Source organism: Lepidochelys kempii, chromosome 8 (genome assembly GCF_965140285.1).
Source record: "Lepidochelys kempii isolate rLepKem1 chromosome 8, rLepKem1.hap1, whole genome shotgun sequence".
NCBI classification, from domain to species: Eukaryota; Metazoa; Chordata; order Testudines; family Cheloniidae; genus Lepidochelys; species Lepidochelys kempii.
Window position 1 is genome coordinate 102,822,473 of NC_136387.1, and position 141,240 is coordinate 102,963,712.

Sequence of the window (141,240 nt, forward strand, 5' to 3'; positions counted from 1 at the left end):
GCTTGAAAAAAGATTTGACAAGGGAAGGAAACTTTCTGCACTTGTTTCATTTAAATTAAGAATGTTCAAAGCGGCATTTTTCTTCTGCCTAGTAAAGTTTCAAAGTCAATATTCAGTTATAAACTTTTGAAAGAATGTTTCATTCAGCATTACGAACAATCTCCATTCTCGAGGGGTTTGTCACTCTGAGGTTCTATTGTACCCTGTGATCTGAAGCAGGGATTTGAATTCCTGAGTCCTCTCATCACCAGGCTATAGAGTGTCTCTGTCTCTTCTGTTGGACCCAATCCATTTTGTCTAAATAATATCCATTGGCCAGAGAGAGAGAGAGATACAGAATGAAACCAAATTCTGAATCCTCAAAATGTTTCACAAAACAGAATTATTGCTTTCCAGCCAGACCTGTTAAAACACTGTCTTGTGTGTTAACAGTCGTAGGTTGTGTTTTATCTTCAGCAATTCACTGGTGGGAGGAAGGGGATAGGGCAGACTGGGGATCTGGGTTCTAGTCCTGACTCTTCCGTTGGCTTGCTGCATGACCTTGGGCAAGTCATTTGATTGCTGAGTGCCTTGGTTTCCCAGGGGTATTGGTGTTTACCCACTGTTAAAAAGCACTTTGAGATCGGCAGTTGAAAGGTGCCAAATGCTGTTAGTTAATATATACAGGCTTTGAGAAAAGACTGGAAAACTCTTTGCTATTCTGAAATTGTAATAGCTGGGAGCCTTGTCAGGAGGAGAGAGATCCTGGCAAACTCCCACTGCCGAGAACACTTAAAACTCTGTTTAATGGTGGAGCCCCACTGACAATCCTGCTAACCCGGAGCCTGACCCAGAGACCGTTGAAGTCAATGGGAAGGATTTTTTGTTTCATTGACTTGAGCAGGAATTTGGATCTGGCCCTGGGTTTATTATTTTAAGTATATTCTTGGTAGGATCGTTTTTATGATCTTCTCAACGCTGAACTCCAAGTGTTTTTTTGCTCCTTAGGAGTATTGCCAAGAATTCATCGCCGAATGGAGGAAGCTGGATCTGGATGTGATGTTGTGTCCGATTGTGGGCCCTGCTTTTCAGATTGGATTTCCTGGGAAGATCTCAGGTAGAACTCCTTGGGAACTTCTAGAGTTGGGCCCATCTCAACTCTTTGGGTTGTTCAAGGAACTCTGACTCATCTGTTCTTACTCTGCTTAATAGGCCACTCAGTCCACTGTGAAATGGCTGCAGTTTAGCCTACATCAAGAGCGCCTGTCCTTCTAGCTTGGATCTATCTAGGACCCAGCTAGGACATTTAGCAACATGGAAAGACCAGGGTGGTTGCAGTCCCCAGGCTCAGATCCCCTGCACGAGGGTATATCTTAGCACCAAGAGATTTCTTCTCCATGGAAATCCCTGCCAATGCTAGGAAGTTGAACCATTGCTGAAAATGGGTTCGTTCTAATGTAGATTGGACCAAACCATCTTCGGTATTGTTTTGGAGAGCATGACTGAGGTTTCGTTCCATGCCGAGAGTGGTTTTGTCCTGTCTAGGCTAGTAACTCAACCAGTTTTGATACCGGTTCAGGAGGCACTTGTTACAAATTCCTTTCAATGCTGGTCCAGTTTCCGAGCACTAATGCCGGAGGGTTTAATGTAGTCTCCCTGCAGTGGTTTCTTTGCGGAGTTCTCTGGTTTTGATGACACTTGTCCACCTGTAAGTCAGATCACAGCCACAGGACACATAGCAAAGGATGCAGGATGACATTTTCAAAAGCACCTACATCCCATTTTCAAAAATAACTTAGACCAAGTCCCATTGAAAGTCAATGAGACCTAGCCACATAGGTCCACATCCTCAAAGGTATTTGGGGGCCTAACTCCTTTTGAAGTCAATGGGACTTAGGCCCAAATCCTCAATGGTATTTAGGTGCCTAAGTCACTTCTGAAAATGGCACGGAGGCTCCTAAGTTGCTTGCACGCTTTTGAAAATTTTACCCCCGATGTTTTATAAATATCCTCCCCAGCACAGCCTGAAGTTTTCGCAATACTGTGGTTCTTACAGAGAGTTGCATAGTCTGTGTATGGAATAATCTTGGGAGCAGATACCACGGTGATAGACGTGGGATAAGCCCCTGAATAGAGAAGGGTCGCTGGCAGGCATTTGAGAGATGTCTGCTAGAAAAGAGGTATTCTTGGATGGAGTGACCTCCAAAAGAGAAGACCGATGTAGAGGGGCTGTCAGGCATTTTATGATCCAGTGTTCCTACCATGCTGGTTCCTCACATGCAGCAGTGAAAACTTCTCTAAGCTAACAATGTTAACGCCTCCCTCACAAAGGGAGTCGATCACCAATGAAAAATCTTTGCTCTTGGTGTCGTACCCCAAACAAAAGGAGGCTCTTCGTACCGATTGGTCACCTGAATGTGACGTCTCTCGTTCTCTCTCACAGTGGCAGCGAGTTACACTATTTTGTATAACTACTTGGACTTTCCCACCGGGGTTGTGCCCGTCACTACGGTGACGAAGAAGGATGAGGAAGAGCTCAAGTCCCACAGAGGACACTATAACGATTCGTGGGACAAGATCTTCGTAAAGGTCAGTGGCTAACTGCTCTCGGGAGACTTGTTTAGGAGAAAGAGAGCCTGAGAGAGAAGCCCTTGTATCAAAGGCCCGGTATGAGGCCTGAGCTAAAGTCGTGGGCAAGCTTTGCTGATATAAAGGAAAGTCAGCCAAAGTCACGCTGTGAGCAAACCTCATGCTCTACCTGCAAGTTCACAGAATCTGGCAAGAACAGGGCTGATATTGCAGAAATGCACATTCCTAAGAAGTGCTAAGCCCAAAGCACTCACGCAAACACATCCCAGGGTACCAGAACATCCCGATATCAAGGATGGTATAAAAACATCCCCCCCGGATCACAGGAAGACACTGACCCCTCCTAAAAGATAAGGTCAGGATCACAGTGTCATAAATAGAGATGTTTTGATTAAACGGCTCAAGATCATGATGGATGTGGTGGTCATTGGGCAGTTCGTTCGGGGTCTGCTGTGCCGGCTGTCTGCACAAAGCTGGGGCAACACAGGGGGAGAAAAACCCACCCGCAGCCGAACATCTAACCACAACTTGTATCGTCCTCGGCGGCTTCCCCGGACTTCGGGTGTCAGTCTGTTTCCCTCTGTCTGTCAGGCTATCCGGGGAGGAGTGGGGCTGCCCATGGCGGTGCAGTGCGTGGCTCTGCCCTGGCAGGAGGAGCTGTGCCTTCGGTTCATGAAGGAGGTGGAGACGCTGACCCGGAGGAGGCAAAGAAACCTTTGAACGGCGGGCAGGGTAGAACGCTGCTGGGTTACAGTGTTGCTCGTCTGCCCCAGCCAGCCATCTGCATCGAGCAGTGAAGTTAATGGCACAACCTTTGTTTAATTAAATAACTTGATGGTGCTTTCTGTTCTCCGGCTAATCACTGGATCCTGCCCCTTCCAGGCGGCGGGTGGGGCTTGCCTCAGCACTGACATTCCAATACGATACATGGCTCTGCCATCGTCTCTTGCAGTGAAGGATCTCTGAGCTCTTTGCAAGCATTCGCTAACTCTGGCTGTGTCTGTGCTGGAGCAGAGATGCGTCCTGTGGCAATGGAAGGGGTTTTTTTTCCATTCCTGTTGTTGATCCACCTCTCCGAGAGGCAGTAGCAAGGGCAATGGAAGGATTCTTCTGTCAACCTAGCTGCGGTTATACTGGGGGTTAGGTCAGCCTAACTATTGCGACTGGGGGCAAAACCTTTCACCGCCCTGAGCGGCGGAGCTGGGTCGATCTAATTTTTGAGTGTAGACCAGGCCTAAGGCTCACACCACGCGCCTGTGAAGTATTGGTTTCCCCATATTATAGGCAGAGAAACTGAGGCACGGAGCTGTTTATAAGTCGGTTCAGGCCTCGTAGGGTCTGTCTTCACTGCAGAGTTTGCTCTTACTCAGACGATGCCCATAGCCCCCCTCCTGTCCACACACACACACACACACAACCCTCTCCCCTGAGTTTGGTACTTCACAACCAGGCTCGCTGGCCTGGCTCAGGGTGCAGGTTAGAGCGTGGATACTGCTTTCACTCGGGCTGGTGACCCACCCACTTCGCAGTGAGGGTGCAGATTACATCACTCCCGTGCTGGTAGTCCTCCAGTGCCGTCCCACAATCCCCCCTGCGTGGCCAGATGAGTTCTCCCACAGGTCACTGGGAAGGAATCGGCGAGTAGCTCAGTTTATTTGCAGCACAAAGAACCCTGGGATGTGACACCGGAGGTCCCAGCAACGCACACACTGGGAGGACGGCACCAGTGAGGACACAGTAATGCTAGTAAGGCTTTGCAGGGTGGCCCTTGCACCTGGGCTAGGCTAAGCTGGGTGCTCCGATCCGGTTGCCGATCGCCTGCGTTAACTTCGCAGCGAAGACTGACCCATAGCATGTGGCAGAACGGGCCATGGTAAGAGCTGCCCGGGCAGCTGCAGACCCTCCGTCTGCCCTGGTTGGGGGCCCAGAGGGGGGGGACATGGGCCGGGAGCTGCTTTCAGGGTCTCCCCACCCCAGGCAGATGGAAGGTTCACGGCTCCAGCTGCCAGGTTGGCCGGGGAGCAGAGAGTCAGGGGTCCGGGGAGGGGCAAGGGGCAGGGCCTGTGGTGAAAAGTGGGAGGGCCCTGGCCCCTCCTCATTCCAGCACCCCACCTCCTGGTTCTCTTTCCCCTCTTGGTCGCAGCTGGCCAGTCCTCCTTCAATATCCACTCTTTCCAGTTGCCTTGTCACGGATCCTTCCCCTCTGGGCTCTGTGGCAACAATTTCTTCCTAAATCTGGTTGTCCAAGATGACCTTGTCTTCTCGAATGTTATTCAGGGTTGAAATCTGCACTTCCAGCCTGCGTATCTTCTCCTCTGGTATGTCGGTCGGCCTGTACCAGGAGTCTCTTCTGTCCTTTGGCAGAAATGAAAACCTAGCACATCCAAGGCAGGTCACCTCACTTGCTCCTTCATCATTCATATCCGCTGTGGAGGTAGCTGTCATGGGGTGCTCTGCTCATGGCAGGTATGGCGCCTCCTCCTGGCCGTTCTGGGAATAGCTCACCAGGTTGACGCCCCTTTCTGCAGTTGTGTGCTGTCCTGCTGCCTCTGTCTGCAGCCCCTCTCTCACCTCAGGCGTGCTGTGGCCCCCTTGTGACTCAGGTCACTACTGTGGTTTCCCCTTGGGGGGTAGAAAAGTCTCTCCTCACACACTGGCTCCACCTGTTTCCTTATTCACTGCCCCTCTGGTGCCGCTTCCCCAGTGGCTGGTTGGAGAACCTGGGCCCACCCTCTACTCCGTGTTCCGGATCAGGGACCCTCTACTCAGCAGTCTAGGCCTGTTCCACCCCAGACCTTGCTGCATTTCCCTGAGCCCTTTCCTGTCTTTCTGACCCTTTCTTCTCTGCATGGGCGGCAGGTGAACGTGCCATTGTGGGAGGCTATCCCCCAGCCCCTTCCCCTCTGCCTGAGGCCCTGCCCCTCCCCTTCTGCCCACCGGAGACTGGAGCACACACACCCCTGCGTGTCCCCCGCACGCTGGGAGAGCAGGGAATTGAACCCACATCTTCCAAGACCCAGATGAGTAATCCAACGACCCCTGCAATCCTATTTGGCAGTGATGTAAATACATACATTTACAGTCCACTCGCTTGTTCTGACTGTCTGGCAGTGCCTTGAAATTTATGTAACCGAACTAGGAGCAATATGGAGAGCCTGCTCTTAAGGTAATTATGGAAAAGGGAAAGCGTTTTTGCAAAGCCAGTTTGAAAGCTCTTGGGCCTAACTCCATCCTGGGTGGTGCTGGTGAGAGTCTGGAGTAACTCCTCTGATTTCAGTGGAGTTTCTCTCTGTTTAAGCTTGAGTAACACAGGGCCTGATGTAAACACGTGGAAAGCTAGGGAAGACTGTTCTCTGGATCTGACGCACGTTTTTTCTGAGGATGGTCGTTTGGACTGTTTGCATTGGGCTGTGATTCTGGAATTTGCTATGAAGTTTCAAAAAAGTTGAATTCTGTGGGGTGTTTAACATGGTGGCCCTGCTGCCCCCTGCTGGTCAAAACATTGGGGGGAAAAGGAGAGAAACTTGATTATCACTACAAAAGGTCCGTCCGTCCCCCCCGCCCCCCTGCTGGTAATAGCTCATCTTATGTGATCACTCTCCTTACAGTGTGTATGATAACACCCATTGTTTCATGTTCTGTGTGTATAAAAACATCCTCACTGTATTTTCCACTTTATGCATCCGATGAAGTGAGCTGTAGCTCATGAAAGCTTATGCTCAAATAAATTGGTTAGTCTCTAAGGTGCCACAAGTCCTCCTTTTCTTTTTACCTATGTAACTATTGATCTCTGATGATATTAGCCAAGTTTTTTTAGGAAAATATTGAGTTTTGGGTGCCCAGCTTGAGCCACTTTAAAGATCCTGATTCACAGATAGGGCCGAGCATCCACCCTCTGAAAATCAGTCTGCTTTAAGACACCCTAAATTGGGTTCCCAAAAATGGAGGCACCCATAAGCAGAAGTCGTGTTTGAAACTCTTGGCCTGGCGATTCGAGCGCCACGTTCTAGAACGGAAATCCATTGCTGTCGAGTATGCTTGGGCCCTTCACGCAGCCGCTCGCGGCTTCCCTCAGACGTGTGATGGGAGCAGCTGCCAGGAGGGGATCAGGGCGGAATGGCAATCAGCAACAAAACGATAGGCTGTGTCTTCACTGCGCAGTTAGCCCAGGGGATCAGCCCCCTGGTCTGAGCACATGGCTTAGCCTAGCCCTGGGGTGAGCAGCCCCCAGTGAAGTCTCACCTGCGTTTCTGTGCCCTCCTGGTTTCTGCATTAACCCCCAGGAGACTCAGGGGGGGCACGTTCCTTGGCTCTTTGAGCTGAGATGCTCCGAGTCTTTCCCAGTCCACTGTGTGACTTGCAGGAGAACTGGTCTGTTCTCGGGGGCCATTGTGGGAAGGCACTGGAGGACTCTCCGCACTGGAATGGCTTAACCTGTGTCCTCACTGCAGACTGGGCGCATTCCGGCATGAGTGAAAGCAGAGCCTGGGCTACCCCCAGGCTATGCTTGCTCACTGGGGCTGAGAGCACCTCCAACCCGAGCAGTGCTCAGTGTGCCAGGAGGCTGAGGGGGGCTTCTTTGATCAGCTGCTTTCCCCAGCGCCCTGCCACCTGGGGCAGAGAAATCAGAGATGCATCAGAAAGCAGGCAGAGTGCTTTCCCCTTTCCCTCCGGAGCTGACAGCTTTCTCGCTGGGGGGCTCAAAACTGATGGCGGGCAGAACAGACATGGGGATAGATCTGATGGGAGGTCTCGGGGCACAGCATTAATTTGGGGGGGTTGAGTTTTAAGCAAGAGGATGGTCACATCTGGGGCTGGTGATAGACCCCCTCTCTCATCCCCCACAGACAGTTTTCTCAGACCACTGTAAGCACCGAATCCCAGGCCAGGGGTTTTTGTGTATGGAAGAGGAGGGGAACGGTTGGGCTAAAACCCGGGTCAGAGGCCAGGTTAATGGTGTAGTGAAGACACACCAAGAGAGGCAAAAACAAAAAACCTCAAACCGCTTGCAGAGATCGGTGGGTTAAACTTGGTTGCATTTTAGCCAGGATATGAGAAAACATCTACTCCTGCTGTAACCTTTAGTTAGTGGGGTTAGTTACTATATTAATTATTGCTAGAGGTGTGTCTAAGCCACGCAGTTCAGAGCTGGATTTTGAGCACCCTAAGCTCAGGGTTGGTCAGATGTCTGTCCATTATAGAAAAAGGAAGGACTGCACAGTGGTTAGGACACTAGATGTAGGACTTGGGAGCCTGGGTTCAATTCCCTGCTCAGCCAGAGACTTCCAGTGTGACCTTGGGTAAGTCAATCGCTCAGTGCCTCAGTTTCCCATCTGTGCAATGGGGATAATACCCCAGCCCAGCCTCACAGGGGCGTTGAGGATAAAAGAATCAGAGTGTGAAGTGCTCTGAGACCACAGTGAGAAGGGTCAATCGTGAAAGTTACGGGGGGGAGGGAAAAGGGTTTTCCCTCTCAACCCACCCTGTCCCCAAAGCTCTGGGATTTTAGATGGGCCCCATCTCGACCTCTCTCTTTTTCTGATTATGAGCTAGTTACAGTGATTGCTGTATTCTGGATTTCTCTATTTGTGACAACCTCAGAATCTGATGGAGACATCCTTCAGCTTGCCCCAGGTGGAGTGCTGTGGCTCTTTGCCCCATGCCCACATCTTGGGAAGGAGACGGGGAAGCTGCGACAAATGTGGGGGTGCTCTTTGTTAATGATTGATACTGGTCTCTGAATCTGGCACTAGCCTGGTGCGTCTGTCCGGAGGGTTCTGATTAAACGCTTCTGTCTAGGGTGCTCCAGGCAAGGAGGCCACTTCTACGAAAGGGTCAGTAGGAGACCAGAGCCAGTGGCCTTAATAGCCCTGGGCCAGTCTCCTGGGCAGCCCCCAACCTGGCTTGATAGGGTGGGTCAGGACCCACATACATTTGGGAGAACCTAGGGGACAAGGGGAGAGAGAGTAAGGTTGATGGGCTGGAAGGAGAACAGCAGGGGCCTACAGCCAGTTGGGGTGGTCCCAGGATGACCCAGGCTGCAGTGTTTAAAGCACCGCCTGGGAGAAAACCCCCCTGAATGGCTGCTTTCCTCCCTTGCCCGCCTCCTGGGGATGAGCAGCCAAGCAGGGCTGCTGCAGGAAACAAGCAGAGGGAGAGGAGGAAACGGGAGGAGGCCAGCAGCTCAGGGTGGTTCCAGTGCCCTCCTGTGAGCAACCACATCACTCCCCTGTGCTTCCCAGCAATGGCTGGCAGGAGGAGAGGGGACCCCGCTGCCATCCCCAGGCCTTGGAGAGGGGCGTGAAGAACCCCAGGAGGAGCAGAAGTGGGGCTATGGGGTTAGAATTGATGGGGGGACAGGGTAGACTTGAGGGTTGGGTGCAGAATTAACCGGGCCAGGGGACAGGCAGACATGGGAGTGCTGATTTCTTTCCGGCCCCTTTAAGCACTGCTGGGCTGGCTAGGAGAACGTGAGTTGGTTTGGTTCTGTCTGTTAGATAGGGCGAAATAAACACAGGGGGTGGGGGGAATAGCTCAGTGGTTTGAGCATTGGCTTGCTAAACCCAGGGTTGTGAGTTCAATCCTTGAGGGGGCCATTTAGGGATCTGGAGCAAAAATTGGGGATTGGTCCTGCTTTGAGCAGGGGGTTGGACTAGATGATTTCCTGAGGTCCCTTCCAACCCTGAGATTCTATGTTTTCAAAACCCTTTTTTCGCTGATGCTTTGTTCCAGCCACTCAATAAAAACACTTTGTTGCAAGGAGGCGGATGGTCGCTATATTGGGGGCCCCAGGTCCCCGAAGGGAGGAAACACAGGGACCAAAACCCAGCTGGACCTGCAGGGGGATAAGTGGTTGGTACACAGGGCAGTGTGCCAGGGTCCTGGTCTGAGAGTGGAAAATTTGGGGTGAATCTCATGAGACAGGGTCAGGCAAGAGGCTGATCCGTGGAGAGGAGGCTCTCAGAGAGACCAAACAAGGGACACGGGTGCTGCTTGTCTCGTACCCGTGAGGCTCTCGTTGGTTCCCGTTGACATTCAACATCTCATTTCAAATGGGACAGCCTCTTGGCCTGCACAGAGGAGAAATGAAGCCCCCACTCGGCTATCGCTGATGGGGCGAAGGTTCAGTGCCGGGGTGAAGTCCAGGGTTTAGGATGCCCAGCCCTGGATTTTTATGCTCTCCTGTTTCAGAGCTGGTCTCTAGCTGACTGCACGCTGCAGGCGGCTAAGTAGCACCCGCCTTCGCCTGTCCTTTCCTGCTCGCGCGCCCGAGCCCAGCGCATCGGCAGGCGTGAAGGCTGGGAGACGGTCCCGCTATGATTTGGGCAGATCTGTGGCTGCTCTTGCCTGAGGGCGAGGTTGATCCTCGCGCCATGGCAGCCCTGCTCTGCGGCTCAGCTGCAGCCGTCCTGGCGCTGAGATGGGTGAGGCAGAGGCGGATCCAGGAGAAGATGGAACAGGCAAGGAGGACGCGGGATCTCGGTCTAGAACGAATGGAAAAGGTGGCTCAGCGGTTTAAACAGCAGGTAACTTTCACTTTCTGGCCAGGGGCGGATTTGGGTCACCTTAAGCAAGTGGGTGGAGATTGTTTAGGGAATGAACAATCATTTGGGGGCACGGTCATGCCGAGCAGCAGCCCACCTTGAGGGGGAGCTCCCTTCCATATACAGGTTTCAGAGTAACAGCCGTGTTAGTCTGTATTCGCAAAAAGAAAAGGAGGACTTGTGGCACCTTAGAGACTAACATATTTATTTGAGCATGAGCTTTCGATGCATCCGATGAAGTGAGCTGTAGCTCACGAAAGCTTATGCTCAAATAAATTGGTTAGTCTCTAAGGTGCCACAAGTCCTCCTTTTCTTCTTCCATATACAGTGACATACCCCCTTTATCAGGTTCAGCCTGCTGCACCCCTATTCTCCATGGCCTCAGCCCCACTCCCTTTGGAGAGCCGTGGGCCCTCAGTGCAAGGCCCAAGTAAAGGGACTTTATTTCTGCTTAACTCTTGCATACGAATGAGCAGAAGGGTATTTTGGCACACTCTGCTGCAGGGTGTATCTACTCGCTCTTAGATTGTAAGGTCCTTGGAGCAGAGATTGTATAAACTGACAATTATAGCCAATTGCAAATTGGGGGCAGAAGAATGCAAACGTTTCAGATTCTTTTTCCATCTAAATGTTACCTTTTGAAAATGCTGACTGGGTCTCAGCTGAAAAATCAAGGCACTAACTAGGCAAGGAAAAGGCTGTACAGTAAGTAATGCAAGTGTGTCACACAACTCAAACCACTGAGGCTGCTGCAGCTCCTTGGACAAAGAGGAAATTAGTGGGTTTTCTGCATGAGAAGGCTCTGTATTATTAACAGGATCTTGCGTGCCCATGCATTCCCTCCTCCTGCACGGTCTGTTGCATTGCAAGGCTACCTCTTTAAAGTGAATATCTTGACAAAGCCCTAGCTGGGATGATCTGGGGGTTGGTCCTGCTTTGAGCAGGGGGTTGGACTAGATACCTCCTGAGGTCCCTGCCCACTCTGAGATTCTATGATGATTCTGAAAAAAGAAAAGGAGGACTTGTGGCACCTTAGAGACCAACAAGTTTATGTGAGCATAAGCTTTTGTGAGCTACAGATGAATGCATCCAATGAAGTGAGCTGTAGCTCACGAAAGCTTATGCTCACATAAATTTGTTACTCTCTAAGGTGCCACAAGTCCTCCTTTTCTTTTTGCGGATACAGACTAACACGGCTGCTGCTCTGAAACCTATGATGATTCTATGATCTTAAAAAATCCCCTGTGAGAGGTGTTTAGTAGAGCTAGGCAGAAATCATCCAGCAAAGTTATTGCTGATCAAAAATGGCAAAACAATTTCACAGGGAAACTGCTGCAAAATTGCCTTTTACAAGACTCAGACTGGAACTATTTTCTGGCCTGTTTCCTGCAAAATGTATCGTGATTCTTCTGTTCTTACTAGAAGTTTTTATCTGCATCACTTTGTAAATCAGTGTCAGAATTTGTAAAATAAAATTTCTGCAACTATTTCCCACTCCCCTACTTTGCCCAGACCCAGCTAACTCGTTTATATTGCTAACTTATTTTGGCAGACAACCTGCTTGAGTGCTCTCGCTGAAATCAAACAATGTTTTTATTTTTCAATAAGTCTCTGCTTTGTCCCATAATTTAACCAGAAGATAAGCCCCAGTGCTGTAAGGAGCTTCACCCGGGCGGACTCGCATAGAGTCCAGGAGAATGGATTCTATCATGTTGGCAGGGGATATATCTATCGAGGAGGAGGAGCGTGAATAAATCATCACCAAGAGGTTTTTAATACTCCTGGGTGGTGTTTATAAGCTCACCCAGGGAGCCAAGCTCATCCCTGCTGTAACTCTGCAGGCTCCCGTCGAGTTACTCCCTGAGTGTAATTGATCCACTGTTTGTAATGTCTTTTCTGTAAACCTTCCCTGTGTAACAATGCATCTACACCTGGCAGAACCCAAGGATACAGGCTGGTCACATCCTCTCCCTGCCGCTTGTGGAGCTGGCTGAGAAACTGAAGGAAGGTTCCCTCTCTCCAGAGAGCGTCCTCTACACGTACATAGAGCAGGTGACTACAACAAGGTGTACTGGCCCTATAAAGTTAGGAGGGGAAGCCTTTATGTTACTGCTGAGCAAGCTGGGTGAGAGAGGGGAATTACCACAGCGATGCTCAGATATTCCGGTAATGGGGGGCAAGTATGAAGCCCTAGGAAACTGCATGCAGTGCGCTGGAATATTTAGCAGTGGAGAACGGGTACTGCACATGTCCTCTGAGGTGGGGTGTTTGCAGAGGTAGAAGAGCGAGCCCTAAATGTAACGTCGTCAGTAGACCTGCTCAGGAATTTTTCAGTGAAAGGTTTTTTTAATCAGAAAATGCAGATTTGTGGAAACAGAAACTTTTGGTGGGAAAGGCTTGGTTCTGATGAATTTTATTGGCTTGAACATAGTTGATTTTTTTTTAAATTGGCCACATGATGTTTCAATAATTTCTAAATGAAAAATTCTGGTTTCCCCGTTTTGAGATGGCCTTTTTGTTTCAAAATTTAAGCTAATTGCAGTTTAAAAAATTAAGAAAGGTTGAAATCTAAATGAAATGTTGCAATTGACCCAAATCACTTTTTTTGCTTCGGATTTTCAGTTCATGAAAATTTCAACTTTGTTCCATTTAGGATGAGAAAAAAATTTATGGGACAGGAAAATCATTCCCCACCCACCCACTAGTCATTGGAAGTGGGGATAAAACCCAGGACCTCTGGATCTAAAAGTGTGAGCCACTGTGCGTGAACTGAAACCTCTTTTAGCTCCTGTTACCCAAGCCTGTAGAAGACTCATCATTTATGTATGGCCCAGCCACTAGAAGGTGACAGAGCACCACACAAGTATGAGCTATGTTCTCCAGGTGCATTCTGGGAAGTTGGGTATCTTGGCGGGCGGGGAGGGAGATTGGTAACGAGAGATGTAGTCTGGCACCTCTAGCTCACCAATTGGAATTTGGCCCAGAGTCAGAGACTCAGTATTGCCAAGTCACGAGTCAAGTGCTAAAAATCAAGAGATTGGCTGGCTTAAAAATCCTAAGAATTAAATAAACATTGGGGTTCATTTTATTTGCCTTCTGGTATCTGAGCCCTTCGGACTGACATGCTCAAGCTTTTCTCCGCAACCACCAGGTATTATTTTTTTTAAATGAAAGCTGAGAGTCTCAAGTCATCACATGACTCCAGGAGCTGGGACTTTAAAAGAAACCAAGCTGTATGTTGCAAGAGTTGGCAACATTGGAGACCAGAAGTCATCAAAATCTTAATAGCTGTTCGGTGGCCTATGTCAGATGAATAGGACAAGTGCTCAGAGCACAAAACTGTCCTAACAACTGATCACAATGAACATACTTCTTAGCAGTCTCTATAGAAAGGCCAGGGACTGAATCTAAAGTCTGAAAAATAGAGCTCCAAAGGTTTGGCAAGGTCCCTCTTTTCAACCTCAAATATACTGTCCTTATTAATTGTTATACCCCCTTCCCTTCTCGTTGTGTTTGCCCTGCTGCTGTTCTCCGTGTCCATGGAAAGGCCTTGGAGGTGACCCGGGAGGTGAACTGTGTGACAGATTTTATGCAAGGCTGTGAGGAGCAACTGCGGGAAGTGCAAAGGCAGAAGGAGAGAGGGTTACTGTATGGAGTTCCTGTCAGCATCAAGGATCACATTGGCTGCAAGGTGGGCACGGTATTCCTATAAACTGCTGGTCTGTTGACTACCTTGTACCGTTCTAAGTAATCAGGGGTGTTCGTAAAAACTGGGGAGTTTAGACTTTTGAAAGGGGGGTTTTATCTCAAACAAGTCACCCTAAAAATTTCAGACGAAAGACCACTCATAAGCAGTTGACTCACATGATTAATTCAAAAAAATTAATCACAATTAAAAAAATGAATTGTGATTAATCACACTGTTAAACAGTAGAATACCAATTTGAAATGTATTAAATATTTTTGGATGTTTTCTACATTTTCAAATATATCAATTTCAATTACAACACAGAATACAAAATGTACAGTGCTCATTTTATATTATTTTTGATTACAAAGATTTGCATGGTAAAAATGATAAAAGAAACAGTATATTTTTCAATTCACCTCATACAAGTACTGTAGTGCAATCTCTTTATCATGAAAGTGCAACTTACAAATGTAGGGTTTTTTTGCTATGTAACTACTCAAAAACAAAACAATGTAAAACTTTAGAGCATACAAGTCCCCTCAGTCCTACTTCTTGTTCAGCCAATCACTAAGAGAAACAAGTTTGTTTACGTTTATGGGAGATAATGCTGCCCACTTCTTAATTACAATGTCACCTGAAAGGCGTTCGCATGGCACTGTTGTAGCTGACGTCACAAGATATTTATGTGCCAGGTGTGCTAAAGATTCATATGCCTCTTCATGCTTTGGCCATCATTCCAGAGGACATGCTAATGACGCTCGTTAAAAAAAAATGTGTTAATTAAATTTGTGACTCAACTCCTTGGGGGAGAACTGTATGTCTCCTGCTCTGTTTTACCCGAATTCTGCCATATATTTCATGTTATAGTACCTTAGAGACTAACCAAATTATTTGAGCATAAGCTTTCGTGAGCTACAGCTCACTTCATCGGATGGACAGTGCCATGTAAATGCCTATTCTGACTTTCAGGTGACACTCTGAACAAGAAGTGGGCAGCATTATCTTCTGCAAATGTAAAGAAACTTGTTTGTCTTAGCGATTGGCTGAACAAGAAATAGGACTGAGTGGACTTGTAGGCTCTAAAGTTTTATATTGTTTTATTTTTGAATGCAGTTATTTTTTGTGTGCATAATTCTACATTTGTAAGTTCAACTTTCAACTTTCATGATAGAGTTTGCACTACACTACTTGTATTAGGTGAATTGAAAAATACTATTTCTTTTTTACAGTGCAACTATTTGTAATCAAAAATAAATATAAAGTGAGCACTGTACACTTTGTGTTCTGTGTCATAATTGAAATCAATATATTTGAAAATGTAGAAAACAGCTACAATAATTAAATAAATGGTATTCTCTTATTGTTTAACAGCACGATTAATTGCGATACATTTTTAATCGCTCGACAGCCCTACTAATAAGCTTTCTAATGGATGGCCTCAACCTTTGAACAGCTTTCGATGAGACTCTTTAATCACAGACTCCGGAATATCACCCACCTCTTGGTGCTGTGAAAATTGGCCAAATCCTTAGCTCATGTAAATCAGGCAGTTCCAATGAACTGGGAGCTTTGCATCAACTGCAGATCTGGTCCTTCATGTCTATCCCTTTCCGAAGGAAGGGAAGTTTAACTTAAATGCTCGATTGATCCCATGTTGCCTAATTTATAGCATCAAAGAGATGGGCTGGTTGTATGGGACCTGTGGACATACCTTGCTTTGTAATGCACGCTGCAATAAGACACCTGCGGCTGGCCCAGGTCAGCTGGCTTGGTTCACAGGGCTCAGGCTGTGGGGCTATAAAATTGCACTGTAGGCATCTGGGCATGGGCTGGAGCCTGGACACTGTAGCCTCTCCCCTTGTAGATGTCTCCACTGTAAGTTTATAGCCCTGCAGTCCAAGCCCTGTGCATGGGAATCACCTCACATGGGCCAGCTGTGGGTGTGTTATTGTAGTGTAGACATACCCTCTGAGACACGGATATAATTGGTGGTTCCTCGCTGCCTTGAGCATATTGTGGAGACCTCATCATCCAGCTAACAGCACAGAAGCCAGCCACACTCTGGCCTGGTCATTATTGGAGAAGAGAACATCAGAAAGAAATGGAAACTCCTGAGGACAGTGTGTTATCCTGGGACTGGGGAGTCCCAAGCCAGGGAGAAGAATCAAGGCTGGATGAAGAACCCTGGGGGTGGACAGTATCATGGTGTGGGTGCCACAGTACTCAAAGAAGGTCTTCGATGCTGTGTACATGCAGGCATAATAACAGAATCGAAATATGGTCAGGTTCCAAGAAGAGGCTAAAATCTGGACAAATGACACACGGTGAAAATGTGTATGACGCTTGAAAGCTCATGAAAATCATCTTGAAGACTGTAAAGCTGCAGAGGCCATGTACTGACTGACCATGTAGCAAGAAGAGGGATGGAGGATGAGCTAGACTTATAGTGAAAAGTTTGAGCAGTAGGCCACAGGTGCAACAATATACGCCCCCAGGGAGGAAGGTGGGAATGTTATCTGGTTACCTTTGCAGGTCCATTTTGGTCAGTTCTGATGACGTTTGGTGGCCGAGTGGGGAGACCATCTGCCTCCAGTTGCCACAAAGCAGCTTCTCCTTGTGACAAAGAGCCTCCAAATTAGAGTGGGGGGTCTTCTATTTTCTTTTTACCAATAGAGCTGCCATGTCTCGAGCCTGGGGAGAAAATCTACCAGCTTCCAACTGTGTCAGCCCAGCATGTCTAATGAGCTTTATTTCCCACTCCCCAAAAGGGTCACGTCTCCACCGGTGGCTTGGTGCAGTTTCTCGGCAGAGTGGAGGAAGAGGACAGCGTGATAGTCCAGGTTTTGAAGAGGCAGGGGGCGATTCCATTTGTGAAAACCAACGTCCCGCAGAGCATGATAAAGTAATAGCTTGTTCTCTTTAGTACAGCTGTCCCAGGCCTCCTTCTGTCATCTCACGAAAGACATCATGCAAGTGAGGCATTGGCTTTGCTTTCTTCTCCCTTTCAGCACTTCTCCTGCAGAATCCATTCCTCCCACCTCCAGCGCAGGAGAAAAGTTACCTGCCCTCCTGTTTCTTATCACCATCCCACCCTTCGCTCCCCTCCAATCCAACGTCATCCGTAAACCCTTCCCATGCTGATCTCCCGCACTGGCCCATTTCCACACCCTGAACTCTCGCTGTGTGTGCAGAGAGAGAAATAATTAACAACAGACCTGCTGCTTTCCATCTTGCTCAGCTACGACTGCAGCAACTTGATCTTCGGCCAGACAGTGAATCCGCTGAACCACAAGAAAAGTCCCGGCGGCTCCTCTGGAGGGGAGGGGGCGCTGATCGCCGGAGGAGGATCCATCCTGGGCTTTGGGACAGATGTCGCTGGAAGCATCCGCCTGCCATCCAGCTTCTGCGGGTTGTGCGGACTCAAGCCGACGGGATTCAGGCTGAGGTATGCGCTGAAGTAGAGAATGACCACATGACCACAAGTGAAATCTGTTTTACTAGTCAATGGAGCAAGGCATCAGATATCCCCAAGCCATGGTTGTGCCCTGCATAACCCTTGTATTATGGCTGCTTCCCTGCCTAGGACATTTCTAAAACGCCCAGAGGCAACAAGCACTAATGCCTAGGTGCTAACTTGGGTATAATTGCTTCAGGGGAGTTGCTCCATTCATGGCCGCAGGGGCTGCTAGAAATTGATTTTGGACCTCCTTGTCTCTGGTCCTGGACAGTATTTTGTATTTCCTGATTTTTAAAGGGTTAAGTTTAGCCAGCCTTCACGTTCCGTAAGGGTACAAGGCACCACTGAGCAACTGTAACTCTTTGTTCGCTAAATTTTGGGGCATTTAATAGAGACAAGAATTCACCTGCCCTTTTCAAAGGGTGTGGACTATCCTTTTTAGCGGAAGTTAGATTATATCCACGTGGGAAGATATATGACAATTTATCCTGTACCTATCTTTGGATCCACTTACTCAGCTCTGTCCTCCCACGTTGCTCCTGCTTTAATGAGACCCTTTGCTATAGACCAGATATAGTGCAATGCATGTTGGTAATGCACGTATCAAGTAGTGTTACCCGGGGTTCTTTCAACCCAAGCCTCTTGGTAACTTTTACTCTGTGCGAGGTGGTGTCAGGAAATAAATCAGGGGAGACACGGCCGTCCGACCAATCAATGGCTGGCACAAACAGGACAACACGAGTGCTTTCACTTAAAGCTAAACTTGACTTCGTCTCAAGCACTTACACATGTCTGCAACAGGTTAGTAAAACAGCCCCAACCCTCGATGATTACCGAAGCTGAGTGTGGCTCTCGAATGGCACAGCAGCAGCCCATCTGCCAGTGGGGAACACAACATGCATCCAGAGGGAGAGACCAGTCCAGACTTGAAGAGTCCCCCCCACCTCAAACTTTTTCCCCTTATTTCTAATACAGTGACATGTCCCTTAAAGAAAACTTTGTTAAGCAAGCAGTTTCAATGGTCCAGCAAGAGGTTTCCTTCTGATTATTGATTAACCAGGTGTGGGGTTTTCCCAGAGTCTGCAGCCTTGAGGCCCTAATAGACATTCCTGGGGCACATCCTGCTCTTCTAAAATGCATGTATCAGCAACTTCAACACAATTCTTATCAGGAAGGACACGGGGTCAAGCTGCCCTTTCGGTGGCACCCAAAACCCCCTCCCCCCGCCGTGGTTACGCTGAGGCTGCTGCATGGCCACTTTACGGCCTGCGGACTTGGCTGCTTTTAGCAGTAACCAACAGCGGTTTCAGGCACTTGACTGGTTTGCCAAAATCACCCTGTACGGTAGCATCGGTAGTCTGTTTCGGAAGCAAGTGCAGTATTTGCAGTTCAGCCAGAGCGATTCCTTCCAAATACCGTTAACTGTTGCTAATTTGTTTCTCCCATTTTATATATTTCATAGCATCCAAGGTCTCACCAGTCCTATAGCCGGCATGAAATCAGGTGAGTCCGTCCTAGTTACCTGGAGGATAACGTATGGATGCTAGTTGAAGACATGGTTAGTTGATGACAAGTTCTGAGCAGGGAAAATTGGAAGAGGTGGTTAGCCAGATCCTGGCCCCTGCTACAGCCCCTTTGTGCTGTCACTTTCCATTTTTATTATGGTGAGTAGGTATTTTAAGAAATACAACACTGTCCCTTTAAATTTCACACTGCCATAGCACTTCATGCTGTATAGAAGAGGATCTTGATTATTTTGATGACTAAGCAGAAGATTGTCTGCTACATCCAGCTGTCTCTGGGTGCAGCGCAGAGGGGTGTGTTGGGGAGCTGGGCAATGGCACCCTGATTCTCTGCCTGGCCTGGCCCCAGATACAGGTTAGAGCAGCCTGGGGGCTGCCCTAACCTGCGCCAGCTGGCATGGGGTCCCTAAGACCACTTGGAGATTGCCAGAGCAGGTTGCACTCTGGCCACCCCTCTGGTCTGGGGAATGGCAGGTGGGGAAGGATAGGAACCGGCTTTGCTGGCTCTGGGGTCTCCTCCCTGCTAGGGGTATCCCCAACAGGGAGATTACAGACACTGTCTGCTCCTTTTGCTCTGCCTGATGCAAGGGAAACAGAGTAGGATCGAGGATCTGGCCCCAAGCATTTGACCCACCATGCCCTGTGCTGTTGAACAGCCTCCCACGCGTTAGCCAAGAGGTGGACTATGTAATGGGGCACCTCTGCATTCCATCTTCAGTGATGGGCATCCCTGCATTTGTGGTTGCAGTTACAGGAATGGTTGGGCCAATGGCGAGGGACGTGGAGAGCCTGGCTTTGTGCATGAAAGCGCTCCTGTGTGACGACATGTTCCACCTGGACCCCACCGTGCCACCCCTGCCCTTCGACGAGGAGGTAACAGACTCGGAATGCTCCTCAATGAGGGAGCCTCCGTGAGACATGGCGCCGTGGATTAAAACATCCTAGTCTTTGCAAACCTATGATCTGTATTCTGGAAATAGCCTTGTGGAACCAACTATGGCCAGACCATCTTAGAACATGGTTTACTGTTGGACAGAACCTCAGTTCACCCACAATTGAGCCACCTGGCAGTGGCCACTGTCCAAGACAGGATACTGAGCTAGATGGACCTCGGGTCTGATCCAGTCTGGCAATCCTCCCATTCCTAAGTGAAAGCTCCTCTGCTTCTAGGTGTACTCCAGTTCAGCCCCACTTCGGATTGGATATTACGACGGAGATGGCTATTTCCAGCCTTCGCCCAGCATGAGACGGGCTGTCCAGGAAACCAGAAAGCTTCTCCAGGAGGCAGGGCATACGGTACGTTTCTTGTGTTGAGTGCGGGCCTGAGGGCCAGGGATGGTCAGAGTTCTAATCCCAGCAGTAACATAAAATATGACACACGTATATTTTCCTAGCGCCTAGGAGCCCCAGGCAGAAACCAGGACCCTATACTGTTCGGTGTTCATGCAGCACCTAGCGTAAAACAGTCCCTGACCCAAACAGCGTATCATCTAAATAGACAGGAGAGAGACAGCCTGGAGGAAGGGGTAGAACATGCAAGTTAGAGGGAACAATGGGATGGTGGCAAACATCATGTTAATTCCACCATTTTTTGGGGGGGTGGTGAATTTACTTAGGAGGTGATCAGTTAAATAGAAAGAAGGGAAGGGAGGGAGACAAAGCAGGGAAGAAAAGGGCTAGAGGGCCAGGTGTCTTTGGACAAATCATGTACTTCTCCGCTTCCCCCACCCCTCCATCTGTCAAATGGAGATCATGCTTATTCACTAACCTGTTGTGAAGATTAGAAAGTGAAAAGCTTAATTCAATAGTCTTTGTTCCCAGCCACTGCTCTCTCCCTAGCCTCGCTGGCCCACTGGTCTGACGTTGACATCTTAAAACATCGTCAAGTCAAAATTCTTTCCATACCTCCAACCATGGCTCAGGGCTTCCGAACAGCAGTGGGTGCCAGTTCCCCATAATATTACTTATGGTTGTGTCCCAACGAATAACAAGACATCTGAATCTGTATGGCTCCTGGTCTCTCAGTCCCTTAATTCAGCTCATGTTTGCCACGCAAAAGGGCAACTCTCTTCAGGGGGCATAAGTCAGAGGTCAGGGCAAATTTTCACATCACCAGGGAGACCCAGGTTTATGAGAGTTTGAACCTGGGACAATCAGTACCAAAGCATCTCTACCACTTGAGTAAAGGAGTAATTTCATTAGCTCCCGGAAGTAGTAGGCTGTTATCCATTCTGGACCTGCCACTAGAGGGGGCAATAACACACACTTTGCAGATGTGTTCCAACGTTGGTGTTTAGGGAAAATGCATCTGGACACCTGGGGCTAATCTGAATTTGGAACAAGCTGAGGCCCCTTTTTTGCTTCTCTAGCAAGGTTGCAAGGTTTTCACAAACATATATTTTTGTATAATGTCTTTGCCTCCTCTTGAGCAATGATGGTTTTCACACAGCTCATCCCTTTTACCCCCCCTCGGATTGATTACGTGGTGGACGAGCTTTTCACCAGAGGCCTCTTTTCTGATGGAGCTGCAAATCTGTTGGACAAATTGTAAGTAAATCCCGTCTTCTTTGAACAGGGCTGGTGGCCGATTGCTGTGGCTCTATGTGTTGTGCAGGCAAGGGGGCGTAAGGAGGAACCAGCAGACAGGTTCCTTCTGCAAGGAGGACAGGTTTGGTTAGCCTGAAATTAACATGGAGGATGGGTTATCTCTGCGCGTCCTGTTATCCTGCTGAGACTCTGCTGAGGAATGCTATTAAGAAACTAAGGTTGTGGCTTCCCAGTACATACTAGTTTGGGATAATTTACAGGATGTTAAACAGAGAGCAAGCTCTGTCAGTCCCATTATTCTCACTTCTAGTGGGTGCTGAGTTTCAATTGTCTAGGCTAATCACCCTGCCCGTTATACTTGTATGGCATCATCTGCCACATCACACTAACCTGAATCATATACGTCCACACAATGGGTCCGGTGCTGTAGCATCAAAGCGACATTGAGACCCTTAGGAATTGCATCATTTCTGTGGGGTAGAACTATATTTTCCACTTCTTCATCATTTGCACTGCTGTGGTGGTTCTTGGTCTTCTGTCTCCGTGACTGCTGGCCATTCTGCTCTTGTGGTTCGATGGAGAAGGCTTCATAGAATCATAGAATATCAGGGTTGGAAGGGACCTCAGGAGGTCATCTAGTCCAACCCCCTGCTCAAAGCAGGACCAATCCCCAATTAAATCATCCCAGCCAGGGCTTTGTCAAGCCTGACCTTAAAAACTTCTAAGGAAGGAGATTCTACCACCTCCCTAGGTAACACATTCCAGTGTTTCACCACCCTCCTAGTGAAAAAGTTTTTCCTAATATCCAACCTAAATCTCCCCCACTACAACTTGAGACCATTACTCCTTGTCCTGTCCTCTTCTACCACTGAGAATAGTCTAGAACCATCCTCTCTGGAACCACCTCTCAGGTAGTTGAAAGCAGCTATCAAATCCCCTCTCATTCTTCTCTTCTGCAGACTAAACAATCCCAGTTCCCTCAGCTTCTCCTCATAAGTCATGTGTTCCAGACCCCTAATCATTTTTGTTGCCCTTTGCTGGACTCTCTCCAATTTATCCACATCCTTCTTGTAGTGTGGGGCCCAAAACTGGACACAGTACTCCAGATGAGGCCTCACCAATGTCGAATAGAGAGGGACGATCATGTCCCTCGATCTGCTCGCTATGCCCCTACTTATACATCCCAAAATACCATTGGCCTTCTTGGCAACAAGGGCACACTGCTGACTCATATCCAGCTTCTCGTCCACTGTCACCCCTAGGTCCTTTTCCGCAGAACTGCTGCCTAGCCATTCGGTCCCTAGTCTGTAGCTGTGCATTGGGTTCTTCCGTCCTAAGTGCAGGACCCTGCACTTATCCTTATTGAACCTCATCAGATTTCTTTTGGCCCAATCCTCCAATTTGTCTAGGTCCCTCTGTATCCTATTCCTGTCCTCCAGCGTATCTACCACTCCTCCCAGTTTAGTATCATCCGCAAATTTGCTGAGAGTGCAATCCACACCATCCTCCAGATCATTTATGAAGATATTGAACAAAACTGGCCCCAGGACCGACCCCTGGGGCACTCCACTTGACACCAGCTGCCAACTAGACATGGAGCCATTGATCACTACCCATTGAGCCCGACAATCTAGCCAACTTTCTACCCACCTTATAGTGCATTCATCCAGCCCATACTTCTTTAACTTGATGACAAGAATACTGTGGGAGACCGTGTCAAAAGCTTTGCTAAAGTCAAGAAACAACACATCCACTGCTTTCCCTTCATCCACAGAACCAGTAATCTCATCATAGAAGGCGATTAGATTAGTCAGGCATGACCTTCCCTTGGTGAATCCATGCTGACTGTTCCTGATCACTTTCCTCTCATGTAAGTGCTTCTGGATTGATTCTTTGAGGACCTGCTCCATGATTTTTCCGGGGATTGAGGTGAGGCTGACTGGCCTGTAGTTCCCAGGATCCTCCTTCTTCCCTTTTTTAAAGATTGGCACTACATTAGCCTTTTTCCAGTCATCCGGGACTTCCCCCGTTCGCCACGAGTTTTCAAAGATAATGGCCAATGGCTCTGCAATCACAGCCGCCAATTCCTTCAGCACTCTCGGATGCAACTCGTCCGGCCCCATGGACTTGTGCACGTCCAGCTTTTCTAAATAGTCCCTAACCACCTCTTTCTCCACAGAGGGCTGGCCATCTCTTCCCCATGTTGTGATGCCCAGCGCAGCAGTCTGGGAGCTGACCTTGTTCGTGAAGACAGAGGCAAAAAAAGCATTGAGTACATTAGCTTTTTCCACATCCTCTGTCACTAGGTTGCCTCCCTCATTCAGTAAGGGGCCCACACTTTCCTTGGCTTTCTTCTTGTTGCCAACATACCTGAAGACAGGTTTCAGAGGAACAGCCGTGTTAGTCTGTATTCGCAAAAAGAAAAGGAGTACTTGTGGCACCTTAGAGACTAACCAATTTATTTGAGCATGAGCTTTCGTGATCTGATGAAGTGAGCTGTAGCTCACGAAAGCTCATGCTCAAATAAATTGGTTAGTCTCTAAGGTGCCACAAGTACTCCTTTTCTTTTTGCAACATACCTGAAGAAACCCTTCTTGTTACTCTCGACATCTCTCGCTAGCTGCAGCTCCAGGTGTGATTTGGCCCTCCTGATTTCATTCCTACATGCCCGAGCAATATTTTTATACTCTTCCCTGGTCATATGTCCAACCTTCCACTTCTTGTAAGCTTCTTTTTTATGTTTAAGATCCGCTAGGATTTCACCGTTAAGCCAAGCTGGTCGTCTGCCATATTTACTATTCTTTCAACTCATCGGGATGGTTTGTCCCTGTAACCTCAACAAGGATTCCTTGAAATACAGCCAGCTTCTCAAAGAGAAGAGTCTGAAAGGGATTGAAGCTCATTCTAATCCCTGCTGGTAGGGAATTCCATGGTGGCGGGTCCTTCACTGACTACGTCCAGCCCCAGTGAGTTTCATGCTGGGCTCCATCCACTGTGGCATCCTGCCTGATCACAGCTGACAAGATAGGTTTTCGGAGAGTGATGCAGTCTCTGAGATATCTGGGCCCCACCCTACTTTACACAACAGCATCCGAATTCCAAATCAAAATATGCTGCCAGATGTATACAGTACTCTGCGTCCCAGAGCACCTCCCCAAACCAGCATAATACATGTACAAACAGGGAAAGGTCGGGAAAGAGGGTCTTGTGGCTGAGGTGCTGGAATCGTGAGATGTGAGGTTGATTCCTGGTTCTGGCACAGACTCCTCGTGTGACCCTATGCACGTCGTTTAATCTCCAAATGCTTCGGTTGCTCCAGCTGTAACATGGGGAGAGTAACAACAGGATTGCGTGAGGATACGTTTACTCATGGTGGATGTGCTCAGAACTAGGGTGCTGGGACGTGAACAACAAAACAAAACAAAAAATCCTGCAAAAATGGAAATACAGGAAATGAAGCGTTCGTGTCATGTTGCAGAGAGTTATTCCTGAGCATCTACACTTGCACCCTGAGCAATGATTCCTTTTACGCTCAGGGGTTCAGGACTTGATACCTTGGATTGGTGCCTGTGTGGGTTCTCATTTTACTATCTAAAGATGCTAAAATGCTGGCTGAGAAGCAGCACTCTACAACTGGATTGGCCTGACTGCCTCCTTTCTCCCTTACCTCCCAGCAAAGGGGACATTGTGGATCCAAACCTGAAATCGCAGATCAGCTCTTACTGTCTTCCCACTCTGGTGAAGAGGATTCTAGCCCTCATCTTAAAGCCTGTGGTAAGTCACCTCGATGTGTATCCTCTTCGCAGGCTTATTGCAGTGGGAGATGCTCAAACGTCTACAGGCTGGGAGGGTTCCCACAGATGGAGAAGGAAGACCCTCTACCTTGACACTTTAATTGGTTAGTCTCTAAGGTGCCACAAGTATTCCTTTTCTTTTTCCACTTAGTGTTAGTTTTGGGCCTAGAGCTTCCAAGGTGGTACCTGGGAGTTAGGCCCCTAAATGCTTTTGATGATCCAGGTGTTAGTGCCTAGTAGGCATAAAGGTGAAATTCAATGACATGCAGAGGCCTACATACTACTAGAGACCTCAAAGACAGGTTGAGGTGGGTCTGAAGTGGCATAAGAACCTTTTGCTGGCCTTCTGCACCACTTGGGAATGAGCCCATAGTATGTTCCTCTTCCATGGGTCTATGGCCAATATACCTTGTACAAAAAGAGCTCTTTGAAACCAGCTGTGTTGCCCTTAGCCATACGCCAGCAGAGAAGTGATAATATTTTTGATGCAAGCTGTCTCAGTACAGACCCATTCAGGTAATCTCCCAGAAAGAATTGAGCAAGCACACATGGCTCCCTTTGGATGTGTACTGAATTCCTGATTATTTCCCTCTCCCCCTCCATTGGAAAATGAGATTGCAAACAGGCATCCAACGAGCATCTATACAGCAAGCATTTGTGGTGACGTCCCGGACCCTATTTGCATTGTTCTGCTATTGTGATATAAATCAGTCTGAAGCAACGCTGGAATCTTGGTGTAAAACCAAAGCTATTTATTCCAATTTAATTTGAATAAGAACTTGTATTTAGGACCATTTCCCTTACGACAATAATTGTGTCAAGAATATGGTTCTCCTCCTTCTGACTTAAACCCTAGTGGGTCCAACAGGTGAATCAAAATAAAACTATGCTCTCCTTGCTTCATACTGTATGAAGGCCTTATCACAGAGCAGAACAGGTCATTCAGGACAGTAATAATCACAAACCTTACAGAACTGGCAGTAGGTTACCATTTCTTCTTGCTGATGATCAGATTTAGAGTTTAGCTACAAACAGTTAAATCCCAAAGGTGGGAGCAATCCCCAGCATTTTGCTATGAACTTTTTCTCTAGAAACTCATGGTGGACAATAAAGATCCAGTTCTGGATCCCAATCTTGGATATCCTAAGGCTTTGATGGTGTTTGGATCTGGGATTTTAGTTTGGATCACTCTCTAATAAATATGTATAGTGTTTCATCATTTTAATGATTGTTCATTACAGTATTTCCTTGTACTGTTTTAAGGGCACCATCCTGTGTGTCTGCTTATTCAGAGCTATTTCACTTACACTCAAGTCTTGTCTGAATCAACAACTAGTCCATGACAAACTGGGGGGTGAATCTACCATACACTAAACTGTCCATGTGAATCCTGCTCATGCAGGCTTACAGTTTCTTAGTGTGCTTTGATCTAATACCCATTCACAGTGGGACTAGATGAAAGCACACTAGGGCATTGTTAGTGTGCGTCAGCAGGATCCACACAGACAGTTAGTGCGTGGCAGGGTAGATTCACACCCTATTTTGCTGCAGACTCACTGTTCATGTAGACAAGCCCTTAGTAACGACAATGATGGGTGCAGATTAAAAAACGTAATTGAATCTGGAAGGTACAAAGCCTGGGGAAATGGGTACATGTGACAGGCAAAGCAATGCAGAAGCACGTTTATTTCTGTTTTCTGGTGTTGACGTGTATTTTAGGGCGTCTCATGAACACTTCTGCTTATACTGTTGTTCTGCAAAGGGAAGCTGTTGGGTTTTATCTTGGAGACACTGTTCAAGAAATGAGGGTACCCTCTGAACAGCATATATGTTCACTGTGGCAATTCTGATTGTTCACAAGCTGCTGCGCTATTTCTACTGCTGCAGTGGAAAAGGGTAGAACAGACAGACTTCATTACACAGGCCTGCTTTGGTTGGGCCTCGGCAGCATTTGGTTTTCGTGGAAACCTGAAGCAGATTAGCTGCTTTCTTCTGAACGATGCTGTTTTTGACTTCCCTGCGCTGTGTGACCCACTCATTCCAAATGTTGTTTCTCTCCAAGTATCCACGAATCGCCAGAGATCTGAACGCACTGTGTGGAGTGGGGTAAGTGGCTCTGTCAAAAACTCCTCTGCAACATCAAATTCAGGGATATAGAAAGGGTGCCCTTGTCGTGGTATCAGAAGTGGAAAGGAAGACGATATCTCCCCAGGAAACTATGCATTTTAACACCTTCCTTATAAGAATCAAGGCTGTACAGATAATTTTTATTTATACTGGAGGCCTGATATGACCTCAGGGAATGTAGAGCTCCTTGTTCTTGCTTGGGTTTTGATTTGTGCTCTGTGCTCAGCGTCTTCTGTGCCAGACTAGGCTGCTGTTCTCCTAGCAGGGCAAAACACACATCCGTGGCTACATACCTGGCCCGGGGAATCCCTGCTTTAGCTCACAAAGGTACTTGGATGGCAGTACAAGAGGTATGAATTGTGAATCACAGTAGGACACTGGTCTATACCCACACTGCACTTCCACTTCCAGCTCATAGCTGGTGTCAGAGTTTGAGAAACATACTGAAGAGTTTGTGTGTTGCATGCGAAAGTCTTTTGGGAACATAAATGGACCCAAAGCCCATTGAAGTCAATGGAAAGGGTCCCATTAACCTCAGTGGGCTTTGGATGAGATCCCCCGGATTACAGAATGCTATCCCCACATGTAAAGCCTGAAGCAGCTCCCTTGAAATGAGTTGAGGTCTTTTCCATTTGACCTAATGGAAATTAGATCATGCCATTAAGTCTTTTCACTTTTATTCTGTATGTGTTGAATGGAACTGCCCCAGCTTGTATATCACATAGAAATAGCAAGTAACGTTTCTTTTCCCCGAATCCCATTAATCTAATAATCTCTATCTGTTATCAAATAATCTCTAGCTGTTATCATCCTCAGATCTCAAAGTGCTTTACAAAGGAAAGTGTTATTATCCCCCATTTTACAGTTGGGGAAACTGAGGCAGGGAATTTACAAGAGCCAGGAATAGAACCCAGATCTTCTGAGCCTCAAGAGCCATTAAATCATCCAGTAAATGATGGAAATCCTTACATTTGTATGTGTATATGACTAATGAGGACTACTTATTTTTCAATTTTTTTGTTATTCTTTGAAATACAGTAATTACAAAAGTAGCTGTGATTCCCAGAAAAAAGATAAATAGGTGGGATTTTATACATATGAAATGATGGGGTTTAAATTAGCTGTTACCACTCAAGAAAGAGATCTTGGAGTCATTATGGATAGTTCTCTGAAAACATCCACTCAATGTGTAGCAGCAGTCAAAAAGGTGATCAGAATGGTGGGAATCATTAGAAAAGGGATAGATAAAACAGAAAATATCATAATGCCTCTATATAAATCCATGGTACTTGAATACTGTGTGCAGATGTGGTCACCCCATCTCATAAAAGATATATTGGAATTGGAAAAGGTACAGAAAAGGGCAACAAAAATGATTAGGGGTATGGAACGGCTTCTGTATGAAGAGAGATTAATAAGACTGAGACATTTCACCTTGGAAAAGAGACAACTAAGCGGGGACATGATAGAGGTCTATAAAATCATGACTGGTGTGGAGAAAGTAAATAAGGAAGTGTTATTTACTCCTTCTCATAACACAAGAACAAGGGGTCACCTAATGAACTTAATAGGCAGCACATTTAAAACAAAGAAAAGGAATTATTTCTTCACACAATGCACAGTCAACCTGTGGAACTCAATGCCGATGGGTGTTGTGAAGGCCAAAAGTCTAACTGGGTTCAAAAAAGTATTAGACAAGTTCATGGAGGATCGGTCCATCAATGGCTATTAGCCAGGCTGGGCAGGGACGCAGCCCTATGCTCTGACTGTCCATAGCCTCTAATTGCCAAAAAACTGGGAGTGGACAACAGGGGATGGATCACTCAATAATCGCACTGCTCTGTTCATTCCCTCTGAAGCACATGGCACTGGCCACGGTCAGAGGCAGGATACTGGGCTAGATGGACCTTTGGTCTGACCCAGTGTGGCCGTTCTTTTGATTTCACGACATGTATGTATCTGTGGGAGTATTGACTCACCACAGTCACTCCCCCTTGTGGCTGGGCATGGTAAGGCAGACTTCCTCATCTAACACCCTCCGGGGGATGGTCACCGCAGTCCCATGGTAATCTGCCTCTTCTCGTCGCTTGGCCCTCCAGCCAGGTCGTCTTGTTCCCACCCCTTCCCGGCTCCCTAGAGTCTGTTAACAGATCCAACGGAAATATAAAGACAACTGAGTCTTCAGAACCAACTGGGCTTATCTGGCTGCCCTCTCACTCAGGCCAGCCTCAGCTGCAACCCAGTGACGTCACATCTGTGCTCTGGCTCCTGTATTTCATTCCACTGCACAGTGTATGGCTGGTGCAGTTCTCCCCGTTCCCAAGGTTTCCAGCAGGCTGTCCCTCAGTAACCCCTGGTCTTCCCTTGGGCTTCAGGTTGACCTCAGGAGCAGCCGCTTCCCTGAAAGAGGGAGCTCACTACATCCTCTGCCCTGGGTCTCCTCTCAACAGAATGCAGAAAACTGAAGGAACCTCTGCCCATCCAGGCTTGAGCTGTTAGTCCTGGTGGGTTCTCCCCAGCTCCTTGGTCCTCTTGTGGAACACTGACCCATAGGGCTACTTCCCTGGACCCTTGACCAGCTCCTCTTCTAGAGCTTCCCTGTGGTTCCTGTCCCAGAGTGAGGAGCCTCTAATCCTCTCCCTCCTGGGCTTCTCTGTCCTGTCTTGGGTCTCCTCCTAGCTTTCACTTCCTTCTTTTATAGAGAAGACCCAGCTCCTTCCCAGATGGGTCTGATAACAAATCAAGCCTGACACACCTTCCAGGTGCAATAAAGTGGGCTAATTGAGCGCTGTCTCCAGTTAACCTTTTTGCCCATCCATGTGGGATTACACCCCATCACAGTATCACATATTCTCTGTGTGTGTGAGAGAAACAATGAAGCGAGATGGGAATGGATTTAAGTGAATTCATTGTGGATTTTGTCCATATGGCTGAGTGAAAAGAAACGTGGTGATACCCTTTTAAAATAAATACTGAAAAGCTCTTTAAACGCATTCCTAGCCGTATTTGGCTCATATGTTGTATGATTGCTTGATCTCTATCATTGTCATATATGTGGTCATTTGTGTTCTGTAATAATGACACTCATCATTTTAACGGCATGTTTATCTGCCTTTTATTTATATGATGTACTGACACTGACTAATTAATCCTGTAAATTTTCCAGATCAGCAAAAAACCTTTGGAAGCATCATGTTGCAGTGGCGGTAATATTCTTTTCTCACTAAGACAGATCATCAAGATTTCATATTGATATTTAAATGGTCATTTCAGCTACATAGTCAGTGCAGTACTGAAACTGATCACGTGAAAATAAACCAGACATACTTTGCTTTGAGAAACATGCATTTCTACAATAGGTGATGAGAGTACAGGCAACGCTTGTATGCACAGAGGCTTTTATTCACTCAAGGGAGAGATGATCCTTCAGCCTGCTTTCTCCAAGCAGAAATAGCACAAGAAGAACTTGTAATGGATAATTTCATGTATTTCCTCGTGAAGCATATCCATAGCTTCAAGCACTGGATACCATTATTGCTAGTTAAACCACATGTAGAAGTATCGAGGCTAGAACCCAGAACCTAAGGATTCAAATACACAGATGGTCAGCACTTGACTTAAGGTAGAATCTGCATGAGAGTTTGTGGCCTCTGTTGCACAGCTGGTTGGGAATTTTTGGACTAACTGATTTCCCATTGGAAAATGCCAGTTGAAACTTCTCACAGCAACGTTATTGGTTTCAATGGAACATTCATCAGTTCCAGGATGACTAACCAATAGCCCAGTGGTTAGGTCATTCACCTAAGATGTAGGGTCTCTAGAGTCAAACCTCTGTTGTGCCTAATTTGGAGCAGGGACATGATCCTGGCTCTCTCTCTCATATTAGGCAAGTGCCCTAACTGGCTATTCTGCAGTGTGTGTTGGTGTCTCATTCTTGATTTCTTGTGAAAAAATTCTAAAGATCTCGCTTTCATTCCAGTGCAGAACAAAATTAAATGTGAGAACTTGGAATTTTTTTTTCAAAACAGAATTCTTGGAGGCTTCAACCACTAGTTGAAGATATATTCATGCTTAAGCAAGTCTGATACTCCATCCAGCAAAGGGCAGTCGTGCACACGTAAATCGGTGTATTGGTAGAGGTGGCTGAAATTTTTCAAATAAAATTTTTTTAGTTTGGAAAAACCACCTTTTTTCGAACCGGAAATATTTAGTGAAAAATTATCAACATCACGGACATGTTTTTTTTTGTTCTCAATATTTTTATGACATGGATAGTCAAAAATTTGAGTTTACCAAATCACTTTTCAGGAAACGGCAAATTTCAGCATTTTGAAATACCTATTCAAATAGTTATCAATGTGCTTTGTTGACCAAAAATTTGGTTTTCGGTGAACAAAAGATTTTTGATGAAAATAGATCTCAAAAAATGGGTCTACTTTGAACCCAGTGAATTGGACATTACTTTGCAGTTCTGAAATTTTGGCCAAATTTTCATCTTTTGATCAGCTCTGTATGTTATGCTGTAGTCTTCTAGGAAGCACAAAGATGCGTGAAACAAAACCCGCAACTTTTCAAAGAAAATGCAGATTGGCTACAACTGTAGCTTAGTTACAACTGTAACTCTCTCTCTCTCTTCCTAGGCTTACCGTACAGAATTCATTGCTAAATGGAGGGAGCTGGAGCTGAATGTTATTCTGTGTCCTGCTTTGGGTCCGGCGTTTAACAAGGGCTATCCCGGGAAGCTATTTGGTAATCCCCGGCTATGTCTAACTCTAGCAATTTAGGCTGGTATGGTTGAGGTACTAGCAGAAATGGAAGCAAGTTTTCAAGGTTGAAAAACCTACTCAAAGAGTAGTTATCAATCATAGAGACATAGGGCTGGAAGGGACCTCGAGAAGTCATCCAGTCCAACCCCCTGTGCTGTGCTAGGACCAAGGAAACCTAGACCATCCCAACGGGCGTTTGTCCAACTTGTTTTCAATGATGGGAACTCCATGGCCTTCCTTGGAAGCCTGTTCCAGAGCTTAACTACCCTGAGAGTGAGAGAGTTTCCCCTAAGATCTAGCCTAAACCTCCCTTGCTGCTGTTTACGCCCATTACTTCTTATCCTACCTTCAGTGGACATGGAGCACAATTAATCACAATTCTCTTTATAACAGCCCTTAACATATTTGAAGACTGTTACCAGTCACCCCTCAGTCTTTTCTTCTCAAGACTAAACGTGCCCAGTGTTTTCAACCTCATAGCTCAGGTTTTCTAACCCTTTAATAATTTTTGTTGCTCTCCTCTGGACCCTTTCCAGTTTATCCACATCCTTCCTAAATTGTGGTGCCCGGTATTACTCCAGCTGGGGCCTCACCAGTGCCGAGTAGAATGGGATCGTTAACGCCTGTGTCTCACATACAACACTCTCGTTAATACACCCCAGAATCACACTGGCCTCAGCCCAAGGCTGGGAGACTTCTGACTGCCACCGTCTTATAGAAATGTCCTGGGAAAGGTAATTGTCCAACGTCTCAACAGGGAGCCTTTCATGGCCGCCGATCATTCATCACGAGTGAAGATTGCACCACCTGGCAAATCCTCCGAGCGTTCTATTCCTTGGAGTAAGGACTTTGCCCAGAGCTGGGGTTCAAGATGCCAAGCGCGGCTCGACAGAATTGGAAACCTGATGATCAGTGCTCTTTCTGTTGTCTCTTCCCAGCTGCTAGTTCCTATACAAATTTATACAACGTCTTGAACTTCCCCGCTGGGGTTCTGCCGGTCACCGTCGTCACGGAGGCTGACGAAGAAGAGCTGAAGAATTACAGAGGGCACTACAGTGACCCCTGGGATAAGAGACTGAGAGAGGTTAGCTGACATTACAGAGGACAATTTCCTGATCAATACGAAGGGAAGCCTACCCTGCCAATCTGATTTCCCTCTGAGTGGTCGAATGGGGGAAATTTCTCATACTCCTTAGTGACGAGGCTGCATTACGGGACAGGCTGAGGCAGAGGGCTGGGGAAGGGATGGGAGACAGATGAGGTAACTTTGTTAACAGTGAACACACAGGAAAGCAGAACTCCATTGATTTCAGTGTCGCTCCACTGATTTCCACCAGCTGAGGATCTGGCACCCTGTATCTCTATGCCTGTCTGCTAGCAGTGCCCTTGACTTCAGGAGGACTGCTCTAGATAGGCCACTCGTGGGAGGGACTAAAGGGGGGCACGTGACCACCCCACATCCTCTCCCCATCCCACCTGGGGTTCTGCCCTCCCGCTGCGCTGGCTCCCCCTGGCATATTCGGCTGCTCTTCCTTGCAGCCAGGCCCCAGAGCCACTCCCGAATGCTGCCCAGAACACTGGGCAGCGTCCCGGGCAGCATGGCTAGAAGAGGAGAGGCTCTGGCCCCGCCTCTTCCTCTCCCTGCCTGGTCCGGCGGGGGCACTTGACCCTGGGGAGGGTCACGTGACCCTTGGTGCCCCTCCCACCAGTTGGTAGGTGCTTCTGCCTGAGCCGTCGGTGCCCACGTGCCCTGGGTGACATTAGGGCGCTTGTCTCCTCTGCAGGCCGTGGAAGGAGCCGTGGGGCTGCCTGTTGCCGTTCAGTGCGTGGCTCTGCCGTGGCAGGAGGAGCTGTGTCTGCGGTTCATGAAGGAGGTGGAGACGCTCGCCCGCAAGAGGAAGAGGAACGTGGGACCCACTGATGATGATGAAGACGACGATGACGCTGATGATTTGGACTTATAAACCCAATCACTTTCCTACTAAGACATGAAATAATGTGAGGACACCCCTGTGAATCGGACAGTTTCTCTTAGTGATCAATAAACCTCTTCAAAAGCCCCTTCTCCTCGTTAACAATTCACTAAAAGCCTGACTCTGTGCAATCAGTGCTCCATTTGCCTGGGTTCAATTTTTAACCAAAGGGTGGGAGAAGAGCAAAAAAGGATCAAAATCTCACTGAAGGATCAGTGAGCAGCAGGAAAACAAATTAAAAAAAAAAAGTTCGAGGGGACACATGCGTTCCCCAGTTTACTCATTACTGCACATGGGAACCTGGGATTTGATATCCCTGTCACAGTTTGCGATCAATATCTGCCAATGATTCGTTGCGTCTGGGACCCTCCCTCGCTGTAAACTCACTGGTGAGAAGCAGGAAGGGGAGTGAGAGCTGCGGAGGCGGCTGAAAGGGGTTGATTAGTTGGTTTTCTTGGAGAATTGTTTGAAGTAGTCACACAGCTCTAATAACCAAGCATGGAAAAGAGATGGCTAAGGGGGGATACGACTGAGGTCTATACAATCATGACTGGTATGCAGAAAGTAGATAAGGAAGGGTTGTTTACTCCTTCTCATAACACAAGAACTAGCAGTCACCAAATGAAATTAATAGGCAGCAGGTTTAAAACAAAAAAAAGGAAGTATTTCTTCAGACAACACACAGTCAACCTGTGGAACTCCTTGCCAGAGGATGTTGTGAAAGCCAAGACTATAACAGGGTTCAAAAAAGAACTAGATAAATTCATGGAGGATAAGTCCATCAATGGCTATTAGCCAGGATGGGCAGGGATGGTGACCCTAGCCTCTGTTTACCAGAAGCTGGGAATGGGTGACGGGGTGGATCACTTGATGATTACCTGTTCTATTCATTCCCTCTGGGGTACCTGGCATTGGCCACTGTCAGAAGACAGGATACTGGGCTAGATGGACCCTTGGTCTGACCCAGTAAGGCCGTTCTTATGTTCATTTCTTCTCCAAGGTCTGAAGACACTTCACCCATATAGAGCAAGGGGTAGAGCAGGAGAAGGGTGTGAAAACAACAAAATACATTTTTTAAAAATCAGTCAACGTTGGCAGGGGGTCTCCCAGAGCATCCTGTCTCACCAGTGTCTGCCTTTAGACTATAAGCAATTTGGGGCAGGGACTGTTTGTTTGTTCCATGTACACAGTCAAGAACGTAGCTGGTGTTGAATAATAAATCTGGCTCTGGCCCAAGGGCAAGAGCAGAGAATAAAGAACCACCTGGTAAATGTTCTTGATCTCAAACAAAATGCAACATTCTTCATTTGGGAGGGCAGGCTCAGCATAGGGTCTCACATCCTTCCGTTTGCTAGTGGCAAACACAGAATCATAGAATATCAGGGTTGGTCATCAACCCTGATATCAGGAGGTCATCTAGTCCAACCCCCTGCTCAAAGCAGGACCAATCCCCAATTTTTGCCCCAGATCCCTAAATGGCCCCCTCAAGGATTGAACTCACAACCTTGGGTTTAGAGTAACAGCCGTGTTAGTCTGTATTCGCAAAAAGAAAAGGAGGACTTGTGGCACCTTAGAGACTAACCAATTTATTTGAGCATGAGCTTTCGTGAGCTACAGCTCACTTCATCGGATGCATACTGTGGAAACTGCAGAAGACATTATATACACAGAGACCATGAAACAATACCTCCTCCCACTCCACTCTCCTGCTGGTAATAGCTTATCTAAAGTGATCACTCTCCTTACAATGTGTATGATAATCAAGTTGGGCCATTTCCAGCACAAATCCAGGGCCAATGCTCAAACCACTGAGCTATCCCTCCCCCTCCGCCACAGGAAGCTACAGGCTGCAGAAGGGTTTGATGGGTGGACTTTGAGATACTGAAGTTCACTGCTCAGAGGCCACTTGGATAAATCTGCACTGTATCTCTTCAGACTCATTGCTGCTGAGATCTTGGGGCTCTGGGGGACAATTTCAGTGGAATCCCAGGGAAGACGAGTTGGCTCACAACTGCCCAGCTGGTGGAGTCGAACAGACAAGCGATCGACCACTCTGCGATCTGGACATGGAAAGCAGAATAAAACCAAGAGCCACTCGTCCCTGTGCTAGGGACTCTCAGTCCTGGTTGACCAGACTGATCCACAGATTAGCCATTAGCAGCAAAGCTCTTCGTGCCCAGTAACTAGTTCAGTGCAATAAACAGACTTGGCTGTGATCTACAGCAACACTTTAAAAAAAAAAAAAAAAAAAAAAAAAAAGAGAGAGAATTTTTTTGTCAAAAATGTTCTGTTTGATTCAACCACCGAAAATTGGGTGGGAGGGGGGGGGACTTTTTGGTTCAAAATTTTCAGCTGTCAGTGAAAAGTTTGGCTTTCAAAAACGGATTTTTTTTCTGGAAGACTCTGGTTTTTTAAAAAAATTAAAAATGATCATAGAGAACCAACCTTTTTGCGGTTTCAAGTTTGTGTTGAAAAAAATTGGAAAAACTTTTGCAGGAAATTTTGGAAAAAAAAATCAAAATTTCTTTAAATTGCCATCAAAGATATTGGTGATCTTTGGAGCAGCTCTAGTTGGTACATCTTATTCCAGCTTCTGCTAGAATTCACCTGTCATGGGGAGCAAAGTGGGCCCAGCTGTTCTGCTGTCCACATTGGCTGTTGAATTCAATGGGAATTGTTCTACTGATTTCCGTAGGCGTTGGAGGAGGCCTCGTAAAAACACCTACCACCCACTGGGCAGTGGTTCAGGATCCAGAAGTGGGATGGAAACTGTCCAAGGTGGCATCCACACAGCTTGTCCAGTGGCACATTGATACCTCAGAAGCTGGAAGGGGGGCCCAGAGTCACAATCAGAGGGCGCTTTGAGTCATGAAGAGAGAGACACCACAGCAGGGCAAGATCTAGCCAGGAGGAAGAAGTGCAACTGTGGTGAGTGGAACCCTTTACAGGCACCATCACCATAATATCCGAACACCTCCCAATCATTAATGTAGTCATCCTCACGACACCCGTGTGTGAGACCAGGCCGTGCTAGTATCCCCATTGTACAGAGGGGAAACTGAGGCAAAGAGCAGCTAAGTGACTTCTCTACAGTCACGTAGGAAGTCTGTGCCAAGGCGGGGCATTGAATTTGGGACTCCCACATCCTAGGGTAGTGTGCTGATCACTTCCCCATCCTTTCTCTCCATCCTGGGAGCAAGGAGGGATGACTTGGCCCCTCCACAACAGCTGTGCCCTGTGAAGCAGTGACCCCAAGTTCCCTGACCCAAATCTTTCCCTCCCCCAGACCACAATACGTGCACAGTAAAGCCAGTGGCGGTGTGTGGAAATGATCCCAGCTTTATGCCTTGCCCAACGGGATCTCTCACTGGCCAAATCCTCAGCCCAGCGCCCCTTGGTAGCAGGGCTGCTAGAACAGGTCCATGAGATCTGGGGCTAGGAAGTTCCGGTAGAGTTCCTGCACAGATAATCCCTTTGCCATTAGCTCATGGGATACCATGGGGAGGGGGGCAGAGAGTGCTGAGGGACTCTTCCGTGGAGCAACGTTGGACTGAGTTGGGAGGAATCCCTGCCGTGGTGCAGCTACGCTGCGTGAATGGACGTGGTTGGAATCCTTGCTATGACTCGGGTGGAGCTGGTGTGTTTGCAATGGTGCTGGCAACCCTTGGGTAAGGCTAGGAGCATGTGAGTGTGTGGCTGGGGAGTGATTTGAAAGGGGAGCAGGCGCTCAAGGTTCCCACCGCCGGTGATGGCAACTGCTGCTTTCTCTGCCACTGAGGGGCCAAAGAAAAGTGCTGCCATAGGGCAAAGAGATTGTCTCCTGCCTCTAGTCAGCGGCCTTGCTCCGACAAGGACTCAAACCATCCCAAGCCTGGAGCAAGGCTGACGTCCCTTTACTGTGATTAAAAAAAGAGAAGGTAAGATTAGTTTGTAATACCCACACCCCAGATGAAAACCCAGACCTACTGAAGGCAACAGGAGTTTTTGCAATTGACTTCAGTAGGGCAGGATTTCACTCCCATCTTTGCTGCCTCTTGAGCAATCACTCCCCTTTTGATTGATTACGTGGTGAGCAAGCCCTTTGCAAAGGCCTGTACTGATGGAGACTTCCCTTTATTGGAGAAGTTGTAAGTCAACACAGCACCATTGGATGTGTACTGGAAAGAACCCTGAGTACGTGCATTTTGGATCCAAAATGACACTACAAATCCCAAGTGAAATAGGCCCCACGGTCCTGCCTTATTTAACTCACAGGAAGGGAAGAACCAATGCCCATGCTTCCAGCCAGGAAGCAGATTCTTTAGATGGAAGAGCTAAGATCAGCAGGGAATGGCCAGGGAGGATGGATTGAGTCAGCTAGCTTTATCCACCCATCCCACTGAGATTTATTCATGGATCGCTGGTTTTATCTGGCAGGGGATAATATAAAGGGAATTATGTTTAGGTTATACATTCTCAATCCCTTCGGACTCATGGTGTGGAGCACCCTAGCTGTGCAGAGCCAGCTGGTCTGAAGAATCCAGCCTGCCGTGGGACATGGTGATTTCAAGGAGTGCAATTATTTTTCCATTTTCCATGTCCAATCAAGTTCCGGTTAGGAATCAGCACTGCTTAGTGTAGGTATCAAACAGCTGGATTGCCTGAACTGCCTCCTTTCTCTGTTACCGCCCAGGGCAGGAGATGTTATGGATGCCATGTTGAAATCCCAGATCCGTTGTTCCAGCCTGCCAGTTTTGGTGTGCAGGATTTTGGCTCTGATCTTAAACCCCATGGTGAGTCACCTAGATGTGCATCTTTCTCATTCCCTCACATTGTCATGGCAAATGCTCAGAGATCTGCAGCAAGTCAAAGGTCCAGCAGATGGAGAAAGGGGAATAATGGCCTAGTGGTTAAGTTACTGGCCTAGGATTCAACAGATGTGCCATGGACTCCCTGTGTGAGCTGGGGCAAATCACTTAATCTCTCTGTGCCTCATTTCCCATCTGTAAAACAGGGTTAACAATCCAGACTTTCTCCCACTCCTATTTTGATTATAAACTCTTCAGGGCAGGGATTGCCTTTTACCATATGTACACCCCAACGGGGCCCTGAATTTTGGCTTGGACCTCTGCACACTGTTGTAACACACCTAATAATAAATATCTTTGGTTTCAATGTGTCAGCTTTGTCAAGTATTTTAATGCTCCATGGGCACAGAATGTACCTCCTTTACGGGGAGCACCTGAATGCAGGCTTGTGTTTTGTTAAAATAAACACGGTCTTTCAACAACCGTGAACATGTACAATGTGTTGGCTGATTAGCGGGCCAGCTGTTGCACTTTCGTGCTGATTGCTTTAGGGATGACTGCCAGGAATAAATCAGCGAGGTTGCTTGGGGAAATGTAAAGACCATGATTTACATTTGAAAATTTGATCTCTCAATAGTTTCCGAAATGCATCTTATACGGCAAGTGTTTGCCTCAGTATTTGCATTGATGGCTGTGGTGAGATGTAAATTGATAAGCACTTCTGGATCCTCCGAGTGAAATGCATGCCATTTCCTCCAACCGGTATTACATTATGAATTTATATTTGTGATCATTTCCCTCATGCATTGTCTGAAAATGACTCTTCTGCTCTGAGCCCTACTGGGTCAAGCTCACTAACTGAAATCAAGCTACATCCGCTTCTTCCTCAAGCTGAAATAGGACAATAATAATAATAATAAACTTTATGGAGACAGTGCTGGGTTTCCATGTCCTGCCTGTTGATGATCAAATTCTGGGCTCAATAACGCAGCTAAAAACAGTTAAGGCATAGAGGTGAGAATGTCCTTTGTTATTTTGAGTAGGAATTTTTTCTGTAACAATCTGCATTCCATTTTCATATCCCTGACTGGTTATTTGTGGTTTGCTTCTCGTATATCAGTCTGTGCCTTTGTTATCTCCCTGTAAAGCAGCTGGCCGCTCACCCTTGGTGCTGCCCCTAGACGAACAGATCCCGGTAATGCATCTAGGCCGATAGATTGAGCTGGAAATTAGAGAGACTGAGAAAAAGGGGTATATGTGAGTAGCAAAGAGAGGAGAAACACATCTGTTTTGCAAATTCACTATATTTTAAATACTCATTGAGGCAGATCCTCCGCTGGCATAAATCAGCGTAGCTGCACTGAAATCAAACGAGCTAAGGATCTGGCCCCTAGTTCCTGAAAATTCAAAGGAGAGCAGTGAACCATCCACCGATAAAATCATATTGACGCTGACTAAATGGACTTCAGGTCTGATCCAGAGTCTGGCAATTGCTATGATTGCTCTGTTACCAGGCTAATTTAAAATAGAATTTCCTTAGTTTCTCTGAATTGCCAGAGATCTGAATGACCTGTGTGGAGCAGAGTAAGAGGCTTTTATTTCAGACTTCAATGCCAGCATCACATTCAAATAGCTGTGCTGAAATGGGGTATTTGTGCAAGGAATAGTAAGGAAGGGCAGACAGTTCATTAGCTTATAACATACCAGGGTTGGATATATATCACTGATCTGGGTAAAGCTTGCTTCATTTCAGATGCTGCTTGTTATGGCAGGATGGGATATGAAACAGGAATTGGGAGGCAAAATGGGATGCTGGGTTTCCACCTGTATATCGGTATCCAGGTTGGTGGTGTAGCCCGCAGCCCCTGCACAGCTATGCCGGTGTCCCAGCTCCGGGAGTGCACAGTATAAGCTTAGGTTACACGTGTGTTTTTCAAGGTAGAATTACAGCAGGATTTCCACACAGATCCTCTAGACCTTTATCCTACATGCATTTTGATTGGCTGTGGCCTGGGTCCAGCAGAGCGCTTCTGCAGGTGCTTAACTATAAGCACTTGCTTAGTCTCAGCGACTTCAGTGGGGCAACTCAGGTGTACTTAAGTGTCTTGCTGGGCTGAGGCCTGGGGGTATTATGTAAAGGTCGCAAACGTCTGTGGGTTTTCTCGCCCTTTTAAAATAGGGGTGGAAGAATAACATGGAGATTGTAGTCGCTGGTCTGAAATTTGCCCGTCACATCCCATTTAAGTTTGCGGGTGTTAGTGAGACCTCAGTAATGCATAAGCTTTGTGCTACTCCTCTACACAGGGGTAATTTCATCCTGGATGAATCTCTTGCAATAACCCATGGCCAGACTCTGCGGCCAACGGATGGCAGCAAAACAAGGGCTAGGACAAGAACTCAAGACATGTGGCTTGAAATATGTAAGCCTCTGCCCAGTGAGCAAAGGGAGAACTGTCATTATAGTAAACTGATTTTTTCCATCCAATAGAGGTGGGGTTACCAGTTTTGGTTGGATGTATTCCTGGAGGTTTCATCACAGGACAAATGTTTAATTCCAGATTAATCTTTGATTCCTGGAGACGCCAGGACAATCTTGGAGGGTTGGCATAGAAGGGAAGAATACACATACACACAGATCTGTTAATTTACGCATTGTCTTTAGAGACATTAAAGAGCTTAACGCACAAACATCTATTTAATTAATGTGTGCTAAGGAAACGAGAGAACACAAGGCGCTACCATAAAGGTTCATTGTAAATTGTGCCATGGAGAAAGAGGAGTGAAAATGTTTACAAAGTGAACCAATCAAGACAAAACATATAGATCTTGTCCTTGTTACTAATGCTGTGCTAGGTTACGAAAGCCAGAAATGCCTGGAAAGAAAAGCTGGTCAGGAATTTTTTTGACAAAATGATTTTTCATCGGAAAATCCTAATTTGTCAAAGCAGAAACTTATTGGGTCAGTTTATATGAAAATTTGGTCCGGAAGGTTTTTTCAGGGCCAGGCTGGAGTTCCTGAGAGAGACCAAGACGAACCCACCCCTCCCAAGATAACCAGCGGCTTGGTAAGTCATCTGAGATAAGAATACTCAGCTTCAAGTCACTGGTTTGAATGAATCAGAGCAAGCATTTGAACATAGATCTCCTACACCCCAGTTGAGTGCCCTAAGGACTGGGCTATAAAGTCAGTATAGTGCTGGCTCTGTCCAATGAATATTTTGTTATTTATACCAAGTGGAACACCTCCAACAGGAGAGATTCTATAACACAAGGTCTTGCCCTTGGGTCTCCCACATTGTGGATGAATGCCCTAACCATTAGGCTAGTGGCTGTTCTGGTGTAGAGCTCTCTGGTGTCTTCTTTTTGTTTGTGGAGCAAAAACAACTGTCAAACCCTATTTTTTTTTTCCAAAGAGAATTCTTGTTTTCGAGCCAGCCCTACGTGAAAGCGTCCTTTCCTTTTCTTTGTTCACACTCTTTGTTTACTTTGTGCCTCTGAGGCACCATTCTAGGGAGCACTTGTGCCGGTGAGTAACTTGAAGTACATGAGTAATCCTACTGAGTTCAATGGGAGGGCTCGCAGGTGTAAAATTATTCATGCGTACGTGTGTGCCGGATCAGTGCCTCCACTTGCACTCACGTGCTTGAAGTTAGGCATGTGCTTAAGCATCTTGCTGGCTCAGGGCCTTAGGTGCTAATGCAATGCGCATCAAGGTCAGTGAGAGCCTATCCCTTGACTTGAATGGGCACTGGGTCACCTGGAGGACTGAGCCCAGAGTTGGGGGTCAGGAAGGCATTGGCTCTTATTCTGACTCTGCTACTGACTTGCTATTTGGCTGTGGGCAAGTCCCTGCATTTCTCTGCCTCAGTTTCCCCATCTGTGAAATCAAGATAATACTTGCCCACTCATTTCCGGTCTTTTAAGACTGTTTTGTCTGTAATTAGATTTTTTTAAAAAAGCAAAACTAAAAAAAACAAATTCCATCACATAGCTTCATATTGATACTTCCATGGCTCATCAGCAGGGTTGGAGCCATCACACAGACCTCTACCACTTGAGCAAATGCAGTAACTGATAGAGGATAACAACCTACTACTGCTATGTGGACCAGCACTGAAGGAAGGAGGATGAGATACCCACTTGCCCAGTGTGTTTTCATAGATTTGCTGATAGCAGAGTAATGGTGAGACTCAGGCATCTTGGGTTCCATTCCAGGCTCTAGAGGGGAGGTGCTTTGGTGGGCACAGACTCTTCTGCTCATTTTCCCCAAGCTTGACCCGCTGCTGTCCCATCCCCTCCAGCCTATCCCTGGCCTGCATTTCCCTATCCCTGGCTCCTTCTCCCAGGCTTCTCATCCCCGTCCCAGTCTCCTTGCACAGCCATTCCTAGTTCTCCAAGTTCCAGTCTTGCTGTCCAAGGCCCAGTCTCCTCCCTCCTCCCCTCCCCCCATGCACACTCATTCCTGGTCTTCTTGCTGTACCTAGACTTCACAAAAAAGTAGCGAGCCAGCTGCCAAAAAGAGGCGGAAAATGTTTTCAAATGCACATACTAATGAAGCTTAAACAAATAAGATTGTTTCGAATAAATACAATAAATTCGCAATGGGTTTTGTCTTTTTAAAACTATTTTTTTCTAAAATACAACGTACAGCCAGAAACTCTCAAAAACATGAATTTTGTAGAACTCTGTAGATCATCCATAAAAAGCATCGTTTTTCTCCCTTATAATAAAATGTCAACTTATGAACAGGACACGAAGTCAACATATATTCCTGCCATTCACAAAAATCCCTCTGAATTTCATAAAAAAAACCCATAAAAATACAAAATACACCTCACCTGCCCCACAACGCCTGCTGTCTCTCAGCGTGGGTCCGGGAGAGTTCTGCTCCTCTTAGCACTGGCTCTGCAGGTTGGCTTGCCGTTGGAGGGGAAATCAGTGACGTGGAGGCTGGGTATGTTTTTAGTGCAAATGCTTTGCATACACACCAGTCCTGGAACAGGGGTGGTCAGCAACTGCATGCAGGTGAAATGTAGCCAAGTCAGCTGATTAGAAGTGACTTTTGGCTTGTTCATGTGGCATTGGGTGGATGTTTTCAGGCAGTTGTGGCCTGTGGTTTTCCCACTTGTCACTGAAGTACACTTCCCCCGCCCCCGCCCTTGACCAGAGCCCTGCAGCATTTTTTGCAGCATGGGGTCATGATGCAAACCCCGCCCAGCCTTGTGACATCATGATGCAAACCCCACCCAGCCTCATGATGTTTGGATGCAAATCCCCACCCAGTGTCATGACACCTGGATGCAAACCCGACCCCCTGTTTTTTTGGGCTGTTTTTTACATGTTTTGGGGGCCAATCACACTTGGTTTAGAGCAGTTTTCTGGCAAGCCCTAGGCTGGTTCCTGGGATAGCAGCTCTGCCTTAAGGATTGACTCTAATTAGCGAGATTAAAACAGGGCAAACACCCTTGCTGCTCACTACAGCTCTCCCCAAGGAATCCTCTACATCTACACCAAACTAAAAGCAGCACAGATTTCTTCCAGCAGTGAAACAGAACTTGCCTAACAGCACCATCTAGTGGCTCCCTGGCCCTCGTAACTGTATTAATTGTCTATGTCCAAAGACAGAGGGGTTGAACTAGAGTCGTTAATGCCAACCTGCTATTGGTCAAATATGAACGCAAGAGACTTGTTCCATGAAGTTATGCGTGAAACCCATTTTGTTGAAGGCCAACGCAAGGCCTCTGCCCCACTTGAGTCCCATTGTTTTAAAGGCATATGTGGGGCATAGGAATGAACTCCAACCCACGTTGCCATGTTCCCATGGAATTGTTTCTGCCTGAGAAGCTTTTTAGTTTTTCCATCATTCTTCTGCACAATACATTGTAAAGACTGACTCTTCAGGTCCAGCCTCTGGAACTTAACTATTTAAATGTAGCTTCTAAATGACTGGCTGGTTCCCTTTCAATTTAGAGGACTTATTGAAATAGACAAGAAACATTAAAAAAATAGGAAAATGTTCAATCACAACAGCTGTTGTGGGCCCAGCCCCATCCTCAGTCAAAACCCCCAGGGTGTACATAGGCAGCTCCCACCACTGAGATGAAGTCACCATCCCCATGGGGAACTGGCTCCACACTCCATAAGATGCATGGGCCCCATTTAGCCTCCACCCCAAGCATGATGCATTGTCAGATGGTGTTGGGTCATAACCAAAACTCTGCCCATGCTCTGTTTCCATTCATCTCCCATAACAACTCCCCCACCATGTGGCAAAGCCCTAGAGAATTCAGTACAGCTGTATATCCCTTTGGTAAGATTCTCTGTTCCATTCCAGAGGGAGATAGAATCATTTCTACAGAACCCTATGACATTTCTTTAAAACCCTGATATTTTCATCCCTATTAAGCTCTGCAGAACTTTCCCATAAAGGCCTGCAGCTCAAAAGAAACTTGCCCAAGGTTCAAAGTTCCACATTCCCACACGTGTTTCATGTTCTCTCAAATCATAGATACCATGTTCTATAGTCAGCCACTTTGCCACCTGGTAAAAATGTAATTGCTAATTGTAGCTGATGCTGACTAATATACACAGGCTAACTTACATCCATGTTATGCTGATAATACCACCTGTCATACATATTCCAAGCAGTTAAGTACTGTATACAGATTATTAAGCATTACTAGAGCAGTTATATAGCCCAAAATTGGCCTGTACTTTTGTTATAATCTTGTACACTTATGCTACGTCGCCCATAACATCTTGCATTAGCTGAAGTAAGCCTTGGCTTGAGTAGATAGGAAAACTGTCAGTCTCAGAGCATATGATTATTTCCTCATGGCAACAGGAAAGGAGTTACCCATACAAACCTAGGTGTCTTCATACCTCCTTGTACATGAAATGCATGTGTTCAAAACAAACATAAGGGTGCATCATAACCTGGAACGCATGGATTTAGAACAAAAGATAAAGGGGTACACCATGGTACCAGAAACAAACAAGGTAAGAAGCTGATCAGTTGAATCCAGTTTCAGGTGACATATACAGTAGCTTTTGCTGGTAAACAAGTAGGGAATAAAAAGATGGCTTAAGGGATGCAACTTCGGGGAGCACACCTTCTACGTAAGGTGAATGTAACATCACTGAATGGGCCTACTCTTCGCAGACTAGTAATGTATAGAATCGTTTTCCTGTACCACCTTAATAAACCTGACTGACATTGATTCCTTATGAAATATACTCAAGAAAGACCAAATAACCAGTGTAGTCAAGCAATTGACTATGCAATTGATCAACAACTGAGTTGGGGCTTAAGTCTCATTTCTATATGGGAGGTTCTTATGGTGCAGAAGTTCTCTCAAGGACTCCCTGCCCTCTCATTCATGATTGGCCAGAGCTGATCCTCTCCCATTCATGACTGCAGACATTACTGCAGCAGGGATTTTCAAAGGAGCCTAAGGGAGTTGCACCCCTAACTTCCATAACATTTCAATAGCAGCTGAACCCCTAGTTCCGTTAGGCCTTTTGAACACCGCACAACAACTGCCTTCATGGGAAAGTACAAGCAGGAAGTTATTTCGTGTGGGTGTGACCCTTGGCTATTCTGGTCTGCTAACAGCAGGGACAGTAGGAGGGGATGTAACACTGACATCTGCCCACTGCAAATCAACTGAAACCATCACGCTAGGACCCGGGACTGAGTTCTACCCCCAGCTCTACTATTACCTCACTGGGTGTCCTTGGCAGCTCTCACACCCATCGGACCTCATTCTCCCGATCTAGAAAAGGGGATACTGGTACTTACCGGCCTTGGTGATCTAGTGCTGGGAACGTGCTACACAAGAGCTAATACATCCCTTATATCATCCTATCCGTATCTGACTGCAGGGGCGTATGTAATAGCATGCGTGTCTACAGAGCCGTTGGTTTGTGGACCTGAGGCCGCATTTCCAAATGCCAGCAGAGGTGAGGTAGGAAGTTATCACAGCAATGTTACAGATGAGGAAATGTGACACACAAAGTGACTTGCTTAAGGCCAAGCGGCTGCAGAACCAGAAGCAAAATCCAGAGTGCTCAACCTCTGCTCTGAGCACTCATTCCCTCTGTGGTTATTTTACAAATAAGCAGAGGAGGTTGGAGAAGAAAAACAATCAAGTTGCAAACAAATTTTAGCTAGATCCTATGAAGTCCTGTTCCCAGAAACAGAGCAGAGACATTACACTCTTATCATGTCTGCATCATTTATTCTCGGTGTTTGTGGCACAAAAGCAGACATCCCTCCAGGTGTTTTAAAAGAATCACAAAGCAGTTCTCTCTCTGGAACCTCTCGGTATTTCATTATAGCCTGGAAAGAGTGAGATCACCTCAGTTCAGAATGTCACAACAGAGATGCAGCTGGGTGAAGACAAACTGCCCAATCTCACCTCCACCAGAGATAGGGGATCAAAAAGCTGATACCCCTACTGTTCCCGACGTAATTTGCAGAAGTACATGGGTCCAAAGTTGGCCGTGAGGTGGGGAAGGACAAGCTCCCCCAGCCTGCAGTCTGCAAAGAAAGAAAATGTGTCCTGGAAGAGTCTCCTGAAGTAGCTTAAGTCTTCAACGTGGACACTGATGTTGTATTGGGTTTCTGCTACCTCAACAGCTCTCTCGACAACGTACTCGTTCTGTAGCTGAGACAGGGAGCATGTGGAGTACACCACTTCCCCTCCTGGTCTGGCAGCAAGGAGTCCAGCGCTAGATGGGAGGGGAACAAAAAGAGGATTATGGGATGCAAAGGGGTAAGACCAGTGTGGAGGTAGGAAAAGAAAGAGAGGATTCAAGGCTAGTCATGTTAAGTTGTTAGAGACAGAGCAACTGTTGAGCTAAGTCTTCGCCTAATATCGCGAGACCTGCAGAAGCAGGGCTCATGTCAGAAGTGAGTGGGAAAACAACAGAACAGAGTCAGTGTGACCTAGCCTTGAGATAATGTTTTGAGAAGTGAAAGTGAGAAAATACTGGAATAGACAGGAAACAAAATGAAAGCAGATGTTTTCAATTAATGCATGCCACAAAAGGGTATAAACACTTGTGTGATATTGCTTGTATTTTGAAGAACTACTGAGGCAGAGGTACTCTCTGTCCATTGTATTTCTTCCCTTGCAATTGCTTGAATAAAGCTGTCTCTGACTTCTTGTATCCAACCTAAAAGTGAAGGCTGTGTTTCTTCCACACCCTGCTGTGACTGTGTGTGTCATCAGCACAGATTGTCTGCTGAAAGGGGAAGCCAACCTCCTGGCTAGTGAGAGATAGATAGGGCTTCTGGACGCAGCAGTCTAGATGGCTCCACACTATCACTGCAGTTGCAGGAGAACTTAACACTGCAATGATAAGCATTTGTCCCACACTGAGACAAATAGAAGCAAGATGGGTCATTCTGCTGGAAAGGAGACCATAAGCAGTTGACTAGGGTTCATTCAGCCACAAGCTCCAGGGACACAGAACAGGCTGAGAAAGGATGCAGAGGAAGAATGGTCTTGTGGTTAAGGGACTAGGTTGGGATTCTAAAGATTGGCTTCAATATTTGGTTTTTGGCTATAGAATCCCCTGGGTGCCCACTCTGTGCCTCAGTTTCCCACCTGTAAAACAGTGATGCTAAAGTTTCCTGTCTCACAGGGGTGTTGTGAGGATACAAGTTTATTAACATCTGTGAGGAGCTCAGATACTGCAGTTACAGAAAACTACATGAATTCTCCAAACAAGGTATCATTCGACTCCAATCTCTCCCAGACAGACATGCCCTGAGATATGGTTTTCTGTGCTCAGCCCAGCAGCCAGTATAAGAACCCGAGTGGACAGACAGATCGCCTGCCTTAGGTAGAGTCAAACTCACTCACAGAAGCAGCTGCATCTGCAGCATCGGCAACATCTGACGCTCCTTCAATCTCTTTCGACTGAAAATATTGTTGTTCTCTTCCATGACGGAGTGTCTATCAGTCGTGCACGGCACATCCACAAGCACCTGCGTAACAGAGGACTGGGATCTCAGCTCAGTTCTCCACCTGATTAAAGCTTAGAAATGTGTTCAGAGTCCTTTTCCTTTGCCTAGTTCCTCCACTATCCCTGCACACATTCTGATCTGGTCAGCTGTGTAGACAGTGCCCATCACCCTAGTATCAAAGTCCAGGTACACACACTGGATTGTCATTGGTAGGCTGCTCATGAGTCTGGGGGACAGGCAGATTGGGAGCTAGATTTTAAAAGGGCTGATAATTTCATACTATCGCATTTGTAGCTGTCAGCTAAGAGAAGGGAAATTAAACAACAAGTTCTCTCTTGCAGCTCAACAGTTAAGGAGAGAATTCCGCCTTCTCCACCATTCCATAGCTGGAAAAATAAATTATCGCCTTCCTCAGAAGCATCCAGCATTTTCCTCTACCAATGGCAGGAAACTCGGCTAGACAGATCTGCCTTTTCCATATTTTCAGTCACTTACCCTATTGTAAGTGTCCCCCTCCAGTTCCCCCCAATTCCTTCCATCCCAGGATGTGATGTGCACATCAGCGCTGATGTCTTTGGGAACGTAGCTACAGAGAACTCTGCGCAGCCTGTTACTGCGGGAAGCAGAGATATCGTTGGCGGCCAGGTGCCCTGCCATGAGAGAGACAACAGAACACACACTGAGAAAGAACGTGAAGAAAACCAACACACAGAGAAGAAAAGGAGTACTTGTGGCACCTTAGAGACTAACCAATTTATACGAAAGCTCATGCTCAAATAAATTGGTTAGTCTCTAAGGTGCCACAAGTCCTCCTTTTCTTTTTGCGAATACAGACTAACACGGCTGTTACTCTGAAACACACAGAGACAAACTGAAGTCCCAATTGCCCAGCCCCTATAATCACAGGAGAGTGGTCAGATGGGAAACACCCACCTGACATTAACGGATGGGCTTCTGCATAATACTCCATACCAATATAACTTGGGGAGAGGAAGCAGAAAGTTAAATTGGGGTCCATAAGGAATCTATCACTTTAACCCTGTCATAGTGAGTAAAGATCACCCATTAACCATCTTACCCCATCTATACCCTGACGCACCACTTGTGGACAGGTGAAGGGTGGGATTAACCAACTTTACTTACTGCAACACCCTGTTTGCAGAAGAGCCAGCGTCTTGCCACCAGGTGCTGCACAGAGGTCAAGGACTAGGTCACCAGGCTGCACATTGAGAGCCAAGACAGGCAAGAGCGATGCTGCATCCAGCAGATAGTAGCCAAGGGTTCCTAAAGCGTCTGGTCTAGAAATCCCAAGAAATGATTAAAAACCAAGATGTGTTAGGAAAAATCTGAAGAAAGGTCAAGATACAGAGCTTGAAAAACTCAGGTTAATACACATGAATGCCACGTTGCCAGAGATAGTTACCCAGCAAATATGTTTGATGAAGGAACAGAACACACAATCCCAGAAAAATACAAAGTTCCAGATGGAAGACACTGATTCGATGATGATCTAGTTCATCTCCAGATCACCAAAGAACGATTCCTCAAAGTACATTGCTTAGTACTTTGTCTGCTTTAAATATCCCTATATTGTACGTATTTTACAAAACCCTTATACGCTTCCTCACCTCACTCCAGCAAAACGTTTTTACAAGCACCAGTAAAGCTGTGTAGAACCAGCAGCTGAGCCACAGAAGCAACATGTAAAAATTAAATTCAATGCAGCTAAATACGCCATATGTGGTGAATTTGGGAGGGGAGGAGAGGAGGCGAATCGCTTTTATTTCTGTTACTCAAAAAGTCCTAACTCTGAAGATGACTCCTACAAGATAGCCTCAAATCCAGAGACTGAGCATCCGCTTTCAAGGAGGGGTTAGGGGGAAAGAATTGTAAGAAGTATACACATAGCACAACTGCCTCAAACTTTCCAATCAGTGTTACAAAACAGTTCATAATAATAATACCTAGCTCTTATTCAGCATTTTTCGTCAGTAGATCTCAAAGTGCTTTACAAAGGAACGCCGTACAATTATCTCTATTTTACAGATGGGGAAACTGAGGTACCAAGTGATTAAAGCTATTTCTCCACGCCCACCCAGCAAACCAGTGACAGATCCAGGAACAGAACCCAGATCTCCCGAGTTCCAGGCCACAATGCTTCCGAGCGCCATACCTTGCCGGAGGAAACCGACTAACATCTCCTTTAGAGAACGTGTAACACTTGATGTTGGGGCTGATGGATGCAGAAAGCAATGACGGCGCCTGTGTTTGTTCCACAGACAACTGTTCACTGTGGGTTTCTTGGGGCGCTGTTTCCTCACCCCTCACTCCTTCTACACGTGAATCCCACTGCATGTGCCAAGCTGCTTTCTGAGATTCATAAACAAAATCCACAGCGTTTAGAAGTTCCAGCTCTTGGCTGACTCTGTTGGCGTCAGAGAAGTTGTTGACAAGGGCGCCGTATTTCTGTTCCGAGAGGAGGCTGACGCGGATTGAGGGCCACACGCTGCCAAACTGCACACTGTAGTTCATGTCGAAGTTCTGCAGAGCCAGTCGGGTGGCCGAGATCTTGGGAGCAGTGCCAGCCTTCAGAGGGATTAAAACATTAGGCACGGGAAAGAACCAAACACATTTATACCGTAACATTTCACTGCTTCCGTGACTGGGAATGATCAAGAGCGAGGCTCTGCTTTACCACAGTTACACTTGGCACTTCTGCAAGCGCCTGTCCCAGGAGGAACTTTGAGTCCCAAACAATCCAGCCACAAAACAGCCCTACTAGGAGGCAGCTGTTCTGCCCTTTGCCCAGATGGGGAAACTAAAGCAAAGACAAGCTGGGTAATTTGCACTCAATCTGAGAATGGCAAGACTGGGTTTGCAGGGTGGAAAGGGAAGATGGCCTCACTTCAGCACTTTTTACAGCTCCATGAAAGCCATGTGGAACCAGCCGTTGAGCCACAGAAGCAATATGTGGAAAGAAGGCCTTGGAACTGGCAGCAGTGGGGTGTTACTAGTAGGGAAGGGACTTCGGGGGGGGGGGGGGGGGATTTATGGTTGGGAAGGAGAATGAGGGGAATCAGCCATGAGGTGGGAGGATTCAGGTTTTGGGGGGGGGGGGGTTAACTGGGGTGAGAGGGAAGGGATGAGGGGAGAGAAGAGAATTTTGGGCTGGTGGAATTAGCAGAGAGGTGAAGGAATGATTAAGGGGTAAAGGAATGATTTCAAGAGGGAGGATTTCAGGGGGATTAGTGGAGGAGGTGGAGGAAAGTGGAATGATTTAGGGGTGTGACAGGGGGCTTGTGGAGGGAAGAGAATGATTTTGAGGGTGGGACAGGATTTGGGGGGATTAGTGAGAGGGATGGAGGGGGAGCGGAATGCTTTTTAGATGCAGAGTGGGTTAGTGGGGACGGGGGGAAGGGAAACATTTCAGGGGGTTAGTGGGGAGTGCAGGGGACGGATTTTGGGAAGTTAGTGAGGTCTGGGGGTCAGGAAGCTGGACTCTGGTACTGGGTTGCCCGAGTCGACGGGTGTGCGGGGAGAATTTCGGCAAGGCATTGGCAGGGGGCTGGGGGTTAGTTGGGGATAGGGGCGAGGAAAACATTTCAGGGGCAGGGGAGGATTTTGGGAGGTTCGTGGGGTAAGGGAGGCAGGAGGATGGGTCAGCAGCTGGGCTCTGGTACTGGGCGGGCCGAGTCCCAGGGTGCAGGGGAAGAATTTGGGTGGGCGATTAGTGGAGGGCAGGGGCAGCTTTGCGGGGGGGACCAGTGGGGTGCGGGTGGAGAGGGAGAATTTGGGCGGATTAGTGGGGTTGGCGGGGTTAGGGGAAGGAATCATGTCAGAGGCAGGGAAGGATTGGGGAGGGGGGGGCACAAAGCAGCCGAGGGGCTGGGTCAGCAGCTGGGCTCTGGTACTGGGCGGGCCGAGTCCCGGGGGGGGGGGGGAGGGAGAGAGAATTCCGGCGGGAGATTAGTGGGGGGGGCAGCTTTGGGGGGGCAGTGGGGTGAGGGGGGATTATTTCGATGGGGCGGCGGAGGATTTCTTGGGGGGGGGGCGCGGGGCTCTAGAGGCGGGTTCCCGGTTCCCCCCAACCCCGCTCACCCACTTCTCCTTGTACCGGTACCGGTACCGGCGCGGGGGCAGCCCCAGGCCCGCCAGCCCCCCCGGCGGCAGCAGCCGCCTCGCCGGGCCCCTGAGCGCCGCCATGGTGCGCGCCGCTGGGCCGGGTCCGGCCGGGAACCGGGGCCGCCGCTGCAGGTTCCGGCCTGGCCCCCCCCACCTAGCACTCAATTCCCGCCAGCCGGGGGGCGGGGCAGCCTGTGGCCCCTCCCCTCCAGAGCCCCCCCCCCCCAGCTTGGGGGTCCCCCCGGCTCTGTGCTGGGGTCGCTCTAACCCCTCCAGATCCCCCCACAGCTTGGGGGTCCCCAGCCTCAGCCTCGTGCTAGGGGAGCCACCATCCCCTCCAGGGCCCCCCAGTTTAAGGGTTCCTCCCTGGCTCTGTGCTAGGGGACTCCCCACCTCCTCAAAGCCCTCTGCAGTTTGAGAGCTTAAATTAAGCATTGTCAGCCAACACAACACCCTCTTTAGCTACAAAGCCAACCGCCAAGGAGCACCCGAGACAAAACAAGCCCTGGGGCTTCGCCTAGCCCTGTGCAAAGACAGCTAGGTTTGGGGAGAGTGTACCTAGGAGGTAAAGACGACCCCTTTATCCTGCACCTGGGCAGTAATTGGGCAGTGTGAATGTGTTACCTAGAGAGGTGGTAGAATCTCCTTCCTTAGAGGTTTTTAAGGTCAGGCTTGACAAAGCCCTGGCTGGGATGATTTAACTGGGAATTGGTCCTGCTTTGAGCAGGGGGTTGGACTAGATGACCTTCTGGGGTCCCTTCCAACCCTGAGATTCTATGATTCTATGATTACATTCACAAGCCTTTGGGGGAGGTAAGACTGCTTTAGCGAAGGGGTCAGCTTGTTAAAGTTTAGTCTCTAGAAAGCACCTGTTGATTCTGTTTTATCGGTAACCCTTCTATTTCCATTATCCTGTCCAACTAGCTCTTAAAAAGCTTGATTTTTAATAAGCTTACACTTGTTTTCACCATAAACACAACTCAGTACTGTGGTATTGTAAGAGGAGCTGATCCTGAGTCGAATTATTCAACCTGGTGTGTACACTGTTCCCTTCGGGGGCAGCATACCTGGTGTTACTGGGAGTGTTCAGTGGGTAAGGGGCTGAATGCGAAAGGCAGATCTTCACAGGGGCTTATGGTGCACCTTTTGTTAACCTGCAATGTAAAGATCTAGCATTGACCTGAGGAGAGTGCTTGGGTGACTGACACCCAGTTAAGCACAAGCAATCCTCTCTCTCACTGGAAGGGATGGAAAGAAGGTGACTCTCAGTCTTGGGCACCCCTGAGAAATATCACAGCATCTCAATTTACAGTATGCTTCCCAACAGACCCAAGGCATAACAGGCCCAAAAGGAGGATCTTCCAGCTCAGGGCCAAATTACACTTTCACTGATAGTGCTATACCTGGTATGTGCATACACCAATGAATTTGGTCTCCATAGGTGACAAGCCAGCACACCTTTCATAAGCATAAAATTCACTATACCTGTAAACCTTGGTGCAGAGACAGCTGCTTAGAATACCTTGTGTGACAGGTTTCTACAGTCAAAAAACAGCCATCCAGTTTCCAGTCTTGCAATTTTTCAAAAGACACTTTTTTTTTTTAAGGCATACGATCATCAGATCAGTCCTTCAGCAGAGTTTTTGTGCACAGTATGTTTAATACTTCAAAGCACTTTATGAGCTAGACATTATTCTGCTGTAGTATTCTGAAAATTACTGTGATATTTTAATGTCTGTAGCCCACGAAATATTTTCTTCAACGTGAAGCTCTCATACCCAGGCCAGGGTTGTGAGAAGGATGCTCCATTTAATTCATTGCTGATAGAGTTACAGAACACTATGGTAGCAAGAAAGTCTGATGCTTTTAAATCCAAGAACTGTTATTTTACATATTGTGCTTTGAAGCTCCAGGCATGAGGGAAAAATATTCATCGAATTACTTGTGAAGTGACAAAATGCACTTGTGGCAGCATCAGTATGAAGAATTATTAGATGCTAAAGATGCTCCCTTAAATCTTAATTCAGCATAAGTCCCATCTGTACTACAAAGAGCTGCGTTTCGAGTCAATGCTGTAGGTGACCCCACAAAACATGGGCCACTTCCAGAAATGACTAGTGGTTTTGGGTCTCCCACTTGAGACCTTAAAGCCACCTCATTTTCCAATAGTGCTGAGCACCAACTCTCAAACTCAGTCTCCATTAAGATGTGTGAAGTGGGGCACCCAGAGTCACTAGAGGCATTTAACCAAGATGGGCGTATAGTGTTTTAACCCTGCTTCCAAGCAGGGCTCTAGCAAAATTGTTGAACTGTAAATCCATTTGGACTCTTTGAGGAGGACTTGCCTAACCACATCTGTGACTATACCACTTTGCCATCTTAGGGCATACTGTATGACAAGATTGTAAAGTATATTGCAGAATATAAAAAACAACCACAGGCCCCAGCATTAGGAGCTGAGCCAGTAAGGGCTAGTTGCCAAGATTTTCCTCACAATGCACTTGATGGGTGTGTATCAAGACAGCTTTGTAGAAGCCAATAAGGCCATGGTGATAAGCAACAGTCACCATGGATTTGTCAAGAACAAATAGTGTCAAATCAACATGATAGCTTTCTTTGACAAGGTAACAAGGCTTGTGGTTGGGGGGGAAGCGGTAGATGTTGTATATTTTGAGTTTAGTAAAGCTTTTGACACTGTCTCACATGACCTTCTCCTAAACAAACTAGGGAAATGCAACCTAGATGGAACTACTATAAGGTGGGTGCATAACTGGTTGGAAAACTGTTCCCAGAGGGTAGTTATCAGTGGTTCACAGTCATGCTGAAAGGGTATAATGAGGGGGGTCCCGCAGGGATCAGTTCTGGGTCTAGTTCTGTTCAATATCTTCATCAGTGATTTAGATAATGGACTCTGAGATAGCGCGTAAGTTTGTGGATGACACCAAGCTGGGAGGGGTTGCAAGTGCTTAGGAAGATAGGACTAAAATTCAAACGATCTGGACAAACTGGAGAATTGGTCTGAAGTAAATAGGATGGAATTCAATAAGGACAAATGCAAAGTACTCCACTTAGGAAGGAACAATCAGTTGCACACATACAAAATGGGAAATGACTGCTTAGGAAGGAGTATTGCGGAAAGGGATATGGGGGTCATAGTGGATCATAAGCTAAATGAATCAACAGTAACTCTATTGCAAAAAAAGCAAACATTCTAGGATGTATTAGCAGGAGTATTGTAAGCAAGACATGAGAAGTAATTCTTCCGTTCTACTCCATGCTGATTAGGCCTCAACTGGAGTATTGTGTCCAGTTCTGGGTGCCACATTTCAGGAAAGATGTGGATAAATTGGAAAAAGTCCAGAGAAGAGCAAATGATTAAAGGTCTATGACCTATGAGGGAAGACTGAAAAAAAGTGGGTTTGTTTAGTCTGGAAAAGAAAAGACTGAGAGGGGACATGATAACAGTTTTCAAGTACATAAAAGGTTGTTATAAGGAGGAGGAAGAAAAATTGTTGTTCTTAACTGCTGAGGATAGGACAAGAAGCAAAGAGCTTAAATTGCAGCAAGGCAGGTTTAGGTTGGACATTAGGAAAAACTTCCTAGCTGTCAGGGTGGTTAAGCACTGGAATAAATTGCCCAGGGAGGTTGTGTAGTCTCCATGACTAAAGATTTTTTAAGAGCTGGTTAGACAAACACCTGTCAGGGGTGGTCTAGATAATACTTAGTCCTGCCATGAGTGCAGGGGACTGGACTAGATGACCTCTCGAGGTCCCTTCCAGTCATGATTCTTGTGAAAAAGCTGCTGTATCAATGTATTGGATATGCCTAGCTGACATGATTGCTAACATGGTTTGAGTCTGCATACACTTACTGTAATTCTAGCTGTAGGGTAGATACCAGGGAGGGTGTCTTAAAGTCAGAGGGGTGTTTAAAACAATGGGGACCTTTTGTATTGCACAAATATGATTCCACTCCTTTTCTTAAGCATAGCCTGGAGGTAGCACACCCGTCCCTTATAGAAAGGGCATAAATACCTTTGTGCCTTCCTGCTGATTAAGATAAAATACTGGCAGATTTATGAGTAATCCTGTCTAGTCTCCACATACCAGAAGAAAGGGGCCCAGAAATAATCTCTTCACAGTTCCAACAAGCACAAAGTTGTATCTGTGCTTGTCCTTGATCCTCATCCTGCTAGTAATGGTTATGCATAAGGAATTCCTACAACAGGGAGGACACCTCCCCTCCCTACTGTCTAGTTATTAATATTAATTAACAGTCTTCATTAAGTAGTCATAAAATGAAGCCATTTCCACAGGAACTTTGAAAATGTTTAATATGGAAAACCATAGAAGATGGTTTTGTTACAGCTGCACATTTTTCATGGAACAGAGATGCAATGACACGTTGGCACCTGGATCACCGCAGCACAGCCAGGAAGCTCTTCACTTATACTGTACATTCACAATACCAGGCAGCAAGCAGCACTTAGAATCCAAAAGAAACTGCACCGTGTTCCAGCTGAACGATGGAGGCAGATGGTGAGACTTCCTCCAACATTTACTTCAGATTCTTAAAGAGTTTGTGAGCCACCTAAAAGGCAAGGTGAAAAAAGCTTTCAGTAACTGACAGGTTCTCTCAACACAAAGGTCTTGAGAACTGAACAGACATCACATTCTCTCTCCTCACTTCCCTATCTTTACGTCCCTATCTTCTGTATCTCAGATTCTTTAAAACAGCAGCAACATAATTAGAGGATTGATCACAGAGAAGTTTGTCTTCCTTGATCACCAATAATTTTCTAATTGTCTATATGGTCCCACCTTTGTCTTTCTTCAAACAAGCTTATGAAGGCTACAAAAGTGTACTTCAAACCAACTACTAGAGGCTGACAAACTAGCAATAATAAATTGTTTTTTCAAGCAGGTGTTCTTACAAACTCCAATATTTCAAATTAATCCATCTGCTTCAGAGATGAGATGTATCTAGTAGTAGTACTATAGTGCATATTGATCAGCACAGGGCCCTCTTAGAAAACCAAAACCAAACCACTCCCCTGAGTGTTCTTATCCATAGACTGCAATAAATGTAACGGTTATAATGAGTCAGAATTTCAAACACAAAAGGAGGAACAAATAAGTATTTAAGAGAAAAAAAATCACCTCACAGGATCAAGGTTCAGAGTTCTTTAAAATTAAAAACAACATTGATTCAGTAAATAGAAAAGGAGGACTTGTGGCACCTTAGAGACTTACCAATTTATTTGAGCATAAGCTTTCGTGAGCTACAGCTCACTTGATCTGATGAATGCATCCGATGAAGTGAGCTGTAGCTCACGAAAGCTTATGCTCAAATAAATTGGTTAGTCTCTAAGGTGCCACAAGTCCTCCTTTTCTTTTTGCAAATGGAGACTAACACAGCTGCTACTCTAAAACCACTGATTCAGTAGATGCTTGTTCTTATTCATTCATCCTATACTGCAATCAAATAAAGCGTTTTAGAGCATCATCAGCCATATAGATGCAATCTGGGCTGATGGCCATGACACTGGACTGGGAAGCAGGAGACCTGGTTCTATTCCTGGCTCTGCCACTGGCTTGCTGGATGACTTTCACCTCTGAGCCTCAGTTTTCCAAATCTGTAGAATGGGGATAATGATACTGATGTCCTTTGTCAAGTGATTTGAGATCTACTGATGAAGAGTGTGACGTAACAGCCAGATATTATAGAAATAAGGTACTGATTGAGCCACGTCCCATTAGAGATTGCAAACCAACACAAATGACTAGGTATCAGCCTCTGTTGAACTTACACAGTGGTCCCTGGCATGACTCTGAGATAGCGTCTCTTCCGTACATTCCTCCTGCGTGTGGGACCTTGCAGACACTCGCGCACCACACAGCTCCAGCTTCTCCCGTGCCTTCACGCACTTCTCAGTCTGCTCACAGTGCTCCCTTACTGCGGTTAAAGGATCCTGAGGGTCAAGTTCAAAGAGAACAAAAAGTCCAACAACACAGTTTGTAGAGTTACTTATTCTACGTGGTCAGATGCAAATCTTATGCAAAGAACAGACTTTGAGAGTTCAGACAATAGTTCCAAACCAAATTCCACTGCATGCTAACAGGTAACACTACACACGCACAACCAAGCTGGGGGGGGGGGGGGGGGGATGTCCTCAGCTGAGGAAAATGCCCCTGCTCTGTACCTCTTCTAAAAAAAGAGATGAGCAAAACACACCACAACCACGTACCATTTGTGGTGCCAGAAGCCTCCCTGGCTCTCAAAATGAAAGCATCTCACATATAAACTACACGTTATATCCAGGGCCTGACAATCAGCAAGCCCATAGAAACACACTGATAAAAACCCCACACATTTGCACCTGTACAAAGAAACACTTACTTTGCACACACTACCAGATATGCTTGAGCACATGGTAACCACGGTACAAAATTGCACACAAGTGTACACCTACAAGTTCACGGAAAACCAGGTCTTTAGACATTAGTTCTTTCTATTCCCTGTATACTGCACAGTAAATGAGACACCACAAGTGTTAATTTCATCAGCCCCTTGTTTAGAACAAGTTTGGTTAATCAAAGAGAAAAAGCATAGTTCACATCCATTACAAAACATTTATGCGTCTTGCAGTTTTTCCTTGGTGGAAAAGGTTTCTAAGCTTCAGTAGTTCCTTACCACTAGCTCTGCCTCCTCCTCCTCTTCCTGGAAGAAAGAGATACCAGATAAAAGTCAGTTATATTATGCCATACAGAAAGCATTTATGCCATTATACACACTTAAGAGTCTACTGAGTATAAAAGCTATTTCCACAAGTCACATGCAGGCTTTAGGAATTTGTCTTTCAGCTTTATTTTATATGGCTTGATTAATTCCAGACACTGAACGAACAGCAGGTTATATGATTTATTTCTGATTTATACTCTGTTTTCACCTCAACAGCTTAATCTTTAAGCCAGTTCTTTCAGGAAGAAACTGTGCACATTTGTCTGCCTAGATCCTTTAAGTCTCCAGCGTAAGGCTCTCCCCTGCGCCATTAGAGAACAGTTTTGTTTTGTACAAACGTTCCCACTCTTGCAGTTGAAACTGAATTGCTGAGCCCCCCGCGCCCGCTGATCAGTGCGGTCTCGTTTCTTCCCTGTGCTCCCCCAGCGTCTCCACCTGCTCTCTACTGTCTTCGTGTGCCAGCGCGTTGGTCCGAGTCTGTACAGCGCCTAGCGCCAGGGCTCCAGACCTGCTGCTAGGCGCCCCCGGAACCCGCCCCGTCCCAGGCAGCCCAGGAGTTGAGATGGCCCGGGGCGTGGGCACGGGAACAGCTGGGCGCCGAGCGGCTCCGCAGGCCCTGCAGCGGGAGGCTCCGCAGCGCACGCCCAGCCAGCCTCGTGGGGCTCCCGGCAGGTGAGGGGCCCAGCCCGAAAGAGCAGGGTACGGCGGCCGGCAGGGGACACGGCTGTGGGGGAGAGAAGCTGTGGCGCGGGCCGGGTCCCGAGAGCGGAGGGGCAGGGTACGGCGGCCGGCAGGGGACACGGCTGTGGGGGAGAGAAGCTATGGCGCGGGCCGGGTCCCGAGGGCGGGGGGGGGGACACGGCTGTGGGGGAGAGAAGCTGTGGCGCGGGCCGGGTCCCGAGGGCGGGGGGGCAGGGTACGGCGGCCGGCAGGGGACACGGCTATGGGGGAGGCGTGGGGAGAGAAGCTGTGGTGCAGGCCGGGTCCCGAGGGCGGGGGGGCAGGGTACGGCGGCCGGCAGGGGACACGGCTGTGGGGGAGAGAAGCTGTGGCGCGGGCCGGGTCCCGAGAGCGGAGGGGCAGGGTACGGCGGCCGGCAGGGGACACGGCTGTGGGGGAGAGAAGCTGTGGCGCGGGCCGGGTCCCGAGAGCGGAGGGGCAGGGTACGGCGGCCGGCAGGGGACACGGCTGTGGGGGAGAGAAGCTGTGGCGCGGGCCGGGTCCCGAGGGCGGGGGGGCAGGGTACGGCGGCCGGCAGGGGACACGGCTGTGGGGGAGAGAAGCTGTGGCGCGGGCCGGGTCCCGAGGGCGGGGGGGCAGGGTACGGCGGCCGGCAGGGGACACGGCTGTGGGGGAGAGAAGCTGTGGCGCGGGCCGGGTCCCGAGGGCGGAGGGGCAGGGTACGGCGGCCGGCAGGGGACACGGCTGTGGGGGAGAGAAGCTGTGGCGCGGGCCGGGTCCCGAGGGCGGGGGGGCAGGGTACGGCGGCCGGCAGGGGACACGGCTATGGGGGAGGCGTGGGGAGAGAAGCTGTGGTGCAGGCCGGGTCCCGAGGGCGGCTACGGGACGAGCGGGGCCGGCAGGGGACAGGCCGCGGTGGGGTAGAGGCGGCCCCCGGCCGTGCTAGGCCGGCCTCACCTCAACCTCAGGTTCCCCGCTGCGGCCCTCCAGCATCTCCTCGCCCCGCAGCCCCATCGCCGCTCCGCTCCGGGCTGCCTCACAGGCGCAGAAGGACTCGCCAGGGTCACCCGCCGGAAGCCCCGCCTCTCCGGGGCCCCCTCTCACCCGGAAGCGGAAGCCAGGCCCGCGTGACCCTCCCAAGATGGCGGCGCTGCCCGGCGCTGCTTCTCTCTGTGCGGCGAGCCCGCCCCTAGGGTGCTCGTCTGAGTGAGGGCGGCGGCGGCGGCCATGGAGGCCCGGGCGGAGGGAGGGGCCGCTGGTGGGAGCCCCCCCAGCCTCTTCGAGCTGAGTGGGGTGGTGGTGAGCTCCGCCATGGGGACCCTGGAGAGAGAGGTTTGGGGTAAGGGGGGCGCGGGGGTCCCAGGCCTGTCCCACTGCAATGGGGGGTGTTTCACGTCTGTCCTAATGCAGTTTGGGGCGGGATCGTCTGAGTCCTGGGCAGTGGGGGGCCTGCGGGAGGGGGGGCGAGTCCCAGTATATATGTGTGTGTTGGGGGCGGGTCCCAACTTGGGGGATGTCGCAAGTGCTTGGTGGTGAAGTGGGCGGGGGTCCCAGGTTTCTTCCAATGCAGCGTGTCTGGTGGGAGCTGAGTTAGGTATGTGACATCTGTGATGGCAGCACATTGAGCGCTGAGTGCCCCAGAGTTACCAGGGCATCCCCATCCCTAGGGTCTTTGTGAGGAAGGCATCGCTGTGGAACCTGACTGGACCAACCTGGACATGGGGCACAGTGGTGATGGGTTCTTGTCTCTGCTTGAAGTGCAAGTGCCAAAATGCACATTTAGGTGAACATTAATCCATGGACCAAAGTGTTACCCTAGTGGGAACTTCAGTCTCCATTTTATTTTGTTGTCTCTCTAAACCTTTTCCGCCTCCCAGACTTATAACGTGTTCTGCATCTGTTCTCTTCCCCCACCCCAAAGCACTTCCTGGACAGATACTCCAGGGCATCCTGCCTTTGCTTAATATCTATTACCTGGAAAGGATTGAGGACATTGCTGTGAAAAAAGGTCAGTTTTATTCATAAAACTGTTTTCTCTAAAGTTGAAGGGTTGTTTGGTCTCCATTGATCATTTGGTTCTGGGCCTCTCCGCTGAAACTGTTAACAAGGAATAGCAATTACTATCAGCTATGAGAAGTTTTTTGGTGTGGACGTTTTCCCTAATTGGAACTGGATTTAGAATGCCAAATACATTTCTTATAGAACACTGAACAGCATTAAAGATAATGATTTTTGATCACTGCCAACCATGGCTGATGAATAATAATCTTATTTAAAAGGGCTGATGGTATCTGTTACATACAGTCTGTTTAAATAGATGAGAATTCAGTGAAAATCCCCAAATGTATAGTTTTTAAAAGACACCATCAAGTCAAATTTCATCCCAAACTTTGGCTTTCTAAAAATAACATTTTCAATTCCTAAGACAAGAAATACTTAGTATATTTGGTTGTTTAAATTCCACTGGAAATAGTTTTGTAAATAATAACACTACCTGCAACATTTGTAATCCAAACTTTGCTGCTTTTTGCTTCTATGTAAGTATTCAACAGTGAAAATTATTATTTAGTGTCCAAAATGAGGAATACTAAAAGTACATAGGCAGGATTAGTACAGAAAAGTTTTAATTAATTTATAATAATTAATTAGATTACCAAAACTAAAAGAATAACAATCTGATATGTAATAGGTAACAGGGAAAAGATTATTTTTGTACTAAATATCTTTTAAAATATTATTTTAACCACATAGTGCCTCTTTAGCAAACATAAAATGTCTTATTTCTTTTAAATCAGTATCGATCTAGTGCCCTGAATGTTCTCCAAAAAATAGTATTTGATGACTCGTGTTTCTAACCTTATTTGTTTTACATTAACATCATTGTGAAACCCAAGAAGGGAAAATTGAATAAATCTTTTGAGATAGAGGATTTGGTGTAAAATTGTTTGTATTTCAGGACTCTCAACCCAGCCCATATGGCACAAACTCTGGAACGATGTGATGAAAATCAGACCATCCAAGTCAGAGGTGAGTTGGAAAACTGCTGATGGACCAATTTAGAAAGGACACAAAGTTTACACCTCAATTTTGCGAACACTTATTCATATTTTTCACTTTGAGTACGTGAATAATTCCATTGATTTGAGTGAGACTACTGACATGTCTAAAGTTAAACACGTGTAAATATTTACAGGATCGGGGATTAGGATGTCACCCTGGTATTCAAAATGTTCCATAAAACACCTTATCTTGTACTTATATATAATTTTTCATCCAGAAGGATGCTATAGCACTTTGTGGGCTTAATATATTAGGATGAAGCCCACTGCTGGAGTGTATGCATGTGCGCTGTACATTTTGGGCCTCACAATGAACGTGCATGGAATTGGGATGAAAATAAATTTATTTTACTCTGATTTTATTACACTCTAGGAAGGTCCTACATTTAGGAATCAAGAATGTAGGTCACATTTAGAGGATGAGGGACTGTATTTTGGAAAGCATAGTTCAGCAAGGGACTTGGGGGCCATGGTTGATAGCCAGCTGAACGTGTGCTCACAGTGTAATGTGGTGGCTAAGGGAACAAATGCAATCCTTGGATATATAAGAATGGGGAATGTTGAGTAGAAATAGAGAGGTGTTGTACCCACTGTGTATGGTGTTACTGTGTCCAGTTGTGATGTCCACACTTTAAAAAGGTTGTTGACAAATTGGAAAGTGATCAGAAAAGAACTACAAAAATGATTTGAGGTCTGGAAAACTTCCCTTAGAGTGAGAAAATAAAGAGGCTCAATCTGTTTAGTTTAACAAAGAGAAGGTTAAGAGGTGATTTGATCCTGGTCTATAAGTACCTGCTCGGGGAGAAGATTTCTCATAGTAGAGTGCTCTTTAATCCAGCAGACAAAGGCGTAGCAAGATCAAACAACTGGAAGCTGAAGCTGAACAAGTTCAGAGTAGAAATAAGGTGCAATTTTTTACCAGTGAGTGTAACTCTCCATTGGAACAAATTTACTAAGGAACATGGTGGAGTCTCCCTCGCTTTGTCTGTAAATCAATCTTGGATTTCTGTCTAAAGAGATGTTCTAGCTCAGCTAGAAATAATGGGCTTTGATGCAGGAGCCACTTGGTGCAGTTCTGTGTCTTGCGTTATATTGGTGGTCAGACTAGATGACCATAAAGGTCTCTTCTGACCTTAAAATTCTTGCCCCGTCTCTGTTGTTGCTGTGTGGGTGCTACCCCCAGTTGTAAAGTCTCTGCTGTGCAGGTGTTGGAGTAAAGACACATGGGGAATAAACTGTTGAATTAGAACCCTGAAGGATTAGGGAGTACAATATGTCTGGTAAGCCTGATTCTGATACACTGAGCCCTCCCACTGATTTTAATTAAGACCTTCAACGCCAGTTGTCGGACTACAGTACTTTTCAGGATCAGAACTTTAGCTGGTGTCAAATGTTGCCTTGCAACATGGAATCCATGCGGCACAGGTTGTGGCAGTATAAACTTGTTTACCGCCAATATTCCCCCAAACTTTCCTGAAGGGACTGCCTGTTGGGATGAGAGGGTATTTGAGTCTCCATGGCACATCCTTAACCTCTACAGAGACTGATGACAACTGGGAAACTAGTGGCAGTGGTGGTTTCTGTGATGTTGACTGAAGCCACTAAACGCTTTGTCAGATGATAACAGCTTATGGTCACTACTGACCTGGATAGAATCTGAATTAGCATCCTAGGGTGAAAGTCCACTCCCTCTTTCCCAGTGTGTCCTTGTTTAAATGAGGATAACATCCATTAATTCTGGGATTTTATTACAGAACATAACAAGTTGGAGGAAGAAGTTCCTTGAAACTTTCTTCTCAAATGTCCTGCATGGAGTTTTGGATGTTTCTTCAGATCAGCGCCTGAGTGACCGCCATTTTTCACCCCTACTCCACAGCTCGCGGCATGTTACGCAGCTCACCATCTGTAACATGCTGCAGGGGGTAGCAGAGCTCACTGCTGAGCCCAACCAAAGAGTGCTAGAAAACCTGGCTGGCTCACTGAGAACCTTGAAGTTCCGTCATCTGCTGACCTCCGATCTGTCCATTAGACATTCACTAAGTTTGCTGCTTCATCATCTGATCCACCATGGAGCTGTCAGCCAGGTATCCATGTGTTCCTGGCCAGTTCCCGATAAAGTACTTTTAGTCCTCATTCTGAGTATGAGTGCCGGGTTTTGGCACCCAGGTAAGACACTTGTGCACCAGGGCAGCCCTTGCAGTCTTTGCAGAGAGGAGTCGGACACCCAAGGCCTGCTAACTCAAGAGGATGATGCCCTGCTAGAGTCAACTCAGCTGTGCTGTGGATCTGCTGAACAATCAGGGACTGTCCAGTGGGGTGATAGTGAGTCAAGAAGCAAGAAGGCCCAAACTGCTTCAGCCAAAGTGCTTCAAGACGCTGATCCTGACTCTCAAGCATCTATAGAACTGTCCAGGAGCAGTAGTGGCATTGTTAAAACTCCAGTGCTCTGCGGATTGGGGAGCCATCCTTTGCACAACCTACCATGTCAAGGTATAAGCTGCAAGGTGCCCCCTGAGTATTACAACATTAAAGGAGAGTCTTCTCCTTCCCTACCAAAAAGATCTTCGGTTGGCCCCGCTTTCCGAAAGCCCTATAGACGGTTTAAGACGGCAGTGGGGAGGAAGCGCCGCTGCACCAGGAGAAACCGCAGAGCTCGTGCGGATGCAGAAGATCTTTATGATTTTGTCTTCGCTGTTGCTAGGGAGGAGGAGGAGACGGCAGAGTCGCTCTATGAAAGCAATGCCCAGGAAGGGGAAAGCATTGATGGCTGGGCCCCTTCCCCAGCAGACACGCCTAGCTTTGAGGGTGTTGGCTGCACGGAAGGAGGATCTGTCGGAATCCTTCCTCTGAAAGCAGCATGCCGCTTCCGAAGTGTATCCACGCTGGAATTGTTCTCCATCCCTCTGACTGGGGACACCTGTCGAGCTTTGGGGAACCTGCTGAGCTCTTGGGCATCTTTAGAAAAGCTGGTTCTGTCTTACAATGGTTAGTAGTAATAACAGAGCTTTTAATTTCAGGCGTGTTTGACAATCTGGTTTCTGACTGAAGCCAACTTCTAAAAACTGCTAAGATCTGCACTGAAATTTTGGTTGGGTGGAACAGACATCATTGGGCACTCTTAAGCTCACCCTGAAAATATAGGTAGCAAGGACGCTTCAAACCATGCAAGGCTTTCTTTAAGTAGGGAAAAAAGCAAGGGAAAGCTGATCAGCAGCAATCGGGCTTAAAATATGAGAGGGGTGTGTCTGTGTTCGAGGAAAACGTGCTATGATGCAAGTAGACTATAATGAAGATGATACAAGCAGTGAGAGAAGGGAAAGGAAGAAAAGGACAGAGACCTTCTACTGTGTACAGCACAGTGGGGCCCTATTCTTGGCTGGCCCTTAGACACCACTATATTATCCATAATTAATAATAAAAGGGTTTAATATTTTAATGGGGTCCAGAGGGGATTCTTCACTGCAGAGTAAAAACATCCTGTAACATTTTTTGTTCCTATGTACATTTATGGTAACTTTACTTTGGAGAAGGAACTGGGATGTAAACCCATCAGATTAAAGGGACAAATGAGTCTAACTAGGAGTAGTGGGGGTGAAACAGAGCAAAAGGATAACTTCCTAATGGTGAAGTCTGATAGACCCTGATCCACCAGACTTTTGCATGCAGGCAGATTCCTGCACCCATGCTGAGCTCTACTGAAATCAGTGGAGTTCTGTGGGGGCAGGTTACAGGATAAGAGTCTTAGATTATAGAATAGTTCCCAAAAGGAATTGTGGGAAGCTCGGAACATTGCACTGGGCTGAATAAAGCCCTGCTGATAAGAGTTCTGCACTGGCTAGTGGAAATGGACAAAGTGTCCTAGTCAATCTTTTATATCTGATGTTGTCAATATGTATGAAAGACTCTGGAGTTCTTAAGACATTGCCTAGAGTTAATCACATATTTTACTAATCAGAGGCCATCTAATCCATCCCTGAAGTGCAGGATTGTTCCCTGTAATTTGTCTAGTGCATTGTCCAGTTTTAAATTGCTAAAGTGATGGCTTCTACCTCTTCCCTGGGGAAACCGGTCCACAGTCCAATGCTGGGATCTGTTAGAAAGGTGCAGGTGATACAGGCTGTGTCTTTGTTCCAGCCTTGCTGAATTATTTGCTCTCTCTGTGTATGTAACACCCATCTTGCTTGCTATTGAAATGTTGGTTTCAGGCCTGGGCGCTAATATCTTCTGCATCCTGTCTGGGCTCCGGGCCCTCTCTCACCGCAGAGACTGCAGCCTCCATGTGGTGCGTGTGAGTGACGTGTTTTCATACATCCCCTCGGTGGAGCTTGTTCGGTCCATCCTGACTGCCTTCCCCCGCCTTCACACGCTCTCGGTCAGCTTTGATCTCAAAAACCAGCTGGAGGGGAACAGGCCAGAAGGGCATTCGAGCTCAGAGGCAGAAATTCCAGGTAGACTATAGACGCTGACTAGTACATGAGATCTTGCTCTTTGTTTAAAGCAGTAAGTTCAACCGCCTTTGCACACAGGGTAAGATGCTTAAGTCCTGGCCCAGTTTGCACTTAGCTAGGTGATTGGTTTCAGAGTAACAGCCGTGTTAGTCTGTATTCGCAAAAAGAAAAGGAGGACTTGTGGCACCTTAGAGACTAACCAATTTATTAGAGCATAAGCTTTCGTGAGCTACAGCTCACTTCTTCAGATGCATATCGTGCATCTGAAGAAGTGAGCTGTAGCTCACGAAAGCTTATGCTCTAATAAATTGGTTAGTCTCTAAGGTGCCACAAGTCCTCCTTTTCTTTTAGCTAGGTGATTGTGACCATTCCTTTGAGAGTCAGACCTCGCCGCAATTTTCCACCTGCAGATTGATTGTGACCTCCAGTCTGTTGTATGTTCTGACGTGGCACAACTTTTTAGGGCTCCTGGACAGAACGTCTTTAATTGTGTCATGTAAAATACCAAACGCATCAGCACCTAACAAGGCCAGGCAGAACCTATGGTCAGTGCAGAAATTGGCTTTTGGCTTGCTTACCTGTGTGGTCCAGATCTGCTGTGCTGTTCTGGCTTCCTGTTCACTTGTGTGTGCAATTCATGCTATTGACTATGATATATAAGGCCTTGTATAGGTTGGCTGGTGTCAGTCAGAAAAAAAACTCTGTTCACCATCATGATAGCTGAGATCAAGTGCAAGGCTATTGCTAAGCCCTGGGATTTCCATGTCTGAGTGCTGTAGCAGGTCAGGGACTGCAGATTCTGGAACCCATTTCCATTTCTTTCAACAGATTTGTTGGTCTTCAGGGCGTTATGTCTACACTGTACGGCCTCTGCTGCCATAGCCCCCTAGTGTAGACACAGCCTTTGCTGATAGAAGTTCTTCTTCTGTCAGTGTAGGAATATCACCTCCCTGAATGATGTCAGCTAAGCACTCTTATGTCAGCACAGCTGCGTCTATGCTGGGGGTTTGGTCAGTGTAACTATGTCAGTCAAGGGTGTGTTTTTTTCAAACCCCTGACCAACACAGCTATGCTGGTATAACTTAAGTGTAGAGCAACCCACAGGCTTTTGGCTTTGAATGGGATCTGTGAAGAACTGTGTCCTGGAATGAAAGGCTGATTCAGCTATTTGTGGATAAGGGGATAAAATTTTCAAATGTGACTTAGGTGTTTAGGAGCATAAGTCCTACTGAAAATCAATGAGACTGAGATGCCTAAGTCACATAGGAAAATTTTACCCCAAGTCTATATATTCATTACTCTTCCATGCACCCAGACACTGGTGATGGGTACAGTGGATGACTTAGTTCCTCTGGGAACCAAATGCATTTATCAAACATTTTTGAGAGAAAGCATTTGCCAACAAACATCATTTCCCCCCCTCCCTTTAGAGAGCTGCCTGGAACAGTTAGAGATCCGATTCCCCAGAGAACCTCTGCAGACCAGTCTCCTTTTGCCTGTGTTGAAAGCCTCAAGGTCTCTCCAGCAGTTGTCCCTGGACAGTGCTACAATTTCCTGTCCCCTGGAGTTTGGGCTCCTTCTGCAGGCACTCAAAGGTAACACAATGAAACTGTGCAGTGAGCTTCTTGGACAAAACCTATCACGGTCTCCTGTGAGCAGCTTGTCTAGGAGCCTCCCTGTTCCTCTGCCACCTGTATTGTCTCGCGGGACAGGTCTTCATTACAAAGTTTTGTGGGCATAGCTGTCTCACTCAGGGGTGTGAAAAATTCCACACCCCTGACTGAAATAGCAGCGCTGGCAAAACCCTGTGTAGACACAGCTATGCCCGAGGTTGTTTATCGATAGATCTTCTTATGCTGGTATAAATTGTATCTCCAGTAGGGGGCTCCACCAGCCTAGCTATACTGGCATAGCTGTCTCTGCAGAGCCTTTCTAGAGCCCTAACCATTTGCTTTTCTGTTGCTTTGGACTGTACGTGCTAGGTAAAATTTTCAAAAGTGCCTAACATACTTAAGTCCCATTTTCAAAAGTGAATTAGGCACCTAAGTGCTTTTGAAATTTTTACTCGTCTCTACAATGCACACACTTGGCGCAATTCACGAACACAGAAAAATGGAAAAGGCGGCAGGGATTTTCTTCCCATTTTTGTTTTAGTGAAAATTACCGTGGGGAGTTGGGAGTTACTGTATTGCAGAAATCTGAAGGCAGAATTTGGCCCTAAATTTGTAAGTTTAAGTACTGTGAATGGTGAGCTGTTATTTATCCAGGACAGCCAGCTGTGTGGTTGGGATTTCATTAGCAGATAGCACATTTCTTTTGACACACAGGCACACGATACCTGACCAGTAAGGTTTTGTCCGTCTTGCAGAGTGTAATCCAGGCCTGAAGAGACTGAGCTTCCATGATGTGAACCTTGCTGACTACCAGAAGGAAGTTCTCCTCCTGCTGCAGGACCCTGTCCTTCAAGGTACAGCAAACACCCGCCCACCCACAGGGGCTGCACCACAGACTGCTGGTGGGGCTGAGGCTGGAGTCAGTGTGTGATCCTAGGGAGTACAGGATTTGTCCGACAGTTTCATTCTCTCAGGAATGGGAAGGAGATGGGATGTGTGACTTTTGGGGGCGGTGGGCAGGGGGGATGAGAACATACCTGGGTTGTGACTAAGGAGCGATAAAGCTCTGAAGCCAGTCTGCAGTGCAAAACAACTGAGTTACGGTCGTGGCTGTTAGACATAACATGCATGGTGCTATAACCTTATAATCAGGTCACATAACTGAGGGATATGATCAGGGTTTTACCCAGGTTAACAACACCATTGAGGGTCCTGCCTACACTATTCATTTTAAGCATGTTGTAACTAGGTACCTAGCAAGGATGGTTTCAGTTCTTGCACCTTAAACAGGTCCCCCAAAGCAATCTGCAATATGTAAATAAATAAATTTACTGACTGTGGTGAGAGAGGCCAAAGATACATCTATCACTGTGTGTATTTTTTTGGTAGAAATTACATTTTCCTTTTGCCGGCTGTTTGAAAGCTGCACCACTGAGTTTCTATCCAACATAATCAAAATAGTGAAGAGAAATTCAACTCTGAAGAGCCTCAAATTGCCTGGAAACAGACTTGGTATGTACTGTCAATGCAACTATATGGGCATCCCCTTACACTAGCTCCCTGACAGCTAACTATCAGGAGAGTAGTCAGAGCCATTGCTGACCAACTTCTACCACTGAGTTAAACACACAACAGCTGTTAAACAGTGGTATTTGTGGAATGAGTATTTTTCATGGAGGTAGATAGGGCATTTCAGCCATGTGCTGCATTGCACAATTATCCAGGTGCATGATGGGATTTTTCCCCCCTTTCTGTGAAGCGCTAGGTTTTGGCCACTGACAGAGGTGAGATTCCAGATGTGGAAGATTAAGGCCCTGAGTCTAGAATAGCTAGAAATAAAGCTGATAGCACTAGCTCTAGCCAGGTGTACTATGCAGACACTCTGCCTCTTAAAGCAACTGCATCGGCTTACTCAATGCAACTTAGAGTTTTCTAAAGTTACAGGTTTCTTTAATGATTTCCGACAGGACCTTTTTGCTTTAGTAATGTTCAGGTAACAGTTAAAGGTGTAGGGAGGATGAGGAATTGAATGGCTCAATGGACCTGTAATGTCAATCAAACCTCTCTCTCACTGGTAGGCCCCCAGTGTGAAGCCCAACTTTCATAGTGACTTTCACACTTTGCTGTTTGGAGGTGTTCGATTGCAGCCCTGTTTCTAGTAGTAATGAGCCAGTGCTGAAGCTGTTTAAGTCCCTTGGTGCTGCGCCTTCCTCCTTCCTTCGACGCTTTCAGTGGTTGCGGCTTCACATGTCATTTGTTTTCCCATCATTAGGGAATCACAGGTTGGTTGCCTTGGCTGACATTTTCTCTGAAGATTCATCCTCTTCCATCTGCCAGTTGGACGTCAGGTATGCTGCGGCCTCAACCATAGTACTCTCCCGTCACGTCCCTTTTTAAACAAACTTCAGTGCTCCAACAGCAGGGTAAATCCTGAGCCTCGTTCTGTTCACTAGCTGAGCTGATACCACATCAACTAAGACTATGTTTTAGGGAACACCTTGCTGCCGCTACCCAGGATTTGAGCATTCTCAAAGGTAGGTATGCCTGCGTACACCGTAAGGGAAGAAAAAGAAATACGTCTTTCATTGTGGAGCATCTAAGCCCCAGTTTTAAATGGCTAGGAATGAGTTTAATGACAAAAACACCATGCTTGTTCAATTGCTTGCCAGCTGGTGGGAGAATGGACAGAACAGCTCTGCCCTTTATAGAGGCGGAGTATAACCAGCTCTTATGCATGACCTGTCTCCATCGGATACAATCAAGCTGTTAGTATCTACTGCCTACCATTATTACTGTGATGCTTGAGAATAAGTACACTCTTCCTCCTCAAATGAATTTTAACTTGTAGGCACCTAAGATCTTAACTGTATTTTACTCTTTGTTTTACCCCCTTAAAGCTCAAATTGCATCAAGCCGGACGGGCTCCTGGAGTTTGCAAAGAAGCTGGAGAGCCACATCCTGCAGCGAGGCGGGCAGATCACGTTTACCCACCTCCGCCTCTTTCAGAACTGGTTGGACCAAGATGCTGCAACAGCGCAAGAAGCTCTTCGGCGGCTCAGAGCTGTGTGCAGCGTGGTCAGCAACACCTGGGACTCTTCGCAGGCCTTTGCTGACTACATTAGCGTGATGTAATGAACGCCCAGGAACTGCTGTAAAATAGTTAGCGAGAGCTTGAAATAAAGTTGTACAGAACAGTGCTCCCCGTCTCGTTGGCATTGCTGTTCACACTGTGCGCAAAGCATGGTGCAGAAGCAGGCACGGCTGGGATAAGAAACGTGTACTAAGAAAGTAGAGGCTCTTCCACCCCTCGCCCCCAAGCAAGGGAGAATTGATCACATCCCTTTCATGGTGCGACTCAATTAAGGAAACAAACTCAGCAACAGTGAGGCTATAAACAAAAGGAATAAAGACGGGGGAGGGAGGAGCATCTCACCTGGTTCTAGCCCACTGAACACGACACATTTAAAACAACATTCTTACTCACCGTACAGCAGGACTCTGAGGACTTTAAGCTACTGTTGAATGGTTAGTAATGTCTGCTGGAATCTTGCAGTTACTGCAGCATTCCAGGAACAGCTCTGGCTCAATCTTTCATATTGTGCTTGGAACAAAAACTACCCTGAACCCACTCACCCTCGTGACTAGAAAATAAAAGCCTAAACAAAGCCAGTGCACTGGCCCTTCTTATTTTTGGCCAATACAGAGATCCCCATTGCACGAGACCATTCAGTACAACAAAAAGCTTTTGCTTGCAACCATTTTACCCTTGGAGGGAAGTCCTTTCTTAGGCCCTGCTTTTGTTAACTTGTATTGATTTAATGCATACACTTATTTTATAAAAATGTTTTAAACAGAACAGTTTGCTTGTCCTTCAGCAACTTTATTTTTTAAAATATAGTTGAGTAGAAATTTTGGTACATTAGGGACTATTCTTTTACTGCATTGTAGAAAAATGATCTTGCTAAAATGATGCCAACACAAATTAGAGAGTTGTTTCCGCCAAGATTTTCAAAGCGAAGAGTGATTTTAATGGGGCCTGACTGATGCGCTTTCTGAAAATCAGGCCCTTGGGAGGTGTCTCAGACTGGGCCATCCAGAAGCACAAGTCATTTAGACCCAAGTTTTTCAAAAATGGCTTAAGTTGGATTGATCTTGAGATGAATGATGATATTTCCCAGAGCTGTCTACTACATAATATAGGTAAACACTGCCGGCTGATTCCAGATCTCATCAGTGCCTATGCATTCACTATCTAGACTGTAAACTGTGGCTCTGAGAAAAAAATCTTGAGTAGGTGGTAGCTGCACACGGAAAACCAGATCTGCAGCCAGGAATTAACCTACACATGAAGATGGAACTTGTTTTTTTGTAATGCGACTTAGGTAAATAAAAAGACGATACAAAGTGTGAACTGGATCTTGCGTGTGCTCTCACAGATGCAGAACGGGTTATGGCTTGACGCTATTACAATAGGTCCTAAGTTAGACTGAAGCACATCGCTTCACAAGCCAAACAGCTCTTTCTCCAGTACACGTTATAGACACAAGAGTGGCACAGATAATACCTCGTGCTTCCTGCTGTCCCACGTACAGTTTAACAATTTGCTCAAGACCTACCAATTTCTTGGTGGAAGAAAACAGAACCACCGTTCTGGATCCAGATAACAGCACAGGCTGCATTATCAGACCTCTGCTTTGAAAGTGATTGAAGTGAGCTTGATTGACTTCCACAGGAGCCTTCCCTCACCCCCACCATCGGAGACGCATCGTCAGGGAATCCCTCGCTGCTCCTCGTGGGAATGGTGATGGAACGTGAAGCTGACAGCAGCATCCCATGTGGCCTTCAGCACAGAGTCCTGGAGCCCACGCTTGTCAGCACAGTGGTTCCACTGGGAGAGGTCAGAGGTGCAGTCAGAGCCTTCAGGAGGAGGCTTTACCTGGTGGCCATTCACACAGCGGCGACACTTAATCCTAAAACACAAAGATGGTAAAACACAAAGGTGAGGACCAGGGCACATTCTACACCTGCTGGGCTAGGTACAGAATCCTAGCGTTTCAGATTTGGGCGAAAGGGTGTACAATTAATGGAGATGGCATCAACGACCAGAGTGCACTTCATCAACATTTGGGTTAGCCAGTTCCCATTTGTCTAACAATCGGCCCAACAAAAAGCCCAGGCAAAATCAAGTGTCTAATCTGCGTGCACACGTACCATAACAGCATGTACAAATGACCGGAGACACGTGACTGGTCATTTAGTCTTTCTTGGTTACCATGATTCCATTTGGAAAATCTGGGCTTTTATTTTCAAAGCACCCTAGGCTCCACATGTGAACGTTTATACATACAATGAAAGTGTTATAATAAAATCCATCCAAATTCAGGCAAATCATGGGAAAAGAGGTGAACTACATGAAACCAGCAGTGGCTCCAAAGGGAGTTGAGAAAGTGCTTCATTTAGAAGGTAAACAATACTCTCTTTAGTTTACTCAGAGCAGTAAGACCTCAAACCTAATCACCTGTAAAATCCTAGGTCAGAAACAGAGCATGTGTGTAGACTTGAATTACAAGTCAGTTTACAAAATCATCCTTTTACCTTCCAGGACCTACATACTTTGGTAATTCCCTTGCATCACACCTAAGGACATCACAATCTCTCAGCCCAGCACAGCTGTTTTAAGTGGTTATGGTGGAGCGGGTTTTAAATAAGGAATCCTGAACTCAGGACTCGGCAGATAACAAAGGAAGGATCTGATTTTCATACATTTACACAGGGTGAATTGTCAGTTTGTATATAAAATTGTTCTTGGTTTGGAATCACTACCTATGGCAATGAACGTCGACTGGCCTCCCAAGGGAAGTGGTGGATGCCCCACTGTGCATTTAAAACCAGACAAGCCATTTGTTAAATGCACAATGGGTAACAATCTTACAGTGTTGGGGGCGGGGGGGAAAGAAGGAGCAGATGATCAAATAGGGATCTTCCATCCCTGGACTTTCTGTGCTTGAAAAGCTTTGGGAAATTAAAAATAACTTTCACTTCCCCGTGATATCTTACAGCCTCTCACCCTCCCAAGGATGTAGGTGGATGCATCAGCAGGGGTGGTTTGAGTACTTGTCCGATAATAGAAACTTCCATGACAAAATGAGAGGGTGAGTAGGAAGTGTCCGTTTCCTTATGATTTATGGAGTGTTGGAAATGGAAGTCCACCCTAGACACTCTCCTCTCCTCTCCCTCCCCATCAATAGAGAGGAAGACGGTCACTTGGTTAGGGCACTAACCTAGGATGTGAGGGTCCCAGGTTTAATTCCCTGCTCTGACACAGATTTCCCATGGGACCTTCAGTTAGTCACATAGCGTCTCTGTGCCTCAGTTTCCCCTTTGTACAATGCGGATAATAGCCCTGCCTTGCCTCACAGGAGCGTTATGAGAATAAATCCATTAAAGATCATGAAGTGCTTTGAAATCTACTAATGAGACATTCTGTGTAATATAATTATCTTCCTGCTGTACCAGCAACTTCTGAATCAGCAGATCAATAACTTCACGAGCCTGAATGGTTCACTAAGAAGTTCTCAGCGAACCAGAGGGCTTGCATCTCCACCTACAGCCTCTGTGTTAGTCATGAAGTCAGCCCTGTTTATGCCATGGTCATTGGCTCTCCTAACCCATCAGTGTTTATAAACGTACTTGTCATGGGTATCACTGGCTGTGGTCTCGTTCAACGTGAACAGCTCCTTCAGCTCCCCTAGCGAGAAGTGCCTCTCCACATCCTGCTCCTCATCCACCACGCAGCTGCTGAGTGCCTTCTTGTGGGTCTGACGCTGGAAAATCTTCTCCTCAATTGTTCCTGTCTATGAGAGAGGACGGCCAGTGGGATTAAGGGCAGCATGGAGAAGGCTAAAACTGGGATCTGGCCAGTACGCTGGGATTAAGCCTTTATCTGTATAAAAAGTACCATGGGGTCTTTACTGGCCAGAGGTTCAATTCCACCTCCTCCAGCTGCCCAGAGCCATCTTGCTGGGGGCACAGGTTCAGTACAGAATCCAAGGGACGCATCATCACCACTACCTCATGCAGTGCCCTCAGAGGGCTACCAGCACTGACCCAGCCCAATCCCGCTTATCTTGCGACGTGACACGATCACAACATGAGCTGATGCGGCCGCAGGCTGCAGTAAAGAGGCGACATGCAGGAAAACCAATCAGAGTACACAACTGCTACACGATGACACCAGGGTTTGGAACTGCTGCTAGAGATTCCCCTTCAGCGGCATGGTCCCAAGGGCCCTGCTGGTGGGAACGCAGTGGCTGTGGAGGGCAATGCTGTGCCACGGGGGTGGCTGGCAGAGGAGAGGGAGTGGTTAAAGCTCTGAATAGGGACTCGCAGATTCTGCCATCAGCCCAGTTAGTATGGCAGTCCTGGGCCTTGTGGGCTGCGGTATCACAGTTGCACGGATACCCCTGAGAACAGGCATGTAGGAATTCCAACACCCTTTCAATGGGGGAGGGGGGCGGGGGTTTTCGTTCATAACAACCAATGGGAGCACATCTATGGGAGCAGCTGTAGGGATCTACTACAATTATGGGAATATGGTGCCCTGCCAACAGCCACGTCTATACCCTGCCACAAAAGATTCATGTCTTATTTATAAAGCTTCGGTCACTTCTATTTCCCCATAAGCCAGCCACCATTAAAGAGCCAGGGCCCAAAAGCAATCCCATTGAAATCAATGGCTTAACTCTCATTGGCTTCCATGGCAGAAGATTTGAGGCCTGATGTAATCAAGTGCAATCCACGCCACATGGCTACAGACACTACAAGGTTCTAAGCCACAGCGTCTCTTTCCAGTTGCAAGGTCAATTATTCTACAGTATAATCAACTGCAGACTAGACTATAATCCATGTCTCGACAGGGTTAAAAGGTAACTCCGGACTCACTGAGAGCAACCTGTAGATGTAGCAGGTCTTCTTCTGGCCGTCTCGCCACACTCGAGCCATGGCTTGTTCGTCATTGGCCGGATTCCAGTCTGGGTCGAACATGATGAGTCTGTTTGCCCCAATCAAGTTCAAGCCGCAGCCACCTGCTTTGCTGCTCAACATGAAGACAAACTCAGGGCTCTGTGGGGCAAGACATACTTAGATTAAATCCCTGCCAGCTGTCACATGATCACACCTGCGAAGACTGGCAGGACCAATGACGGGTCCGGGAAGCTCTACTTACCGAGAGGCTGTTAAACCGCTCTACGATCTTTGCTCTCTTTTTAATGGACATGGTGCCATCCAGTCGGACATATAAATACCTGTCACAGGACAACAGGATGGTTAATGGGATCAGATCATCATAGCCTTTTAATAGCCCTGATTTTACAATGATAAAACCCAAGAAGAACAGAAACAGTTCTGCAAATGGCCTTGTGTTTGAGTGTCACGCTGTAGGCCTCTATAGAAATGGACAGAACTGTTCTGCTGACTCACCCTGGAAGCCAGACCTGATGGGTCACATTTAGTTCCATTTCCAGGGCCTCCCTCTGAGGCTAGAGTTCAGAACAGGAGGTCTTGCAGGGAAAAACCTAAAGAACAGCCACCTGAGGCTAAGGTTTATGTTCCAAGTATAGTCCTGCAATAGTTACATCAGTAAAACCAATGACAAACCTCCTAGTCCTGCAGAGCTTCTCAAAGAGGTCCAGTGTTTGGGTGTAATTGGAGACCAGGACTACCTTGTCATTGCTGGTGCTTCTAGTCACAGCCAGGATGTAGTCCAACACCAGCATCTTTCCTGGAAGGAAGAAAAGTGAACATGTTGTTAAAAACATCCCATTGCCAATATGTAGGGAGGCAGCACAGTCCAGTGGACAGAGCATTGGACTATCAGTCAGGAGACCTGGGCTCTATTCCTAGCTTTGCCTCTCTGTGACCTTGGGCAAGCTACTTAATTGCTGTGTACCTCAGTTTCCTTATCTGAATAATGGGGAAAATATTTACCCACCTCTATAAAATGCTTTGAGATCTACAGATGAAGTGAGTATTAACTGGGTTAGAAAGGACACATGCAGAGATGTACACAAGATCAGCCTCTTCCTAAGAGGTCACCCCAAAGTATCCCTGGTCATGCATAAGATTCCATGCTCCCTGTTGCAGGGGGCCACCCTCTCTCAAGCAATCAATTCACACAGCAGAGTTACAGTGTGGTTACCTGACAGCTGGGGCTCCAGGGACTTGGGACTGTAGCCAGTAGGGAACAATTCCAGTGCTCCTGCAAACCCTTCCTCCTCCTCCACACACTTCTCGTAGATCAGGGCAGGGTCTGAAGAACAAACAAAATCTGGAAACCACTGTGGCTTTGAAGTTTGCAGAGCTCCCCCCTGAGGAGGGAAGCATGACTGCGATGGCACCAAGATGACTGCGTCCTTGTCAATGTACTGACTGTATAGTTACATATAAACGCAGGATGAGAGTCACCCACCCCCACTGGCCTGTCCATCTGGCTCCCAGATCTGCTGCTACAGCTTCCTCCCTCCCCAATCTTACTTCATATCCTACTGCCAGGATCACTCCTTCAAACACTCAGCAGCCAGGGAGTTGCATGATGACCGTGCTCCCAAGGCAAAAGGAAGGAGAGTTTGGCATTGCTAAATGACCACCTCTCAGGTCAGCTGAGGAGCAGCACTGATGGGCTCTGTAAGGAGCACGTGCATTCCAATCTGGCCAGAAGGATGGAGGTTAAAGCTGGGAGACATCAGGGGAAAACCCAAGAGCTCCAACAGAATCACGGATCACGTACTGGGGAAAATAACCAGCTTAAAGCATTTTCTGTGGGTGGGCCTCAGGGAGACCCACAGCAGGTAGCTCCGTTTACAAAGGACTTTCTGTTGCACCTAGCAGCAGTAGTAATGCATGGTTCTCTTGCCAGACCCTTGTATTACACTAACTGGTCACCATAACAGGTTGGTAAAAATCACTATGCGGCACTGATATTGCTCGGGTCACAGAATTTGTAGATGTCTCATATGGAGTCTGGTAACCACCTTTCTGTACACAGTGCTATAAAATCTCTCCTGGCCAGAGGCAAAACCCTTTCACATGTAAAGGGTTAAGAAGCTAAGGTAACCTCGCTGCTGGCACCTGATCCAAAATGACCAGTGAGGGGACAAGATACTTTCAAATCTGGGGGGTGGGGGGAAGAGACGGGACGGGACAAAGAGTTGTCTGTCTGTCTGTGTGATGCTTTTGCCGGGAACAGATCAGAAATCCAAGCCTTCCAACTCCTGTTAAGTTAGTAAGTAATCTAGTTAGAAAATGAGTTAGATTTTCTTTTGTGTAATGGCTGGTAAAATAAGCTGTGCTGGAGGGAATGTACATTTCTGTTTTTGTGTCTTTTTGTAACTTAAGGTTTTGCCTAGAGGGATTCTCTGTTTTGATTACCCTGTAAGGTATTTACCATCCTGATTTTACAGAGGTGATTCTTTTACCTTTTCTTTAATTAAAATTCTTCTTTTTTAAGATCCTGATTGATTTTTCATTGTTCTTAAGATCCAAGGGTTTGGGTCCGTGTTCACCTGTACCAATGGGTGAGGATTTTTATCAAGCCTTCCCCAGGAAAGGGGGTGTAGGGCTTGGGGGGATATTTTGGGGGGAAGACGTCTCCAAGTGGGCTCTTTCCCTGTTCTTTGTTTAAAACGCTTGGTGGTGGCAGCATACGGTTCAAGGCCAAGGCAAAGTTTGTACCTTGGGGAAGTTTTTAACCTAAGCTGGTAAGAATAAGCTTAGGGGGTCTTGCATCTGTACCCTAGAGTTCAGAGCAGGGAAGGAACCCTGACAGAGTCCATTACCCTCGAAGGCCAGGAGAGTCTCCAGACGCAGGAAGTACAAGATACCGATCGAATACTACAACGGTTCTTAGCCAAGAGGCTGCAGAGCAGCAGTACATTGGTCCCTCTGCATTGTCTTCCTCTTTCTCTAGAAGCCCAATCCAGTTATGGACCCAAAAATCACCTGCACGCCTCACAGCAGCTTGCTGTTTCCATAAAGCAAGCTGACAACCTCCTGGGTCTTCCCCCACCCCAGGAAAAGGGTCAGTTGTGTGAAAGAGCAGCACCAGGGAAGGAAGCAGCTGCCTCCAGAGGGCGCCACAGAAGAGCATGGCAATGGTGATTAGGGCTCTAACTTTGCATCCACTGGAGTTCTAGCACCAATTTCAATGGAAGCAGGACTGGGTTCTAAATGACCCTGGTTGGCTTCCCCTCTTCCTCTGCATCAAGTTCAACCTCCTCATCCTCACTTCAATGGCATCACAACTCTTCCCTGCCTACAGTTGTACCCTTGTCTCGCCCAGCACCCCCTCTCGCCTCTCCTCCACCTACCTGGCTCTGGTTTCCTTCTCCCACCTGTAGTTTTGCTCCTCTCCGGTATGCCACCCCTTCTGCTGAGAACTGTCTCCCATTCTCTAGCCATCAAATTTTCTCCATCCTTTCCCAGCTCAGCACCTACTTCTGCAGGATCTCCGACAGTGTCTCTGAGAGCCTGGGGCTGAGTGGGTACATCCTTGTCATGATGTACCTACCGCGTAGGGCTGGGCAGGAAACGGGTTTTCTGTTCTGCAAATATTCTTGAGAGTTTAAAAATTCTTCCCACCCAAAATGGCGAAGAAAAATCAAAATCTCAAAATTTTTTTGAGAACCAAAAAACCAAAAAAGGTTTTTGGTTCAACTCAATCGAAATGTTTCCTTTTGATTTCGACCTTTTTTTCATTAATGAAAGTTTCAAAAGAAAAAGTCGTTTTGAACCAGAAAAACAGAATATTTGGTTTAGACATTTTCAAAATTTTTTCCCCAAAAACATTCCGTGTCGGGGGAGTCATCAGAACCAACCCTGCTTCACAAACAGTTTCTATCTCAACGAATTGGAATTTTTCAATGACAAAATCTTTAGTCAAAAAAATTCCCCACCACCCTACTGCTGGCTGTATTTGAGTGAAGCAATGTTGCCCTATAGTGGCTGGACCTCTTAGCACTCCTAGCCACAGGAAATCTCTTTTGGGTCAAGTGACAGCGACCTGTGAGAGTCAGGAGGCTCAAGGGTCTAGTTCCAGCTCTCCAGATGTGGGGGTGATTTATACAGGGAGTTGCATCAGATGGAGTCATTACATTACAAGCTCTTTGGAGCAGAGAGCTGGGCTTAAGTGTTTCGTGAAGCTCTGCATCCAATGCTCTGTAGATAATACAATAATAGCATTAAATCAACCTCTCACTCACGGTTACAGAGCTTCTTCAGGGACGTGATGGAGGAGAGAGACGACACGCTGATCTTCCCCTCCTTCAGCTCTTCGGCTGGCTTCGCTTGCTTCAGGAAGTGTTTGTACAGCTCAGTCTGCAGAGGTGTCAGCCTGAAACAGAACAGGGGGCTTAGCACAGTGCGGCAGGTCTGGGAAGATCCACAAGCTGATCTCAATCTTCCTCCTCCATCTCTACTATAGTTTGTTTGGGCCACAGAAACACACCTCTCTCTGGGGAGAGCCTTAGTCCTACACAGATTCCATGACGAGACACCACTAAAATCCAAGACCCGAAAGTCAAGACTATTTTTTGTGAGTTTAGCCTTTACTTTTGTTCTCTCTTTTCTGTCCTTGATTTGGGCAAACTGTCCCATACCTGCAGCAAACCACCTGCTCGATTTTCACAGGTAGGTATTTGGACAGGATATCTGAAGTTCTCCTGATCAAACATCTGCAATGAAGGAAATGGGGATTAGAAACACAGATGACATGAAGAACAAAAAGCCACTGGTGAACTGCAGTATTGTCCCTGACTAACATGACTGTGCAAGTCCCTTACAATCTAGGCCCGCAGTGCCTGAGAAAATGCTTCACACCTCTATCTTGGCAGGTGTGATCAGCCGGGATGGGTGTATTCTTGGGTCCTACATGCAGACGGGGGCAGGTGTTTCTAGGCTGAGGGTTCTCTGCTGTGGAAGTGTTCCACAGTGCAGTTCTACCATTCTCTCTCATGTGCTGCCTTGACTATAGGCACCACTGATTTCAATTAATCTTTGACCTCCGTGTCCTCTCTCCTTGCTTTTGTATCATGATTCCAGGATGAGCGAGTTACTGAAACCTGGGTGTGCACACTGAATGGGGGATAGTGGGGAACTCCCCAAGCAGGAGAGACTGAACAGACCCCAGAGCACCAGCTTCAAATCCCCTTCACCATGAACAAAAGCAGGGGCCCGCAGGATCATAAGGAGTCCCTTCTACCCCTCCCAGCCACATGTTTCACTGAGCCTTTTTACTGCCAGGCCGTGTCAAGGTCATGGCCAATTTTGCAGAGCGGCCGTACCGTGTGAAATTAAATTGACCGTGAATATAAACTGCTCTATGGCATTTGCAATGGTTGCAAAAGCTTATATAGAACCAAGACTTCAGCAACATTGTGAATGCCGAGGAGACTCTAGTTAGGGCTCTTCTGCTGTCAATCAGTTACCTGTCAAAGATTTCGTTAGCGTGGTTGCTTACGATTCATAATCAGAAAAGTAACGGTGTAAAAAAATGAAACCATCTTACAGTGTCACTGAGTGGACAGAACACTGACTGGGACTTAGGAGTCCTGGGTTCTATTCCTAGCTCTGCTACTGGCCTGCTGGGTGACCTGGGGCAAGTCATTTTCCTGCTCCGTGCCTCAGTTTCCCCATCTGTAAAATGGGGATAATGATACTGACCTCCTTCGTAAAACACTTTGAGATCAGCTGACAAAACATGCTAGATAAGAACTAAGTATTAATAATACTCAAGAGATTTACTCCTAGTGCCACAACATCTTACCTAACTGGCATGAATATGGTTTATTCTTGTGAGCCCCACAGAGCCAACACAGCTATGAGAGTGAGCTGGGTTCTGTTCTGCCTCATGTATCATCATGAGAGTTGACAGCCGTCTTAGTTGTCAAATCTTTATCGTAAGGGTTGATGCAAGAAGCAGAAGGAAAACAGTGGGATGCTAAGGCACCAGATGGAGTTGGAAACATGGGACAATTAGAAAAATCGTCCTTTGATTTGTAATCTGAATACACGGTGATGAACTGGGATTAGCAGGAACCATGAGTGTCATTCTGACAATCCCTTTGCAGAGTATAACTGCACATTAAATATATTCCTTATGTCTTAGTGTTAATAGGGCTTTATTGACTCATCAGCTATTCAATGCACAAAACTCGCAACAGGACTTGTTCCGACACCGTACTGGAATCTTCAAAAATGGCTGTACGTGGGAAGGGGTTTATGCTTCGCTTTCTGGGGAGAGGATGTTAGAACTCACCTGTTCACAATGCTGATCAGTTCTTTGAGTCGCTCCTCCCCTTTATGCCTCTCCGCTTCACTTGCATCTGCATCCCTGCCTTTTAGGATAGGGATTTCAAAATGCTTTTTAAACTCCTGCGCTGTCCCTGTCCAAAACAGAGGGGAAAGGTCAAATGTTACAACAGCATCTCATCTGCAGGCATGTGGGCCTTTGACAGAAAAGTGGATTTCCCCTCCACCCCAGGCACTGCCAGAGGGTTGTGGGCCCTGGATGGAAACACTTCAACCCTAGCTTTTAACACGTAAACCCTAGCTTGTCACATCAGAAATAATTCAGACAATGCTGGTGAATGTGAGCAACAGAATAATATTTAACATTTATACAGCATTTCCATCCCCAAAAGACTTTACAAGTATAATTAACCCTAACCCCCAAAAGGTATTAGCCCCATATTATAGCTTGGGAAACTGAGGCACAAATAGGTTCCATGAGTTGCCGAAGACACGGGCCAATCGATCACGTTGCCGCCCTGTGCTAAGTCCCCAAGCCAAATCAAAACTCATGGAGAAAAAGAAGAGGAAATAAAAACACCTTCTATCCCCATCCCTTCCTCCCTCTGATGAAATTCTGGAGGCAGAATCAGACACAGCCCACATATTGCTCTTGGCCTGGGGAGAGAGTTCTGTGCATGAAGAAGGGATAGATTTAATGCCATGCCATTATGTTTCACAACAAAGAGACCAGGGCCCTCAGAATAACAACAAAACATAAAAGACTGATCTATGGTTGGTTTATTTATTCTTGCCCTTGAACAGAATGTGGCCTTTCTGGGACAAGCCTTCGCCCTCCCTGCCAGACAGCATCAGAGCCAATCTGAACCTGTTGATGCAGTGGAGAACATAAAATGCCAACAGATTAGTTATATGCTTTGCTCTTCAAATAAACCAGACCATGGACTACCAAGGGCACTGGACACAAGACGGAGCCCAGAGACGGAATGTTTTAATCTGCAGAAGCAGCCATAAGAAGCATTAGATCCGCCAGCAAGGAGGAAAAAGAAACAAATCAAATCATGCCTCTGTTCAAACACTTTTCTCCTTTCCCCTGTAAATAGGGTGACGAGGTGAACCCCAGATTCACAAGCTTCCTCATCTTTGTCCCAAAGATGTCCCAAACCAAAACCCTGGATGTGACCACCACTGGACTAAGAAATCAAGAGGAAGGGTGGTCTTGTGGTTAAGGCAGTAGGCTGGGACTCCAGATCAATGTTCAGTTCCCAGCTCTGACACACAATCCCCCTGTGACCCACGGCAAGTCCCTTTATCTGTCTGTGTCTTGGTTCCCCATCTGTGAAATGGGCATAATTAAGCCTTCCTTTGTCTGCCTACTCTATTTAGCTTGTAAGTTCTTTGGGGGCAAGGACTGTTTGTTACTACGAATGAGTACAGCACCTAGCACATTGGGGCCCAATCTAGTTGGTGACTAGACACTACTGGACTACAGGTACTATAAACGAGGATAATGCTCAGATTCACATTTGAACTTTGCAGTTCAGGGCCATCACGAAGGCCAGTGCTGCTAACTTCTCCAGCACTGGTGGCTGGGGGAGGTCCCTGCCAGATAGGCCACCTGCCTCTTGATTCACAGTTTAGTCTTGAGAAAAGAAGACTGATGGGGGTCTTGATAACAGTCTTCAACATGTTGAAGGCTGTTATAATGAGGACGATGACCACTTGTTCTCCAGGTCCACTGAAGGCAGGAGAAGAAGTAATGGGCTTAATTTGTAGCAAGGGAGATTTAGGTTAGATATTAGGAAAAACATTCTAACTTGAAGGGTAATTAAGCTCTGGAACAGGCTTCCAAGAGAAATTGTGGACTCTCCCTCCTTGAAGGTTTTTAAGAGCAGGTTGGATAAACACCTGCCAGGGATGGTCTAGGTTTACCTGATCCTGCCTCAGCACAGAGGCCTGGACTTGATGATCTCTCAAGGTCCCTTCAAGCCCTACATTTTTATGGTTCTATAAGCTGCACAGGGGTTAACACCGTCACGCTCCTTACCTAGGATGCCCGAGTTAACGAAGTGCACCAAGCTGAAGTATTCAAGCAGGTCATTCTGAATGGGGGTCCCTGAGATGAGAACTCGCCGTGGTGTGTTTAAGCCGTCCAGAGCCTGGTATGTTTGGTTTTCAGAGTTCTTCAGCCTGTGACCCTAAAAAGAAAAAAAAAAGCAAACAGGAAATCCCATGGCACTTGGTGAGAGGAAGCAGGTCTGAGAGATCTCTGTCAACGCTGATTTATTTGAACTGTAAGTTTCTCAGGACAGGACTGTCTCTGTTCTGGGTATATACAGCACCTGCACTGCGAGGCCCTGCTCTATGACTAGTGCTACCCCTAGGTGCTACCCTAATAATAATTATTATATGGCCCAAATTAAGCAAACATTTCGTTTTCTAAAATGGGAACAATATCCCCTAGCTCCCAGCAATAGCCAGGATGGTTAATTTATCGCTATTTGTAAATTGCTGCAAGATCCTTGGCTGAAAGTTGCTACTCAAGGGCAAAACATTAAGGTGCCCAGATACCACGGGGTGGGGCACAGTATAAATACGTAGATAGAAAAGAATGTGCTCCACTTTCAGGATCATCTCAGTCTGCATTACAGCGGATACAGAACCAAGCCACCGAGTGTCACTAGCATTCAATGAAACTCCTCTAGGGGAGGCAGAGGAAGTAGTAAGTGCATGGGCAGAGTGCTGTAAAGCTCCTCATTGGTCTGGGGCTGGGCACAGGCTTGCTTTGCTTGTTTTCCCTTCAGGAAAACGGAGCTCTAGCACAAATGTGAAGCTGGATACCGATACACAGCATCGGAGAACAAAAGGTTTGAATGGAACTGCATTTTACTCGTGTGAAGGCAGCTCCCGAAAAATCCAGCCCTCGCCGAGTAGAATCCAGCGCCTGGAGAGTACAAACTCGTTAGCCTAAGCAAGGATCACTCACCTTGCCTGTTCACACGTTCTCCCCCTGTATCGTCAGCCCCCCCATCCCCCTAGCAGTGCTAGGAGACCACTCAGAGGCTCCCCTTCAGGCATGCATTCGCACTTACAGCTCCTCCTGCTAGCCCAGTGCTCAGGAAAGAGATCCTTTCTCAGACACAAGAGTCCAGTAGGTCCTGATCCAACTTCCATGGATGTCAATGGACGTTTGGAGCAGGCCCTTTGTTCCCTAATCTTTACTGTGTTGTCGTCAGCACAGCCGACACTTGACCTTCTACTGTTTGGGGGACACAGGTCCAGCCTGATAATACACGCAATGTATACAACATATGGGAGGCAGCATAATCTAGTGGTCAGAGCAAAGGATTGGGGGTCATGAGACCTGACTTGCAGCATGAGCCTGGGTAAGTCATTTAGCCAATCTGTAACTCAGCTTCTCCATCTGTGAAGTGAGGACAATGCTACTGACTGCCCTTTGTACAGCACCCGGGAAGCTCTGGCTGAAAGGTGCCTGGGGCTGGATATTATCACACACTCCATTTGTGGGCTAGCAACCAAGAGCACTTCCAACACAAGGATGCAAATGCTGCCAGGCCGTTCTGATTATTTCTCCATATGAAAGCAGAAAAAGCTCAGCACGGGACTAAAGAAACACCAGCTGCCGTCTCTGTACCTCGTCACATATGACCAGCCCGACGCTCCCCTTCTGGAGAACTTCGGCGTGAAGGCGGAACGTCTCGTAGGAAATGATCAGGATGGGAGAAGGCACTCGCAAGCCACGCTGGTTCATAAAACCGGCTACAGGAAGGAAGAGGAAGACGTGAGCGGCACAGGGAATGGAAAAATATTTGAAAGCCAGGCAGAAGATAAGTTCAGGGGAGTCTTTCCATTTATTCCAACTGCTTTTGAGCAGACCCTAAACAAACCCATCTGAGACACTTCCCCTTTAGCATTCTGAGACGCTTCTCTCCAGTGGCTCCCTCCCCTGCAGGCCTTCTGCTTCCTCCTCTTCCGCTAATCGCCTCGTCCCTTCCCTTTACCTCCCACTCAACGCCCTTTGGTCCCTCCCTCAGCCTCCCATCCCCTGCCCTTTCCTGCGCTGGCTGCTCTCCAGCAGAGGAAGGCTCAGAAACCGCCCTAACCAAACACACCCATGTGAATCTCATTGGGGGGTGCACACCAGGAGATCATCCACTGAACCAACACAGAGATGTAGGGGCCTGAGCCAAAGACCACTGAAGTCAATGGAAAGACCCCCAGTGAATTCAGTGGGCTTTGGTTCAGGCCCTAGATCTTTACATCAGCTGTTGAAGTGTCTTTTCCTTCTGCTAGAAGACTCCCCTACAGACTGAGTGATAGACAAGCCAGCTGCATGTAGTTGCCTCCACACCTAGTTTACGGTCTATCTCGTCTTTGGAGCCTCCGTCGATGGCCAGTGGCTGAATCCTTCCTCCGAGCCATTTGCCAACTTCATTGTACCAGTTTTTAACCAGGCTGGAAGGAGAGACCACCATTGCCTTGTCGATTTCAGGCTTGCTGTCGGGACTCTGACGCAGCAGCGTCCACATCAGCGTGATGCACTGGAGGGTCTTGCCCAGACCCATCTCGTCAGCCATTATGCAACCATGGCTCCCAGGGATCCGCCGGCTCGTGACACATTCCCAAAGGAACTTCACCCCCTGCATGAAAAGGGGGGGCTTGTTGATTAGAATGGACTTGTGGATGCAGAACGAAAGCCGTGTGCAGTAACGCAGTCTCACTGCACTGTGGGTCTGAGGTTATCATACACAGTATCTCAGATGTACACAGCACAAAGGAACTGGAAGCACTATACTAACTATATAGAGGAATCCCCAGAGATGCTGCTGAAATGCAGCTACCTCTGGGGCGGACAAACCATACAACTGGTTAACAACGCATAGCAATGCTACACACCAGTTTGAGACAGGAAGTGAAGAAGTATCCAACTGAAATTACAAGGGAGACATTAGGCATGCAGAATTTGATTGCTCAGACTAGCACCTGCATACTGCACTGACAGGTAGATGAGGAACACCTAAGATGGTAATATATAGTTTGGCCCGGACACTGGGGCTACCATCCCTCCTCAGAAAAAGTGCCATGGGATCTTACTGACAAGTGGTCAGGATCTCTCCTGAAAGAGAGTGTCTCCAGCTATGCAGCTGGAGACAAGCACCGTGCTGGCTTACATGACTGGTCCAGTTTTGACTCAGAAAGGAGAACACAAGCTACAGAGCTGCCTAAACCAACCCCTGCAGGTCTCCCATCCAGGCACAAAGCTAATTTGACCCTACTTAGTTTGGAAGGTCATAAAAACTCACAGGTTGCACCCATACAGCCTCTGGTTATAAGTCTACCGCTGATAATGTCCTGTATCCATTATGATCCTGAACAGCTTATTAGGCACCTAGCCTGTTGTGTGGGGTTTTTTTGTTTTATTTTAACACATTAGCCCTGGGTTTTGCTGGTTCTGGTATTTAGGACAGGAGATATTTTTCACTGAAACGCATACACGCAGCTACACTGGCTGACTCAGGATCCAAATACATTACTGACAGCTGACATTTAGGAACAGAGATTTCAGAGCAAAGCTGTGCAGATAATTTATGGTTAGAGAGTCAAACAAGTTAACGTGCAATGATAAAAGGCCTTGACGTGTGGTTCTATCCTAAACAATGACTGTTGCACTAGGCACAGGGGGCTTTGTAAGCCAAGCTGGGCTCTTCCTGACTAGCATACCACACTATTAATACAAACCCTATGGAGGTGTGTTGCAGGTGAACACCTCTGTATAAATTCTTCAAGGTAAACAGAGATTGGAATTTAGGTCCCAAGCCTCAAGGAGCTCTGTGTAGTGCTCTATTCTGAGTTCCTTGCAGGATCTGTCTGTTCCTTACAGTTCTACTGATGATGCATGAGCTAGTGCAGAAGCCACCTCATTTGGCTCTGCGAGGCTAGACTGAAGTAATGAAAACTAAAGTGAGCAGGTCTGACACTGGGAGCAGATCTGTGGAGCGAGATGGTGTCATTTTTAGACAGTAACTTTTCTGATGTAACACATAACGTGGGGGAATATTACCATCAGGAAGCAGGTAGATTCACAGATTTTTAAGGCCCAGAAGTATGATCATCTAGTCTGACCTCCTGCATAACACAGGCCAGAGATTCAACCAAGGGATTCCTGCATCAAGCCCATAACTTGTGGTTGAGCGAGAACATATCTTGACTTCAAGACAGATAGATACCGTGTAAGTCTAATATAAACACATACACATCAGATGTGTGTATAGCAGGCCAGAATCCTAGCTAATATTACTTGGAAATTACAATCATTAATTGATCTCCTATAGTGATTTTTGGCTAAGGTCTAGCATAGTATCAGTTTAACATCCAACTGACCCTGAACCTATCTGAGTGTTTCTTACAGGGCCCAACCCCACAATATCTCAGCACTTTTGTATGGGGAATGGAATGTGCCACAGCAGAGGAACAATCTCTGTGGTCTAACAGGCCTTTGGCATATTTAAGGATGATCTTAAATCCATTCAGCTGCAGTTGCTATGACTATAGTTAGAAACAGATCTTCCTAGTGAAGGTAGCGGTTGGCTTTGTACATCCTCCCTCCACCCATCTGCCCAGAATTCTCTGTAAAGTTTAAGCACTTGAGGTGGAGATTAAGGAACTCCTGATGGCTCAAAGCAGTTTCCCACAAAACTCACTTCTCTCTGATGAGGCCGTAAAACGCGACTGAGAACGGGATCCACCACAACATGGATTGGCACTTTGTCCCTGCAGGAGGCAAACAAGAAAGGAGAGAGAGTAGAATGAATGCCCTGGTCCAGGCTTTTTTGGCTCACTCCTGTTCTGAGGACTCATGGTAAGTGGCACAAGGAAGGCGACTGCTAGCAATCCTTTCTGCTTTGCAAAGATCAACCACGTTAGGGACTTGGTACATGGTTGCCCCGACAGTTAAACACCACAGTGCCATTTTGCAGTCTAGGTGGAACCACGTTGTAATTGTGTCCCTGAATGCAAAGCTGGAACACAATTCAGATACAGAGCCCGCACCCACCACAATACCGGAATGGGTGGTGACCATGTCACAGGGCAGCCACATTATGACTAGATGCTGTGACTTGAGTACTTTTGTGACATAGATTAGTGCTAACCTGAAATATCCTGCAACTCCTAGATGAAGGTTGCAGGATATATCTAGCCTAGGTACTTATTACCATAACACCTGAGCACCTCACAATCTTTAATGTAGTTATCCTCACAACACTCCTGTGAGGCAGGGTAATGCTGTTATTCCCATTGTACAGAGGGGGAATAACTGACTTGCCCAAAGTCACAAATGCAGTCTATGGCAGAGTAGGGACTTGAATCCAGGTCTCCCCAATGCTAGGCTAGTGCCCTAACCATTGGACCATCCTACCTCTCTGACATACTGTTATTGGAAGTGAAGCAGTGGTTAGCAAAGATAGCCTCATCCCTGCAATGGGAGCATCAGTGACCACTCTAGGTAAGGTTGCCTGATGGTTCCCATTCTAATATCCAGTTTTTAGTTCCTCATTTTGGTTGGCTTGTACCTTAATGTTGACATATCCAGACTGAGCACTGAAACGTGCAACTGACAGGGAATAAAGCCCTCTTAGGAATGGACTGAAGTGTACAATGAGCCTTGGGCTTACCCACGAGTCAACCCCATGGGTAGAACACCACAAATGATCTAAGATGGATATGTTCCTTCCTTTGGTTACTATTGCTACAAGCTAGAGACATTCCAGAGCCACAAGGCTCAGAACCACATTTAACTCCAAAGTTCTGATCCAAATTCCCAAGGTTCAGAGCCTTTTGGGAACGGAAGACTAGCCAACGAGGTTGGAGCTACAATACCTGCTTTGTGGGTAACTCACTTGTCTATTTTCAGCTGGTCGTGTGCACTCAGCGGCGGGGGCTCATAAAGAACCAGAGCCCCTTCTTCAAAAGGGTCATGGAGAGCGCTCCTTACCCCTGTCCGTTTGATGCCCAGGGCCCTCAAGCCCAGTGACCCTGAAAACAATCACAGGCAGGATTCAAAGGAATGCCAGTTGCTTCCTCCCAGAAAAAACTGAGCCGCGCAAAAGGGTGAGAATTCAGACACAATCCACTGCCCTGAAGGAGGAGGCTCAACACGCTGTTTACAGTGCGGGTGTGATGCTGGCAGAATACAGATTCAAGAGGAAGCCAACGCTGCATGCACCAGCAGCTTAGATGTGCTCGACGAGCCAGCTGATGGATGGCTCTCTACGGGTGCGCTGAGAGGGAGGGCAGGGAGCCCTGTCCCCCACTGCACTCACACAGGGGCAGCAATAATCTGCGTGCAAAGTGTGGGGGAGCTCTGGGGGGGGCAGGTTCACAGTCACAGCCCAACCCCCTCTGCACACGGGGTAACTCTGAGCTAGCTATGGGGGTGCTGACTACGTTCCCCGGCCAGCGCTGCAGGTGCATTACAGCTAATACAGGCACTTCCACAGCATTTGAGCGCTGACGATGCCCCTAGGCTCTCCAAGGCCATAACTTAGCCTTGTATAAGGACAAGCAGGGCCAAAGGCTGTATGTTCTAGGAGTTCAGTAAATATATAACTAGGCATCTCACAAACCACTGGCCCAAATCCTCCTCTCAGAAACCAATTCAGAGCTCAGTGGGAGTTGCATGCATTTATCCCAGGGTAGGATGTGACCATTAGCATCTACCTTTACAGCACTGCATTTAACAGTGGACTGCCATATCTTAGAAGGATATCACATAATCTACTGTTCTGTCATCCCCCTCTGCCATGCGGTAGCAGGTGTTGTGGCCTTGCAGGTGAGCTTCCCGTTAAGAGTAGAAATTAGTGACTTGGATTCTGGGCATTTTCTTAGTGTAATTTATTTACACAGATACACCAGTCATGGAACAGAAGTGGGCATAAACAGCACACGGGGAAACCTCTCCTTTAGAAATCCTTGCCCAAACATCAGTGCCTGGTTCCCAGGAAGCAATTCTGCTCCAAGGATTGACTCTAGTTAGGGAGATTAAAATGAAGCATAATCTCCTGCTGCTTGCAACAGCTCCCCCAAAAGAACATTCAGCACAAAACAACAATCCAGCTTCTCTTAAAAGACTGCACACTGCTCCCCTGCTAAGAAAAGATGACTATGTATAACAGCGCCATCTAGTGAGTCCCACCATAAAAAAAAAGCTGTGCAGACACATACTACACCCTCTACAAATAAGGCTTAATTCCAACTTCCTTTCAAACCTGCTTTTTCAGCTGCTAACCACTGTATCAAATAAGTTCCTTTTGGGCTGGTAATTACCATACTTGGTCTCATTTAATAAAAACCCCACATTTGGACTAAAGTTTGAGTGAAACTGGTTGACCTGTTATTGAATCAAGGGAGAAAAAATGGTCCCATTTGTTCCAGTCAGAAGTTTGTGCACCACATATTTAAGAACAGCTGAAGCTATCAGACACAGCTTATTAAAAAGATCACCCCGAGACTTAAAGTATCAAGCCAAGTATAAAGAAAACTGGTGCACGCTTATTGGTTTCACATACATTGTTCCTCCGGTTAGTGATATTGGGGGTATTATTTAGACCAGTGGTTCCCAGACTTGTTCCGCCGCTTGTTCTGGGAAAGCCCCTGGCGGGCCGGGCCAGTTTGTTTACCTGCCACGTCCACACGTTCGGCCGATCGCAGCTGCAGCTCCCATTGGGCTGGAGCAGCGAACTGAGGCCACTGGGAGCCATGATCGGCCAAACCTGCGGACGTGGCAGGTAAACAAACCGGCCCGGCCCGCCAGGGGCTTTCCCTGCACAAGCGGCGGAACAAGTTTGGGAACCACTGATTTAGACTGTAAACTGTTTGGGCCAGAAACCTGTCTCGCAGTTTTGTTCTGTAACATGGTATGCAAGCCTATGGTACTTTGTAAAATATGTAACCGTCGTAATACAGAATCCAGTACTGAAATGTAGGATTATCCAAACTAAATATTAATAAGAAATAAGACTGCTTCCCTAATGGGGCTATATTTTTCTGTTCAAACTAACACATACAAAAGGAGGAAAATATCACTGTCTGACAAAACCAAAATGTCACCTTTTTCACAGGAGGCAGATTTGATACAGATCTGTTAAACCCCCTTCATTTACCTTGATAATTTGGAATGGGTATTTTGAAGGGTTTTGACAAAATGCTGCGGATAAATGCCTCCTAGGAATGGAGAAAGAAAAATATACATTAAAGTTATTTGCTATCAGAGATAGCTACATAACAGACAAAGAAGCCATTTGCTAAGGCCCCAATCCTGCAAAGTGGTGAGTGCTCCCAATTCCCACTGATGTTTCTGTCCCAGATATTTTAAAGTCATATTTAATATGTTTTCCCTCTGGACTCTCCAAAACATGAAACTGACTAATACCGCTTCATGTGATTAAACATCCTAGCATCATAAACTTCTTGCTTAAATACATCACTAATACTTGACTGCACCACTGAATATTTCCATAGGGAAGTTGTGTGAACTTCATTATGAATAAAGTGCCTGGTCCAGTGGGACCCTAAATTCAGGTGAGGCCTCTAGGTGCTACTATAACATAAATAATCATGCAAGCCCTCATTACGTGGAATTCCCATTGACTCAATGAGAGTTTTCGTAAGTGCACGTGTACAGATCATGCCCAAGATGTATAACCTAATAGAAGGGTGTGAGCCCTTCTGATCACAAATGTACAGTGAGCAACTACTCATTGGCATGTGCTGACAATATGCCCTCGAGCGATCCACTTACATGTTTGCTGCTATCAAGGCAGTGAGGTCGATTGGTCAATGGGGCCAACGGTTTCCGGAAAGGTGACACGTAACATTCCCAGCTCTGGCTCTCACTGCCAGCTTTCCGCTTCTTTAGAGTCTAAGAAAGAAAATCAGGACAGGCTGTGGACGATTTGGAGAGACCAACGCAGGATAAATGTATCACCGTCATGCTCTATAAGCATCTAACCACACAGACAATGAAGCCAGCCAGCTGAGTAAGTCTGAAAACAGAACATCATTACTCACTGCCATTGTAAGGACACTGCCAAGGTCGATGGGCCCAAAATTTTACCTACCTGGACGTGAATGTGTTTAAAATACTCCTCTAATTCTGAATATATCCATTAACCCCTCCCCATGCAGTATTTGGGTGCACATAGCAGAAATATGGGTCAGCAAAAATGCATTTGTTTTGTTTTCAGTTAGCAAACTTCCTTCACGAAAAAAAGTTAGCACCTCATGCTGGCCAGCACACTGATTATAGGGTTTTTAGCATCCCTATTGGCTCCTGATCAGAGTTCTTATTAGGGAAGCGAAAGGGCTGCAAATTTCAAGCTGAATGTTAGACACTCAGGAAAGTGACAAGACAAATACATATACATACATACATAGAGAGGTCAATGATTTATAATGATCCCATTCAAAACCATCTCTCCCTCCAGGGAGGGTATCTTTCTGAACAATATGCTCTGTAGCCCAAACGGAAGTTATGGATTTCATGCAGAAATCACGGGGTGAAGTTCTCTGACCTGTGTTATACACAGGGTCAGACTAGATGATCACAATAGTCCCTTCTGGCCTTAAAAAATCTATGAATCTATATTTCTGGTCATTTAGCCTCCCCCAGCACATCCAGTGATTCTCCTGGAGGGCGGGGGGTTGTTTCTATCCAAGAAGAGAGACCAACTCTACAGAGATACACATACTTTGACTTTTAAGATATGGTCCTGACCCAAACATCCCCAAACTCTAGTGAAGTCTGGATCTAAACTTTGGACCAGACCCTGGAGACCCACTGAATTCCATGGGACTTTATAAATGCTTTCTTAAAATGATGATCAGGTGCCAACGGCTAAATTCCCAGGGTCAGCATGTTTGGGGTCTCACTGTTTGTCTATAGAAACACCTGCCTAAACAACTGGGACTTGTCACTTGGTCTAACAGTGGAGCACCTTTGGCTCAGCCCGATTTCCAGTGGACGTGAATTCCATAATCCCAGCCCTCCACCGTGGGAACGCCCTGCCCATCATGCGCTGGGACCTGTGCTCTGTTGGCCAAAGCGTCACCGCTGAGCATCCCGGGAGGTGGCGGCTACTGAGAAAACTGGGCCTGTCCATGGGAGAGGGCACACAAGCAGGTCCTATGCATTTCTCAGCCCCGCCAAGGGAAGGCGCTACCCTTACAGCCCAGCCCAGGAGCGGGAAGGGCAGCAGCACTGGAAACAGACCTCTAGCCAGCCAGACAACAGAGGGGAAGGGGGGTGCGGAGCTCACCGCCTCGGGGTGCCAGTCCTCATCATCCTCCGAGTCATCGCCCCCAGGCTTCCTCTTGGCCAGCTGGCTGGGGGCCAGGCTTCTCCTCTGCAGGAAGGAAGGAGAGAGAGATGGCGATGAAGAAGTGCGGCAGCCCCACGGGAGTTGAGGGGAGGGGGTTTTGCCAGTGATTGCATGGGGGTGCTGCCCCTCCCCCTTACCATCGTAGGGGGCTACAGCAGCATCCAGCCCCACGCAGGGTGCAGCTCGGGATGGGAGGGGGGCGCTCAGGCCAAGCCGGGGAGGAGTGTGAATGGGGTATGGGGAGGGGGTCAGGCCAGGGGAGGGAGTAGGCAAGCTGGGGGCTGTATGGGGGAGGGGAGCACCCCAGGAGTCTGTATGGGGGGCAGGCAGATGTAGGGGGGTCACCCCAGGTTCGGGGTTCACACGCTGGGGGGGCTGGCTGGGGGAGGGGCAGTATGGGGGGGTCACCCCGGGTTCGGGGTTCACACGCCGGGGGGGGCTGGCTGGGGGAGGGGCAGTATGGGGGGTCACCCCGGGTTCGGGGGTTCGCACGCCGGGGGGGCTGGCTGGGGGAGGGGCAGTAGGGGGGGTCACCCCGGGTTCGGGGGTTCGCACGCCGGGGGGGCTGGCTGCGGGCAGGCGGGGGGGTCACCCCTGGTTCGGGGGCTGGGTGGGTCCGGTCCGGCCCGTCCCCGTCTCCTCTCGGCGGCGCGGGGGGAGGGGGCGGGGCCCGGGTTCCCGGGCTCCTCGCTCTATCCCGAGCGGCCCCGCTCGCCGCCAGGCGCGGCCAATCGAGCGCCGATACCTGCCCGGCTTCGCCCCCATCGATCCGCTCCGGGCTCCTGCACCGCCTGCCAGGGCTCCGGGGGCGGGGCGGTGCGGTGGGGGGACGGACGGACAGACAGAGAGGGGTGGGGAAGGGACAGGTGGGGAGGGGGGGACAGACATGGGGGGGGACAGACGGACAGACAGAGGGGCAGGAACGGACAGGTGGAGAGGAGGGGGGCAGACACAGAGAGAGAGGTGGGGAAGGGACAGGTGGAGAGGAGGGGGCAGACAGACAGACATGGGTGGGGGACAGACAGACAGACAGAGGGGCAGGGGCGGACAGGTGGAGAGGAGGGGAGCAGACACAGAGAGAGAGGTGGGGAAGGGACAGGTGGAGAGGAGGGGGCAGACAGACAGACATGGGTGGGGGACAGACAGACAGACAGAGGGGCAGGAACGGACAGGTGGAGAGGAGGGGAGCAGACACAGAGAGAGAGGTGGGGAAGGGACAGGTGGAGAGGAGGGGGCAGACAGACAGACATGGGTGGGGGACAGACAGACAGACAGAGGGGCAGGAACGGACAGGTGGAGAGGAGGGGGGCAGACACAGAGAGAGAGGTGGGGAAGGGACAGGTGGAGAGGAGGGGGCAGACAGACAGACATGGGTGGGGGACAGACAGACAGACAGAGGGGCAGGGGCGGACAGGTGGAGAGGAGGGGAGCAGACACTGAGAGAGAGGTGGGGAAGGGACAGGTGGAGAGGAGGGGGCAGACAGACAGACATGGGTGGGGGACAGACAGACAGACAGAGGGGCAGGGGCGGACAGGTGGAGAGGAGGGGAGCAGACACTGAGAGAGAGGTGGGGAAGGGACAGGTGGAGAGGAGGGGGCAGACAGACAGACATGGGTGGGGGGCAGACAGAGGGGCAGGGGCGGACAGGTGGAGAGGAGGGGGACAGACAGACGGCCAGGAATGGACAGGTGGAGAGGAGGGGGGCAGACACAAAGAGAGAGGTGGGGAAGGGACAGGTGGAGAGGAGGGGGGCAGACTGACATGGGTGGGGGACAGACAGACCAACAGAGAGGGGTGGGGAAGGGACGGGGGGGAGGAGGGGGACAGACGGGGGGACACAGGCGACACGGGACCCCTCCTGGGGATGGGCTGAGGAAAAGGAGACGTATTAAAGGAATAAAGCAGGCAAAGCAAGCCGACAGGGCGGATCGAAACGAGCGAAGTGCCCAGGGAGCGAGAGCCCACTGGAGCGATGGAAGATCAGAGCGGAACAGAGAGAAACACTCAGCAGAGGGACCGAAAGTAGAGGGCGAGGGGCAAGTGAGGACGGGTAGAGAACAAATACTACAGGAGGGAGAGCAAAGGGGCACTGACACCCCCCAAGCCCTTCCTAGGGGCAGAGCAGAGAATGACCCCATGCGTCCAATTCAAACCGGAGGCAAGACCCCCGCCACCTCTGGCTTCCATGGCTGCAAGATGGAGCCTGTTATTCCAAGTCCTCTAAAACCTGTTAGCAGCAGGTTTACACACCCACGTGCCCCGGCCACATGCTGTTCTGAGCTGTGCCCATTTCCCTGGTCACTCGCAGTGCAGAGACGTGGCCTGTCGGAGAAGCAGAGCTGTTAAAGTTGCTCTGAAAGCTCTGTCCCAACAAGAGACTCGCTGCAGTACGGCAAAGGCACTCCCGTAGCACTGACAACACAACGGCCTGCAGGAAAGATGGCCTGTGGACTGAGACTCCCTGATCTGTCTCCATGTTACCTGGCTATGTTACTTCTGGGCCTAGCAGTCTTGCCAGGGGCCTGTAGCAGAGTGAAGCCTGGTGTTTTACGCTGTCAGAGATACTGGGTAAGTGATCAATGCGTGGCCAGCTGCCTCAATCTTCCTCAGGAGCTACACCCCGTCTAGCCTGTTATTTGCATCCACCCCAAATCAGTTCACCCTGGTGTTTGCAAGCAGGTGACAGGGACACTCACTCAGCCAGGACTCCAGGCAAATTTATTGCACACACGCAAACACACACACTTAACAGGTTTCAGAGTAGCAGCCGTGTTAGTCTGTATCCACAAAAAGAAAAGGAGGACTTGTGGCACCTTCGAGACTAACAAATTTATTTGAGCATAAGCTACAGCTCACTTAAGAAACCCCTCCACAGAGATGTCTGCCGAAGAGCCTCTTCCATCTAAACAGCAACCACAATGCACTGTGTCATATATAATTACACACAGCTAATGAAGCGCCAGTGAATCTCTGTCAATACCGAGAATCGGGTGCTAGCAGGAAAAGAAACGTGGCACGTCCAGCGCTCCAGCCTTGAACGCAAGCTCCTCAAACCTGCTGCCTGCTGGAACTCAGGATGAGTTAAATTAGTTCGGAAGGGCTGTGGCTCTTGTCCTGTTCCCTGCACTTGTGTCTCAGGCTCTCGGGCAGGGTACACCTGCCACAGCACGGTATCCCTTTGGCTCTGATGGAGCTACTAAGAATGTACAATGGGTAAGTGGGGAGCGTAGGGAGCTCCAGGGGGATTTCTGATGCTTCCCCAGAATGATGCCACAGCAGGATGAGGATGGGGATTATAGCCTCAAAATCAGAGCAGTGGACATTCCTGCTGAATCCAGATCCCCTCCTCTGTCCTGGCTCTGCAATGTTAACAGGAGTTGAAATACTGGCTTTTGGCACAAAAGCAAGCAGATCTGACTCTAAATACTCAGGGAGGCCATCTGTGGAGTAAGGAGAGGCCCTTTCAGTGCACTAAACACAAAGAGATACTGTTTATTTATGTGTATTGTAGCACCTAGGAACCCCCATCCCCTGCCCCCGTCGTGGACAATGACCCCATTGTGCTAGGCACTGTACAAATACAGAACAAAGAGCCAGTCCCTCTGGTACATTGTCAAGGGCATTTCTGGTTTCTTGGGTGAAAAACAAACCAATAGCGCTAATGATTTGGGAGCAGATACATTACACTTGTAAGTGGAGGCCGGGCTACTCTTCAGAAAAGAATGAGAGTGTGTTGCTTGTTCCTTGGATCACAGGTGGCAAATGATAAATTATGACCCTTCAATGCTACACTGAGCACTTATAAGACAGACTTTCTGTAAACTGCAAAATCTCTCTCTTCCTGAGATACTGGGCCAAATGCTGCTCTCAGTAACTGCCCAGTAACTCCACTTATGTCACTAGAGTTATTGTCTTTATTTTTTTACCAGCGTAACAGCAGAATTTGGCTTGTGCACGAATGGGTGAAGAAGTGCGTGCTTTTATCTACCATTTTACAAGGCACTTCACAACTTTTGTCCAGTTGTTGCCTTTAAATCTGAAGCCTTCCATCTCTTGTCAAACCCTTACAGCTGTCACAATGTGGTTTTCTCCCTGACGTTTCACCATTCGTGGCACACTTGAGTTTCTCAGAGTCTCATGTTCTGGGGCCGCACAGTGCTCATTTGGAAGCATCACAACGGATCTTGTGAGCGCTGCACTGACCCATGTGGTACGGGCAGGCAGCTGAGAATGCAGGCCTGAGCAGGGCAGCAGAAAGGGCGCAATGTTCATAGACGCTCCAATGAGGCACTTACAAGAAAGTCATTTGTGCCTTTAAGAGGCAGGATGCCTTCCTTTCCGGGGGTGTGAAGGAGGGGAATATTTAGGTGGTTTTAAACCTATGAAATGAAGTTAAAAACAAATATTGTTCAGGCCCCACTGAGGTTGCACGATTGGTATTTTGTAAATAGGAAACACAAAAAAGGAAGGGCCCTTCTGTAAAATTAACTTGGCCACCCTGCCTGTATGTTCCATCTTCCACTCATCTGTTTCTTCTTAAATATATGCATTGATATATGACTATGTTCTTAAATATATCCCATCAAATATACAGGGTGTAAGATAACGCCAGGTCAGTTCCTAGCGTAGGAACGTTGTGGGTCTAAAAGCCAGTGGAGCTAGGCTCACCAGCTGAGGGTCTAGCCCCTTGACTTTTACCTTTCCTTGACTTTGTTTAATCTTGAACATTTTTCAGTATTTAACTTTAGAAGTGCTTCCCATACTCAGTGACTAATGTTAGACATGGGGATTACTGGCTCAGTGGGCAGAACGTGGTTATATATAAAGATAATTGGCTCTTTTTCCTGTCTTGATAACGTCGGTACTAAATTTCCTCTCCCCAACATGGCGGGTAATTCTGCTTTCTGCTGTTTGGTTCTTCTTGGAATATACAAGTTTTGTGGTCTAGCAAGAGTAAGGGAAAGATCATGGAGGTAAAATGTGCTTCCTCCCATTTTATAACCACTACTGGCAGAGCAATACAGAGGCTCTCAGCCTTCAGACACCCCACAATCACCCCATTCCCATTACATGCCAGTTTTCTGAGTGATTCAGAAGGGGCGTCATGGAAATCAGAACAGTGTGGTTTGTGGGGGCTGTTTCTAACATCTGCGGAATGATAGCGCAGCTTACTCTTAAGGCATCACATTAGCACAAGCTGTTGCTGGTGAGACCAGAGCACCATTAGCAGATGCACAAGATGCCCCAAGGAATTTAAGTATCGAATAGATTTGACAGAAATGGTTATTACCGCCCTTTTATAGATGGGAAGCTAAGCCACAAGGAGATTAAGTGGCTTGTCCAGGAGCAAACAGGAAGTCAGTGGCAGAGTCCGTGATCTTCTGAGTGCTAGGTCAGTGCTTTAACCACCAATCTGTCCTTCTTTTGGATAACCACCCAACACTGGCTAGCTAGCGCCATCGCAATCTGACAAGCTGAAGAAGCTACCGCAGTCGATGCTATCCACCGATTCAGACATTTGTACTCATTGCACCCCTAATACTTAGCAGAGTTGCAGGGCTTAGTTATAACTCCTGCTGACATTGAAATTCATAGTTAACTTTAGCCTGATGTTTCCCCCTACTTTGAACATGCTCATAACTTTCTTTTCGGCTGAAATTTTCCACGATCGGCCTCTCCCTGAAGGTGAATGTTTGGGGAGAAATCTGAGCAAATGCCATTCACCCATTTTTGAGTTACATAAAGATGAAAAGAAAGTCTACCCTGCAGAGGTGATCAATTTCAATCAAAGCTCTTGGATTTGGTTGGGTAATAGTTACTATGGGGCTCAGTCTTGTGTGGTGCCGGGTTCCATCATCTACCACTGAATTCAGTAGGAGTTGAAGGTGATCACCATCTCTTAGGAGGACTCTGTACCTTACAGGATTAAGCCATAGAACTGCAAAGAATTGTCATGTTGGATCTTGATTGTTACACACTTCCCATCTAGTCTGACGCCCTGTATAACACAGGCTAGAGAACTTCCCTGTTAGGATATAGATATTCAGGCCTGTCTGCAAAGGCCTGTACTTTAAGAATTTAGGTGTATTCTTATCACTTGGCTAGTTCTAGAGGTATAAAAGAAAGAATCAAAATCACTGTCTGCTGGTGTAAGGGCCTTCTCTTACTGTGACAGTCTGAGGCCCTGTTCTTAGGCTCAGGCCTTTGGCTAAGCAGCAGAGGCAGCCATAAGCTGGGAAGCAAACGGTCACATCCTCACATTCCAAACTAGTCACATTGAAATAAGGTAAAAAGAAAAGGAGGACTTGTGGCACCTTAGAGACTAACCAATTTATTTGAGCATGAGCTTTCGTGAGCTACAGCTCACTTCATCAGATGCATACTGTGGAAACTGCAGCAGACATTATATACACACAGAGATCATGAAACAATACCTCCTCCCACCCCACTGTCCTGCTGGTAATAGCTTATCTAAAGTGATCATCAAGTTGGGCCACTTTCAGCACAAATCCAGGTTTTCTCACCCTCCACCTCCCCCCCCCCAAACTCACTCTCCTGCTGGTAATAGCCCATCCAAAGTGACAACTCTCTTCACAATGTGCATGATAATCAAGGTGGGCCATTTCCTGCACAAATCCAGGTTCTCTCACCCCTCACCCCCCTCCAAAAACCACACACACAAACTCACTATCCTGCTGGTAATAGCTCATCCAAAGTGACCATTCTCCCTACAATGTGCATGATAATCAAGGTGGGCCATTTCCAGCACAAATCCAGGCTTTCTCACCCCCCCACCCCCATACATACAATAAGGTGTTATTGAGCTGTTAGGCACTATCAGGACAGGATTGTATTCCTATCACCTCCAGAGAAAGGGAAGTGCCTAGAAAATGTAAAAGGAAACTTAGATAGCATCCTGTCTGGCAAGAACTCACTTATCAATAGCTGGGATGTGAAATCCTCACTTCTGTATTGTCTTGTCATTGTAGTTCCCACTTTGCTATTGTTTGTCTGTATAATCTCTGTCTGGTTCTGTGATTGTTCCTGTCTGCTGTATAATTAATTTTGCTGGGTGTAAACTAATTAAGGTGGTGGGATATAATTGGTTACATAATCATGTTACAATATGTTAGGATTGGTTAGTTAAATTTCAGGAAAATGATTGGTTAAGGTATAGCTAAGCAGAACTCAAGTTTTGCTATATAATCTGTAGTCAGTGAGGAAGTGAGTGAGTGTGGGTGGGTGCATGGGTGTGTGTGGGGGGGGAGATGGGAACAGGGAATGGGTGTAAGGAAATTGGAATCATGTTTTGCTAAAGGGGGAAATGGGGCCAGGGAATGGGGGTAAGGAAATTGGAATAATGTTTGGCTAAGGGCAGGAATGGGAACAGGGACACAGGTGTCAGGCTCTGTGGTGTCAGAGCTGGGAAGGAGGATACTAAAGAAGGCAACTGGAATCATGCTTGCTGAAAGTTCACCCCAATAAACATCGAATTGTTTGCACCTTTGGACTTCGGATATTGTTGCTCTCTGTTCATGTGAGAAGGACCAGGGAAGTAAGTGGGTGAAGGAATAAGCCCCCTAACATTCCCCCCAAATAACTCCTAGATCATGTCTTTTAGAAAAACATCCAATCTTGATTTTAAAATTGCCAGTGATGGAGAATCTACTACAACCCTTGGTAAATTGTTCCAGTGGTTAACTACTCTCACTATTAACAATTAATGCCTTATTTCCAGTCTGAATTTGTCTTACTTTAACTTCCAGCCATTGGATCATGTTACACCTATCTCTGCTAGATTGAGGAGCCCACTATTAAATATTTGTTCCCCATGTAGATACTTATAGACTGTAATGAAGTCACCCCTTAACGTTCTCTTTGTTAAGCTATTTTCTATTATGGTTGCTTCTAGGAATCACATGCAAGGATCAGGGCCCCATTGTGCTAGGCACTGTCCAAAAAGATAATGAAGACAGTCCCTGTCCCAGAGAATGTACGATCTAGGTGTCAGACAGGATGTACTTTGAGAGTGAGACAGACAGAGAGAGCTGGGGAAATGTTAGGAGAAAAAGACCTCCTGACTGAGAGAAAAAGTTGTCCTTGTTCAACATCTTTTTCGGTTCCATTACAGAAAATAGACCTTAAAAAAATAAAGCTACTTAGATAGATAGATAGATTAGATTAGATATTATGTTTCTTCTGCTGAGGCCCCAATCTTGCAGTTGGATCCATTCAACCAGATTTCTGCAGGATCAGGGCCCAAGTGTATCAAGTCTGAGCATGGCTTGAGTGTATGCAGGTGATAAAGTAATTACTTCTATATACTTGCCAGTTAATTCCTTGGCAAGCCACAAGAGGAATCTAAGTGCAATCCCATTGCCATGGTGTCAGTTAGAGTTGAAATCCCCTTTCACTGCTGTCAGAAAGAGCTCAACTGCCCTTCGACCGAAGCTGTTTGCAGGAAGAGACAAATCATTAACTGCTGAAAAAAAGCCAATACGTTCACCTAAAAAATGAAACAACTGATTTTCACAGGCGCAGCTGCCATTCAAAAACCACTCAAACTACACTCTGTGTGAATGTAAAACTTCACAGCTTTGTAGTGGCTACAGGGTACTGCAAGTTCTCATGGCTATTGCAGTTATTTGTTCTGGCAAAGATGGAGAAGAAGGTGCTTCCTAGAGCAGGCTAGCAGAGCAGCTTTGGAGTGGCATTAACTTACATGGCTTCCTTTTCTGAGTCTTTTGATCCATCAGGATTTCTGTTGATTAATTTCTTATTGCTGCTACTGTCCCTTTGACCTGAGTGGTCAGTTAATATTTGGTGCCTTGCCGGGTTGTTTCCATCAGGAGGTGAAATGGATGCTCTGAGTCATGTATACCCCTTAGTGTGATCTTGTGTATTTACAAAAAATGCACACAAAGTCCTGAGTGGAGTAGAAACAAACAGACAGCAGTTTCCTCGCTCAGAAGTCCCCATGCCTGCCACTTTAGCAAGCTCAGTGCCCAAGAAACTCTGTGCTTCCTCTCAGGGTCGGACTCACAACTCCTTCTCCAGGCTTTTCTGCCTCCATACACAGGCTACAGATTGATATCCTAGCCTCTGCATTTGCAATTAGGCAAACCCTGGCGTCCCCTTGGCTAAGCTCTGACCTGTCCGTTCTAGTCCTTGGGCAGTCATTTTCACTGTTTGCTGCTCTCCTTGCTCCATCAAGGGTCTTGATTGCTCCTTCTGTTGAGCCTGAAAAGAATGGTTGGCAGCCCCGTTGGCTTTAGCCAGGGCTGTGATTGTCTTTGGATCCATGCCCCCCCCTTGTTGGTAGCCGTTAGCACTTCTCAGCCTAACAATACTGACTGTTTGTATTATAGTAGAGAGGCATCAGTCAAATGATTGGGACCCCATTGTGCTGTGCAGGCATGAAGTGAAATGACAGCCCCTGCCTTGAAGAGCTTGCAGTCTGGGTTGGAGACCAGAAGGAACAGCTGGATGAACCAAACAGTTGGGTTAGAGGGAAGGAACAGTGCTGTAGACAAGCTCTTCTGCAGTCAGCTACCTAGTCACAGCTAGTCACATTCTTAGGTGCTCACAGGGTTCCTATTACCATAGGGCCTCTCAATCTTTCATGCGATGTAATTAGGACACAGAGAGGCTAAGGCCCAGATCTTCAAAGGTATCTAGGCACCTAACTCCCCTTGACTTATAGCATCTGGGCCTAACCCACTTGCCAAAGAGGAAGAGCAGGAATTTGAACCTGGGTTGCCTGGCGCCCTAACCACTGGCCCACCCGTTCTCATGAGGCATTAAGAAAGGATTTGAAGGCTAGTGACTGTATAGATATTTCCTGGGAGTTTTTCTCATGCATAAGAGCTGGCATGGGAGAAATCACAACGTTGTCTGATGAAGGAGAGGGTCTGGGAATGCAAGGGGTGCCAAGGGGACAGTGAATCAATAGACCAGCTACGTGGGGCGGGGGTCTGTCGTCAAAGTCCTTCAAGGTAAAGACAAGAAGCTCGTGTGTGCTGATATGGAGAAGGGGACCCAGGGGACTGGCGCAAAGAAGAGGTCAGAGTGGCAAGCCGGGGAGATTACTTTAGCAGCAGTGGTTGGAATGGATCAGACCTCTGCCTGGCCTGTGGATAAAGAGGAGACTCCGATCTCTGTGATTGTCAAGCCCTCCGTGTTCACCAGCACTAAGCAAACTTTCCAAAAGCTTTATGGGGAAAAAAATATCCCTACATGAACGTTTCCTACGAGAGCTCTCCTCGCGTTGCTGTGACCACTCCTGTCTGATTGACATCCCCATCAAAAAGTCTTCCTGTGTCGCCGAAGGTCTAATCCTGGAAGGTACTGAGCACCGCAAACTCTCCTTGACTCCAGTGGGAGTTGTGGGTGATCAGTGCTTCTCAGGAAGAGGCCCCTAACCTAGCAAGACTGCTGTCAAGAGAGAGCGACTGCTGTCAAGAGACAGAGAGATTGATTGCTGTCAAGAGAGATCGACTGCTGTCAAGAGAGATCGACTTAGCCCCAATAGCCTTGACAAGGTCCCTAGAAGCTGCTGGGTTGTTTGGGTTTTTTTCCAGTTTGAGGATAAATCATCTGAAATAGGAAAAAAATCCCTTATTTGCTGCTGGTCTCTGACTTATAAAATCCAAGCTGAGCTGATGGAAACTGACGTGTGTGTATAAAAATCATTTCCAAACAGGGCTTTCTCCACCTTGAGGGCTCCTGTCTGCAGTCACTGATCTCTGATGCATGTACTGTAGAAAGGCCAGGACAATAGTGAGTAACCACAGCATGCCTGATCAGTGCGTTCCCCCCGCCGCTCCCCATCCCTCAGATAAGCACCGGCATGGCACCTGTCCATTATTACCTGGCTCTAGCCAGGGCTGTGAGTCTCTCAAAATGCCAACACTGTCCCATGATTCTCTAGCCTTTCTCTTGGGGGGCTGCTCTTTAACTTCAGAGAAGTTCAAAGCTTTAAAAACACAGATATCAAATCTATCAGTGACACTTGGAGAGAAGTACAATGACTTCCTCCTCCTGTGGGTTCGACACAATTCTCTACATTTGAAAAGACGATTCCCAGGCAAATGAGAGAGGTGGCTAAGTAGTTCCTGTCGTGAAACAGATGCCTGATTTGCTTTTTCAAAGGGGTAAGCTACAGAACATGATGCAGGCATGCCAGGGGGACAGAGGAGGGCTGAATTCTGCAGCACGGTTACTCCTAGCATTAAGGTACCCCAGTGTGAAAAGGAGAGCAAGACTACAAACAGACTCGAGGAGCAGTGAGAGGAAAGAGAAACCGCCACCTTCCCAGGAAGAACCTGCCTGCTGGTCGCTAGGGTGTGTGACTGTTATTACAAAGGGCTGTGTAATGTATTAACGTCTGGGGACAGCTGTCATCAGATTGTGGGCTGGTTTCTCCCACGGGGTCTGGTGCGGAGTTGATGTATCTGGTTGTGGAATCAGGCCCGAAGGGCACAATCCAGAAAGGTATGGCTCCAAATGGCAAGCGCTCTGTGCATGCCCCCAAACTAATAGCAATGCCCAGGGGCTTGGGCAGTGGAGGGTGGAAACTCCTGGAGTACACCATGGGCCCATATGCCCAGGTAGGAAGCAGGGCCATCCCTACCAATTATGGTGCCTTACGCAGCCCGAGCACCTGCTTCCCCTCTTCCCCCAATGGAGGGTCTGGGCTGCGCTCAAGGTCTGTGGGGCCGCAGAGGCAGGAGCTGTGAGGGGCCACTTTGGGGGGCCCCAGAGGCCCAGAGCGGCCTGGGGGACTAGCAGGGGGCCTGGTGCCGGGAGCAGGAAGTGGAATGACCCGGCCCCCGCTGTGTCGCTCGGAGGAGGGGGCTTGGGAGAAGGGGTGGAAAATGGGGGCGGGAAGAGGCGGGGAAGGGGGGAGGGAGTTGTCCTGGGCCCCGCACCCCCCTAGGAATGAACCAGGGAGCCAGCTGGGGGATGGGGCCAGCTGCCGGCACTGCTGCATACGAAGCACGCAGCTGCGTAGGGCACCATGAAATTTGGGGCACTTTGGTGCCCCAAATTTCATGGTGCCCTATGCAGCGGCGTATTCCGCATATGCCTAAGGATGGCCCTGGTAGGAAGTAGGGTTGCCAACCCTCCTGGTTTTGCTGGGAGTCTCCCAGAATCAGGCTCTATCTCCAGGAGCCTACTGAAACCAAACCAGGAGATTTTAGGCCGCTAAAAGTCCAGTGGCACAGCGGGGCTAAGGCAGGCTCCCTGCCTGCCCTGGCCCTGTGCCACTCCCAGAAGTGGCTGGCACATCCCTGTGGCCCCTGGAGGGTGGGGGGGCAGGGGTCTCCATGCCCCGAGCGCCGACTCTGCAGCTCCCATTGGCTGGGAACTGCAGCCAATGGGAGCTGCGGTGGTGGTGCCTGCAGGCAGGGGCAGCACACAGAGCCCCCAACCTCCACCGCACCCAGGGGCTGCAGGAACATGCCGGCCACTTCCGGGAGTGGTGCGGGGCCAGGGCAGACAGGGAGCCTGCCTTAACCCCTCTGTGCCGCCGCGTGGGAGCCGCCCGAGGTAAACACCACCTGGCCGGAGCCCGCACCTCTCACCTCCTCCCGCACCCCAACTCCCTGCCCCAGCCCTGTGAAAGTGAGTGAGGTTGGGGGAGAACAAGCGACAGGGAGGATGGAGCGAGCGGGGTGGGACCTCGCAGAAAGGGCGGGGTGGAAACAGGGCCTTGGGGAACGGGCAGGGGCAGGGCAAGGTTCTTTGGGTTTGTGTGATTAGCCAGTTGGCAACCCTAGTAGATAGGCAGCAAAAGGGCAGGGCCTGGTAACATCCCAGAGTGGCGTATAAGCAATAGGCTACCAGGCAGCCCCTGTGGTGAAGGTTCTCCGGCATTGGCACTCGGAGACTGGGGACAAGTCTGCATCCCTGCACCTCCGTGGAAATGACCATGTGTGACAGCACGTTCAGAGTCAGCTCCAGGCTGAGGGGCCAGTTAGAAGCGGGGGATGCCCAGTATGAGCGCGATGTGCCCGGACATGCTTCCTGGCAGATGGCGGTAGAGGGTCCCTGTGATGGGGTAGGTACAGCACCCAGGCAAGGATTAACCTGGAGCCAGAGAGCAATTAGTGCTCCTGGGTGCACCTGGAGGGAGGGCCAGGCCCCGTTTAGGATTAGACCCAGCTGGAGAAGAGCTGGGTGGCTGAATGAAAGACAAGTGCCAGCTGGCACAGAGCTGACTAATGAAGGAAGGGCTTCAGGGCAGCAGAGGAAAAGCAGGCGGCCTGGGGAAGAGCTGGCTTTGAGATCCTCTCCTGACAAGGGAGTCAGGAGAGAGACTGGCAAGGGTGGAGTGAACCTGCGCTGAATGAATCACTGCTGTTCAATGTATTTCTGAATGGTCTGGAAAAGGGAGTGGAAAGTGAAACGGAAAGTTTGCAGATGATACAAAATTATTCGAGATCGTCAAATTCAGAGCTGACTGTGAAGAGTTACAGGGGGATTGCACAAACCTTGGGTGACTGGGCAACAAAATGGCACATGAAATTCAGCACTGATATGTGCAAAGTAGTGCACATTAGAAAAAATAATCCCAACTACACATACAAAATGATGAGTTCTAAATTAGCTATTGCCACTCAAAGAAAGATCCTGGATAGTTCTCTGAAAACTTCTGCTCAGTGTGCAGCAGTTGTGAAAAAGGCCAACAGAATGTTAGGAACGATTAGGAAAGGGACAGAAAATAACAGAAAATATTATAATGCCACTATATAAATCCCTGGTGCCTCTACACCTTGAATATTGTGTCCAGTTCTGGTCACCCCATCTCAAAAGGATATAGTGAAATTGGAAAAGGTTCAGAGAAGGGCAACAAAGATGATCAAGGATCTGGAACAGCTTCCATATGAGGAGAGATTAAAAAGATTACGGATGTTCAGATTAGGGGAGGAGACTAAGAGGGGATATGATAGAGGTTTATAACATCATGAATGGTGTGGAAAAAGTGAATAGAGAAGTGCTATTTACTCTTTCCCACAATACAAAAACCAGGGGTCACCTGATGAAATTAATAGGCAGCAGATTTAATACAAACATAAGGAAGTATTTTTTCACACAACACACAATTAACCTGTGGAACTCATTGCCATGGGACGTCGTGATGGCCAAAAGTATAATTGGGTTAAAAAAGAACCAGATATGTTCATGCACGATAGGTCCACCAACAACTATTAGCCAAGATGGTCAGGTATTGCAATCCCATGCATGGGATGACTTTAAACCTCCAACTACCCGAAGTTGGACGAGGATGACAGGGATGGATCATTCCAGTTGCCCTTTTCTCTACAATCTCCCCGAAGCTCTGGTATGGGCCACTGTCGGAAGACAGGATACTGGGCTAGATGGACCATTGGTCTAACCCAGTGTGCCCCTTCTTATGTTCTTTTGTATGGCCCAGTTTGCACAGCTCAAGAATCAGATGTAATATTCGCTTGCCTGACTTCGAAATGGGAAAGCTGAACACTGATTATTTCTTTAGCTTGAACCATCAAAGCCAATCTGATCCAAAACCACCCCTGCGGCTGGACTATTGGTGTGAACAAACCAATGAAAGTCTGCGCCGAGGCATTTGAACCAGGGATTGCCAAGGAGGTGTAGGATCACCCTGCTTTATTCAGGGCTTTGTGACACCATGGAGGAGCTGTCAGTCGCCCCAAGACAGGCCATTCATCCAGTTGGAAGCCGGACAGCTCTGTTTTTAAACGGTTGGTTGGGCTCATGCTGGCAGAGGTGAGGTCAGGCTGTCCAGGGTGGGCCCACACTGTTCCCAGAAGAACCACTCTGCCTGATAGTCTGGGGATATGTGGGTGGCCACCCTAGTAGCACCAGAGAGTTATTTTTAGAATGGAGCAGAGAATGGGGACATTTTTACATGGATATTTGTGTGAATTTCAATTTTGCTCACACAAAATCCCACCAGGTGTTTCTCTGCCGTGCTCTTTGCCCATGGGAGCCTCTTCCTGGATTGATCTATAGGGTCACTCCCCTTTCCTCCTTCACATCCCTGCTCTGCACCCACCTCTGCCTGTAGGAAACCAGCCAGTTAATGATGTTGGTGGGGTTAGCTGTACAGCGCTCTCACTGTGCCTGGCACTTCGTAGAAGTAAGACAGCCCCCTGCCTCAAAGAACTGAGGTGGGCCCCAGATGATCCTGGACCGGATCTGTGCAGATGGTCCCTTGTGGCTACACAGAACCCCAAGAAGTCATTGGGGCGCTCCCCACGCACAAAGTGTGTTGTTTGAATCCAGCTGCAGGTCTGGGGCCTTAATTAGCAGGACTGGGGCCATTTCCACTTGACCAGCATTTGGAATAACTCATTAGTGTGGGTGGCAGTAACCATAGCGATTCCCAGTTATTTATGGGAGTCACACATAAATGAGATATGTGGGTATGTAAATAGTGAATGTACCGAGTACCACCTATGACGAGCACTTAAGGCTACGTAACCTTCGTAAGTCTGTAGGCTCAATATTGTCATCTATTGTTGTCGTGCAGACAGTGCACCCGGCTTTCAGCTTCTACAGCTCTGAAAACATCACAGAGTCAAGAGAGTCCTGCCTAAACAATAGAAAATAGGATCGGTGTGTGTTGGTTCCTGCTTAATCTGCGTCCACAGCTGTTCTCCTGGCTTCTTCTCATGGTTCAGCTGTTCCTACAAAGGAGCTATGGTGGGTGTTTCCTCCAGGGGACAGATGGTGAATTATAATGAGCAGCAGCCTTTAATATTTGGCTCCCATGGGTCAGGACTGAGGCCATTGGCAGTTGGGAATTGTTGGGTAGGCATGCATTGTAGCTTGCTATATTGTACCAATTGACAGATGGAGGGCTTCCATTTCCTAGGCTGTCCTGATCACACCTTTCCCGAGCACCATTCCTCTGCCACCCATCCAATTCCCAAGGTTGGAAATGTACCAATTACCCAGAGGAGCCAGCATCTTCTCAGGAAGGTGTGGGTGAGGACAGCCAGATCTTGCATTTCAATGATCTAGGGATAATTCAGGATCTGTCAATCTCTAAAGACATGGGAAACAGCTCTTTTCAGATTCCCCACTCCAGGACTTGTTCCTGGCCTGCACGTACTGAATTATCCCCCTGCTCCAGCACTGCCTGAAAGTGGGTCTGGTCTCAAAGAGCCTAAGTCTGACTGTAAATATAAATACGGGCTCCTGTAGCTGATGGCAGAAGACATGGAAAATGTTACTTTGTGGGGACCATATGCAGAGACTCATTAAGTCCTCACCTCCGGTTCAGGTAGCCCTGGTTAAGTGGGCTACAGATACTCTGGATTTTATTAGAGAGACAAATCAATTAATTACATGACAATCAGTGCTACCAGGTAGGACAAATAACTTGCCTGCAAATGACCATCCATCGCACTGAGCCATGATTGTAAAGGTTAAGGGACATGGCAAGTCTCTGATGCACTGAAATGGTCATCGGGGATGGGGCAAATTCATGAAGCACAGAGAATCTGTGCCATCTCCCGAGCAACCACCCTTTTATTTTTTCATTGTTAGTGAACAAGCAGGGCAGCACGTGGCAGAACAATCAGAAAGCAACAGAGGCACCTTAGCTCCTTGGAATGCAAACCGTGGCTTTGGGTTCTGCTTGCGTTAGAAATGATTATCCTTGTGGCAACATTTTGATCTTGGATTATTATTTTTATTTCCTTAGTTCCTAGAGATCCCAACCAAGATGGGGGTGAGGGAAGGGTTTGAGGGATGCTGTACAGATATGTGGTCAGAGGCAGCCTTACCTTGAATAGCTTCTAATCTAAGTGGCAGAACCAGTTTTAAAAATGGACAAATAATTTCATGCCAAATTCCAAAATTTCTAAGCTTTCATTTGACAGGGTTTAAAACAGACCACTTTGGGTTTTTTTTAAACGTTCGTGAACTTTTTTTACATGCAATTTTTATGGAAAATGTTACGAAAATGGACTTTTTTCTTTACTGAAAATGCGGCTAGTGGTAAATACATAAAGTTGCGACTCTTTCCATAAAAACATGGGAAAAGGTGGGATAGTTAAACAACGGTTTGCAAACGGTTTTTAAAAATAGGCCTTTTTTGGAAAAAAGTTCTCTTTGTTTGAAAAATATGACCAGCTCTACTAAAGAAACAAGACAGACAAAAGAAGGATTGGTTTCAGAGCAGCAGCCACGTTAGTCTGTATTCACAAAAAGAAAAGGAGGACTTGTGGCACCTTAGAGACGAACCAATTTATTTGAGCATAAGCTTTCCTGAGCTACAGCTCACGTCATTGGATGCATCCGATGAAGTGAGCTGTAGCTCACGAAAGCTTATGCTCAAATAAATTGGTTAGTCTAAAAGAAAGATTGTTTCCCTCAGTTTGTGGTACAGATAGGAATCAAAACCAGGTCTCCTGAGTCTCATTCCAGTGCCTTAACTACAAGATTATCGTAAGTCTTCCAGCTGCTCTGTGACTTGTTACGGAGGAAAACTGGCCAAGCATGGTCAGGGTCAGTGCCTTACTTTTCATTTAGAGGCATTTGTTAAGGCCAGTTTGGGAAGCTTATACCACATGGGCCGGATACAAAAGCCATTGAAGTCTATGGGAGGTTTTCCATTCACGTCAATAAACTTTGCATGAAGCCCTATGCTCCCCGGTCCACCCTCTGCAGCACAAAAAGTTCTCTCTTCTGTACTCCAGTAATTGAATTTCTGGGGCAGAGAAATGATTTTATAGGCAGCTGTAAAGATAAATTAAAGGTGGAATTGCATTTGCCACGGCATGCCCTGCCAGTCAAGAATTCATGTGTAGTTTCTGCTAGCATTTGCATGGCCATTAGATTGCAAAGCGTCTGCATTGCAAACAGCACAGTGTGTGCTGTCAGTGTGGTCCCTTAAAGCCAGAGATCCCCAAACTGGGGGGCCCAACCCCCCTAGGGAGGCATAGAGGAACATTGGGGGGGGGGAGGACACAGCGAGGTCCAGGCCAGCCCCCACAGGGGGCTGGGAGGGAGTGCCACTCACCCCCTCCCTGCCCCCAGCTCTGCTCCAGTCCCCATGTCCCCAGCCCCATGTCTGGCCTCATCCCCAGTCTCAGCATGGTTCCACTCCCAGCCCTGCCCCCACTCCCAGCCTCTAGCCTGGCTATGGCCCTGTTCCTGGCCCCCAGATCCACCCCAGCTGCTGCCCCAGCCTCAGCCCCCTTACCCCTGTCTGCATCTCGCCCCACTCCCAGCTCTGGGTGGGGGGGGTTGCGGTGGGAGGGGAGGGTTGCAGACAAAGGTAAGGGGGGGACCGTGACACTCAAAATTTTGGGGACTGCTGCTTTCAGCCTATATCTTCTAAATACAATAAAGAATGAAACGGCTGGGCAGGAGACGAGAGTGGGTTTCAGCAGAACAAGGCTGGTGTAGAGAAACCGGGTGCTGTCACTACAGGGTGCTGGAATTCCCTTTTTAAAGTCTCTCTGTCCTTCTGCCTAAGGGAGGAGCCAGGAAAACATGTCTTCCTCTCTGCTGTGGCAGGGTGTTGTGGCTTATACTGAGCAATCCTCAGCTTTCCTTGTGTAAGAGTAGGACTAAACGGTTAATTTTCACCATGGAGGTACGCTCAGAGCAGGATGCTCCAAGGAGGCCAGCACTGGTTTTGATACATCTGTATGCTCTGGAAGGAGGGCGATAAACAGTGAGGTGGAAAAATGTGTAATGACCCAAATTATTCAGGTCTACAGAGGACCGTGGCAACTTGCGAGCTCTTTTGTCCCTTTCTATTCTGGCGTATTTGGTGTTGTCAAAGCAGGAAGGCAGTTCCTGCCCTATTGTGTTACCTGTCAGCTCTGTGTTCTTGGGGAACCAGGGCGCAGTACCCAGCCTGTCTGACTCATGAAGGACACCCCACCTCCGGCCTCTGCTTGAACCAAAGCCGATCAGAAGAAAGACTTACAAAAAGCAATGAAAAGGCCAGGGGAGACACTCCTAAACCCCTCCGGACAAGGGTGACAGGATTAAGGAAACTCCCCTAGCCTCATTTACATTGAAGATGGGACAGGGAGGCATCCCCATTAGCATACGGAATGGAGAACAGAGATTCCAAGGCAAGAACGGCACTGAACTCTGGGACCAGAAAAGCGGGGATCTCGGCTCTAGGTGTTAACGAACCCACGCCTGCACACACCCAGCTCAGTCGTTATCAGACCAATTCTAGTAATAAATCCTTTATTGGTATCCAAAATACTGAAGCTGCCTAACTGCCTTGTGAGCTCGTGTAGTGGGGCAGCTGCCCCACTCCCGCAGAAGAGGGGTTAAAAGTAGCCCTGGAGAGGGCTGCAGCTGGGAAGAAGAGTGAAAGCAGCTGAGGGAGTGGCTGACCACAGGTGAGGCCAGCTCAGTCAGGCCACAGTTGGCCCTATAAAGGGGCTGTGAGCCGGGAGCTAAGTCAGTCTCTCTCTCTCGCTCTGGAGAGAGAAGGACCAGGCTGCCTAGGAGAAAAGAGTACCTGAGGCAGAGCAGTGCTGGGAAGCTCCAGCCTGGTAACTCCCCAGGCTGCAGGCCTTGTTAAAGGCCCAAAAAGGTACTGGGGCTGCAGAGGGGCAGCCCGGGGACAGGCAAAGGCAGCGGGTCCTAACCCCTTGCCAACGATGAGTGGCCATTACAGACTGCAGTCTGCCCCAGTGAGCGGGGGCTAGATGATGACTGGCAGTAGCCCCTGAGGCAAGGTGGGTTTAGAGGGTTGGGGGTTCCCCTGGGAGGGGAGACCCAGAGTGTGGGGGTACTGCTGGGGCAGAACCCCGAGGTAAAGGGCACCGGGATCCGGGAGGGACACAGGGCCAGCAGCAGGCGAGACAGGGGCCTGCAGAGGGTGGGCTATACACTGGAAAAGAGCTAATTCCCAGAGGACCAGCAGGAAACACCATGGCGGTGAGTCATCGCCTCGCTGCAGCTCCCTGGAAGGAACACCGCCCATAGCCAGGAATGAGCAGTTCCTATTGTCTAACCTCAACAAAACAACGGTGGGATCCTCCCTTGAGCCATCAGTTTACCTATAAACAAATCTAGTGTTCTCCCCTGAACCATTGTTCTTTCCCTGCAAACACCCCTACCCACACTCCAGTAAGTGCTCTGATGCCTGGATCCAAAATCTGTATCAGTTCCATGGGGACTTCATCTTCTCCTGACTGATCGTGCTGGGGGCTCTGCCTGTTTCCAGCACACCGGACCCTCAGCTACCACCACCACCTGGGACCCCCGATCGATTCAAGCTTCACAGAGTGGTGAGAACACTCTCTCTCTCTCTCTTTTTTTCCCCTACTCTAGGTATAGCTTTCTAACCCTGACTTGTGTGATCAGTTATAGTTTCCTAAACCTGACTTTTGTAATCAAATTTAAGCTAGATTTAATATTGTAACTGGTTTGTTTGTTTCGCTCCCTTATGGTTATTACCTGGCAATAAATAACTTTCATGGTTAAGCTGGTTGCTTCTCTCTCTTTTTGTGTTTTTTGGCTTCTCCACTCGCTCTGCAGCAACGCTCCTCTTACCTAAGCTAAAGATCCCTGCAGCACCCAAAAATCCTGTGGGGTTTGCTCATCAAGTGGGTTACTACCAGAACAATTGTTACGTGAAAGTGGGAATAGGGACAGGCTGAACCTGGGGCATAGGAGGGTGGCAGATTGGAAGTGCTGCTCGACCCAGTCTGCTGAGTCCAGGGGCATATAAGGGGTCAGTTTGGGAGTGCTGATTGACCCGGTCTGCTCAGACGCGCTCTGTTAATATGTGTGCGTGTTCATCTGACTCTGGGGCTGGAGGAACCCAGCCCTGGGGAACCTAGGTCCTGCAGGATAGCTCCACTGGGAGAGGACTTGCAGCAGGGAGAAGTAGAGCTCCGTGTGAGAAGAACACAAGTGACACAAAAAGAAAAGGAGTACTTGTGGCACCTTAGAGACTAACCAATTTATTTGAGCATGAGCTTTTGTGAGCTACAGCTCACTTCATCGGATGCATACCGTGGAAACTGCAGCAGATATTATATACACACAGAGATCATGAAACAATACCTCCTCCCACCCCACTGTCCCGCTGGTAATAGTTACACAAGCAGTGGGTTGATAGAATTACAGACCCTCCCACCTCCGAGAAGAGTAACCCTAATAAATGAGCACACCCCAAAGTGAATTTTTGCGAATACAGACTAACAGGGCTGTTACTCTGATACCCCAAAGTAGCAAGCAAATCTGGTAACAACTGATTTAAGCAATAGGAATTCTGGGAGTTCCAGCTTCCCAGCTGAGTAAATCTCATATAGGTCTCAACCAGAACCTGGATCTGAATACTCCCCAAACTCTGAAGTTCAGATTCAGACGGGAACTATGTGGCTGCTCCTAATTCAATAGTGGGCCAGACCACGGCTCCAGGCCTTTGGGAGAGTTTGAATCTAGATCCAAACTTGGCAGCTCTTATATAGGGCATTAAGCATTTGCTTGTCTACAGTAAAGTAGTCAAGACATGTAAACCAGTCATCACATAAGAGAAAATGCACAAACTGAGCTGTATGCACAAGCCTTAAATCCATGAATGAGATTCAGGCGTGTGCATATCAGAGGCGGTGCACAGCCCTACCTGAGCAATGCTAAACATCAAGACTGTGTCATGCCTCAAGCAGACTGGGAAGGGATCCGGCTGCTTGAGGATCCCTGACTAAAATTCAAGAAAATTCGGGATTAAGAAGAAAAATACAATTTTTGAGGCAGGAACTAAGCATTACTTACCAGAGGGCTTGATCCAACGCTCGTTGAAGTTAATGGAAACTTGTCCTTAGTTGGATCAAGGCCAAAGAGTGCTACATGAAAGCCCGGCTCCTGAGCTGTGATCTCAAAGGTTGAACAGACACCGTTGTGAATGCAGAACTCTCCATTCGCATAGACAAAGAGGCCTTCGTGCGCGCAGTATGGCTAATGGCACCCATGATGGGTGAGCATGCAAATGCTACAGGGGCAACTTGTGTACCAGTCTTTGCAAGGTGGGCCCACCACATTCGAAGAAAGCCCTTCCTTCCCGCCCCCAAACGCTCCTTCTGTTTTGCATGGCTTGGCAATCACGTTTTTAAGGAGCATTGGCCCTAATGGTGAAGACTGTGCGACGTGGAAGCTAATTAGCAAAGCAGGCAGGCTCTCTGCGTAGAAAAATCTGGCTCACCTTTTACCTTAACCACGACTGGTTTGATCTCATGAAACGCCTGGTAATGCTTTGAGTAAAGAGAGACGAGTTCAAAGAGCTCAGCAGGGAGCTAATCACGAAGCAGCATGTACTTTCCAGTAGGGTGGGGGGAAGTAATTAGAAGTAATACAGTTCTGGAGCTTCAAAATAAAAGGCATCAAATCGCCCATAATTCACTCGCTAAGGTGAGCAGCTCCCTAGCGTAGCTAGTGCACCTTAAGCAACAAGCTATGGGTAGGTTTGTATTACTTGGCCACTGATGCACAAATTGCAGTTCTAATTCTCTCCAGTAGGGGGCAGTGGCAAAACCCCACCAGTTCATGACATTATTGTTCTTTGTCCTCTCTGATGTCATGCAGTGTTTCACAATTCATCTCTCCCTGTTACAATCTCCTGTACAACCCCACTGATCCTGGACCATTCTGGAGTTCAGGAGAGCAGAGATGTTTATCGTGGGGTCACAAGATATAGGTCACTGGTACCTCTCCTCGGTCCCCCTGCCTCCGGCATAAAGCTCCGTCAGCCTGGGGATGCAATCACAGGGCGCCTTTGCAAAGGTTTCAACAAGCCTCTTCAGAAACGGGGCTGCTGGCATGAAATGGGCCCACTTCCCACTGTGAGCGCCAATCCTTCCTTAAGCCTAAAGTGATTGCATTACTCAGGCTGTTTCAAACTAGGCCACGCTGAATGCATTTGAGCCAGGGCTGACAAAAAAGAGGAGAGAAGTGCAAGGAGATTACAAAGCAATCGCCCTTAATTTGCTAATGTTGCTGAAGATTGATTCGAATAGCATGAAAGACAAGGAGAATGCTCCTGTCCAAAGATGCAAGATTCTCTGAGTCACATCTCAGAGGCCTGACAGTTGCTTATTCAGGAGAGCTGTCTGCAAAGACAGGACTTCGATACAATTTTCCTGGGCTATTGAAAGTTTGAAAAATAGAGACTTGGTTAGTTTAACCCCATAAAAAGAAACACGACTGCAAATCGCCGCTAAGGATCCCTGTGCTTTCATATCCGGGATTTTACATCTTGCCAGCCTTGCTGCGGCGCTGTGGATCTATGCTTGGGCTGGAAGCGACCTTTGGGTTTCTGCTTTCCCACAAAAGTAGATTATTATTGCACAATGATAGATACAATCAGAGCTAATTAACCAACAGCATTTCATTACAGGCCAGAATGGAATGCCGGCCTGGCTACCTTTCACATCCCGTTGGCCAGGGAATCAAAATGCAGAGACCACTGGCTAGTAAGCGAGGAAGAACAGAGTAGATACCGCCCCGAATTGCCAGCCCCAGTTGTTCAAAGATCATGAGTTGGCCACGCTCAAGAAAATGTGAGATATAAAATAAACCAACGGGGGTGCTTTGTATTTCCTTTATGGCACTTGAGCCTTTAGGGGTCATGTTTTCAAGCTTTCCCTCTACAGCCAGTGTTAAGCAGATCAGACTAGATGATGACCAGTGATCCCTTCTCACCTTTAAATCTGGCAATGAGAGTTTTGCCATTGACTTTCATATGACCAGGATTGCCCGCTAGAACTGAAAAATGCTGTATCCAATTGGAACTGTAGCAGGACTGTAACAGGGTGGTGTGCTCCTTTAAGGGTGAAGGGGGACAGGGAGCAGCTGGCCCTGTTCTGGAGAGGAGCCCAGTGGGCAGGTGCTGGGCATAGTCTGACCCAGCTGGACAGAATTTAATGCTTGGGGCTCATGATTCCCAGCCAGGGGCTATAAAAATCACTAGCCACTTATGACCCTCTTGTCCAGATTCACTCAGGGAGTTTGTGGTAGAACCAGGAATGGAACTGAAAGCTTCTGAATGGGGGCCTTGATCACAGAACCATCCTTGCTTTGAAGCCAGACCACTCGGCTGTGTCTGATGATGGGATTTAGGCATTCAAGGCCATCTCAGCTGGATGTCTCCTGTGAAAAATCCTCTCTGGCTGACTAACTATTGTCTGGGCCTTTCAAGTGCAAACATTAGCTTTTGAGAACTGTCCCACCATCTGTAAAATCCTGAGCTACAGATCAGTGGGGCTGGTGGGTGCTCTCATTGATTAGTGGAAAAAAATGAGGAGGACTTGTGGCACTTTAGAGACTAATAAATTTATTTGGGCATAAGCTTTCGTGAGCTAAAACCCACTGCATCGGATGCACGCAGTGGAAAATACAGTAGGAAGGTATATATATACACAGAGAACATGAAAAAATGGGTGTTGCCATACCAACTGTAACAAGACCAATTAATTAAGGTGGGCTATTATCAGCTGGAGAAAAAAATCCTTTTGTAGTGGTAATCAGGATGGCCCATTTCAAACAGTTGACAAGAAGATGTGAGTAACGGGGGGGGGGGGGGGGGGAGAATTAGCATGGGGAAATAGTTTTTACTTTGTGTAATGACCCATCCACTCCCAGTCTTTATTCAAGCCTAATTTAATGGTGTCCAGTTTGCAAATTAATTCCAATTCTTCAGTTTCTCGTTGGAGTCTGTTTTTGAAGTTTTTTTTTTTTTGGAGAATTGCGACTTTTAGGTCTGAAATTGAGTGACCAGGGAGGTTGATGTGTTCTCCAACTGGTTTTTGAATGTTATAATTCTTGATGTCTGATTTGTGTCCATTTATTCTTTTGTGTAGAGACTGTCCAGTTTGGCCAATGTACATGGCAGAGGGGCATTGCTGTAACATGATGGCATATATCACATTGGTAGATGTGCAGGTGAACGAGCCTCTGATGGTGTGGCTGATGTGATTAGGCCCTACGATGGTGTCCCTTGAATAGATATGTGGGCACAGTTGGCAACGGGCTTTGTTGCAAGGATAGGTTCCTGGGTTAGTGCTTTTGTTGTGTGGTGTGTGGTTGCTGGTGAGTATTTGCTTCAGGTTGGGGGGCTGTCTGTAAGTGAGGACTGGCCTGTCTCCCAAGATCTGTGTGAGTGAGGGATCATCCTTCAGGATAGGTTGATGTTGCGCTGGAGAGGTTTTAGTTGGGGGCTGAAGGTGACGGCTGGTGGCGTACTGTTACTTTCTTTGTTGGGCCTGTCCTGAAGTACTCTTCCGGCTCTGTCAATCTGTTTCTTCACTTCAGGAGGTGGGTAGTGTAGTTTTAAGAATGCTTGATAGAGATCTTGTAAAGCGGGGCTCTGATTAATGTGTGGATGGTGGATGCTTTGTTCTGTAACGTACTTCCAACGATGCTAATAAACTTTCCTTTTAACAAACCGGAACAGGTGATTGCACCAGTATTGTGCTTTGTGTGCCTAAAGGATTCATTCGTGCCTTGTTGTCATAGCAGCTTGTCCCCATCACTCGCTCTTACATATAAGTGGTGCTATTTTCTACTTTCCTGCTTATAATTTGCAAATAAAAAAAGTGCCAGTAGCAATATACTCCTGTTTAAAAGGGAGTTAAAAATCTGGGTGGCTTTAAAAATCCTGACGACACCCTACACAGATTTGGAAACATCCAGTGACAGGTGCTCATCCCAGATTTGACACTGATCCCGGTGTATCCTGGGGCGGGACTTTAGGGCTTGCTCCTGTGCCCATTAAAGTCAATGTCAAAACTCCCACTGATTTCAATAGTGCAGAATCCTTTGTCAGTGTTGTGTGGCTACCCATGTGGCTAGTCAGGTCCGTGGTCCACCAGCATGCGCCTGCTGAGGATACGGTCTATGATCCATGAAGTTCATAGTCATGCATCGCACTGAGCAGCCGCACTTTCCGTTAGGGAGCTCCCCAGCTAAATGTGACACATCCACGGCTCCATCCCAAAATGGAGCATCACAACCAGCAAGAAGGCCCCGTCTATCTCCCACCTGACATCAATGAAAAGACATCCATTAGCTATGGTGGGCATTGGATCAAGCCCTAACTTCCAATCTCGGTAGCAGGCAGAAGCCAAACTGGGGATGATCCATGTCTCTTCCCGTCCATCAGTCACTTTTATTGCTATTTTTATAGGGTGCAAGGTCCACAGCTCTTTACAGGCCTAGATTTGTAAAGGCATGTCGGTGCTGCTGAGCTCAGCAGTGGAAGGCCTAAGTGCCAGGCAGAAAAAAAGTGTGTTCTTAATTCAGATTAAAATAGCAGTGAAGACACGACCATCCTGCTTCGCAATTCAAGTTCAACCCCACGTCCCCCTATAGGCTAAAGCTTAAGCTGCTGACTCGATTCACAGCTACACACTTACATCAAACTCAGGCCTCTTTACTCGTGACTTTAAACAGCCACACGGGGTTTATGCATTTTCGCTTCATCCCTGGAGTTGATTTGCCTTTACATTCCTGAGTGTCCCTATATAGATATCTGTCCTTAGTGGCTTGGCCAAGGTCACACAAGGAGACTGTGGTTGAACAGGGAACTGAACTCACTTCTGCAAAGCCCCAGTTCTAAATTTTCACCTCAAGGATGTCTTCCTTGCTGTAGCCCATTGGTGGATCAATAAAAGACTCCAGTCCCTGGAGCTGTCCATTCAACACCTTTACCCATCACTACATAGATAATAATAAGTTGGTTCAAAATATGTGTCAAGCTCTAATCCCCATGGCTGCTGGAGATACACATCTACTCATTTCTGATCCGTCTGGCATCCTTAAAGGCCAGACTGGCAGATCCTCAGCTGGTATAAAGCACCCTAGCTCCAGTGAAATCAATGGCGCTGCACTGATTTACACCAGCTGAAGATCTGGCCCTCAACCTAGCCTGATCCACAAAGCTGCTCGCAACTCCAGCTGAAGTCGCTTTTCAGCCACAGCATTGTTTGCTGCTCTGTCAAAACCAAAGAGAGAGGAAGATGCTGGGAAAGACTCAAAGGATGTTGCTGGTTTATTTGTTTTGCTGATGTTGAAGGGCAAGAGCCCATCAGGGTTCAGGTATTGTAGGCAATTTATATTGCATTAAAAAAAGAAGAAACTAGGAAAGGGTCAAGGGGACGGAATCACACTGTAACGCAGAGACCTCTCTGTGCCCACTGCTGTCCTGTACATTGGAAGAAGAGTAGCAATTACTCCGACACTTGGGGGCACGCGGCAAATTCCTTTAATGTCTGCCTCATTTCCCACGCCCACACTCTCCCTAATCGGAGAGGTCTCGCTGACAGGTTTCTGAGGTGGGTTTAATTAAATGCCTTTTGCGGGCCTGCGAGCAGGGTGAGGTTTTGCGTTCTGAGGCGAGGCTCTAAACCGGGGGCAGTTCTTGTCTTTATGGTTTAATAATAAAAAACGTTGGTGGAGGGTGCCACCGAATGACTGAGCAACGCCTTTTAAATAGTCGTCTTGAACTACTGCAATTTGTATTACAGTAGCCGCTGGAGGCCTGAGGCTGAAGTCAGGGCAAAGGAAGGATTCATATCCCCACTTTACAGATGGGAAACTGAGGCACAGCGAGACTTGCCTGAGCTGACCCAGGAAGTTTGGGGCAGGGCAGGGAATTGAAACCAGAGCTGTTGAGGCTCAGCCCGACGTGTTAACTATGAGACCACCCTTCCTCTTTACACAAAGCTCTTCTAAAAACATATTCCCTTAATCACAGAATTCATTAAACGTGCCCACTTTTTGCAAGCCGTGGTAACAGCTTGTGGCCGGGATTGAGTGAGTTTTCAGAGAAAGGCTGCGGCCTCTTTCCCCTCTGAACAGGACCAGCCGGCTTTCCTTTGCAGCCTCTTCTCACAGACCAAGGAAGCATTAGCGTTGGCAGCCATGCTGGACTCCTCGAAGGAGGCGGGCCGGTGCCAGGGCTCCTGCCTGTCCAGTGCAGGCTGCAGGACGGAAGGAAGGGCGGAGGAAACACACACTCCACAGCTCCAAAGGAGAGCGGTGGGAGCTGGCAGGATCTCCTCGGGCTCTTGGTGCTCCACAAGTACAAAGCATCGGGGGCTGATCTCCTGCACACCCCATGGCTGTGTCTGGTAAAGGGCCAGTGCAGCCTTGAGGGCTTATCATCAGAGCCGGGTGACTAATGGGTTTTCCAGTTCGCTGGCAATGCTGAAAAATTGGGGAAAACGGAAAATGACATTTTTCAAAATTGTTGGCGAGTAGAAAAGTTCTCACGAAAGCTCATGCTCAAATAAATTGGTTAGTCTCTAAGGTGCCACAAGTCCTCCTTTTCTTTTTTTAAAAAAAATCCTGTTTCAGGTCAGAGAACGTGTTTGTTCGGACAAACTCGAACGTTGCGTGTTGATTTTGGCCGTGGCTTTGATTGTTTTTTTTTTTAAATAAAATTCAAAGGTTTCAGAGTAACAGCCGTGTTAGTCTGTATTCGCAAAAAGAAAAGGAGTCCTTGTGGCACCTTAGAGACTAACCAATTTATTTGAGCATAAGCTTTCGTGAGCTACAGCTCACTTGATCAGATGCATAAAGTGGAAAGTACAGTGAGGAGATTTTATATATACACACAGATCATGAAAAAATATACATTGTAAGGAGAGTGATCACTTAAGATGAGCTATTACCAGCAGGAGAGTGGGGTGGAGGGAGAGAAAACCTTTTGAAGTGATAATCAAGGTGGGCCATTTCCAGCACATTTCCAGGAGTTAACAAGAACGTCTGAGGAGGGGGGGGGGGAATAAACAAGGGGAAATAGTTTCACTTAGTATAATGACTCAACCACTCCCAGTCTCTATTCAAGCCTAAGTTAATTGTATCCAATTTGCAAATTAATTCCAATTCAGCAGTCTCTCGTTGGAGTCTGTTTTCGAAGTTTTTTTGTTGAAGGATACTTTTGTGAGAAGGATACTCACTTTGAGATCAGAAATCAAGTGACCAGAGAGATTGAAGTATTCTCCGACTGGTTTATGAATGTTATAATTCTTGACATCTGATTTGTGTCCATTTATTCTTTTACGTAGAGACTGTCCAGTTTGCCCAATGTACATGGCAGAGGGGCATTGCTGGCACATGATGGCACATATCACATTGGTAGATGTGCAAGTGAACGAGCCTCTGATAGTGTGACTGATGTGATTAGGCCCTATGATGGTGTCCCCTGAATAGATATGTGGGCACAGTTGGCAACGGGCTTTGCTGCAAGGATAGGTTCCTGGGTTAGTGGTTCTGTTGTGTGGTTGCTGGTGAGTGTTTGCTTCAAGTTCGGGGGCTGTCTGTAGGCAAGGACTGGCCTGTGTCCCAAGATCTGTGAGAGTGATGGGTCGTCCTTCAGGATAGGTTGTAGATCCTTGATGATGCGCTGGAGAGGTTTTAGTTGGGGGCTGAAGGTGACGGCTAGTGGCGTTCTGTTATTTTCTTTGTTGGCCCTGTCCTGTAGTAGGTAACTTCTGGGTACTCTTCTGGCTCTGTCAGTCTGTTTCTTCACTTCAGCAGGTGGGTATTGTAATTGTAAGAATGCTTGATAGAGATCTTGTAGGTGTTTGTCTCTGAGGGGTTGGAGCAAATGTGGTTGTATCGTAGAGCTTGGCTGTAGACAATGGATCGTGTGGTGTGGTCTGGGTGAAAGCTGGAAATATCGGAAACCTACTGACCGCTATTCCTACCTACATGCCTCCAGCTTTCACCCAGACCACATTTTTTTTTACCATACACACTGTAAGTGAGCTGTAGCTCACGAAAACTTATGCTCAAATAAATTGGTTAGTCTCTAAGGAGCCACAAGTCCTCCTTTTCTTTTTGTGAATACAGACTAATACGGCTGCTTCTCTGAAACTGTAAGGAGAGTGATCAGGAAAGGTGAGCTATTACCAGCAGGAATGGGGGGAGTCCTGTGATTAGGTGAGATTTGCAGCTTTCATTACAAAAAGTGTTTCTAGCTCCCCTGGTTGCTGAGAAAAGCTTGAAAAGGTGACCCCAGTGCACCCTAAAGCTCAGGAACCTGAAGTCAAAAAGAAAAATCCCTAACTATATTGTGTTTTTTAAAATCTCATGATTCTTAAGGGGTCTGAGTCATGATTTTTGAATGCTTGGGGTTGCCGATTCTGCCTGACATTCCCTCATTGGTCCATAGGCTGTGTGCTGGCTATCGGCACTGGGGAGAATTCCCCCTCTTAGGGCAAAAAACAGTCTCCTGAGGTTATGAACAGAAACACTCGTGTTTGCCATGCTTGAAACTAGACTGGACAAAGTGCATCTTGCATTGGCCAGGAGAATTCCATTCTCCAGAGGTTTTTCTCCAGCATCCATCCCACTGGTACTGGAGCACCTAATAGGAGAATGGACATGAACTTCTAATTATAGTTTTTTCCACCTCTAATTTCCATATTTAGCATTTTAACTCATTCATTCGTTATCATGAAATGAAGACCCTAAGCCCCTTGGCTCACACAGGGATATCCAAATGAATCCCTCCTTATTGCTGCGGGGTGTTGTTATTTTTTTGTACAGCTGAGTTTAATAAAGGAATGATTTTAACAAACAAACTGTTCAAGCCTGTTTGGGCTCATGGAATTCTTTGGAGATGAAGCCGATATTAAAACAATTGCAACTTCAATATAAAGGACTTTTCTGGGACGCTCTGCAAACAGATGCTGTGGCTTATTCGGTATCACGGTAAAACCCCGGTTCAAATTAGATCTTGGAGAACTTTCATTTCTGCAGTGGAAAGCAAGGCAGGCAGCTGGGTGCAGCCAAGATTAATCAGTTGTAGCATGCAGGGTATAGAGAAATCCATCTCAATTCTCCCTGCTACCACAGGACATGTGAAGTGCCGGTTGTCACCCCTGCACTCTGACCCTTGGTTGTCGTCTCTGATCCCTCCTGGTCTTGTCAGGTGCATCCTTTCTGAGGCCCAGGGCATCACCTGGATCCAGGTGGAACCACTTGATTCTCCCACTCTCAGACTGGGCCCTGGGCTGAGGTCCCCTGGCACCAACCGGGATCACCTCCACAGGCGACCAGTGGCTAACCAAATACCCTCCTGACAGCAAAGTATTATTTATTTAGAATACAACATGCTGTTACCCCTTTGGCCCAAGCATTTGGCCAAAGTTCAGGGCCTTGTGAGTTGTTTTCCTTAGGAGGAGAAATTGAGACGGGTATTTTTGATGCAATCCCGTTTATTTACAATGGATGCACATAGTTCTGTTTCCCTGAACAGGAGGAATCAAGCCACAGGAGATAGCTTCCTTGCCCACCGTTCCAGCCCCCTTTCAGCCAGCACTCCTCCCAAAAGCTCTCCCTCTCCAGGCTTTTCTCAGGCCCACCACACTTTCAGTGGTTGTTCAAGCCGTGTCTGGTGCTTCCTTCTCTGTCTGTTTCTGCAGAGTGTTTTTCTCCTGCTGCTCTCTCTCTCTCACACACATACCCCAATACTAAAACAATACCCAGCCGAACCCCTCGGTCCACGTGTGCTTGTGTTTTGGGTGACTGTGTCTGGGGGTGGGGGGGTGCTGCTATTGAGTCGGAGGGCTGGTTCTGCAAAGGAGCTCAATGGTTTATTTCAATTCACGTCGATGACAGGTGATGGTTATCACCACCCCCAGCTTCAAGGACATTTTGCCCACACAACACTATCGTAAAAACACTAAACCAGCCAGTATCCATGCCTGCTTACCAGGCATCTGATCTCCTTCCATGTGGGCACTCTAGAGACTCTTCTGCAGAGTCTCCCTCAGTGTCAGCTTGTCTCCCTCTCTGAGCTCACTGACAACACCCTTGACACAGTCCCTAGCAACTCACGCGCCCCCTCCCCGCCACCTTCTTTTCCTCAGAAGGCTTTTTAACTCTTAAGTGTCCTTTTGACCTCCAGCCTCCCAGCCTGGCAGAACAGCTGGGCCACTTCATCCTAGAGCGCGGATACATGGCATTGTCTTGTAACTGCCCCCCAGTGTTTGCTTATCTGGGGCCATTGTGTCACCTTCCTGCTTATTCCCCACACCACTCCCTATTAAGCAGGATTGATGCATTCATATAGGAAAGTCTAATAAACCCCATGTCCAATAACTTCCCCTCCAGGTCACATACATCTCAGCGCTCAGAACATCAGTACGTACCAGTCCCACGTCCGGCATGCTGGTCGTGACAAAGGGGAGCAGCTCGGGGTGGACTGAGGGTAGGATCAGCCCGCAGGAGACCAGCGGCCTGACCATTGCTGAGTTTTTCAGAGACATCCCAGCGGAGGAGAGTTTGAAGGCGGGCAAGGCGACTGTGTGGCTATTTATGAAAAGCAGCTGCTCTAGGGAAGCCTTGTTGTGTAATGTTCCTACTGGAGGCCTCACTTCTTGTCTCCCTTAGGTGGCGCTGTCTGGTGTGAAGGGAGAGAGGACGTTCTGCCTGCATTCCGGAAAGACTCCATGCCCAAAAATTAACTAAGACACGCAGGGCAGAGCCCTCTACGACCTCAGTTAAAGGGGACCCCAGCTGAGAGCAGGATCAGGTCGCTGATGCGCTCTGTGTACCCGGCATTATCAACCTCAGGTGGCCACAACCCAGGAGTTTCAAAAATCGTGGGTTTTAAAATAATAATAATAATTAATAATACATAATACATTTTGGGTTCATTTTACTTCTTTTGTCTGATTTTCAAGCTTTTCTCCACAACAATGAAGGCTAGAATTTTTATTTTTATTTTTTTTTAAAGAAAAAACAAAATCTCCTGACTCTGGGAGCTGGGGCTTGAACAAAGCCACCAGATATCATGTGACTCAGGATCAGACTGGGAGAGTTGGCCATGCTGTTGATCAGCCACTGGACGACAGAAGTCTACAGAGCAAGGGAACAGCCCCAGGCCAGCTACAGGGTTTTTCTTTGCTGTGTACACATACTCTCAGAGTCTTAACCAAACGAAGCCAGCGCCTTGTACATCCTCCTGTTTGTCTTTCCTCCAGGAGCTTGAGGGCAGAGCGTGACATACACTGCTTCATCTGCGACATGGGGAGATCAAAATCTGCAGCTAATCTCAGTAGATCCAGGTAACTATTGAAGAATATTTTGTCACCAAAAATAAGAAAAAAGGTCCATCCTTTTCTTGTTGATTCTGTTGATTCTAGGAAGGCACTATTCATTACAACTGCAGGCTCCAAAGTGCTTATAGAGGGGGGAAACCATAACTGGCTGGTTTTTCTATTGTCCTAGCAAATGATCAATGAACTATTCACAAAGCTTTAGTGTCTTTCAAAGCCAGAAATAATAGCAGAGCACCTCCTGCATTGCTATGACCTTATCTCTGTCTGGTTGGTTGATTTTCCGGGGGACAGCCGAAACCAACTCAATTACTTGGTTAAAAAAAAAATTAATGGCTCCTGAGAAAAGAACAGTAACCCCGAGAACAATGAGGAGGGAGTGCAATCATTTTTAGTACTGCCCCTCCTATTTATACAGACCCCCTTAAGATAGCATGTGAGTGCCTCACAGTTTTTAATGTATTTATCCTCACCATGCCCTAGTGAAGCAGGACAGGGCTATTGTCTTTATTGTAGAGAGGGGAAACTGAGGCACAGAGAGGCGAAGTGACTCACCCAAGGTCACACAGGAAGGCTATGGCAGAGCATCCCTCCCCTTGAAGCAGCAGCTCCACCTTCTTCCTCCTGATCCCCACCCCCAAACTAAAAATAAGACATCCCTCCTCCCATTCTTGCTCTTCCACCAATCACTGGAGCACACCTCATTCTCCCACCAGTTTGATGGGCTTCGGTTACCTGACCACCAGTGCTTGGAGCTTCTTTGGAGCTGTTGGCCTGACCTCCCTAGGAGCCCTTTCTTCTGAAAACAGAGTCCCTGGATTTGCTAGCTAGTCCCAAACTCAAGCCCAGATCCGAACACGCCTGGGCTTTGAGGGTGTTTGAAAGGCAGATCCAAGCGTATCTGTGTGGCTGGAGCCCACCTCTGAAAGACATCTTGGCACATATGAGCACTACGGATACTCAGACTGGGCCTCTTGCAAGATCCATAGGCAGGAAGATGAGTCAAGCAGGGAGCCTTTCTTATGGTACCTAAAGGAGCCTGCCTCATCTGAACACCACTCTTGGTGTATCTTACATGATAATGAGTCTACATTGCTACAGTAACAAATCCGTGGCCACTTTGGACTTAACCTTTCTCACTATACTACCCAGTATAACCCCTCGGAACTTCACAGCAACAGCAAGGTCAGAACTCAGATCCTGGCTGCCACCACCTGGGCGACAGGAGAATCTCCGTGTCCTGATCGCAGTACAGGCCTATGACACACAATAAGCCCATCCGGCAGAGGGTCCTGGTGCACTCAGATGATTGCACTGTCCGCAAATGTTTGTACGGTAGGTTGTCTGATTCTGCTAGGACAGCATCCCAGAGCAGACACAACCCTCCCTCTGTAGTACCGGCATCACATAGAAAGGGCTGGGGAGAATCTCACAAACCAGAGGGCGATTTTTTTAAATTGCTTTGGCTACATGGGACATTTAATGCTGGGAACTTCAAGTCCTGTTCGATTTTAGCAGTCATGCTGCAAAAGGGTGGATTACTCAGTATGTCTTTTAGGCACTGGGAGAGCCTGAAATCGCTTTCAAATTGAGCTACATGCCCTTTAACGTGCCACCCTCGTTCTAAAAGCTCCTTCTGCAGACACTGACGGCAGTCAACTCCTACATGGAATGTGCACAACGGCATCTAGGGGCCCAATCCTAAGGGATGCATCCCACTGGCTGTGACTGAAGGCACCGGTCATCTCACAGGTGGAGCTCAGAAGTTGGAGCTCAGGATCAGGGCCTAGAGCAGCCGGGTGATTTCTTATCAGCCCCAGGCCATGCATATTCCATTTTCTCCAGTTAGGCTCAGTCAAGATGCATTTGATTTGAGATTAGGAGGGTCTCAGAGATATATTTATTCCCCAGCACAGAGGAGAAGAAAGATACAAGCTTTGAATCGGACAGGATTTTAAAGAGAGCTGTCTCGGGCCCAAAGCTGCACGCATTTAAAGGGGGCAGAGGGCAGGGCGTGTCTACTCTCCGTGTTTGAAAGCTGCTGGATTTGTTTTCTCCAAAAGGAGACTTTTCCCAGATATTAACTCATGCTTTGCCAAAGCAAGATCTTCAAGCGAAACTCCGTCACGAGTCCCTGCTCCTCCGTCCCGGGTTCCAAATGTCGCTTCGTTGCTACAGAGCAATATAGAAAAGCCCAGCCTTTGGCCCTCTAGCTCTGCACTAGGGGTCCGCACTGCATCCGAGGGGAGAGTACTCCTTCCTGGCACAGCCAGCGGGATCGGACAGGACAGCATCCCTATGGAATCACTGAAATTGAGTTCCAGCAGCACAGCTCCATGATGGGGGTGAGCACAGACTTAGAGGGGAGAGCGCCCCCTACTGAGTCACCCGCAGTTCTCCCTGAGTTAGCAATACCCCAGCCTAGGTGGGTCTCTCATCCCATTACTGGACCAGACTCAGTGCTGCTTAGCGTGGGAGAGCAGCTAAGCTGACAGCGCTCCGGCTGCAGGTGCATCCAGTCGAGGCTTAAGCCCGGCCTGGGGCCCAGCGCCTGCATGGAACGGTTCAGCTGCACAGACACGGGTGAGGGCGGCGGGCCGATGGAAATTGCATTGCGCGGACGGCACCAGCCCTGCCTGGAATAGGATTTCCCTGGGCGTCTCACTGAAGGGAGCCAGCACTGCGTCCCAAGGCTCCTCCTCCTCATGCTACCAGGTCCTCCTGCCTTTCCACACCTCCTGGAGCTGTTTCATTAACACTCTTCTCTGGCTCTGGTACTGGCAGCTGCCGGGCGGCAAGAACTCTCAGCAGGCCAGCGGGTCACGGGGCGGGGGTCATTCCGAGCACGCCCGGCGCCCGCCCACCCGCACATTTGGAAGGTGCTGGCACTTTTTAATTTTCACCCCATGGTCCCTGTAGGGCTGCGCCATGCTTGGCTGTGTGGGATCAGGGCTCCCAGCTTGCAGGCAAACAAGCAAACTGCTTTAAGGTTTTCCAGCCAGAGAATTTACACAGCATTCACCTCCTCAAGGAGACAGCAGGGGTCTTAGGCCAGCTGGGTCGAATGGGCAGAGAAGGAAAAGGGGAAGCAGTGGGATTTGCAGGCTTGGGTTTTCTTTTTTCTAGGCACAAGGGGCCAGATCCTCAGCTGTAAAGGCTGTAGCTCCATTGAACCCATCTGTGGCCTCTAATCGCCACCTCAATGCTAATAATCATAATTAACAAGTGCAGCCTTTGGAGGTGCTGGTTATGGGATGCTCATCCTTACACTTACCCCTGGCATCCCCTGCTGATGGAATGTTTACGGGATGAGGCGGAAGCAAACCATCCACCTCACCTTGAGAGCCCTGAAAAGTATCTTTGGGTGCTTCAGTGTCTTGCAGACCCAGCGCCTGCAGGGCGGATAGAGAACTGACCCGCCAATAACTGCACAGTGCCACTAGCCCCAGCGGTTCAGGAAGCGGGAGTCAGGCTGTACTCAGGAGACGGCCTTCAAGTCACGAGATTTTAGGAAAATAATCCAGCTGGGGTTCTGTTTATTGACTGTCTGGAGTCATGTTGTCAAGCTTCTCTCTGTAACCACAAAGACTGGACATTTCCTTTCGCTTTTGTTTTTTAAACAATAATGCAGAGCTCTTATCAGTAGCTCTCACAGCACTCTATAAAGGAGTATCATTGTCCCCATTTCACAGATGGGGAAACTGAGGCACAAAGCATGGGCGTGGCTTGTCCAAGATCGCCCAGTGGCTGAGCCAGGCCTAGAACCCAGGCTCTACCTGAGTCTTAGTCTAGTGCTTGCGCCTCACACCAGCATGACAGTCACATGATTCCAGGAGCTTGGGGTTTAAGAAGAAAACCAACCGTGGCAAGACTCCGGAGAAAACGTGAGGGTTGGAAATGCTGCCCGTGTCCCATTTGTCCTGGCCTCGTCAACATTGATTGCTGTGGGGCCAGGATTCCCTCAAGCTGCGCTGGCGTGGTGAAGCCACCCATGAGAGCTCACAAAGACCACGAGGATGGAAAGAACCACATCTCTGGAGAGGGGAATCCACAGAGACGGCAGCACAGGTGAGCCAAGTGGATTCCCCCCGCCCTCCCTTTGGAGTGTTTTCCAAGGGGCAGTGTGCACCTTGTAATCACGGGGCTGGTAAATGCAGGTCAACAGGCCCCGTGCGGCTGGTGGCTAATGCCGTCCTGCAGAATGGATGTGGCAACCTCTCCCAAATCAGTGCCACTCCTCAGCAGCAGGGTGGGGGCAGCACAGAGGCATCCAGGCCTCACTGCCTCCTCACCGCTGCAAGCTTTTAACATGCAAATTGCTTTTGCTGACCCCACCTGGTGCAGGTCAGGCCGGAGGGAGGGGTTTAATGACTCAGAGGATCCCCAGGCTGATTCCAGCCGCATCTCCTGCGCGGTTCTCATCATCTCCAACAAAAGAGATGCAATTAGAACTGCATTGCTCTGACGTGAGACAGGGATCATGGCTGCCATGCCCGGGGAAGGGGGCTCGGCTCCTTCACCCACTGATGTTGAAGGCGTGTGGGCGTGTGGTGGAGGGGGATGTTCGGAAATGTAGAGACGAGACGTGGCACTGAAAAGCGGTGCTACTCCCAGGCCCGGGGAGAGGGACCTCCGCCAGCAGTCACGTGTGCCTCCACGTACTGTTGTGGCATTGCAGGGAATCTCAGATCAGATCCGGTTTCAGAGTAGCAGCCGTGTTAGTCTGTATCCGCAAAAAGAACAGCAGGACTTGTGGCATCTTAGAGACTAACACATTTATTTGAGCATCAGCTTTCGTGAGCTACAGCTCACTTCATCATAAACGTGCCCGCACAAATTAATTTGTTACAGTCAGACCCAGTATGACGCTGTATGGAATAGGGGTAACCATTTATAGTATTAGTGATACCAGTATTTCAAAATGTCAATGAATAGGCCATGTAAGGTATCAATGGAAAAGCCATGATTGGCTAGCTATGATAAACATATTTATATGTATGTATCACCTTTATATCGTGAGTTATAAATACGTGTGGTATATTTGTCTCTCAAACTTGTGTTGTGTTTTGGGTGACACTCCGGACAGATTGCCTGTGATTGGCCATCAAACAGGCTGTTGCCAATCAACCACACAATGACCCCACTGAGAGAAGGCAGGGGCTATCCCTATGAGTCAGCAGGACATGTATGGACATGTTGGTGGACAGGGGACTGCAAGTGCTTTTCCAGGCCCATGTGCTGTGAGCTTGTGTTTGGGACAAAGGATGTACAAGCCACCTGGCAAAAAGTATAAAAGGCAGCTGCATCTTCTCCATTTTGTCTTCTGTCCTGCTTCTCACCCCTGGAGCAACTTCTCTACCAACTGACGCTCTGAACAAAGGACTGACAGACCCATCCAAGCTTTGGATGTGTGCCCGGGTGGACTCAACAAGCCGGCAAACTCACCAATGCTGCTAAGAATCTGATGTAGGGACTTTGCAGTCTTATGGATGTATCTGACTGCTTTGCCCATATAACAACTTTCTTCTTGTTTGGTTCTTTTATAATGAACCTTTAGTTTTAGATGCTAAAGGATTGGCTGGCAGTGTGGTATTTTGGATAAGAGCCAATAATATTGTCCTGGCAATGTGGCTGGCCCTTTGGGGTTCAGAAGAACATTTTGTATAGTGAGCAGAGTTTCTAAATAATTCCTCACCTTACTGGACCTAGGTGCTGATTGGGAGCCAGAGAACTGGAATGCAATAAAGGGGGCTGTGTGATTCCCCCCGACCCCCCAGCTTCTTGATAACCATTGTGGGGGATCAGGAGCACAGTTTGTGACTGGTTGGTGAATCTAACTACGGTGTTATCCACCAGTTTTGGGAGACTCTGTTCTCCTTTTTTCAGCCTGCCCTGAGCTTGGCATTTTCAGTGAGGGCTACCCTAGGCATCCCGGGTCACACCCAGGTCCATAGGATTTGGGTACACTTGGAAAAATGGCCAGGGATAGCTGACATGTAGCTGACCTTGACCTTTCCCCTAGTGTAGACCAAGGAAGGGTGAAGGCTATATCTTGATTTAGCTGGTTGTGGTTGACCATAGAGGGAAGCCTAGGGTTGACCTTGAGCAACTAAATGGCTGGAAGATGTTGACCTGTGTCTGCACTAGAGAAAAGGTTGAGGATAACTATGACTTGTTAGCTAACCTTGACCTCTTTTCCTAGTGTAGGCGAGCTTTAGTGGTTAGGGTTAGCGTTGCCTGATCCCTTCTCACGGGCTCTGTTTCCAGCCTTTTCCGAAATCTACACGAGTTAGAGAATGAAAGAAATAACAAAGCAGAAGGGCAATGATAGTACTGTTCTGCTCTGAGCAAGGGCATCCCTGGAGCATCTGATGGTAGACGCTCCACCCAAGAACAACAGTGAGAAGACAATTAAGAGCAAGATGCTGATACGCAGTGTTGGCTTCTCTGGAATCTATTCAGCCCCTTAACAGACAACGGACTAAGATTATTGAAGAGAAACTCCATGGAGCCTGTGTGATTCTCTAAATGGAGAATGGTAGAAAGAGAGAGAGGAAGGGAAAAGCATTTCATAGCACACCTTGGGTATTTCCTCTGGCCAGAACCGAGCTTCTCCTGTCTCCCCTCATCATGTCTCCTATTTCTGTTGTTAAACCCTAGGAGGGGTTTAATGGGTGGGGAGGTTGCACTGTCTTTTTCAATGCAACAGACAAAGAAGCATCTCTGTGATGCAGCTGCCTCCATATTCCATCCATGATGATTCAATAACTAATTCCCAAGCGTCAGGCAAATGGCTACATGCTGATGACATGCAAAAGAGGGGAAACGGGGAAAGATTGACATTTCCTGGCCAAGTCGTAAATGCCCCACAGCAGGAGCAGCTCTGGAGCCACCGTGGGGAGCTGCACTAGGAGGGAAACGAGGGGATGGACCCTCCATTTATGATAGGAACTGGACAGAATTTCTCTCTTTGCTGTCTGTGACTCATGACCAGAAAGGGTTAAGCGTCCTGCAGGCTGAATGACTCAAGTTCAACCCTTAAGACATATGGGGAGATAATGTTTGTGTTTTTGTGTATTTACATATATATATGGGCAGTGGTCTACAACGTAATCAACAGTCCCTGTCTATGCTGTGTTCTGATAATTCAGAGATCAAAAGAACATTCTAGCATTTAAATGAATTGTAAACACAGGATATCACTGTATTCATCTCTCTTTGAAATGTATAGCAAATCATCTGCGATTGGTGGAAAAACAGGCAATTGCCTTATGTTAATTTGTGTAGCTATTTACCGGTGATGGACCTACTTCAAAGTTGCTCTGATTGCCCATTGTAAGCCTGTCAAAGAAGGCCTGAAATTGTATAAAAGGTCCTTGGGTCCATCTCAGATCTGCTTAAGCTTCATCAGGAGAAGTTTGAGTCTCCAGATGAGATCTCAGTTAAGCTGGTACACCCTGGATATGATATTGGACATTGGACTATAACCTATGGACTAAATTCCAAAATAATCTCTTTGCAACTACAAAGCTCACCATCTTTGCTATAAATCTGAACCTCAAGAGTTGAACTCATATCTGTATGTATATTGATCTTTTAACCAAACTCTCTCTCTCATTAACCTGGGAAGTGTGTATTTGGGTAAGATCTGGAATATTCATTAACCCACTGACTTGGGTGTCTAGGTGGAGGCCTGAGGCTGGGTACTTTATCCACCAGCTTTGGGGTTGTCTGCCCCATTCTTTGCAGTTCACCCTAATTGAGTAACCTCAGCTGTCTCCCCTTGGGAATCTGGTCACACTGTCTAATGCTGCTGTAGAAGTCTTTGCCATGGTGCCTCTTGACTGAGGTGTTTCCTTTCCAGGCACTGCATGCCATATTCTTCATAATGATATGATTATGGTCTGATTGTGATCAGGGCTGACCGTGGGGTGGTGTGGGGCCTGGGGCAGAAGTGATATCACTTCCGGGACCGACCGACTCACAGCTGCTATTATTCGGCAAGGCATATAAGGGCAAGTGATCAGACCACGTGACACTGAACTCCATTTTGGTACCTTTATTTTTCCACAAACTGGACTGGGAACTGAGTTTGGAACAAAGGGTTCCCGCCATATGGAAAAGCTATATAAGGTGGGGAGTGACATCATTTCTGGGCCACACTCCCCACACAAGAGAACTCCTGGAAACATCTGAGGAACAAAGACTGAACTGGGGTAATTGGTGGTCCCAGGTTAAAGGGATTTCTAGTCTGTGTATGGAAACTTGGTGGACTACTTGTATCGTCATTCAGGGTGAGAGAGTATTGATTCAAATCCTATCTAGTATTTTAGGCTTATTTTGCGGTTTTGTTTATTTACTAGGTAATCTGCTTTGATCTCTTTGCTATAACTTGTAATCACTTAAAATCTATCTTTCTGTAGTTAAAAGCACACTAGTTTAGATAAAGCATAAAACAAGTTTATTAAGTGAAGTGTCTGGGGAAAATCTCAGCTCCGTGAGAAAAGGCTGTTGCATATCTTTCCCACATCTTGGCTGGGATCTCTATGTGCTGCTGTAATACAAATATCAATGATGATTTAATGGGGAATATATGCAGCTGGTGCCAAGGAATTAAGTGGTGCTTAGCCAGTTGATAAATAGCTGTGAAATTCTAAGCACCAGTCTGTTCATAGGAAAGCTGTCCATTAAGGATAGAAAGAAGGGTAAAAATGAGATGTAGTGAATATCATTCTGAGTCTTGTTCCTTTTTTCAGTAATGTATTTTATACCATTTTAGTCAATTTATAAAAAGCTTATTCCTTTTTAAAATTGTGACAGCTGCTTATTTGAGATAATTAACTACCCAGCAAGGTGAGCCTTAGGTAACATACTTGATAAACATATGAACCACTGCCTCCTGCTGGAGCAGAATGGACGGTTGGGCTTGCACAAATATGCGTGACTTTGTCTCCATCTAGTGGCCCTTTGATGCTACATTACAAGTCCATGTGTTTCCGTTGCTTCTGTGCTTTGCTCTATCTGTCCCTTCTCAACATCCTTTTCTGCTCTCCGTGAAAGGGAAGCAAATGGAGTAAATAGATGGGCCCCTGGAAGGTCAGAAATGTCTGAGACAATTCAGGACATCAAAGTTGTCTTGAGTCATCTAGCCAATTCCCCAAAGACTGCTGGGAAGCGCCTTCTTCTGATTCACTTGTAGAGCATCGCCCCTGGATAGCCAAGCTTTGTACTTTCCAGCTAGTTTGAGTTAACATGAGGAATTTCAAAGAAATCTCTGAGTAACATTGAACACTTTGAAGCCATCTGGTGAAGCAAGCTGGGGCCCGGAGGAGGGGGAATAGGGTCACTTGGGGTGCCTTCCCCCGAGAATGAAATCAAAGCCGGATGAAAAGATAACAGGAGCAGATCTGACTCCGTGCAGCTGGGGACTTGTTCCCTGCTTTGTTACAGAGTCTGGCCCCATAGGCTTTTCTTGTTTTATTATTAGCAAAACCTTTGCCAGGCTTCAGACAGATTCCTAGGTTACCGGTAGAGATGGGCACTGCACTGGATCTGATCTCTAATTACCAGCAGGCATTTTAGCTTCTTGTGATCATTGAACTGAGAAAAGCCAGTTCCCTCCACCCCTGCTGCTGCCCTGAAGCCTGCTCAAGGGTAGAATGGAAACCAGGAAGGAGACAGGGCGGATCAGCAGAGGATGTTCTTATAAATCTTCCTCTATAGACTGAATCTCTAATATGTTTACTTGCTGAGGGCAAATCCCTTAGGCAAACCCAAGGTGCTGATAAGCACAACAGTGCAGGCAAGTAGCGAAGCTAACAGCGATGTCTCATATATTACCACCGAGTGTACAAGACCTGATCACTAGGGCAGGAGACAGGGGTCCAAATTCACCCCAGTTGTAACTGTGTTGACTTCCGTTTAGTTATTTACTCAGTGCCAGATCTTCCGCTGGCATCCGTGTTAGCTCCACTGATACTGACAGACGCTGAAGATCAGGACCACGTATGGAGCTCTACAGAGAAACACAGTAGCAAGGCCCTGCCCCAAGGGAAATAGCAAATCCCAGCAAGGGGTGGTGAACAAAGGGCAGGAGTGGGGTAGGAAAGTCCAAGGACTGGGCAAGGCAGAGATGAGATACGCTTGTTGTGCCCACAGCTTGATAGTTCCTGTTATGATATGATAGAGGTCTGTAAAATCCTGACTGGTGTGGAGAAAGTAAATAAGGAAGTGGTATTTACTCCTTCTCATAACACAAGAACTAGGGGTCACCAAATGAAATTAACAGGCAGCAGGTTTAAAACAAACGAAAGGAAGTATCTCTTCACAAAATACACAGTGAACCTGTGGAACTCCTTGCCAGAGGATGTTGTGAAGGCCAAGGATTCAAAGGCTAAGGGTTGTGAAGGCCAAGGGTTCAAAAAGGAACTAGAGAAGTTCATGGAGGATAGGTCCATCAATGGCTATTAGCCAGGATGGATGGGGATGCAAAACCATGTTCTAAAATGTCCCCTCGCCTCTGTTTGCCAGAAGCTGGGAATGGGCGAAGGGATGGATCACTTGATAATTACCTGTTCTGTTCATTCCCTCTGGGGCACCTGGCATTGGTCACCAGGGCTTGATTAACCTTTTGTGGGCCCGGTGCCAAATATATTTGTGGGCCCCCATGGGGCAATGGAGCATGGCATGGCGGAGTCGCTCCCTGGAGTGAGGGGCCGGCCAAGGGCATGGCACGGCAGGGGCGGCCCTGCTGCGCCCAGCCCAGTGCAAGGGCACTATTTACAAACCGGCAGTTGTCAGACGCACAGTGTCCTGCCCGGACCTTGTGCTGCCAGTGTGCCCCTTCCCCTCGGGGGCGGGGCCATGCCACACCACTCAGCCGCCCCGCTCAACACCCCCCCCCCGACTCCTTATGTCCAGAGCCCCCGCCCAACCCTCCCACAAATGCATAACGTCGTGCACACCAGCACCCCTGCCCACAGCCCCACCACAACTGCCCAGCACCCCCCTCCCTAGTGCCCCAACAGACACAGATCTTCCCCACCCCCTCACAGCCCAGCCCCCCCAAGACCCTTCAGAGACCCACTGCCCCACACCCTGCCTCCCTGCCGCACTCACCGGCCCTGCTGGGAGGTGACTGGGTCTGCTTCTGCACCAGTCCCAGGTGGCTCAGCACCGGGGAGACAAGTGGGGCCCCACAGGTGACGGGAAGCAGAGATTGCCCGGAGCCAGAAGTGCACTGGGGTCCGGCCAGGAAGCAGAGAAGAGTGCTCGGCCGGCTGGCGGGCAGGCCGAGAGGAGCCAGTAATGGGCGGGGAGGAGCCAGTGTACTGGTGGTGTATCGGCACAGGGCAAGCGGAGCAGGTCGGGGCCCCTTCTGAGCATGGGCCCGGCTCCATGGCGTCACTGGCCCCATTGTAAACCCGGCACTGTTGGTCACTGTCGGAAGACAGGACACTGGGCTAGATGGATCTTTGGTCTGACCCAGTGTGGCCGTTCTTATGTTCCTCCCCCCATCCATGCATTTATTTATAGAAAGTGAATCTATTCCAATGACCTGGCTGGTGTGTTTGTGGCTCCAACGTCCCGCACTGCATTGAATCAGAACCACTCACCTGTGTATCATGGGGCCTGTACTTCTAACAGCTAATGATGATTCTCCTGAGCAGGGCCTGTGAAGCAGGAGGAAGGGAGGTTCCACCCCAGGAGGGGCTGTGTAGTTCTTGATGCCTACGGATCGGCTACAATATTACAGCTTGACAGAGTGGATAGATCCGGAGTGGAGCTCAGTGCCAGGAAGAAGCAAACCTTTGGGAGAGTGCCCGAGGGTAGCTGGCCCTCTGAAGGGGTCAGCGGCCCCACCAACCTCTGACAGGCTCCACAAGGAGGGATGAGGCAGTTGAGCTGTAGCTCATGAAAGCGTATGCTCAAATAAATTTGTTAATCTCTATGGTGCCACAAGTCCTCCTTTTCTTTTTGTGAATACAGACTAACACGGCTGCTACTCTGAAATCAGAGTAACTAGGAGGCAGTTAATCAGTTGGGGGGGCAGGGAGAG

General features: G+C 47.7%; 6 protein-coding genes across 12 annotated transcripts in view; 3 read left to right on the forward strand and 3 right to left on the reverse strand.

The window, feature by feature from the left end:
* LOC140916328 (fatty-acid amide hydrolase 1) overlaps positions 1-3,408 on the forward strand; it is a 23,895-nt gene extending 20,487 nt beyond the window's left edge. For both annotated transcript variants that reach the window (XM_073357823.2, XM_073357824.2), the window contains exons 13-15: positions 988-1,096; positions 2,423-2,568; positions 3,160-3,408. In XM_073357823.2, the coding sequence (XP_073213924.1) occupies positions 988-1,096; positions 2,423-2,568; positions 3,160-3,288 (384 nt within the window). In that variant the 3' untranslated portion in view covers positions 3,289-3,408. The remainder of the gene's footprint in view (positions 1-987; positions 1,097-2,422; positions 2,569-3,159) is intronic.
* A 3,600-nt stretch (positions 3,409-7,008) lies between these two features.
* LOC140916327 (vitamin D3 hydroxylase-associated protein) lies at positions 7,009-34,192 on the forward strand. The gene is made up of 16 exons (XM_073357822.2): positions 7,009-7,868; positions 9,760-10,094; positions 12,051-12,164; positions 13,660-13,803; positions 16,572-16,705; positions 17,042-17,248; positions 18,723-18,763; positions 19,532-19,656; positions 19,954-20,079; positions 21,233-21,330; positions 25,005-25,104; positions 27,187-27,230; positions 30,418-30,457; positions 31,892-32,000; positions 32,956-33,101; positions 33,802-34,192. The coding sequence occupies exons 2-16, from the start codon at positions 9,885-9,887 to the stop codon at positions 33,979-33,981; spliced, it is 1,818 nt and encodes a 605-aa protein (XP_073213923.2). The 5' UTR covers positions 7,009-7,868; positions 9,760-9,884; the 3' UTR covers positions 33,982-34,192.
* Positions 34,193-46,997: 12,805 nt separating this feature from the next.
* Positions 46,998-57,102, reverse strand: NSUN4 (NOP2/Sun RNA methyltransferase 4). 2 transcript variants are annotated; one of them, XM_073357832.2, is made up of 6 exons: positions 56,910-57,102; positions 50,927-51,339; positions 49,897-50,051; positions 49,249-49,403; positions 48,650-48,774; positions 46,998-47,510 (listed from the first exon to the last, which is right to left on the reverse strand). In XM_073357832.2, exons 2-6 carry the CDS (start codon positions 51,283-51,285, stop codon positions 47,234-47,236), a joined length of 1,071 nt encoding a protein of 356 aa, XP_073213933.1. In that variant the 5' UTR covers positions 51,286-51,339; positions 56,910-57,102; the 3' UTR covers positions 46,998-47,233. The 2 variants fall into 2 exon arrangements, with proteins under 2 accessions (XP_073213933.1, XP_073213932.1); XM_073357831.2 differs by lacking the exon at positions 56,910-57,102 and adding an exon at positions 52,852-52,989.
* An 89-nt stretch (positions 57,103-57,191) lies between these two features.
* On the reverse strand, positions 57,192-61,408 carry UQCRH (ubiquinol-cytochrome c reductase hinge protein). Its single transcript, XM_073357833.2, has 4 exons — positions 61,255-61,408; positions 59,569-59,595; positions 58,685-58,846; positions 57,192-57,465 (listed from the first exon to the last, which is right to left on the reverse strand). Exons 1-4 carry the CDS (start codon positions 61,309-61,311, stop codon positions 57,433-57,435), a joined length of 279 nt encoding a protein of 92 aa, XP_073213934.2. The 5' UTR covers positions 61,312-61,408; the 3' UTR covers positions 57,192-57,432.
* On the forward strand, positions 61,163-72,614 carry LRRC41 (leucine rich repeat containing 41). 5 transcript variants are annotated; one of them, XM_073357826.2, is made up of 10 exons: positions 61,163-61,636; positions 62,219-62,305; positions 63,254-63,324; positions 65,111-66,341; positions 67,562-67,804; positions 69,235-69,399; positions 70,173-70,271; positions 70,807-70,929; positions 71,690-71,765; positions 72,315-72,614. In XM_073357826.2, exons 1-10 carry the CDS (start codon positions 61,525-61,527, stop codon positions 72,547-72,549), a joined length of 2,442 nt encoding a protein of 813 aa, XP_073213927.1. In that variant the 5' UTR covers positions 61,163-61,524; the 3' UTR covers positions 72,550-72,614. The 5 variants fall into 5 exon arrangements, 4 of the variants coding, with proteins under 4 accessions (XP_073213927.1, XP_073213928.1, XP_073213926.1 ...); XM_073357827.2 differs by lacking the exon at positions 61,163-61,636 and adding an exon at positions 61,790-62,080; XR_012160503.2 differs by lacking the exon at positions 61,163-61,636 and having other exon boundaries at positions 62,087-62,305; positions 71,690-71,951; positions 72,315-72,343.
* A 662-nt stretch (positions 72,615-73,276) lies between these two features.
* On the reverse strand, positions 73,277-96,786 carry RAD54L (RAD54 like). The gene is made up of 18 exons (XM_073357830.2): positions 96,254-96,786; positions 96,054-96,140; positions 94,538-94,657; positions 93,900-93,960; positions 91,638-91,773; positions 90,441-90,510; positions 88,091-88,379; positions 87,374-87,498; positions 85,766-85,916; positions 83,726-83,852; positions 82,068-82,142; positions 81,672-81,802; positions 78,614-78,724; positions 78,073-78,196; positions 77,642-77,720; positions 77,359-77,538; positions 76,108-76,271; positions 73,277-74,387 (listed from the first exon to the last, which is right to left on the reverse strand). The coding sequence occupies exons 1-18, from the start codon at positions 96,254-96,256 to the stop codon at positions 74,186-74,188; spliced, it is 2,235 nt and encodes a 744-aa protein (XP_073213931.1). The 5' UTR covers positions 96,257-96,786; the 3' UTR covers positions 73,277-74,185.
* Between the last annotated feature and the right edge of the window lie 44,454 nt (positions 96,787-141,240).

Coding starts and splice junctions, on each gene's coding strand:
- UQCRH (XM_073357833.2), bottom strand. CDS start 61,311: ATGGGGCTGCGGGGCGAGGAGATGCTGGAGGGCCGCAGCGGGGAACCT. Junction 59,596..61,254: donor GCGGGGAACCTGAGGTTGAG/GTGAGGCCGGCC, acceptor TCTTTCTTCCAG/GAAGAGGAGGAGGAGGCAGA. Junction 58,847..59,568: donor AGGAGGAGGCAGAGCTAGTG/GTAAGGAACTAC, acceptor CTTGACCCTCAG/GATCCTTTAACCGCAGTAAG.
- RAD54L (XM_073357830.2), bottom strand. Junction 93,961..94,537: donor GCCTTGATAGCAGCAAACAT/GTAAGTGGATCG, acceptor CTCCATTCCTAG/GAGGCATTTATCCGCAGCAT. Junction 81,803..82,067: donor GAGCAGGTGGTTTGCTGCAG/GTATGGGACAGT, acceptor GTTCTGTTTCAG/GCTGACACCTCTGCAGACTG.
- NSUN4 (XM_073357831.2), bottom strand. CDS start 52,956: ATGGCGGCGCTCAGGGGCCCGGCGAGGCGGCTGCTGCCGCCGGGGGGG. Junction 51,340..52,851: donor ACCGGTACAAGGAGAAGTGG/GTGAGCGGGGTT, acceptor ATCCCTCTGAAG/GCTGGCACTGCTCCCAAGAT. Junction 50,052..50,926: donor AGTCGGTTTCCTCCGGCAAG/GTATGGCGCTCG, acceptor TGGGATTTCTAG/ACCAGACGCTTTAGGAACCC.
- LRRC41 (XM_073357825.2), top strand. CDS start 62,095: ATGGACCAAAGTGTTACCCTAGTGGGAACTTCAGTCTCCATTTTATTT. Junction 63,325..65,110: donor TCAGACCATCCAAGTCAGAG/GTGAGTTGGAAA, acceptor ATTTTATTACAG/AACATAACAAGTTGGAGGAA. Junction 70,930..71,689: donor ATTGCCTGGAAACAGACTTG/GTATGTACTGTC, acceptor TCCCATCATTAG/GGAATCACAGGTTGGTTGCC.
- LOC140916327 (XM_073357822.2), top strand. CDS start 9,885: ATGATTTGGGCAGATCTGTGGCTGCTCTTGCCTGAGGGCGAGGTTGAT. Junction 12,165..13,659: donor TCTACACGTACATAGAGCAG/GTGACTACAACA, acceptor GTCCATGGAAAG/GCCTTGGAGGTGACCCGGGA. Junction 18,764..19,531: donor TATAGCCGGCATGAAATCAG/GTGAGTCCGTCC, acceptor TTGTGGTTGCAG/TTACAGGAATGGTTGGGCCA.